This window comes from Lygodium microphyllum, chromosome 2, assembly GCF_053477565.2.
Source record: "Lygodium microphyllum isolate KBCC chromosome 2, Lygodium_microphyllum_v1.1.10, whole genome shotgun sequence".
Classification (NCBI taxonomy): domain Eukaryota; kingdom Viridiplantae; phylum Streptophyta; class Polypodiopsida; order Schizaeales; family Lygodiaceae; genus Lygodium; species Lygodium microphyllum.
Window position 1 is genome coordinate 139,235,850 of NC_141136.1, and position 144,179 is coordinate 139,380,028.

The 144,179-nt window shown below is 40.9% G+C and overlaps 2 protein-coding genes across 2 annotated transcripts; one reads left to right on the forward strand and one right to left on the reverse strand.

Moving 5' to 3' along the window:
* The first annotated feature begins 14,988 nt into the window (after window positions 1-14,988).
* Window positions 14,989-74,891, forward strand: LOC148040391 (RING/U-box superfamily protein). Its single transcript, XM_087699114.1, has 8 exons — window positions 14,989-15,112; window positions 15,320-15,561; window positions 37,149-37,437; window positions 37,738-37,775; window positions 37,866-37,907; window positions 38,023-38,147; window positions 74,370-74,478; window positions 74,554-74,891. Exons 2-8 carry the CDS (start codon window positions 15,373-15,375, stop codon window positions 74,587-74,589), a joined length of 828 nt encoding a protein of 275 aa, XP_087555240.1. The 5' UTR covers window positions 14,989-15,112; window positions 15,320-15,372; the 3' UTR covers window positions 74,590-74,891.
* A 51,125-nt stretch (window positions 74,892-126,016) lies between these two features.
* Window positions 126,017-132,514, reverse strand: LOC148040392 (cytochrome b5-like). The gene is made up of 3 exons (XM_087699126.1): window positions 132,308-132,514; window positions 126,562-126,628; window positions 126,017-126,489 (listed from the first exon to the last, which is right to left on the reverse strand). Exons 1-3 carry the CDS (start codon window positions 132,383-132,385, stop codon window positions 126,236-126,238), a joined length of 399 nt encoding a protein of 132 aa, XP_087555252.1. The 5' UTR covers window positions 132,386-132,514; the 3' UTR covers window positions 126,017-126,235.
* Between the last annotated feature and the right edge of the window lie 11,665 nt (window positions 132,515-144,179).

A 144,179-nucleotide genomic window follows, 5' to 3' on the forward strand; every position in this document is an offset into this window, starting at 1 on the left:
AAGAAAAAGACTGATGTAAAGGCCACTCTTAAGACTAAGGATGCGACAATGCTCATGACTGGCAAGAAGGTCACAGATGCAGAGGCAGAAACTACCACTCCAAAGACGACAGAGATAGGAAGTGCCAAGGTAGGGGAGTATCCTCGTCCTAGATGCCAACTCAAAGCAATAGCCAAAGTAAAATAATGGGTAAAGGAAGCACAGGAGCACCTCAAGGACACTGAGCCTATCTTGGAGGATGAGATCGAGGATCTCTCTAGTGTGAGCATACCAGTTTCACCTGCACAACCAAGGTCGATGAGAGATGCACCCATGCCACAGGCGGTGCCCCCTAGGCCAAGTTTAGATGCCACATGCCAATTGATTAATCAAGACCAGTGGCCAAGGAGCACAAACTTAGGAGAGAGGCAAACAACTAGCAATCTCCTCGCGACCTTAGTGACCACCCCAGTGACCCTGAGTTTAGGAGACCTGCTCAGACAGCACCCCACACTAGGGCAAGAGTTGAAACAGTGCATGGAAGAACGGATCATGATGCAATCAGACAAACACCCAGCTTGAGGCTGCACTCCAAGCCAAAGTCATTACACATCAATGGCTTTTGGGAAGGTATTGAGATGTACACAATCTTGCTATCCTAGCCCAAGGAGACATAACACAAAAGGGAATCGTAGATACCAAGGTGGGAGTGAGTGTGTTGAGCCATATTGTGCTCCATGCTTGGGGAAATGTGCTTGTCGAAATCGCTAGGTTCAATGTCACTCTAGCTAATGGAATAAAAGTAAGGCCATTTGGAGTCTTAAAGAATTGGCTAGCAAAGATCGCGGGTGTCCAGTTCTCAGTTTCATTGTCATGAAGGGAGTGGACTACGACATTCTACTAGAACAATCCTGGATGAGGAGCACTCGAGTCATTAAAGACTAGGGCAACGATCTAATCTTCCTAGGGAACCAAACGGAAGTGGTAAAGGTCAAGATGGACACTTGAAAGATGACCCCTGTCGACTTGGATGCCATCACTACCATGCTCAAGGGTGATCCACAAATAAGAAAGTCTCATAAAGCTTTAACCAAATACATCCCTTGTCCTGAGGTTGAGCGAGATTGGATGCACGTCCTAGTGAGACCATCGATCTCCTATTCTCAGACGAGGAGGAGATGTACAAACAGGCTCCAAAAACTATGAGCATGTCAAAGAGGGAGCCCACAATGTGACTTTGTATGATGGCCAGGAGCTCAAGTAGCCAACCTAGACCTATCTCTTCCAATGTTCCTAGCAATAGGCTAAAACTGCACAAGATCCTTGAGTATCTGACACACAAATTAACTAGCAATCCCACTGCTAATCTCAAGCCCCTTAGAGACCTCCTAGACGATCCTAAGTGGAAATGGACTAAGGTGCATGACTTGAACTTAATGTACAATTAGGCCTTAGTCACCAACAAAGGATAGGCTAGAGACGAGAGTCTAGGGGATGATGAGCAGATAGGAGGAGCCAATTCTGATGATGAGTACGAGGACTGCCACTCCAGTAGTGGGGAAATCGAGGGAAGAAGTAGACACTGTAGAATACCACACTGAAGGAAGGGTGATAGAACAGCCCAAAGCAAACTCCAAGCCCCAAAAAGGGAGTACTTACAGGATTGAGAGAGGAGTCATGCAGATGTAATGTGATCGCTTCTGGCTGGAGCATGTGGAAGCAATAGATTACGAACAAGCAGGGATAGCTAAAACACCAGCAACACCCTTGCTTATAACAAATGCACCCACAGAGATCCAACTACTAGGGGAAACTCCTTCCTTTAGCGAGGATTGTGAGTTTAATTCTGAATCGGAGGTCAGTACGGAGAGCGACCTAGAGATACCCCAACCTCCTAGGACCAAACACACCGAGGGGGACTTGCCAGTCTACCTAGGGCGCAGGCGATTGAAGGAAAAAATGAGAGAACAGACGAAGAAGATGGAGGCAGAGCAACAGAAGAAACCACAAGACCTACGGAGATGCTTTATGAAGTTTAAGAAAGATGATAGAGTAGTGGTGCTGTTGGGAGCAAAAAGACAAGGACCTACAAGTGAGCCAATCGAGGGACCTGCCAAGGTCATGGAATTCAACTTGGCAGGGGAAGGCGAGAAGCCTCAACCTGTGTTTATAGCTAAATGAGGAGGAAGAGGCCAGTCTCATTGCACTCTTGCAAGAGTACGTGGATGTGTTCGCCTAGTCCTTAGATGAGCTCAAAGGCGTGGATCCTAGAGTGGTGAGGCATAACATACCAATGGCCCCTGATGTAGTGCCTGTAAAACAACGACCGTACCCTATGAATCCAAAACACACCCAAGCCGTGAGGGAGGAAATTGATAAGCTAATGAGGGCCAAATTCATCTACAAAATAGAGCATATGGGCTGGGTATCTCCAATTGTGATAGTCATGAAGAAGAATGGGAAGATTCGAGTGTGCGTAAACTATAAGAAGGTTAATGTTGCAACAAAAAGGGATAATTTTCCATTACCATACATAGAGCACATGCTCGAAAGGGTAGCAGGCAAAGAGGCCTACAGCTTTTTGGACGGCTTCTCAGGATACAACTAGTTGCAAGTGCATCCCAACAATAGGCACAAGATTGCATTTGCTACTGAGTGGGGTGTTTTCGCTTACATTGTAATGCCCTTTGGGTTGATAAATGCACCTACAACCTTTCAACGACTAATGTGCACCATCTTCAAAGATATGCTTAGACAAGAGCTAGAGGTATTTGTAGATGACTTCTGCGTGCCTCTAGTGGGGTAGAACACTTGGAGAAGTTGCAAGAAATCTTTGAGCGATGCAAGCTTTACGACTTGTCATTAAACCCTTTGAAATGCCAATTCTGGATCAAGCATGGATGCATCCTAGGGCACGTGGTGTCCAAGAATAGCATAGCCACTTCAAAGGTCAGGGTCATTGTTGACTTGTCGCCACCAAAGAACTATAAGGGAGTTCAGTGTTTCTTGGGTCACACCGGATACTATCGGTGCTTTGTGTTGAACTATGCAATGATTGCAAGACCATTGTATAAGCTATTGATTGTGTTCGAGTGGTTTGATGAGTGCCAACAAGCATATGAAGAGTTGAAGAATGTTCTTGCAACTGCACCAATGTTACGAGCCCCAAATTGGAACATCACCCTTCACGTGCATATAGATGCATCTAAATGTGTTGTTGGAGTTGTCTTGTGCCAGCCTAGGGAGAATAATTTGGATTATCCCCTTTGATTTTTGCCAGCAGAGACAACTCATTGACACGAAGATGAACTACTCCACCACAAAAAGGGAAGGGCTGGCCATGTTGTTCGCTGTGAAGAAGTTTTGACACTACCTCCTGGCCACACCTTTCACCTTCTTCATAGACCATCAAGAATTGATCTATCTCATAAATAAGCCATGCGCTATTGGATGCATTGCTAGATGGTTGCTTCTTCTTCTAGAATTTGATTTCTTTGTGGTGATACACAAGGGCAAGCAACACTACATGGTTGATCACATGTCCCGAATACCTACAGGAGAAGTTGATGTAGCAAGGCATAGCTCACGATTTGCCAGATGCTCACCTTTTCAGCTTGTCTAGCGATAAAGATTTGTTCAAAGCCAATCTAATGCCGTACTGGGCGGATGATGTAGTCCAAGTGCTAGAGCATGGTCTGACCAATAGACCTGTTGAGAAGGCCAGGCTTAGATGACTTATTTTGAGAATCCAACCTTACCAATTGATGGCCGGTCAACTCTAGGGGCAAGATGGGTTGCCACAAGGATGTGTGTGCGAGCACAAAATGCACGACATCTTGAGAGAAGCGCATGGGGGGATTGTTAGAGGGCACTTCAACGACAGCCGGCAAGGTGCTGCAATCTCAGTTGTGGTGGCCCACCCTATTCTATGATGCTGCTCAGTTCATGAATCATTGTGATGAGTGCCAAAAGACTAAAGTTTCTACCTAAAAGGATAAGATGGAGTTGACCCCTATCATTGCATGGCAACCCTTTGAGAAATGGGGAGTCGACTTCGTTAGACCCATGAGTCCCGCAGCACAATACTCACAAGCTAGATACATCATTGTAGCAATTGATTATCTTACGAAATGAGCCAAGGCATGAGCTACCAGGAAGAACGATGCTAGGACCATAGCGAAGTTCTTGTGGGAGCAAGTTATCTCACAATTTGGTTGCCCTATTGAGCTAGTAAGCGATAAGGCACGCACTTCATCAACGAGGTGATTGCCCATCTGCTCTCAACCTTCTTAGTCATCCACAGGAAATCCTCACCCTACAACCCTCAAGCTAATGGCCAAGCAGAATCCATGAACAAGATCTTAGTCAACGTCCTTACGAATGTAGTTCTACCTTGAGTTATGGCAGCATTATGGGCTTATCAGATGGCCTATAAAAAGGCTATGGGACAAACGCCCTTTAGGATGACCTACAGGACTGAGGCAATTTTGCCATTAAAATTCTTTGTCCCTAGCCTGAGGATAGCAATGCATGAGAGATGGGAGAGGAAGGAAGCTTAGACCAACCACCTCGTGGAATTGGAACAGCTCGCTGAGATGACTCGGCTCCTCGCCACCCATGCCCTAATTTGTGAGAAAGCATGACAGAAGATGTGGTTCGATAAGCAAGTCAAACAGTGCAACTTTGAGCAAGAAGACCATGTTTTGCTCTACTCGATAAAGGGCCACAAGCAAAAATGAAATTTCAAGGGTTGGGACCTTTCCGAGTGCGCACCATTAGTAGGACAGGCAACGTAGAACTTGAAACCCTCGAAGGTGAGGGCATAGGCTTCTTTAATGGCAATCGCATAAAGAAGTACTACCCTCCCACACACCCATTGCATGAGCCCCCTATGTTGGAAGCCCTTGTCAATGTCCGCGTAGCCACCATCACCGAACTATGAAAATGAAGAGGTAGTAGCACCAGCATACCTATCCATCATGGCCACTGCTCGACGCATGCACGCTTTTGATGTCTTGATTGACGAGGGAGCTGACTGCAATAATGTCTTGACTCACATTCATTGGACCCTCATTGGTCAGCCACAATTACAACCCACCAACACTAAACTTAGCCCATTCGAGGGCAAGTCATATGCACTTCTAGGGAAGTGCACGATCACAATCTCTATTAAGTTTGAGAGCCTATCAGTCATCTTCTATGTATTGCTAAATACAAAGGATGCAGGTCAAGAATCGTTATTAGGACGTACTTTTAAGAAGAAAGCACAGTGCAACACAGATTATGATCTACAGCATATTCACCTTGCCATTGACAACGTTTGAATCATGATAGCTTTCAGCAAGGGGAGCGAGGCTCCACCCAAGCCTGCCATGCCACTGATAGAGCTACTTAGGACCAAGCCTAGGGAGGGGGGTTGTGAGTCATCACAACCCACCTTGACTACAAAACCAATGCCAACTAAGGCCATCCCCAAAGCCGTTAGGCCCAAACTTAAATGGGTGTCAAAGAACCAAAAACGACCTCCTTGTAGACAGCAAACACAAACCCGCAAGGTTAACAACTGTCATTCAAAACCTAAGTGACCGATCTGACACTATAGACATAGGTGCATAATCAAGCCGCAATGGATCCCCAAGGATACTATAAAGGCAACACCTCGATATGGGTGCCCAGGACGAAATATCCTAGAAGCATAGTCCAACCACAACCATCACTTGCCACCCCATCTCCAAGAAGCCACACTCTTGCTACGGCACTGAACACCCGAATAACCCGAGCGGCCAAGAATACAGAACCTGCGACGGTTGCGGTCAAAAAAGCCCAACCAATCTATCGACCCAAGTAGTCAGATGATACCCCTGAATCATCTAAGTCCAGAGAACTCAACACCCCAGTGGCTTCACAAGAAGAGAGCAACCCATCATCTGTGCCACTAGAGCCACCCTCAGTGCCCCAAAACAACATTGGACACACAGATCAGACTACGGAGCTACCCTTAAGAACACTATTGTCAAGTCTACTGCCCCTTAAACCATTAGTGTCTAGCTCAATTCCACCCCAACCACCAGCATGCCTTAGGCCTTCCTACAAGTGATGTTCATTTATATCGATCGCAAAGGACCTTGCTGAGAATACGGGAGATGACTTGGTGACTTGCATCAAGCTCTTGGATAACACCTTTACCACATTCCCTAGGAGCTACGAAAGACTTGACCTCGGCTTGCTTGATGAACCCCTTGCCACCCCACTAAGGCTCGTTCCTTATCCTACACTTGGGAAGAATATGAGTTTATGACCGTAACATCCCCCAAAGTCTCAAAGGAGTTAATCGATAACAGTGAAATCTCAAAAGAGCATGCGTTCATCAAATGACTAATAACATCATGCCACAAGCCCCAAAGACCTGTGTCAACTGTCGAGCTCAGGAAACTCACTCGCCTTGCTGACTCTAACTCCTTGTTCCTACAAAAATGGTGTAACCTACATCTCCAATGGGAGAAATGAGGTTGCCAAATAATGACTAATTCTGAGCAGTGGCGTGCCATCAAAACAACCAAGTATGACCCGACTTGCGTAGCACCAATCTCTTTCAAGGTCTTGGCCATCACTCGAAACAAACACCTAGAGAACCAGGTCTTGGTCCATCCTTACATTGATCACATCCTTACGGAAAAGGAGCTACATGCGGCTAGCCGCATCAACTCGGGTAATTTTCTAACCAATGTCCTAACTTACATTACTCAAGTCTGCATTAGTCCTTGTAATCTCGATCGTCATGCCCACTTGAAATACAACCTTGATTTCTACAATTGGCTTATGCCAAAGTAGATAGCACCATACTGTGCTCAAATGTCTAATCCTAGGAAGGATTCTTCTCATTCCCAAGGGGGGAGGGGTAAGGTGAAGTAAGGTGAAATCAAGGAAAAGTGTCATAAAATCCTAGAAATGAATAGAATTGGTCGAAGGAAAATCCTATTTTTATGCTTAAAGCATGTTCTTCTTTCCATAAAAGCATGATCAATTCCTGTTTATCTTCTAGCAAGAAAATGTCTTAAGAATACTAATGGTGAACCATGATATATGACAGGAACCCAAAATGGCAGGGCAAGATAAAGGTAGCAAGCTTCCGTTCACAAAGGAAGAGCAAGCTAAGTATGGCTTAACAGAAGAAATGAGGGGTTACAGCCAATTCACATTCATGCACACCATAAACCTAGAAGACGCCATCATGGAAGAGCTGCCCATAAAACAACTTGTGGACCAGTGCAAGCTACAAAAGTATGTAGAGAAGGTCAGGCAGGCGGTCAACTACGAAAAGTGCACAAATTTTTTGAGGAGTTTCAATGCCAAAAGGAACGCCAAAAGGAACTGTGGCATGGTGACAATCAGGAAAGGGGAAAATTTCCACCAAGTGGAGGTGGAATTGAACCCTATGATGGTGGAAAAGGCCCTAGGCTTAACTAGCAGAATCGAGCAACGCCCAAAGAGGGACGTGTCTAGCATGCTAGGGATGAAGAAGGCTACCGTACGCACAGTGGATGGGATAAGCTTAGCGGATATCCCAAATCTTAAGATCAAGTTGCAAGCAAAGATGGCCCATGCTCTCTTTTCCAATCGAAGGTACAATGCCCTTATGAATAGAATCGGGGTGTCGTTATTGGAGAGCATCGTAGCAAGATCCCCAAATGAAATAGATTGGAACGCCTTCATCCGAAAAACTATTGAAAGCTTAGTGAAAGCTTTGACCATCGGTATAGTAGTGGCAAGAGGGGAATCCCCGGCCTCCACAGCAAGATCAGCTTGAAAGAAGTTCTCCTCTGAGGCATCCACCATCAGGTTCGGTGGAATCCTAACAACCATAATCCAAGAGGCCTTGAAGGACACAGTGGAAGGTGGAGAGGGAGTAGCAGAAACCCCTGATTGATTGCCTCACCACGAACAAGTGCAGTTAAGTGAAAGGACTATAAGTGATACGAAAGAGCAGGAGACGCAGTCCCGATTAAGGAGAGCCGAAGGTGCAGAAGAAGGGAACCCCATCAAAGCTACAGAAAGAGATGAAAGAAACAATGATAAAGGAAGGAATGGGCCGAGTTGAGGAAAGCCCAAAAAGAGTCCAAGATGTCTAAAGATGAGAGAAAGAGAAAAGCAGAACAAGAGGTAGAAGAGCTAAGGAGAAAGGAAGATTAAGACATGGCGAAGGCCATGCACAGGTTTATAGAGGAGACCCACGGCCCTAGAGAAATGGCCACCTTGAGCCCACAACACGAAGGCGAACCAAGCGGCAGCGCTAAAGTAGCCCCAGTTGTTGCAGGGAAGGGAAAATCCCCGTTGCATCCCCTCCCTTTGACTCTCACACCTTAGACCACCACCATCACCTCCACCACATAGGAGCCAATATCTGCCATGGACACCACTCAGGTCATGTCCATGATGCAGTTCCTGGTCACAAAAGTACAAGAGATGGCACCAGGGGGGCAAGAGCCAAAAGATTGCCTATGGTGGATGCCAAGTCGTGGCAATACCCAAAGCAACAAAGATTGGAAGCATCCACCACCAGAGCACCGCCAATGATGCCCCCAATTGCGAACTATGGCACCTATGTGGTTGAACTCCTAGTCCAGCTAGAGAAGGCTAAGGAAGAGAAGAAGGCCATGGCTGTAGAACTAGAGGCCAAAAGAGAAGTTATCACGGTCGTACAGCTAGAGATGACGGGCAAGCCACTGAGCATAAGAAATAAATTCGAAACCTGAAAGAGCAACTCAGTGCCAAAGGAAATGAGGCACAAGAGAATGAAGATTGCCTAAGACAAATACTAGAGGATGAAGCCGAAGACTTAGTGGCAGAGCAACGGGACCACAAGTTGCTCATCCAACAATATGCTAAGCTCCAACAAGGAATGGCATGGGTGGAAGCTATGCATACAGAACTATGAGAGAGCCTGTAAGAAGGAGACCAGGCATCAGGAGAACAACACCAAGAATAGGAGGATGCCCTGGTATTCCAACTGTGGTTGGCAATGGAAGAGCAAGGAAGGCTGGAGAGAGAAATAGAAGCCATTTCGCAAGAAAAGGAAGAGGCCATAGACAAAGCCACAAGAAGCCTGCAAGACGACCTGGCGGCATGAGGTGGAGGTACTAATGGCCATGGCCATGACCGAAAGAAAGCTGCACCCGACGGAGCTAGAAAGCTGGGTACAAACTACTGAAGATCTATCAAAAAGGATCGCGGAAGCCTACCAACAATGCTTTGTGGTTGAGTAAGGTAGGAGGATAACAAAAGAGTAGCTGAACCGTCGGGATAAGGAGAAGACCCAAATGATGGAAGTGTGGAATGAGCAGCAACAGGTAGTAATGATGTTGTCTCAAGAGATGGAGAGGGATAATGAAAATTTGGAAGAGCACAACAGTGGGAGAGGTGCAACTTTGAAAGAGTGCAAGGATTGATAGAGCGCCTGGCAATATCAGAGTGTGAGAGGGTGCTTACAGAATCCAGAGCTGAGGCCGCTGAAGCATGCTCCAACAAGTAGAGGCAAGCCTTTTTTAACATTGTGCTTCATGTCACACAAGTTGAAGGCAAGGATTTGGTGGAGAGAATGAAAGGGAAGTTGCAATTAACAACAAAAGCTTTAAGGTATGGCTTGCAAGAGCGCACACTCCCAACCAGCACGGGCATAACCAAGGAGTAGCAACGTAGCTACTTGCGATAAGTCGGACTCTCCATCGATGAGCTCAGGGAACTTGGATTTAAGGAACAAGAGCAGCCCCATCCACCCCCAATCCAACTCACTATGAAATAAGATATTAAGGAAGGGCCGAACTTCAAGCAAGCATTTGAAGAAGTACCACAAATCAAAGAGCCCAGTCCGCCCTTACTTGATCTACCCCTAGAAGAGCCAGAGGGTGCCCAGGTTCCCAAGAATGTTATTGCTACAAGAAGAAGAAGACAGGAACTTGTAGAGCAAGCCCAACTAAGGGCGCAAGCACGACCACACCAGCGACGAGCCCATGCCACTACACAAGGATCACCATCCCGTCAACTGGCCATAGGAGCTGACTATCTGGCAATAGTAGGAGCTCCGATCCTAACCCTTCGAGTTCTCCTTCCTCTACCCATGAGACTTGGACCGAGTCTTACCCCTGGAGGTAGTGGAAAGGATCATTTGTTTGGACAGTACTCTAGCGAACCGATGGGTTGAGGAGCGGAGCATTATAATCACACAATGGAGGCGGAACCCCATGGACTATTGGAGCAAGACGAGGTCTATCAGGTTCCCAAAACCGTCCAAGGCTACGAGGCGCATCCAAAGTGGCAGAGGAGGATTTGGGACACCAATTTTGATGCATGGATGGCCTTTTACGGCACGCTACAGGAAGCCCACCTTCCTCCACTCTTTTTTGACATTAACCTAGGAATAGATAGCTGCACTATGGCTAGGCTCATGATAAGGGCAACCCTGCTTCCCTCGTTTTGTATGAGGATCCTTGAAGACATGAATGATAGCCACTTTACAAGGTGCAATCATCCTTTCTTGCCAACCATGCCTCTCAATGAGAAGGCTAACATCAAGGAATACCGACAGAGCTACACCTTTGTGACTAAATCCCTAGGACCACCTCGCAATTCATCTGAGGAAGATATTAGGGTAGAGCATGAGAGCACCCCTTGCATCCAAATGCTGGCTATAATCATCGTCATACAAAAAAAAGGGTGGCAACACTAAACCCCCCAAGGAAGCACCTTGCACTCCACAATCACTGCACCTAAGGTTTCCATACCTAGCCTCGTCCCCCACGACACATGCTTAGGGCACAGCAAGGGCAGGACACACCTAGAGAGGTAACACTCACCTATGGTTAGACCTGTCACCCTAAGCTACACATCACACCTTCGTTATGCACCAACTGGGTCCTCAAGTGTGGGACACCACTGAGGGCTTGCCCAAGGTAGACCCATCTCTCAGTTCCACAAGCATCAACACCATGCACTCCACGGTTAGGCAGAGACACCCCAGCTAGTACACCTTCTTTTCTTTTCAGGTACAAATAAAGGCCCTAACCACCAACTCTAGCCATGTAGGCGAAACACATCAGGGGCTCACTGAGGCAGCTCCAATAAAAAAGTGAATGCAGAAGCTCATGTGGAACAACGCAAGAAGAAGGCAACCATGGAAGGCCAGGCGACGGATCCATCTAACACCATATTCAATTTCAAAGATGGATCCGCCCATCCGCCTCTCTCCACGCCGGGATTCGTCCAACTATTTCTTCAATTTTAAAGGCATAAATCCCTCCAATACACCTTCCACCAAGGCTCATATAAGGGCCTTACAGTTCCATAAATGACCTCACCAGGTCCCTAAATCCCTCCAACACCACTAGGGATCATATCTAACGCAAGGGCCTTCCAGTTCCATGAATCTCTCAAGTACACCCCCCACCATGACTTGTATACAAACTCAAAAGGCTACCTAGCTACCCGAGCAACCCTGTCCGACTCATCACCTAACAAGTGCCATGGGACTACCACTCAACTAAGAGGGGGGTAATGTTAACCCTCAGATGAACAGGGTGGAAAATGCAGAAAACCTAAAGTAGAAGACAACAAAATCGGGAAACATAAGGAGTGTGAAAAAGTCTTAAATCAAGGAGAGGCGCACAAGAAAAAGCACATGTCAATACTTTCGTAAAAGAGGACAGGGCGCACCATGATTTATTTTAAGAGCACTGGGCTCTGACCCATGTAAATTGTAAAGGTAGATGGGCAGTAGGAAGGAAGCTAGGAAGATAGGAGAACAATTGAAAAAAGGGCCTAGGCTATGGCCGGCCATGTAAAAAGGGAACGACCACCCAATGGAAAGAGGGTTTTGTATATAAAGTTCAAAAAGTGAATGAGAGCTCATTCTTTGGTGTGTGGCAAGGTGGACTTCTCTTCTTCTCTTCTTCTCTTCTCTTCTCTTGCTTGCTTGTGAGTGTTTGAGGGAGGGAGTGAGAGTGAGGAAGGGAGTGAGTGTGTGAGGGTGAGGGATCTTGGAGGTGAAGCCCTCCTCCATCTCCTCTCTTCTTCTTCTCTTTTCTTCTCTCTTCTCGCGCGTGGCTATGGAGGATGGAGCTAGGAGGTGGAGGTTTGAGGATGTTTGAGCTTGCATCAAGAATCGTGGAGCTATCGGAGTGCTTGAGAGAGGAAGAGACTCGATCGAGCATCAAGGTAAGCTCACTACACTCATAGAGAGGGATAGCACGTCGGTTATGTGAGAGGTAGCCATTAGTGCTCACTTGAAACGCTTGAACAATAAGCGGTCCATGGGTCTTGGTGGTTGAGCTTGCACTTGCTTCTACAATTGACAACACCAAATTCAACATAGAGTTGTGAATATTTCTACCATATATGTAGCCATATTACAATGTTTCGGGAAGGAAAAACCTAATCCTTCATGCTAATGCATATATAGAAGACATTTAACATCATCAATGGTTTCCACTGACCTAGTTTCAGACCTAGTTTCATCCTATTGACTTACTTGGGGAGTAGCTTAATCTTTCATTCATTGGCAAATGTTGGAGTTTGTCCCTCCTTCATACATCCATAGAGGAACGCCTATCTTTCCCATGTACATTCCCTACCATGTCAAATACCTCCATTGGAATAGCATCTAGCTTGAGGGACTACCTCACTTCATCTTCTTATCAACAAACTCCATCTCCTCTATTGAGAAAGGCTTTGTTATTAGAAGTAGGCATTTCCTTCTATGACCACTACACTAATTGATGTAAGAAAATCATAGAGTTTGTGGCCATATGCTTGATCCACCAATGGGGGAGCGCCTATAATGAAAGGCATATGCCTAATAAAGACCTTAGCAATTGATATATTATTTGAGTTGTTGATGTAAATCATCATCCTCTACGGTAGAAATACATTTCTTCCTATTCTTAGCTTGAAGGGGCTTAGAAAGGAAGGCATTAGGGTATCACTATCCACAATCTCTCTCCTTTCTCTAACTCAAATCTCAAAGGCTCAACCTTGCTCTATTATTCTACCACAATGAAAGCTTTGATTTGCTATATGAATCAAAGAAGAATGTGATCATTAGGATAAATATCAACAACATGCAATAAGTTTCTTTTACACCTAATAGTTGAATCCATGGCCTTCATTTGACATACAACTTTAGCTTAGCCATGCTTTTTGGTGGTCACAATAACAACATTAATGCTTTTTTTTAATTTTGAGCTTGCTTCCATTCTTGTACTATGCCTATCACCCTCTCAGTTGACCCAATGTGTGGGCTTTAGCCTCATGTTAGTGTAGTCTCCAAATCAAGCCTCGACCTTGATTGAAATCTTGCCCTCCTCCTTATTGATCTCCTCCTTCCGTAACCTTGAAGAATTGTCTAATGCTACACTTGTATTGGATTGATTGGTCATCTGGATGCTTTGTTATATGGCGAGTTTCCTTATATAGAAAATAGCACCTTATTGTTTGTAGTGTTGCATGCTTTCTCATAACTTTTCTTCTAGTTATGTGTCATTCAATGCAAAGGTACATATCCACTCTTTGTTAAATTTTAAATGTTTCCGTGTACCTCCGCCTCTCAAATGACTCCTATCAAAGGCCCTCCTTAGCTTGAGGTGGATTGAGAAGATGTGATATGTTGTTCATATCTTTTGATCAAATTACCTCATTTTGAGGTAGCCCAAGCCTTAGTGATGTCATGGAAATTGTTGGTGATTGATTCCAAATGTGTGGTATCAAATAGTAGAAGTAATGACGCCTCCTTAAGCAAAAGCCCATGGTTCAATTCCCACGTGCATGATCCTCCAACTGCTCCATGGATAGGGATTCCAAGTTGGCTCATGAGTTGCATGTTCATGGTCTGAAGTGCAGAAGGACCTTTAGGATCTGGCTAATAACTATTGGCATACTATTAAATGGATAGAGGCTCAGTATAACTTCTTTGGGAAGGGAAAAGGATTGGCGGTAAGAGTTAGTAATGAGCTTTAGAAGAAATGACTAGCCATTCTAAATTACCATCCTCCTATTATTCCCAAGAGCACTTGGTTAAAGTGGAAGAAGGAATTTCCTTTAGCTAAGGTGACAACTTGGAAGAGGAGACTTAAAAGGATTTGGAAGTCTATGCCTTCATCTAGACTTAATGTTTTCAAACAGAGAGTTGCAATTGAGAAGTTGTCCCTACATCCCTCATTAGCAAATAAGATATCCATAACCCCTCTTTGTCCCTTTTGTAAGAGGGCTGAAGAAACGAAAAAGCACTTGTTTTGGGATTGCTTGTACATTTTGTGATCAGGGCACATTAGATGATGCTAGCCAAAGGTTCATAAGTCTCACTAGTGCCATCACCGACAAGTATGTAGCATGGGTTAGAAGAAATGATGTAGTTTTTGGAAGGGAAGTTGGTCTCCTAGCTAACGACTATGTAGATGTCCTAAAAGCTATCGAGTTGAAGCATTGGATGTACAAGCAGTTTGCTAAAAAGCTAAGGTCTATGGCTTAAGGGAAGTTGGGAAAACCCCTATTGAATGCATTGGGGTCTCTTAGTTGACGACTGTATAGATGTCCTAAAACTGTCGAGTCAAAGCATTGGATGTACAAGTAGTTTGCCATAGGCTACGGTCTATGGGTTAAGGCAATGTTGCATCCTTTGATGTTGTAATGCCTTTACCATATTTTGTTTTTGAGTAATATAAATCTACCACATTACAAAAGAGTTTTGAACCTTGTTAATGAAAAGTAGGAGTTTGTTTGCAATTAAGTCAGATACTTTTAGTGAACAATGCTGCCAGAATGCATTAAAGGACGGAGTATTCAAGGAAAGGGGTGACTAGAGAGGGCCCAAATGCATGATCCAACCCTTAGTCATGCGGAATAATGAGGACTAGGGGCTGTATGTCTATAAAACCTTGGGGATAATGAAAAAACAGGTCCTAGATGTTGACGGGCTGGTAAATTGGTAAGAAACGAATCACTCCTTTGAAATTGCAAGTGTCCGTTTGCCCCTTTGACGCTGGTTCGATCAAAAAAGAAAAGAATAGAGATATAAACAGGGTAATAATAAGACAACCCTTCTTCAATCTTGCCCCTTCCCTGCCCATCTCTCTCACTCTCACTTGAGGTAATGTATCTCTCTCCCCGTCTTTCTCTCTCTGTGCCTGTGTATGTGCCTCTTTCTCCACGCCTTTGTCTGTGTCTCTGCATCTCACTCTCTTTGTACCATGTATATTTTGCTCCTCTCAATCCTGCAATCCACATTCTGTCTTTGGTCACCCCTCGGTCGCTTCTTAGTTTCTTTTTTGGGGTACCTCTTTCGGTGCGTGTGCAGTCGTAAAGCTCGTGGCTTGCGACTCGGGGCGCATCAAATTCCTGTCTCCGGCCATGGACAAGGCGGTGGAGAACTCATCGGATCGAGCTGAAGAGAGGGTGCGGGAGGAAGAAGAGGAGGAGGAGGAGCACGAGGCTGCAGGCGCAGTCTCCGAGGAAGAGAATGCTTCTTCGCGGCAGCCCTTTACTAGCAGGAGCCAGGTGGATGCCGACCTTGCTCTGGCTCGTGCGCTCCAACAGCAGGTGCACCCTCAACACAGCCTTTTTGCCTTATTTTAGTTTATTGTGTATAAAGTTGTATGGAGGGTGTGCATTCTGAAGCTTCTGCATGCCTTGAGTTTAAAACGGCTACTGCCATTAATGGATGAACAGCCAGGGACCATGTGACAAACAGGCCATAAACGTACAGTTTTGCAGTACACTAGAGTTGTGTTCTGTCACGACCAGAACTGGGGTGTGGTCAGTGTCAAGTGATGCCTTTCAATTTGTCACGAGTTTCCACCATTTATCACGATTGGAATAAGTGGGGACCCTTGAAGCAGTTTGCGTCTTCCATGTGGCGAGGGGAGGAAGGCGGGGAGAGCAGCTTAGTTTGATATTTGGCAGCAATCTTCCCCCCTTGTTATGCTGAGCCCTTGCACTAATCAATCTTAGCTTAATGGTTGATGTCATATCCAAGCAATGTGCCACTTGCATCAGTTCTTTTTGCTCCTCACTTTACTCTAGCAGTGGACTTTATGGCAATGTTATGCCCTTATCAACCGCAAGAGCTTTTTGGACATCTTGTCCATGTTGCTCTAGGATCGACGAAACAATCAAGATGTCATTGCTCACCTTCCTAATTCGCTAATGGTTGGAAGCTTGCTACACTAAAGGTTGGCTACTTGCAATTGGACAGCAGACTAGAGACTATGAGAGTTGGGTAATTAACACGTTGTTGCACAAAGGTGTCACGGACACACTGTTGCATCAAGGCTGATGAAATAGTCAAGATGTCATTGCTCACCTTCTTAATTGCTGATGGTTGCAAGCTTGCTACACTAAAAGTGAACCTTTTGCAACTTGACAGACTAGAGAGTATGAAATTTGGGTGATCAATACATTGACGTACTAAGGTGTCAAAAGGACAATTGGCTAGACACTGGATTGTTTGAGCCTTTTGTTGGTAGAGGAATCCTTTTTAAGTGGCTATGTGGGACTGTGGAATATATGACATTTTTTGTTAGTTGAATAGTGTTGTCTTGGAATTTCCTTAGGTTTTGTGGATTTAGCCAATAGTTGGGCTGTTATTTGCATTGACATGAAGTGCTTGCCATCGTGGAAAGATCCACCTTTAGAGTAGATATGGTTTGGTGAATATAGGTTATTGGTCTTTTTAAAAGTCTTATATGTGCCATAAGGGAGAAGATAATGGCGCATGATAGATAGGTTAGATAGAGGTGCTGCAACGTCTTTGTTAAGCTATGAAAAAATTAGGCCAAAAAAAGGAAAACAAAGTTAAATTGTTCTTTTGGAGTTTGGTTGGACAAATGCCCACCCCAATTGTATAGAAGGGATCAAGGAGGGATTGCTGCATTTCATCCCCTACCAGCCCAATCATTGTGTGTCATCACCACATCATGAGTATCATCACCTTGTTGCCATGACCAGCTCCATGCGAGTCCCATCAGTCCCATGAGTGCGACATTGCCTTGGCAAACTACCTTGTTGCATCATGAGCTTTGTGACACAAAGACTACTATGCATCGTGATGAAGCCATCTCTAAGAACATAGTGCTCATGGTGCTAACCATCAATTGGTTGATCAACAATCCTTGCCAAGTCCTCATCTTGGGCATGCCTTGTCTTCTCATGTGCTTCTAGAAAACTAAGCGTGGAAGCAACATAAGGTTTGGCAATGTGTTTGTGCCACAAAATCAACATCTAGCAAGTAATGCTAGGTGAAATGCAATAGCAGTTGAACCTCTCTTGGAGAAGGTGGAGAAAACAATCACCCAATGGGAAGATATTTGCATTTGAAATCTACATTGTTGATTATTAATGATCCCTACAAATGGTCCAATTGTTAGAAAAGTGTGGAGCAATGGAAGCAAAGAGACACTACTAATAGAAAATTGCAACGAACATAAATGATGACATGCATGTACCAAAATGAGTATCCAGGCTCATTTGGATGACAATCTCATCTACGAAAGTATTGAAGGAATGTGTTGGCCTTCGAATATGGTGGTGAGAGTCTTGAAGCAAGGCTTGAATGCTACTTATGTTTCATTATCATGCATTTTTGAAACTTCTCTTTAAGAGAGACATTTTGAAATTTCTATTGGATAGTTCGAACCTACGACAAGTAGTTAGCTTTTATGAAAGCTATGAAAAATTTGCTAAACATATGTTTAGCAAACTCTAACATAGATTTAATGAACTCTTCAAAAACGAATGCTTTGAGACTACAAATGGCATAACTGTGATGGAAGATCACTACTTGTTGCAGGCCGGACCTATCCAATAAATATTTAAGCTCAAGAATAGTACAATGGCACGAGTTGAGTGTGCAAGTAGCAAAGTGCATATAAATTCCCTCTTTCCACTAGGAAGCGAGTGTGTTGTAGGATTGAGTATCTAATGCTTGTAAAATTGTGGAGCAAAAGCTTATAAATTCACCAAAGTAATACATCGTAAATGACAAGTTGGCCACAACAAAAAGGTGCATTATACACAATTTGCCAACCAAAATGGCATTGTCTTAGAAATGAGATGCACATTGGCGATGGGTCTTGGTGTCTAGGATAAACATTCTAGTACCTAGGATATGTACTCTGCTAACACCCTCTCTTAGCTCATGGATGATTATTATAATAAAATATCCAATGGTAATAGAATCATTCTAGACATACAACGATTACAATTATTTGTCTTGGGACAACTAAAAGCAGGGAATGGGGACGGGGATGGGGGGTGGGACAACATGCATAAATAGCATTTTAAAATGTATACATGTGATGTGGTGGATGGATGTGTGGGTGAATGTATACTATTATAATAAAATATCCAATCGTAATAGAATCATTCTAGACATACAACGATTACATTTATTTGTCTTGGGACAACTAAAAGCAGGGAATGGGGACGGGGATGGGGGGTGGGACAACATGCATAAATAGCATTTTAAAATGTATACATGTGATGTGGTGGATGGATGTGTGGGTCAATGTATACTATCAAAGAACATATGCATGTGCATGCATACATACATGTATTTTCCATTGTAGAAAAACGACGTGTAATTTTGACTGATTTTATAGTACTTCATACAAGAGTATGTTGATTTTGTATTTGTATGTGTTAGAAGTGGAGCAGCAATGGAAGTGTAAGCATATGTTGTAATAAACTGCTGATACACAAGACAAAAGAGAAAGGGAAAGAAAGAACACTGAAGAACACAATATAGATGAGAACTCAGATGTATGCTTGGGAAATGAAATCCATATATCTAACACGAGATAGTCGCATACAACAACGAGTCACTAGCTATGTGGGCACCGGCACCGGCACTGGCTCCTCTCCCCCCAATAGAAGATCCACAAGTGATGATGAGTGACCGACTGACTGAGGAGGAAGAGCTTGAATAAATAGGACAAAAATATGTCCTCAAAACGATCAGGTCGGCCAACATTTAATGCCCAATATGACCATAAAATGACACAAATAAAAATGCGTAAATATCCTAAATAATGTGCCTAGCCTTTGCTTGCACAAACTCACACATAAGCTGACATATGTGCTAACACCCTCTCTCAGATCAGGGGTGATTTGATACAATACAATGGTACAATGAGAATAAATCATAAACTATACAGCATAGAACCAGCAAGTAGAACCATGGATACCCAAGCAGTGGGTGATCAAGCCACCACCAAGGTGCCTCAGAGAGAACTTGAGGTCGATGTCGATCATACTGGCTCTTGAAAATAGAGAAGATCATAGCATATCTGTGTGTTTGTCCCAATGTCTCTTAGTAGCATACATGACCACCCTGCCAAAAATGCCTTCGGAACATACGTGACCATGGATTCCCTGCCTTTGGCAAGACCGCCAAAGTGTCCTCTTGTGTGAGCTCAAGACTAGGAACCAAACCCTCTCTCTGTTAGTAAAATAGCCCATCATGAACCTTTATGTCAATCCTAGCTGAACCTGCAAGACTTTAATCAATGCATCGGGGAAGTCCCTCTTTGGAGCGTGTGCATTTGTATAGATGTACAGATGAGGTGCAGTTGTCGCATCTCACGACCCTCTCCCTCTCTGGTATTGGAGAGTCGTGAGGGATGGTTGGCATCACCACCACTAGAAAGTAGCTGAGGAAGGGGCCATCAAGCCCTTCTTGCGATCCATATAAGTTTATCCTTTTGTTGGAACTAGAGGGAGGGCACAAAAGAGAGTGATGGAGGTCGAGCAGGAGTGAACCAGTGAATGTGACGGCTTGAGAGAGTTTGAGATGATAAGAGTGTACCAACAATGTGTTGGTATACAAAGAATAAAATGTATTTATACTTAGGGCACGCAAAGGGTGCGTTCACATGTACAATGTGCGTGCACTATATACACGGAGGTTATCGGGCCTTTATATCCCAATAACCTCCCACTTAAAGGTTCGATATGAACCTCTAGCTAACCAACTCCCACTAGGCGAATGCAATGCTCGTGTTGAGCTCTGCTTAGACTTTTAGTGAGAACATTTGCAGGGTTGTCTTGTGTTTTAATCTTGGTCAATGTGATTTGACCATCTTCCAGAATCTGTTTGATGAAGTGATATCACACATCTATATGCTTTGTGCGCGAATGATACATGGCATTCTTAGCTAGATACACAGCACTTTGGCTATCACATCCCAAAACTGCAGTACCCATAGACATGCCGAGATCATCTGCAAGTCGCTCAACCATATAGCTTCCTTAGAAGCTTTAGTAGCTGATATGTATTCGGCTTCAGTGGTATTTAGTGCAACAATATTTTGCAACTTGGAACACCAAGAAACAACCCCACTAGCAACTGTAAAGACACACCCGCTGGTGGACCTACGAGTGTCCAAGTCACTTGCCATGTTGTGAGAGTGCGCAACGGAAGAAGAAACACAAACACAAAGGGAGAGAGAGAGAAAGCAGAAAATGAAGGAAGAAAATCTGCACTGACTGTAATGAATGTTGAATACAAAACTGTGGACTGATCAGTCCTTGCACACAGCCCGAAGCGTCAGTGAGGGCACCAGATCAAGTTGATGATGACGGCAGCACCAAAGACGGAGGAAGATGACGGAGTTGGAGTGTGCACCTGCCAAAGGAGGAGGGAAGATGATAATACAACTGACTGCATAGTGGGAAATGGCTATAAATAACCAAAAAAACCAAAAACTGGCCGACGTGAAATTTGAGGCCATAAATATGTCTGACCAGCATTTAATGCTGGTAAAAATGCCAGGAATTCTCAGAAAAATCCCAGAAAGGGTGGACAATGTCTGGCAGGTGAGGCAGGCTGAAGAATGCAAAAACTGCCTTGGAAAATGCACATAAAATCCTGATTGGAGGAGAAAATGCAGTGAAATGCAATAAACTGAGTGCTCTAAAACGAGCTACCTCCTTCGTCAAAACAAGTGATAGACAAGTCAGAGCTCCTAAAGTCCTTGTCTGACTCAGATTGAGGCTCACAGGCAGGAGATGACAAGACATGACAAACATGACTGCTAACAGTTTGCATCACAATAACCTTGCAAACTAAGTGCATCCTGCCCATAGCAAATGCTTTTTCTTTGTGTACCCTTAAGGTATCAAAGAATACACTTGATAGCCTCCCAATGTGCTTTGCCAGGATTTGACATAAACCTGCTAACAACTCCCACTGCATGAGCAATGTTTGGACGAGTAGTAACCATAGCATACATAAGAGAGCCACAAACTGATGCATAAGGAACTCCCTTCATAGCATTTGCTTCCACGTTATCTTTTGGGCTGTTGGCTTTGCTAAGCTTGAGATAAGGAGGTAAGGGTACCCCAAAAGGCTTAGCTTCAGCCATGTCAAATCTGTCGAGTACCTTTCCAATGTACTTTTCTTGAGATAAAAACAGCAATTTCTGCATTCTATCTCTACAAATCCTCATGCCCAAAATATGCTGTGCATTCCCCAAATCTTTCATGGGGAAAGCTGATTTCAGCTGATTTTTGAGAGCATCCAAGCTAGTCTTTCTTTTCCCAGCTAGTAACATATCATCCACATACAAAACAAGTATTATGGGGCTACCATCTGTATCCTTTTTCATGTACAAGCAATGATCTGCATGGCTGCGTGTAAACTCATGAGATAGCATAAAAGTATCAAACTTTTTGTATCACTGCCGTGGTGCTTGCTTCAGCCCATACAAGCTGCGTTTTAGCTTACACACCATCTGTTCTTTTCCAGGAACTACAAAGCCCTCGGGCTGTTTCATGTAGATTTCCTCATCAATGTCACCATGCAAGAAAGCTGGTTTTACATCCATTTGATACAGCTCTAAATCCACAACAACAATAAGAGCAAAAAGCACACGTAAAGTGGTAATCTTCACAACAGGTGAGAAGACCTCTTGGAAGTCAATCCCTTCCTTTTGCATAACCTTTGGCAACTAGCCTTGTCTTGTACTCGGGTTTCCTATCAACTGTCTTGACTTTGTACACCCATTTGTTTGGAAGTGACTTTCTTCCCTTTGGTAATGACACAAGATCCCAAGTATCATTTGCATATAGAGATTTAATCTCTTCCTGCATAGCTAGCTCCCACTTACTGCTGAACTCACATGACTTGGCCTCTTTGTATGTAAGAGGCTCACCCTCATTTGTAAGCATCACATAATGCAAGGAGGGGTCAAACCTATGTGGTTGCCTTCTTACGCGTGTAGACATGCGTACCCAATGATCAACATTGTCAGGAATTGGGTCTACATCAGGAGGTATATTATTTTCAGCATTCATTTGCTGCTGTAAACCATTTTCAGCATGCTGTTCTTGCTGTACAGCACCTTTAATTTCATTTATAGCCCTTGCATTTTCATAATTAGCAAGCCTATCTTGCTGTCCATGACCTCCTTGTGCTTCTATTTGCTGTCCATCATCATCTGGCTCAAAAGTTACCGGCTGATCATCAGTTTCAGCCTGTGGTACAGCACCTTGAGGCTCATTTTCTAAAGTAATGGGTGGCTGCAAACTCTGAAATTTTACATTTTTTAGATCTTCATTAGAGGCTAGAGTGCCTTTCAGCAATTTTGCCTTATTAAACACAACATTACGGCTGCGAATAATTTTCTTGGACTGAGGTAACCACACTGTGTAGCCAAATTCACCCCTATCACCATAGCCCATGAAGATGCCTTTGGTAGATTTCGGGTCAAGTTTATTCCTCAGTTCATTCCTAACATGCACAAAGGGATCACAGCTAAAAATGCGTAAATGGTCATATGAGGCTGATTTGCCAGATCAAACCTCCTCAGGGATGCCATTATTTAAGGACCTGTTTGGAGAGCGGTTGCAAATGTGAACCGCGGTTTTGAGTGCCTCTCCCCAAAATGCACGAGGAAGATTAGCAGTGGACAGCATGTACCGCACTCTTTCACATAAAGTCCTGTTATATCTTTCAGCCATCCCATTTGAGTAAGGGGTCGTAAGCTCCCTCTTAATACCATGCAAGTCACAAAAGGACTTGAATTCAGTCAATGTGAACTCACCCCTATTATCAGTTCGCAAGCATTTCAACTTTCTACCTGTGTGAGTGGTCACAAATGCATGAAAAGTTTTAAAAACAGCAAACACATTACTTTTCTTTTTCAGCAAGTACACCCAAATCTTCTTGGAACAGTCATCAATAAAGGAGACAAAATATGCAGCACCACCCAATGATTTCACGGGCATACTACATACATTAGAATGCACTAAGTCTAAGACATTGGACTTACGAGAGACACCAGAGGCAAAAGAAATTTTTATTTGCTTTCCAAATTGACACTCATTACAAAAATCAAGTTTAGAGCCTTTTCCATCAACCCTCTTCAGAGAGGTAAGGACAGCAAAATACTTGCTGTTTTTCCTCAACCAGAAATAAATCTCTGCTGTTTGTACATTAACCAGTCACTGCACGGGCAAAAGATGCAGAAATTTACCAAATTCTGCGCAAATCCCCAAAATTTTAAGTCCAAAATTGCATGAATGTCAGTTAATCTGACCCAGCTGAGTAAAGCTTTGCCAATGTCAGGAAATTTTACCCAAAAAGGCAAAATTTCGACAAAATTTGCAAAATCCCCAATTTAATTGAGGTCACCGCTCGCGATGTCTGCAATTTCTGACTCAAAAGTCACTGACAAGCATGAATGATACCAGATCTAGGAAAAGCCCCAAATTCTGTGGCTCGATTTGCTCAGATTTTGAAACTGTGTCTCTGGTGTGTGAACACATGCCAAGGCAAGTAGTAATGAGGGGATTAGAGAAAAAATTGACCCCCGTTGCGTCACGTCGCCCGCCTGTCTAGGTCTCTCACATGTCCAGTCGCGAACCGTCACGCGAGGTTGCTTGCACGTCGCCCCGTTCCCAGTCGTCACCTGCACGTCTTCACCGCGTGCAATAGCAAGCGCCTGATCCACGCCCACCGGATCTCGTTGACACACAACGGCCTCCATGATGGTCGTGGTGTGCGCCTACAGACCACGTCGCTAGTCGCCTGGTCCCTCGTTGACCTGCCGCTAGTTGCTAGATTGTCTTGGTCACCATCTGCCTGCTAACGTCTGGCTGGAAAAGCGTTGGGAAGCGAGCACGGAACCGTCAGCTCTGATAACAGTTGTTGGAATTGGAGGGGGGGCACAACAGAGAGTGATGGAGGTCGAGCAGGAGTGAACTAGTGAGTGTGATGACTTGAGAGAGTTTGAGATGATAAGAGTGTACCAACAATGTGTTTGTACACAAAGAATAAAATGTATTTATACTTAGGGCACGTAAAGGGTGCGTTCACATGTACAATGTGCGTGTACTATATACACGGAGGTTACCGGGCCTTTATATCCCAACACCTTTCTGCGCTTGGGACTTCTCCTTGGCCAAAGGATTGGGGTTTGAGTTAGAGGTAGATGATGACTCGTCGTTGAAGTCCACATTCTGCTTCGGCTTCTCCTCCTTCTTCCTAGAAGTTGCTAACTCTTTGCAGTCCTTCCGTAAATGACCTTTCTTCCCACATTGGTAACACTGGGTCCTGGGTCTTTGACTTCTTCTTCTTTGAACATCTCTCTGAAGCTGCAAGAGCCTCACTAGAACTTGATGAAAGCCTCCCTTGTAACCACAATGATGCCTCATGCTCAAGCAGCATGGATGTCATATGTGTAAAATTGGTAGGAGTCGATGATGTTTGCACCCTCAAAGCATTCACCACTCCATTGAACACCGGAGGAAGTTTGGAGAGTATGAGTCCAATAAGATGAGCCTTTGGAAGGGTAGATTGCATTTGCTGAAGTCGGTCCTGGATCTGGGTCACACGAAGTAGAAAAGACTGGATAGTATCTTTGGCTTGAATGAAATTTGCTAGAGCTGTCCATAAAGAGTAACCGCCCTCATGGTGGAAGGTGCTGCGTACAGCAGCTGCAACTTCGTCCATACTTCAGAAGATGTCCTGCAAGAGGTAACCGTCAGTAGGACTTCTTTGGAAATGCACCAAAGCAAGGCCGAGTAAGCACGAGCATTGTCCGAATTCCATGTAAGCACGGCTTCCTCATGGTTGTTTGCATCAAAATCAGTTGACGTCATAAAAAATGCAGTACGAATTGTTGATGTTAGCAAAAATGTAGGTAAAACAAGTTGCCTGGTTGGAGCAGCAATTGCCTGACCAGCAATGGTCAAAACAGTCCTGAATTCAACAAATGAAATACAGCAAGAGCATAGAACTTGAAATGTGATACCATGTCAGAAGTGGAGCAGCAATGGAAGTGTTAACGTATGCTGTAATAAATTGCTGAAACACAAGAGAAAAAGAGAAAGGGAAAGAAAGAACATTGAAGAACACAATATAGATGAGAACTCAGATGTATGCTTGGGAAATGGAATCCATATATACAATACGAGACAGTCGCATACAACAGTGAGTCACTGTTTGCATGGGTACCGGCATTGGCTCCTCTCCCCAACAGAAGATCCACAAGTGATAATGAGTGATTGATTGACTGAGGAGGAAGAGCCTGAATAAATAGGACAAAAATATGTCCTTGAAATGATCAGGTCAGCCAGCATTTAATGCTGGTTGGCCAGCAATAAATGCCCAATATGACCATAAAATGACACAAATAAAAATGCTTAAATATCCTAAAGAATGTGCCTAGCCTGTGCATGCACAAACTCTGACATATCTGCTAACAGTATGTGTTATAAAAGGGGAAGTCCTTGGAAGAAGTTGAAAAAATCACCCACGAAAAAAACCCACAAAAAAACCAGTGTCCCCTCTCCCAAAAAAAGAGAGAGAAGATCCCTTAACAGAGGATATGACAAGGGGATGGGTAGGGGACCGTTGGGACAGGGGGGGCGGCTATTGGGGACGGGATAGGGGATGTCCCTCGTCCCATTTCGGCACATCCATTCATTTTTGTGTTTTGGGGGCTTGAGATGGTCGTTTCCTGTTGCTATGATTGCTTAGCTCTATCTACTCTTTGATGAAATGATAGTGCACGCCAACATGCTTCTTCTTTGGAATAATTGGGGTTACTAGCTAATGTAATGGTACTTTGGTTATTACGGAAGGGAAGAATGGATACTTAGGGAGAAAATGTGACCACCATGGGAATTCCAGGTGTTAGGATCTCGTACCCATCTAGAGGCAATATACCCTTGCAAGATCAACCCTTTTATTATAGTATAAGCCATATAAAAAATTGTAGTTAACATATCTCAACACATGCAAACAAGCAATCCAATGAGACATTTTAGGTGCATTGACTAAGCAGTGAAATTGAGAATGCCACGTTTAACCTAGTGTACATCAACCAAAGAAGCTTCCCTACCATAGATCGATAGGTATGCACATCGAAAGGTTGACCAAGAGGATTCTTAGATAACAATAAGATCAAAAGGTGTGGCCATAGGCTATGTTTGAGTGGTGTAATACTGATCCACTAACTGAAGTGTATACTTTTGTTGAGATACAAAGATCTTATCCCCATGTCTAACTATTGCCATGCCCAAGGAATAGGACAACTGACTGAGGTTAGAGGCTGAGGAGGCTGAAGATCTATGTTGAAATCCATGGTTGGTTGGTCGATACCCAACCCCAATTAAATATTCAAAAAACCCGAAACACACAAAAAGGCGATATGCTCTATTTTATAAAAGAATTTTGCTTGTTTTTTATCGTTCATGGAGTTTGAACTGATTTTTGGGTGTACCAACAATGTGTTGGTACACAAAGAATAAAATGTATTTATACTTAGGGCCCGGAAGGGTGCATTCACATGTACAACATAACAATACACGTGTAAAATACACGGAGGTGAATAAAGGACCTTTACATCCCAACACTTGAAGTCTTTCTCAACAAAAATTCTCACCTTTATCGGTTTAGAACTTGATTCAGTATCCAAATATACTTCTTGAATGTCATCTTTAAGCACTCTTGCTAACTTGCTCATAGTGTGTTCATATTTCAAAGATGATGTGGAAGCAAATGCTATGAAGGGAGTTCCTTATGCATTAGCTTGTGGCTCTTTTATGTATGCTATGATTGCTACTCGTCCAGACATTGTTCATGCAGTTGGAGTTGTTAGCAGGTTTATGTCAAATCCTAGCAAAACACATTGGGAGGCTGTCAAGTGTATTCTTCGATACCTCAAGGGTACACAAAGAAAGTATATTTGCTATGAGTAGGGTGCATTTAGTTTGCAGGGTTATTGTGATGCAGACATAGCAAGTGATTTGGACACTTGTAGGTCCACCAGCGGGTATATCTTTACAGTTGCTAGTGGGGTTGTTTCTTGGTGTTCCAGGTTGCAAAATATCGTCACATTGAGTACCACTGGAGCCAAAGGGTTCAAGAACAGTCCAACTTCTCTTACTCTATACATATGAGGGGAGGACTTATTGGTCTCATCCTTTATATAGCTGATATGCTGCTCACCATACCTAAAGAGGATAAAATTGTAGATTTTAAGGCTGAATTGAAGAATACAATTGCTATGTCAGATATGGGCCCTTTACATTACTATTTGAGGAGAAAAAGGCATAGATTTTGAGGAGGTTTTTAATCCTACATCCTGCATGAGTACCATTAGATGTGTTATTGCAATGATTACCCATCATGGATGGAAAGTGCATTAGTTGAATATCAAGGCAACATTTCTTAATGGTGACATACATGAGGGTGTTTAGGTATCACAATCTCCAGGTTTTGTGGCTAAAGATAAAGCACACTTGGTTTGCAAGTTAAACAAGACTTTGTGTGGCTTGAAATGGCTAGATGTGAATGCAGCAATGAAACCGTATACGTATACTGAAATAGATTGTTGAACATAGGAGAGAGAAAAGAACATTACAAAACAAGAGAACTCAGAAGAAGACTCGAGAAATGGAATCCATATATTGAGACATGAGACATTATAGAACCAACGTGAGTCACTGGCTGTGAAGGTACTGGCACTAGCTCCTCTCTCCACTAAGTCTCTTGGAAGTGATGATAGATGAACTAGTGTTGAGGAGGCATGCCAACTAATATAGATAGAAAAAAGTGTCATGAAAATGATAGGCCAGCAAGCATTAAAATGTTGGCCGATTGGCTATACTAAATGCCAATACACATCAAATCATGCAAAATAAAATGCCTAAATAATTTAGGAAATAAATTGGTATCCTAGCTCGTTGAATCACATGTATAGACTTAACCATGAATTGACATATTTGCTAGCACCCTCTCTCACATCATGGGTGATCTGATATAATATACATAATGATAAGGTTCCATCATAGTACATACAACAAGGACCACTAGAGTAGAACCATGGATATCCAAGGAGTGGGTGCGCAAGCCACCACGAAAGGTGTCTCGGAGAGAATCTGATGTCCATTCGATTGTAGCAGCTTCTGAAAATAGAGAAGAATCAAAGTAGTTCTCAATGTTTGTCAATAATGTCTCACAGTAGCATACAAGACCATCTTGTCAGAAATGCCTTTGAACATATGTGACTGTGGATTCCTCGCCTTTGGCCATAGATTGCCAAAGTGTCTCCTTATGTAACCTTAGACTAGGAGCCAATCCCAGTGTTTGTCAAATAACTAGCTCATCATGAACGCGGATGTTAATCCTAGCTCTAGAGTTTGAATATACAAGGCTTCCATCGATGTGTTAGGAATATTCCTCTTTGGAACCTGCTCCCCTGTATACCGATATAGATGATGTTCTCCTACCCCATCTCACCGTCCTCTTGTGAAGAAGAGTATGGAGACACTGCTAGGGTTTGCACTGAGGAAACACAGTGTACGACCACGACAAAGGCACAATGAGACAAACACAGACATAGAAAGCAAAACTCAAACCCTAAATGCAAAACTCAAAACTCAAACACAAATAGAAGAAGGGATAGAAAGAACACAACTTTGAAGTGAATGAATGCTGTAAATGAATGTAAGAGTATGCAGTGTGTCCAAGGGAAGAGCAATGTGTCGGAGAGTGATGTCCATTGGAGACGGATCCCAAGTGTCGTGACCACCAGTCGGATTGACAGAGTGAGAGAAACACCAAATGCTAATCACCAGAGTGCGAGGAGATTGAGGCAATTGCAGAGGATGATGCTTGATGATATGGACGAAGCAGCAAAACATAGTAGTAGAATACTACAGTAAAACACGGTAGTAAAATGCAGCAGTAGAGGAGCAAGCGAGGTGATGGCAGCGGTCGTGAAGGTTGGACTGCCACGTGGTTGGAGACTGATGGTTGAGATTTGCACACAAGGGTGAGAAATGTGTACGGAAGAGATGGGACTAAATGGGGGTAGCGTGTCTATTTATAGATGAGAATGGACCCTCCCAAATTAGGGTTTCACTGAACTCAAGGCAGAAGTCACTGCCATAATAGCATCAAGAGAGATGCTGTACCATCCCCCTCGGGAGGGGAAGCCTCCATGCTAGTAGAAGAGCAGAACTCGTAGGAAGATGAAACCATAAAGGGAACGATGCGTATCCCATGTCTCTAGCCCAGGTAGGACTAGACAATTTTTGTATGTTAGTTCTACGCTGAAAACAAAGTCTGCAAAAGAGAGTAAGATCTACAATCACGGAGTTCAGTAGTGAGATGCTCTAAAAAGAAAAACAAAATTGAAATGAAAAATGAACTAAATGAATAAGTGCAATAATGCAAATGTGTATGTGTGTGTAAATGCAGCGGAAGACTTGAAAATGAAAGGCTAAATGTGTGGCCACCATTGCATATAGCGAGGTGGGAAAGATGGTCTAGAAGGTGCAATGGAGTTCCTGGAAAGGGATGCGTAAAGTGCAATAGAATTGGTGCTAGCAGACCAATCAGTCAATCTCTCAGGAGTAGAGTAAGATGGCCGTTGAGGCTGTCCGTGTGCCACATGTCCAACAGCCGAGGGGGCGGAAGGAGTAGATGGGACAATAGTGGGAGGCGTAGCCCCACTAGACTGTGTAGTTCTAGTAGTCTGCTATGGTTTCCACGAGGAGGACCTTGGGCCTTGGTACGATACTTCTCGTCCACATGGCTTGACCTCTAGCAGTGAGTGTAAAATCTATTTTCCTTAGGAATTCACTACCAAAGGGGCCGAGGTTCTTTGATTCGGCTGGAGGAAGTGGTGTCACCCTTGTTTTGGCTTCCCTTTGCATCTTGCGAGTTCTTGCTAGTGTTGGTTTTTCCTCTTGAAGAAGAGTCAATCAACCGTCACCCCTCTGAATAGATATAAGTGGAGGATTTCTTGTGGACTTGATTCATGCAGTCTTGTGTAACGTAAGAACTGACACTCAAACTCGTAGAAGGCTGGCAATCTAGGCAGTGAGATAATGTGTTGGATAAAATGGAAGTATTTGTTAGGCAACTTGTTCAAGAACGTGACCTAATCGTCATTCGACTTCGGAGAGTTAGTAGTTGCAAAGTTGGCCTATAACACCGATATTTGGCCAACTTGACTTTTAGATCATCCCCTTCTTAATGTAAAACTCTTGAAGCTCAAAGTCGATGTTTATATGTTGAGTACGATCTCTGGCCGCATAGCGGTCAATGAGATGACTCCAACGTTCCGATGCAAGAGGGAAGTGCTGTAATTGAGAGTGAAACTCAGGAAGCAAACCTTGCATTAGCTTGACATTGGCTGTGGCATTGCGAGCCCTCGATAGAGGGATGTAATCGGGGTGGGCTAGGTGAGGGTCAGGCATAGGCTCAAGACCAATAATAAGATCCCAAAGACCCTGAGACTCAAGCACTTGCTGCATATAGTTTGACAAGTAGTGAAATTCGACCCGTTGAAACGAGTCTTATCCGTAAAGGCATTCTTGGCCGAGGCAACAGGAGTGGTAGTGCTCGGATAAGGTGGATAGGGTGGGTATTGTGGTGGAAAGGAGTACACTTGGGAATGGGTCCCATAGTGCCTACCAGGCATTCGAGAAGTGTGCATGGGGGATCCAAATGTTTGCACGGGATGACTAGGCATGGGCATTGTCGCCGCATGAGGATCCCATGGTGGAGGGATAGGGACATGTGGAGAAGAGGATGAATATTCTTGCATAGGAGCGATTCATGGAAAGTGTGACAATGCATCATAAGTGGAGGAAGTAAATCCTTCCATCTGAGAGGTCACGGGGTGTGTGTAGCTTGGGTAGTGAGGGGGATGCCCATCACAACCATCCCAGTAGGAAAAGATGTGCCTACATGAGGAAAGGTAGAGGGAATTGTATTAGAGGGTGGCATTCGTTGTAGTGAAGTCCCATAGTGCGGAATGGCTTGGGGGAAAGGGTAGGTGACAGTGTTAAGAGCCCAATGCCCCCTAACGAGGCACTGTGATGTGAATATGGAATAGACAATGAGAATATGCTAGGAGCGGAGACAGAAGGTCCAACTCCCAGTGTGGTAGAGGTAGATGTGGAATGTAAGCCGAGATTTTGAAATGAGTATGATATGGCTTTAAGAGAAGAGGGTGGGAGGGGAGGGAGAGAAGAAGAGTAATTGAGTTGCTCAAATGAAAGGGAAGATGTAGGTATACTTGATGATGCAATGCAGACCCAATTGGTCCCAAAATTGGCGCCCCTTTCGGTATTTCTTTAGGTTTATTGAAGAAAAAGTTGATTTACAGAATGGGATTCTCCCGATCCCCTTCACAATCCAAACTCCCCTTGCTGTCCATTTAGCTGAAATTCACGTTCAGCCTTGAAAAATCCAAGTCTTGGAGCTTTCAATTTTTGACACGCTTCTCGAGGCTGCTGCTGTGAAATGACTAGGAGATGAGGGAGAAAGCTGTAGAGAGAGAAAATTCAGACTTTCTTTGTGAAGAACTAAAGAAAATTTGTCATTTATTGCTGCTGCTCTCTCTCAACAGCTTGTAGATGCAAAGAATTGAAGAAAATCAGTCATTTATTGCTACGGCCTTGTCTCAACAGATTGTAGAGGCTGTCACTTGCTGTTGATTGGTCTTCTCCTGCCCCTGGTTGCCTCAGAAGGTCCTCCAATGGCTGCAAATCAAACAGTAGCATCTCCTCTCTCTCTCTTGCAGGTTGAATACACTAAAAATGCCTCTCTTCGGCCTCTAAAGACGTTTTTCAGTCTTACATGAGCATTTTTGATAAGTGGCAGCCTTTTCAAATGGTTTTTTCAGCATTATCCATAATTTAATATTAATTTTCAGTCTTTAAATACTAAAAATTAATCTAATAATTATTTCGGTGCCCTAAAAATAATTTGACTGGCCAATAATTAAATTGGCTAGGCAACTTTCATTCGCGAGTGTCTCTGTGTCATCTTTGACCATCAGATTGGCGTTAGGTACCATTAAACGCCACTTCTCTAGTGTCACCAACCGACACTTATGGCCAAATGATTGACCTAGGGCAACAATTGACACCAGATATCACCAAGAACGTATGCAACATAACTTATAGCAACATTTACCTTTGACATTCCGTGATTTCCTCGGGTTCGGGGCTCGTAAATTTACTCTAACCCCAATTATAGCTCACATGTGCAACGTTTACTTAACCACGTGATTAAAGATTAATGCACATGTTAAGCGAGGTTTCAAAAATACATGTCCTCATGACAGTTTCATTGAACTCTCTCAAACCACTCCCTGTTTTAGGGTTTTCATTAAATTAAGCTTGTTTTGGGGCTGTTTAAGTAGCTAATCAACATGGAATGCATTTCTTAGCTCAACACCTCTCACACTCCCTCTCTGTCGTGGCGGATGACCACATCACTTGTTCTAGAAAGTGGAAGAAAAAGGGGCTGCGAAGCCCTCCCTCGCTCGGAAGATAAGATCCTGTTCACCCCTTTGCCTCTTCTTGGGTTGGAGAATCTGATTGAAGTCTAAGGAAGAGGATGACTCAACAAAAGAGTCCGGATCTTGCTTCTTCTTCTCCTTCTTGTTCCTTGAAGCTGCTAACTCCTTAATCCTTCCACAAGTATCCCTTCTTAACATAGTGATAACACTAGGCTTAGATTTCTTCTTCATGTTACCCCTCTTCGAAGCTGCAAGAGCCTCATGAGAACTTGTATAATGGGATGGAAGCGTGCCTTGTAGACGCAAAGGTGGCTCATGCTCAATCAGCATAGAGGACATATAGGTAAAGCTCACATGTGTCAAGGATGTTTGCGCCCTCAAAGCATTGGCCACTCCATCGAACTCTGGGGAGAGCTTGTAGACTAACATCCCCACAAGATGTACCTCTAGAAGAGCTGACTGCATGTGTCGAAGCTGGTCTTGTATGTGTGCAACATGGAGCAAAAATGATTGAATAGTTTCCTTAGGCTCGAACTTCATTTACTGAAGTTGTCCATAAAGTGTCACTATACGCATGGTGGAAGGTGCCTCGTACAACATTTGAAGCTTCGACCATTGTATTGGAGATGTCCTGGAGGAGGTAATCGTTGGTAGAACTTCTTTAGAAATACATTGAAGAAGACACACGCATCATTCGTATCCCATGTAAGCACAACTTCCTCATGATTAGCCTCATCAAAATCTTTGGGAATCGGAAAAGGACATTGAGGATGTGGAATAGCTCCACAAGCAATATACCATAACTACTTGTGCACGAACCAAGCTTTCGTAACAACACTCCAAGTTAGATAGTTAGGCCACACATCAAAGATTGCATAAAATGAGTGTTCACATGCAATGTAAACCAAAATCTGATCAAAAGAGGTGGAGTGCTGCAAGAAATGAAAAATACAGCCAAAAATGCCAGAAACACAATCTAAATTAAGCAATAAGTGCTGCAAATTGACAAAAACAAGGGCCAATGCTGATGCAAGTTCGAAATGCAGATTTCTGTTCAGAAAATGCATGCTGCTGTAGACCATAGATAGGCTGAAATCAATTAGTAGCAGGTCGCCTAATTAGAAGAGGTAAGAAAGACCTGTAATCAGTAGAAAAACATCAATAGGAACATAGATCTTGCAATCCGATACCATGTGAGAAGTGGATGCAGCAATGGAAGCGTATTTGTATGCTGAAATAGACTGCTGGACACAAGACAAAGAAAAGAAGGAACATTGCAAAAGAAGAGAACTCAGAAGAAGACTCGGCAAATGGAATACATATACCAAGACCTGAGATAGTACAGAACCAATGTGAATCATTGGTTGTGAAGGCATTGGCACCAGATGTGAGAAGTGGATGCAGCAATGGAAGCGTATTTGTATGCTGAAATAGATTGTTGGACACAAGACAAAGAAAAGAAGGAACATTGCAAAAGAAGAGAACTCAGAAGAAGACTCGGCAAATGGAATACATATACCAAGACTTGAGACAGTACAGAACCAATGTGAATCATTGGTTGTGAAGGCATTGGCACCAGCTCCTCTCTCCACCAAGTCTCTTGGAAGTGATGATAGATGAATGATTGTGGAGGAGGAGGCAGATTGACTAATATAGACCAAAAAAGGTGTCATAAAAATGGCAGGTCGGCAAGCATTAAATGCTCGCCGATTGGCTGCTGCAATAAATGCCAATACACATCAAATCAAACAAAAGAAAATGCCTAAACTGGTGCCCTAGCCCACTGAATCACATGCATAGACTTAACCATGAATTGACATATCTGCTAATAGAAACAAACTCCTCGTTCATGGTATTCAAAGATAGATGCTTATTTGAACACTAAACGATTCAAGAACAGTCTAACTGCTCCCACTCTATACATATGAAGGGGGGTACTTATTGGTCATCATTCTGTATATAGATAATATGTTGCTCCCTAGACCTAAAGAGGATCAAATTGCAGATTATAAGGCTGAATTGAAGATATGTGTGCTATGTCAGATATGGGCCTCTTACATTACTATTTGGGGATTCAATTGACCCAAATTCAGCAAGGTATCATCATGTCACAGTCATTGTATGTTGAAAAGCTTCTATACAGGTTTAACATGTAGGATTGTAAACCTATGAGTACCCCTATGGAGCTAGGGCTGAAGCTTGCTATGTATGATGATAGTGAGATGACAAATGTTGCAATTTGTAGCAAGGCTGTTGGATGCCTTATCTATCTTTGCAACACACGCCTTGACATACAATTTTAGTATCTTAGGTAAGCAGGTTTATGCACTGACCACACTTAGTTCATTGGCAAGCTATTAAGCGGATCTTCCATTACTCACAAGGTACTTAGACACATACCTCTGTATTTGCTAGTGGGAGACGTGCCACTAGAGGCTTATAATGATTTGGATTGGGTTGGAGACTAAGATACTTGGTAGTCTATGAGTGGATATTGTTTCTTTTTGGGCCATTTATGCATTTTAGGGCTTAGTAAGGAACATAGTGGCTACCTTGTCTTGTGAGGCTAAGTATAGAGCAGCCTTCACATCAACAATTGAATGTGTATGGTTGCGCAGATTACTAGGTGATCTACAGGTGTTATTAGAGGGTCCTTCAGTGATTCTCTCGGACAGTTAGATTGCTATTGTAGTAGCAAGAAATCTTGAGTTTCATGCTTGCTTGAAACACATTGAGAACCGAGATTCACTACCGCTATAGTCTATGTCAGAGAGAGATCTTATGTAGGAGAGATCAGCTTGATGTATGTTCCCACAAAGGAAAATGTTGTAGACATTTTCATTGAGGCTTTACCACATGAGAAGTTTGAGGCTTTCCAGATGTCCTTGAACTTATTACCCTTTGGTGATTGATGATCCTTGTACTTCATCACATTGGCATTGTAGGGGGGTGTTAGAATTTGCCAATTTTGGGCAATGCCCAATGTAACTTGTGTGGTGTGGACACTTATTAAAGTGTCAAAGTGTGGTGTGTCTAGGACTTTAAATGTGGTGACACTAGGCTCTAGAGTTTAATTAATCCAACTCTTGTTAGGGTGCGGGACCTTGGTTAGGTCAACCTCTTACCTTAGCTATACTTTCCACTTCCATTTTGTCGTCCAATCTTGAGCTAATACACTCTCTTGAGCTCACATTGTCTACTGTCAGATTCTCTCGTTTCTTTCTCCTCCATAGTCAGTTGAATCTTCACTAAGGGCATTGGTTTCTGAATGCCATGGTCTAGATGCAGAGGTAAGCAAACATGTTTGGTACTCAGGCTTGACACCAAATGTGACATAATGAGCAAAAGTTCAATTTGACGTTAATGTGGGACCACTTTAGTGAAGTGTTCGGGTTGATAACTTTGTGAATGACATCTCTAGAAAAGTTTGAGTTTGTAGATAAAATCTGGTGGTCCAACCTACCTGGATAAGTTTTGTAACTAGTAAATGCAAGTAGTCTCCCAACTATTTTTACCTTAGTTTCGCAAATGCAAGTGGTTTCCCAGTTGCTTTTACCTCAGTTTGATCAGAAGGCCTTGAGTCATTTTTAGTAAGTCAATTTTGCTAACAACTAATGCCTTTTGCGTAAGCAACACATTTTGATTTCTCATCCTGTCCTCACTTCTCTCAATTGTGATTTGTCACACGTGCACTTCAATTTTGGATGCACATGGACAGCTTTCTGGACAGGGTAAAGTTTAAAGGTGGCCTTTATGGCTGCAAGAATTTGTACTTATGACTGGTATATGTGGTCACTCTTGACAAATTGATGTATGTTGGGAATCAACATTCAGATGCTGGGGTCTTGCTTTGTGTGTTTGTGAATGTGACCCATGTTCACCGGTAAATATGACATATCACCCAGCATACTTGTGTGCTTGTCTGTTACGAGGGATGTTATCAGGATAATTTAGGCAGGCATTTAAACATTCCTACCTGTATCATCTTTTTCCCATTTTTTCATTTTTCGATTTGGCATGGCCTCTCTTGTATGCTATGTAAAATTGCATGAGAAGGCTTGTTATTGTTAATACAGGTGTCATTATGCTCGGATATTTGTTTACATGCTTGGTGTCAGACATCTGATTTCAAGTGCATTAGTATGCCCTTTTAATATTTAAGATAACACAGATTCATTCTCTAAGATTCTTGTCATTTTTGCACACATGAAAGTTTGTATAAAGCTTCACACAAGTCTTTGTTACTCTCTCTTGTAACCGCTAGGAAATAAGCATTTTGAATGCATCATATTTTCCTACCTCTTGTGCACAAAAGTGCTGCTGAGGCAGTCTAAATATAGCAGCTTCCTTCTAATCCAGGAAAGGGCATACATGCTTCTCCATATGAGCAATGAAGGGAGTGAATATGACACTTCTGGCAGTGGGAGCTGTGACTATGAGTATGTTAATGATGTGGAGGATGAAGATGATTTGCATGAGCTGCCTTCAGAACAACCACCACTTGAGCTGGGAATCTCTTTAAGCAGTCAAGAAGAGGAGATTGATGGATCGACCTTTGAGAATGATGAGGCTTTTGCCAGGGCATTACAGGAGGCTGAGCACCGAGAGGCAACTGCTCACATAATGGCCCTCGCTGGTTTTCGTGAATGTAAGTACAGCTGCTCTCAGGCTGATAAGGGAATCAAGATCTGTGCGTGGGCTCCATGCATTTGCTTATTTCACTTATGTGACATTGAACTTCAGCATTGCTTTGATGTGATGTATAAAGCTGCTTTCTGCCCTTCAAAATAACAGATGTCCTGGCTGCTCTTAAGTTTTCGGCAAGTATTTGTGTTTTTTAATACCCAAGCTCAATGAGGCAAGAATAGAATGTTGGCCTAATTTTGTATGTACATGCTGTGGATTCTATCTCTACTAACCCCAGTTATCTTGTGTTTGGGTTAAGCAGTTGGCCCAGATGATGAAGAGGAGAGTAATGATTCACAGGTTCTAAAAAATTGAATGTTACTTGACTGGTCTAACTAAAAAATTAACGAATTATTTCATCTCTTTTTACACTTCCTTTGTATTATACAGGATGCTTGGCAAGATGTAGACCCAGACAACATGTCATATGAGGTGATGTACTAACAGATTAGGACATATGGAGTCATTGGCAGTGTCTTCTAATGCTTAAAAGTTCTAATGTCAAACTATTTCCAACTGGTAGGCTTATGGGTGAACTTGTTTTCAGGAGCTTGTTGCACTGGGAGAAGCAGTTGGAACTCATAGCAGGGGGCTGACAGCAGATGTTATTGCTGGGCTACCTTACTCAAAGTATGTACAGAAGGATGGAGCAAGTCCTAGCACAAGTGACCCGTAAGTTTTATTGACTCTTCATTCTTTACAAGGCCACGAAAGCATGTGTTTGGCTATAAAACCGTGAAAATCAGGTTATTTTGTTTGCAAAGACCTTGAAATCTCTGATAGATCACCAATGAAAGCCGTTTGCAGGGCTGTACATATTTAGAAATTAGCACACTCTATTTGCAGTATTGTAAGGTGTGGCTATTTCTGGACAGGCTCAGAATTGAATTTAATCTGTTTTGAAATTACTCTATAAAATGTTGTCTCTGAGTGTGTGCGCATGTGCATGCGCCACCTTTGGAGAAACCCATGATATATTTACACATGAAGGGATCCATAAGTTTCACATACCAACAATGACTACACGATTTTTGACAAAATGCTGGGGGAAGTGGAGTCAGAAGAGACAAAGTTGACCAGACTACCAGATCAGAGATGTCTTGTCCCTTTCTTCTAGGGAATGTGCCAGTGCATCATTCTTGGAGCTTGGAAACCCGAACAGACTATTTGAAACAACAGGGGGAGCCTAGAGCAGTAAGGGAGACTTGATGGGTGCACCAGAAAAGGATCAATACCAGGATATGCTCAAGGCAGTGGTAAATAACACATGAAAGCAACGGTACAGCTTAAAGAGCTTCAAGTATACAACAGCAGCTCCGAGCTTAGGTGGATGTGAGTGAATTTCTTGCAAGACACCTCTTCACTGCTTACTTGGGCACTTACATGGGCACAATAACGAACACCAGGATCTGCACAACCCTAGAGGAAGAGTGAGCATAGCCCCTAAAGTGTACAAGATCTGAGTGTGCAAGGGGGATATACATCTGCAGCCAGATGAGTGATGCAATCTTGAGATAGGATGAGGATGAAGCACAGTAATTGGAAAGTTGGGGGGTTATTCTTGAAAGCTCAAACTCTTATCGAACACTAGCAAGTGCAACATAGAGGAAGAATGAGAATAACCCCAAAAATGTATTCACTGCAAGTGAAGTGTAAGTTAGCAGCCTGATAAGAGATGGAAGGCTGAGATGGGTGAGGATGAGTACAATAGTGGGAAAGGTGTTGGGGGGTTATTCTTGAAAGCTCAAGCTCTTATCGAACACTAGCAAGTGCAACATAGAGGAAGAATGAGAATAACCCCAAAAATGTACTCAATGCAAGTGAAGTGTAAGTTAGCAGCCTGATAAGAGATGGAAGGCTGAGATGGGTGAGGATGAGTACAATAGTGGGAAAGGTGTGGTTAGGTTACAACCTATAGAGGAAGAGGTCTCATCTTAAATAGCGATGGATGCCAATTTTGGGGTTGGTGTCTAACTGCTTGACACCAATGGGCAATGTGGGTGGTGTGGTTAGTTTTCAAGCTACGGATGAGGAGGTCTTATCTTAAATAGCAAATACCAATTGCATGTGCCATCCTTGTACAAGTTGGATTCTTGTGGTGCCATCTAATTCCGCTTCTGCCCCTAACTCCTAAAAGTAGTGCTCATCTTGTTCTACTTTAGATAGACACCTTTATCTTGGGCAATGCCTTGGGTAGATATTGCAAAAGCTTTTGACAAATGAGGTGGGGATTTCTCATGACAAGATGTTGATACATGCCTCTTGGTAGGGATGTAAGTTCTATTCAAAGAAGAAAATCCCCTAATTCAGTTTGGTTATCACACTTGAACTTTTGGGCAAGAGTCGGTTGACCACGTCTAACAGATGGGTCAACTTGTTTGACTCGTCCAGTCCTGTTGGGACTTGTTTGACTTGTTACCCGCCCGATTGCACCCTGGCCTTGTATACCAATGGATTTTCCTTCCTTTTTTGCGCTTTCTTTTCTTCCTTTTCTTTCTTTTCCTTTTTCTTTCTCTCTTCTCTATTCTTTTCTTTCTCTTACACAAAGACTCAAGAGAAAAGTTTAAAGTTTAAACTAACAAGTTTAAAAACTCTCCTCCTTCCCTCTTCCTCTGTCATCCATCTCTCTCTCTACATACACACAATGGCACAATGCAACCATCCTTCCCCATGGGCTATCGTTCAAATTTCAAATTTCAAAATTTCAAAACTTTTTATGTCTCTTTCTCTCTCCCCCTCTTTCCCCCCAACCCTAAACCCTAAAGCACTCTCCTTTCTATAAAAATGTTCCCCCCTCCTCCATCTCATTCATCCTTTCTAAGTTCTCTACCCCTCCTACTCCTTTCAAGCTTTCCATTCCTCCTATTCTCTCAAGCTCTGTCCTTCCTTAACTTCTCAACCCTTTCAACTTCCTCCTTCATCAAGCTCTTGCCAAGCTCTCTACTCCTTCATCCTCTCTACCCTTTTCACTCACTTTTTCAATCATCTCATCCTTCACCTGCGACCCTCTCTCCATGCATCATCAATGGCACCCCCTCTTCACAAGGTCTTTCACTTACATTGTGCCTATTTTGAGCGAGTGGACAAGAAATCCAATACTCGTGAGTGGCAATGCAAGTATTGTCCAAAGCTCCAAATCTCATCCATTACTCGCCTTTCTTAACTTCTCAACCCTTTCAACTTTCTTCTCCGTTAAGCTCTAGCCTCTCTCTATTCCCTCAAGCTCTCTACTCCTTCATCCTCTCTACCCTTTCGACTTCTTTTTTCAATCATCTCATCCTCCACTTGTGACCCTCTCTCCATACATCATCAATACATTGTGTCTATTTTGAGCGAGTTGAGGAGAAATCCAATACTTGTAAGTGGCAATGCAAGTATTGCCCAAAGCTCCAAATCTCATCCGTTACTTGCCTTTTCATCCACCTTTGCAAATTAGGAGGGGAAGCCACATCATGTCCTAGTATTTCTGATGATGTCTATGAAGATTGCCCACTAGAAATACTTGCCATTGAAGTGGTGCAAAGGCCTTTCAAGGGCAAGTGAGGAGGTGGTCTCTCTCGATCATGAGGTTTCAGATGTGAAAGAAGGTCCCTCTCCAATGGTCTTCATTTTCTCCATTGGAGGGGCTTCTTCTATACTGTCTAGAAAAAGCGATTTGAGTGGTGTACCTATGCCCAAGAGACAAGTCACTCTTGTCCAAGCAATGGGGCAAGTTTTTGGTTCTCTCTTCCTTCTCAAGGAGAGACAAAGGCAAGTGGAAATAGAGATTTCACGTACCATAATTGAGTGGAAGCTCTCTTTTCATATTGTCTAAGTGGATCAATGGAAGCGGATGGTGAAAGCCATTGTCGCCCTTAGTTTATGTGAGGGATGGTATGATGTCACATACAATGACATGCATACCAAGAAACTTGATGAGGAGAGAGTGAGGATTGATAAGTCCCTTGAGCCCGTGTGTGTTGGTTGGACGAAGTAGAGATCCTCTGTCCTATCCGATGGATTGAGTGACCACAAAAAAGAGGGATTATCAACATTCTCATCTCTTGCCCACTTGGCACGTACTTCCTACGAGCGGTGGATGCGGGCATAAGGGGAAGGAGAACCATGGGCTCCTTCATGTTTTGGCATAAACGGCAAGCTGTCTTTGAGGTAATGCTTCTAAATTCATTATTTTGCAATCTCTCTTTTCTTTTAACCTCCCAAATTTATTCTAACTTCATCGCGTGTAATCTTGTAGGTTGTGTATTCAGCTTCTGTAGTACTTAGTGCCACAATTTTCTGCAATCTTGAACACCAAGAGATAGCTCCACTAGCCAAAGTAAAAACGTACCCACTGGTAGATCTCCTAGTGTCAAGATCTCCTGCCATGACCGAATCACAAAATCCCTGCAACTCTAGTGTAGCCTTTCCATAACATATACACTTTTCTTGTGTACCTTTTAAGTATCTGAAGATACATTTCACTGCTTCCCAATGTGGCTTGCCAGGGTTAGACATGAATCTACTAACAACTCCCACTACATGAGCAATATCAGGGCGAGTTGTAACCATGGCATACATCAAAGATCCACAAGCTGATGCATAAGGTATGCCCTTCATAGCACTAGCAGTTGCATCATCCTTAGGGCAATCAGCTTTGCTAAGCTTTGTATATGGCGGTAAAGACACACCAAGAGGCCTAGCATTAGCCATATTAAACCTGTTTACTTTGCTGATGTACTTGTCCTGTGAGACAAACAACAAACGCTGCCCTCTCTCTCTTTTAATGTGCATGCCCAAAATGTGTTCAGCTGCCCTCAAATCTCTCATGGAGAAGGTTGAACTCAGCTGCCTTTTAAGAGCATTCAAAGTATACTCTTATGCTGTCCTGCAATCAGCATGTCATCCACATATAAAACCAGCACAATAAGGTTTCCATCATCAGCCTTTTTAGTGTATAAGGAGTGATTTGCATAATTGCCCTCTGTCTCTTTTAATGCGCATGCCCAAAATGTGTTCAGCTGCCCCCAAATCTTTCATGGAGAAGGCTGAACTCAGTTGCCTAGCATTCAAAGTACTCTTATGTTGTCCTGCAATGAGCATGCCATCCACATATAAAACCAGCACAATAATGTTTCCATCATTAGCCTTTTTAGTGTATAAGCAATGATTTGCATGATTGCATTTAAATCCATGGCTGAGCATAAAGGTATCAAAATTTTTGTACCATTGTCTAGGGGCTTGTTTCAGCCCATATAAACGGCGTTTCAGCTTACAAACCAAATGCTCTTTTCCTGGAATAGCAAATCCTTCTAGCTGCTTCATGTACAAATCTTCATCCAAGCCACCATGAAGAAAAGTAGTCTTCACATCCATCTGATCCAACTCTAAATCCAAGGATGCAGTGAGAGCAAACAAAACACGGAGTGCAGTCATCTTCACCATTGGTGAAAAGACCTCCTAGAAGTCTATGCCTTCCTTTTGTGTGTAGCCCTTAGCAACCAGCCGTGCCTTGTACTTGGGCAAAGATACAAGCTTCCATGTGTTATTTGCATATAGAGACTTCATCTCTTCCTGCATTGCAAGCTTCCACTTTCTCTTGTTTTCACATGACTGTGCCTCTTTAAATGTCTGAGGCTCATCCTCATCAGTCAACAAAATGCAATCCAAAGATGGCTGAAACCTCTGTGATCGCCTTTGACATGTGTAGACCTTCTTACCCAATGATCTATATTATCAAGCAGTGGGCCTACATCCTGAGGAATGTGTACACCATCACCAGGTGACTGATTTTCAGCATTTTCTTGTTGCTGTAATCTGTTTTCAGCATGTTCTTCTTGCTGTCCTATTTTATCCTGTGCATCTATTTGCTGTCCATGATCTTCTGGCTGCAGCACAATAGGTTGCTGCTCATTTTCAACATCAAAAGGGATAGAACTTTCAGTAGTTTGCTGCTCATTTTCAACATCAAGAGAGACAGAACTTTCACCTAATGGCTGCTGAATGGTTGGTTGTTCATGCTGAAATTTGACCTTCTTTTTGTCAAGATCACTATGTGTAGTATTTTTTAGCAACTTTGCCTCATTAAATACTACGTCTCGGCTCTGTACTATCTCCCTGCCCTGAGAAAGCCAAACTATGTAACCCCTCTCTCCCTCATCTCCATATCCTATGAAGATGCCCTTGATGGATTTCATATCTAGTTTGGTCTTCTGTTCTATAGATACATGCACAAAGGCATCACAACCAAAGACATGCAAATGGTTATATGAAGCAAGTTTGCCAGACTAAACCTCTTTAGGAATGCCATTTTCTAATGCACTATTGTGAGAGCGATTGCAAACATGAACTATAGTTTTAAGAGCCTCTCCCCAAAACTACTGTGGGAGATTAGCTGTGGATAGCATGCATGTGACTCACAAAGTGTGCGATTAAATCTTTCAGCCATATCATTTGATGCAGGATTATAAGAGGCTGTCAACTCCCTCTTAATGCCATGCATCTCACAAAACTTGTTAAATTCATTTGAGACATACTCACCCCTATTATCTATTGTTATAGCTTTCAACTTAAGCCCTTTCTGTGTGGTAATAAAAGCATGAAACTTTTTAAAAGTATCCAACACTTCCTTTTTGCTCTTAAGTACATATACCCATGACTTTCTGTTGAAATCATCAATGAAAGTAACAAAGTAGGGTGCACCCCCATACGAATTAACATGCATAGTGTACACATTAGAGTGTACTAAGTCAAGAGCATTAGACTTATTAACGACACCAGAGTAATAGGGAGACTTCACATGTTTTCCATATAAGCAATCATGACAAAATTCGAGACTAGAGCCTTTTACATCAAATCTTCCTAAAGAGGAGAGAACATGAAGGCCTTTTTGGCTTATATGACCAAGTCTTTTGTACCAAAGCTCCATTTGTGAATGGACTTCAGCCATAACTAAGAACTTGCCAGGTAATGCGTTACAATGCAAGTAATATAAAGTTCCCCTTTTGCTGCCATTAACAATCAGCATAGAGCCCTCATGGACCTTTCAAGTTCCACTACCAAAGGTAGTAAAATACCTCTTAGCATCAAGTTGCCCAACTGATAGTAGACTTTTCTTTATGCCAATTACAAATCTGACTTCTTGCAAAATCAGCTCTTGGCCATTTTCAAGGGCCAAATGAATGGTGCCAACACCCTCTATCTCACATGCATAGTTATTACCCAAGTAAACCTTGCCTAGGCAACTTGCAGTGTATTCGGAAAATGACTCCAAAGAGGGAGTAACATGAAAAGAGACACCACTGTCCACTATCCATGATTGTGATAGCCCATCATGAGCTGAAAGTAAGGCATCAATTAACTCGTTTTTGGTGATGTGCATATCACCTGCTGTTGCAATGATATCTGCATCATTACATGAGGCTACAACAAGTATCTCTTTAGTGTCAGGAAGCTCTTCAATGACCACACTAGATGCAATATTTGCCTTTGCAGCTTCTTTTGAGGAAGAGCTGTCATCATCTTCCTTATCGAGTGTATTTAGAAAATGACTCCAAAGAGGGAGTAACATGAAAAGAGACACCACTGTCCACTATCCATGATTGTGACATCCCATCATGAGCTGAAAGTCAGGCATCAATTAACTCCTTTTTGGTAATGTGTATATCACCTGCCGTTGCAATAATATCTGGATCATTACATGAGGCTACAACAAGTATCTCTTCAGTGCCACGAAGCTCTTCAATGACCACACTAGATGCAAAATTTGCCTTTGCAACTTCTTTTGAGGAAGAGTTGTCATCATCTTTCTTATCATCCTTCTTTTTCTTACCCTGCTGTTTCTTCCTTTCTGCCCTTTCTTGAAGTATGTGCAATCGGGCTTTTTATGCCCTTTATGCCCACATTGATAGCATGTGACATCCTCTTGTTTACCCTTGCTTTTGCTTTTGCTTTTGCCTTTATTGGCTGCATTACCCCTCTTTTCAAACCTGTCTCTTACATGGTAAGCTGAGCCACTGCTTTTACTACTAGAATTTCTTTTGATTTCTTCATTAAGGATTGAACCTCTAATACCATCAAAAGTCAAAGCGAGGTTGTTGCTAAGTGATGCAATGAAGGATTCCAGGTGTTACGCAAAGTCATCAATAAGAAAATAGCTTTCAATTTATCATCGAAAGCCAACAAACGAGAGTCATGCAAGTGACTCAAAACCCCTGTGAAAATACTCAAATGCTCAGATGCTGGCTTAGACTCATCCAACTCCATGTTCACAAGTCTACGCATAAGATGCAGTTGATTCACAGGAGTTGTATTTTCATACGTGTCCTTAAGCTTTTTTCATATAGCATAATCTGTATCAAGACGCTTGATGTTTGTAAGTACATCATCAAACACTGCCATCTTAATGTATGCAATGGCTTTCTTGTTAAGTCTAGCCCAATCCACATCTATCATAGCTGCAGGTTTAGTCTCCAAGAGAGCATCTTCAGAGTCCTTGAGAAACAAAATGCCTTGCATCCTATCCTTCCACAAGTCAAAGCCAGTGCCGTCAAACCTCTTGATTTCAAAGAGGGATTTAGTGTCACTGTTGCTAGAAGCATTTGCAGCCATTTTTCAGCAATACACCATAAATTCAATGCTGCAATTTATGACATAAAAAATGAGCTGAATATTCAGCTGATTTCAGCCCAGATTTTCAGCAAATAATAGCAAGATTAAGTCCAAGTACATGTACAACAGTAGAATGAATGACTTTCAGCAGTATGATTGCAATTTCAGCATACATTAAAATGCATACATCAGTGCTAGGTAACTCCCACTTCAGCAATATCACCAAAAATACATTTGCAACAATCCCAGATTTGAAAATGATCACTAAGACTGCTGCAACATGAATAATCAGCAATACATCAACTCAATGGGAGCTGTCCAACATGTATACTGCATATATAAGTACTCGTATCAACTTCAGATACACAAAACACCAAGAAATCTTTTCAATTTCTCCAAAATCGCACAAGCGAGAGATAAAAATGCTCAAATCACTTTGCTTATGGCAACAAGATTGCTTCAGTAATATTCCCAAAGTGCATTTCACGCATTAACTTTGCCAAAATCCATAAATTTTGGCAAAAGCCCTAAAATTTCATTGACCAATCTGCCCCGATTGCATTTTCCCAAGAGCATAAAACGGCCAAATTTAGTAAAATTTCACAAAATTTTGGAAAAGCCCCAAAATTTTCGAGTCCAAGTGTGCACGAAGGTCAGCCAATTTGACTCAGCTGAACAAAATTTCACCAATACAGCAAAAGTCCCAAATTTTGTGGGTCCAATGTTGAGAATTTTTACTCAAATGATCAAACTTTCACTAAATTTGGAGAAATCCCCAATTTAAACATGCACAATGTCTACAATTTTTGACGCAGATGCCTTAATTATGCATGAACAACACTAAATCTGAAAAGCCCCAGTTTTTTGGGCATAAATCTGCACAAATCTGAGCACAATGCTTGCATGCGCGAACCCCTTGTCAAGACAAGAGAAAATTCAAAGGAGATTTCGAAGAAAAAGTTTTTTGATTTAAGGAAAAATGGAGTGACGAGGGTCCGTTGACTCGTCAGGCGAGTCGCGTGACTGACGGCCTGCTGGCGTCTGTCCCGTGCGTGCCTTGTCTCACGCCTGTCCGTTGGTTCTTGTTGCCCTTGCACGGGCCTGGTTACACATTGCGCCTGTTGCCCACTGCCCGTTGCGCTTGCTCTCTGCTAGTCATTGCGCCTACTGCACACCCGCTGCTGCTTTTTGGACTGTCACGAGCGTCTACTGCTCGTGCTTGCTCAGCTGCTTGCTACTCATCTCCTGTCGCCCACTAGATTTGCTGTTGGTAATCAGTTAGTGACAACTTCTGCCTGGGCTTGCTCGCTGAACTTTAGCCCTGTCACATCAGTCGGTTGTACCTTGGTCTCGAGAAGCGTGTAGAACCATTGCTGTGATACTAGTTTAAAGGGGAGAGTGTACGCAATGGAGTGCGAGATCGAGGCACGAGCTGCAAAGCTGAGAGTTAGAGAGAGTAAACGCGAAGATAGGTGTACCGGATCGTGATGGTACACAAAGAATAAAAGAATGTGTTAACACCCATATGAGTATATATACGGAGATGAAGGGACTTTATACCTATTAGTCGGCTGTACCTTGGTCTCGAGAAGCGTGCAGAACCATTACTGTGATACTAGTTTAAAGGGAAGAGTGTGCGCAATGGAGTGCGAGATCGAGGCGCGAGCTGCAAAGCTAAGAGTTAGAGAGAGTAAACGCGAAGATAGGTGTACCGGATCGTGATGGTACACAAAGAATAAAAGAATATGTTAACACCCGTATGAGTATATATACGGAGATGAAGGGACTTTATACCCAACACAAAAAACCCTCTCTCTTCATGAATACTAATGTCCTTGCTGACCATGATGCCTTGCTTTCAAAGGCGTTGGCAAAAGGGTATCATGGTGTCTTTCTCCAAGAGCTAATCAATTGTAGTGATTAAAGGGGCACCGCTTTCGCATCTAGCATTTGTTGGAAGAGGGAATTGTGGTGAAGCCCTTTTTTTGATGGGAGTCATTTGGCTACCAATTACCCCACCTCCAAAGAGTAGCCTTCTCATTTTTGCACAAGTTTAAAAATCTCTCTTCTTTTATCATTTGATTCTAGTTACAACTTGCAAGTTTGAAGTTTAAACTTATTTTCTCTTCACATTGTTTAGGATTGTTCGTTGGGTGGATATGAGAGAAATTGGTGTGCGTATTTCATTGTGCACACCAAGATTCATAATAGGCTTAGCACACATCGATTGGAGTGACTAATTTGTTTGCGCTTCAATTTATGCATGTTATGCAGTATGCATGAGATATCTATGACAAGACATGTATCATATACTCATTTTTAAAACTTTTTAGTTCATAACTTTATTCATAAATTATGAATTACATTTTGGGATGTTATATTTGTTTAATCTAAGTTTTTCATCCTTTAAATGTATAGGTGAATGTTGATGTGATCAAGCTCTCCGCTAGCACACTTAAAAGTGTAACTCGTTAGAGGGACTTGGAGGAGGAGCAAATATTTAGGGAGCTTTATTTAGGGCTTGAGGAGATAGATCAGCAGGTATCTCGCACTTGTACATGCTGAGCCCGTAATATTGTACATCCTTGCATTGCTAGTGGTGGAGTGTTGACTTTGGCATCCACATCGGCTACCCATGATGCTCGTGGGGCCCTTAGATGTTACATGAGGTGTGGGAGTTGCTCGGGAAGCACTTCTAGTTTGGCCCATGAGGATATAACTATCACTACCCCTCATATAGAGCTTAGAGAGCTCGAGTATGATGAGGAGGGCAATGCCATTAGTGAGGGTGATTTCGTTGAGGAGGGTGATGGCTACTTAAGCGGCGATGAGGATGTTTCTATCTCTGATGCCGAGAGTGATATGAGCACTTAAAGCCTAGGGATTTGTCATTTGATCATTTATCTTGAGGCTTTTATCTCAATCCATTTTTATATATCTTTTTGTATGAGATTGAATATCTCGCTTATAATAAAGTTGTTGGTTTTATTATTCATGAATCATGAGTCATGACTTATACTATACTCTTGGGTCTTGACTCTTGAGTCTTGTTTCAACTCTGTTTTGCACTTACTTTTAACTTGAATCTCTAAGTTTATGTTTTAAGTCCAAACATTAAGTATAGACTTAAAATTATATGTATTTTTTAAAAATTGAATGTAACATCAGACGTAGGTTGAAGATTTATTAGTTTGATTAGTACCGTACTAGTATTGAACTATACTAGTTGGATGCCATCGGATGTGACAACCTTGGGTTGCTGCTGTAAGACTTGGTATCTTTAATTTACTAGCACTCACAAGAGTCTAGACAAAAACCCAATTCTTATTAAGCTGAAGTGTTAGCTGTCTCTAGATCGTTACATTAGCAACTATAAATTTTAAAAACTAAAGAAAATAGAAAGGTTAGATCTAAAGATGGTGAGACAAAAGATTCAAGGCTTTATCTTGTTCTATATTTTGGACAATACTTTCGTATATCGAGACATTACATGCTCGTTTGGTCTAGGATGGAGGAGAAAATTGAGCAACAAATTCAATTTTTTGAATTTGAGGACTTCATGCCTTGGCAAGATGGGGGCTTCACCAATCATTATGATTTTTTGCAACATTTTGTAAATGTGATATATCATACGATGATAGAATATGAAACTAGCCTTCCTTCTCTGAAAGCATGCTAAATTACTTGATACACACTAATTACAGCAAGCAATAAACTCACTATTTATCAAGCATGGGTTTTGGGAAGATTATCTTAGATTGATATGATGGCGAGTGTGCATGAGGATTGAGACAAAATGCTGGGCTGGGATATGCACATTGAGAGAGGGAGTGAGTGCAGAGTAGAGAGTGAGAGCACGACACAATGTGTGGGTACAATAACGAAGTGTATCACTTTAGGTTTTTGATAATATATATAAGGTACATGTCTAAGGGTGTATGCACACTTGAACACTATAAAAGGTGCGGTGAGTCTTTATTCCCAACAACCTTCACCTAAAGGCAACATGCTTGAAGGTAGAGGAAAGAATCAGCTAAGTCTATGTATGTATAAAGTTGACATACATATATACTATCCAACCCCCATCATCTGGCGGCAATGAGCAAACCGCTTTGCTCGAAGACCCTTCGTGAGAAGATTTGCAAGGTTATCATCTGTATGTACCTTGATAAGCTCAATGCTCTTGTTGTCAAATACATCTCTAATAAAATGATACTTAACCTACTTGTATGTGCTTTGTCTTTGCATGAAAGAGATGCTTCCGTGCTAGCATGATAGCACTCTGACTATCATAGTGCAGGATAGGAACCTTTGAAATGCCAAGCTCTCTCACCAGGCGTGAAAGCCATAAAGCCTCCTTGCATGCCTTAGTGGCAACCATCTACTCTGCCTATGTAGTAGACAATACAACACACTTTTGCAATCTAGATATCCAAGAGATTGCTTCCCTTGTGAACCTTGGGCACACCAATTCAAGGGAGTTGATGGTATCCTGGCCATGGAACCTTAAAACCAGCCTTCATCCTCGGATAGGGTGGTAAATGACCTGATTTAGCACTAATTACAGTAAGCATAAAATTCACATAAACTGAAAACACACACTTTAGCTCTTTAATCTTGGATATTGGACATCTCGTTGGCCCCAAAATTGGTGCCCCTTCCGGTATTTCTTTTTCTTATAGTGCAAATGGAAACAATACAACTAAGATTCTTTGATCTCCTCTGCTAATCCAAGTGCCTCTTGCTATCAAAATTGACCAGCAAGCTTTCCATTCAATTTGCCCCTTGTTTTTCTTGGGGATCGGTCTTCACCATGCTTCTTGAAAGAGAAATTCAGCCCCAAATCTGACATTGACTGACTGGCCTATAAAATCTTGCTAAAATTCCTCAATTTCAACAATTGGAATTCAAGTTCTAGGCCCTTATTCTAAGCACGCATCCCGAGGTGGCTATCAAACCCTAATTTTTGCTTTAAATTAGGGTTTACAACAAAGATTTTCCAATATCTTTCTTTGATAATTCAAATGGTTGGATGTTGGTACGATAACTTGAGAGATGATTGGGGGATGAGAGAGAATGTTGTTGAGAGAGAAATTTTAGAGTTTCATGACCAGAAATTTTGAAAAACTGCTGTTGCCCTACTCAAACAACCATGGAAGCTATCACCTATAGCTTAGGACTACCAAAAATATTAGCGGAGTTCATGAGGATCAAGACATGCGATGCCTTGGTTCTCATAATAAGAGAGAGCAAGTGCAGAGTAGAGAGTGAGAGAGAGAGCACAAGACTTGATGTAGATACAATCTTCAAGTACCACTTTAGGTTTTTTGATTTTATATATATATATATATATATATATATATAGATAGTACATGTGTAAGAGTGCGTGCAAACCCGAACATCGTAAAAGGCACGGGGACTCTTTATTTCCAACAACCTCCCAATGTGCATAAAGGTAGAGGAAAGAATTAACTAAGTCTATGTATATACAAAGCTGAAATACACATATACTATCCAACCCCCATCATTTGGCGGTAATGAGCAAACCGCTCTGTTGGAAGATCCTTCATGAGAAGATCTACAGGGTTATCATATGTATGTATCTTGACAGGCTCAATACTCTTGTTGTCAAGTATATCCTTGATAAAATGATACTTCACATGTATGTGCTTTGTCTTTGGATAAAAGAGAGGATTTCGTGCTAGTATGATAGTACTCTGACTACCACATTGGAGGATAGAAACCTCTGTAATGCCAAGCTCTCTCACCAGACGTGAAAGCCATAAAGCCTCATTGTATGCCTTAGTAGCTGCCTTTGTTGTAGACAATGCAACACACTTCTGCAGCCTGGATATCCAAGAGATTGCTCTCCTTGTGAATGTAAACACATATCCCGAACTAGACTTCTTGTAGTTAGGATGACCAGCATAGTCTGCATCCGTGAAGCCAACAACATATGACTTATGCTTCCCAAAGCAGATACACAAGTCCTTTGTGCCCTTAAGGTATCTCATGATACCCTTCACTTCTTCCCAATGCTTTTTGCCACGATATGCCATGTAACTGCTAACCACTCCTACTGCAAATGCTATGTTAGGACATGTAGCAACCATAACATACATCAAGATACCAACATTGTGAAGCATAGGACTGTCATTTGCACAAGCTTCACATATGGAGGCAACAGCACACCAATGGCTTTTCCCCTCTCCATATTCAAATGTTGCAAAACCTTAGTAACATACTCTTGTTGTGACAGATAGAGAAGACCTTGTGATCTATCCTTGAGTATACTCATGCCAAGAATATGATTGGTCTCACCAAGATCCTTCATATCAAGGAGTCCAACGCATGAATATCCTTGCTTGCAATCAGCATGTAATCCACATAAAAAACCAAGAGAATAAGGCTGCCATCTGCTAGCTTCTTGGTGTATAAGTAGTGATTAACTTGAGATTTGTGGAATCCGTGAGATTGCATAAATGTATCCAATTTATGATACCATTCTTGTGCTACTTGTTTTAGCCCATACAAACTCTTGTTGAGTTTAATACCATGTGTTCTTTCCCCTTTGCAACAAAACCCTCAGGTTGTTGTATATAGATCTCCTAATACAGATCACCATGTAAGAAGGTTGTTTTTACATCCATATGTATGAGTTCCATATCTTCAAATGCAACCAAGTCAAAAATAGTTCGAAAGTAGTCATTTGACTATAGGAGAATTTTTTAAATCAAAATCAATTCCATGTTCTTGTTTGTATCCTTTAGCAACTGGTCGTGCTTTGTACCTTGGCAAAGAACGAGAAGTGACTTCCATTTTGTAAACCCATTTGTATGGTAGCAAGTTTTGCCCTTTAGGCAAATGCACCAAATCTCAATTGCCATTTTTCATGGGAGATTCCATCTTTGACAACATAGCCTTATGCCATTTCTTACTGTCTTGTCTGTCCATTGCGCCCTTGAAGCATGACAACTCACCACAATCTGTCAACATGTCATAATCTGCCACATAATTGACACTAGGAACAAACCTATTTGGTGGTCTTTGCATTTTGTCGACCTATAGACCTAATGATTAAAATTTGTTGCCAGTTCTGGTTGTTCCAAAGGCATCTATTCTTACTGAAATTGTGGTACATCATGGTCAATATCTTGCTGATCATCTTCAGCATCATTCCTTGCATTTTCAGTGCCATTTACAGCAGGTATTTGTTGCTATCTAGCGGGCCTTCTTTGTTGTCCTATTGGTATATGTTCTCGAAACACAATCCTTTTGACTTTCTCAGTTTTTTTAGGTTGTTTGTGCATGCAATCTTCCCGGAAAAGATAACATCATTGCTATGTACAATTTTCCTTTTTTTGACATCACGTAACCTATACCCCATTTCACCCTCATCACCATATTCTAGGAAAATACATTTGCAGGAGTTTGGCTCAAGGTTGCTACGTTTTTCCTTGCGAATGTGCACAAATGTCTTGCAACCAAACACTCTCAAGTGAGCATACGAAGGTGGCTTGCCCGACCATGTTTCTTAAGGGACCGATCCCAGCCACCCCCCCCCCCCCCCCCCCCCCGCGACCCAAAATCCATGAGGTAAAGCAACATGTGTTAGCATTGTACGGATCCTATCTTAAATGGTCTAGTTTATATGCTCTGCAACACCATTTTGGAATGGATTGTGAGGGGCGGTGAGCTCCCTTTTACTCTCTTTGCTATCACAAAAGTTCGAAAAGGCTTTGGACACATATTTTCCACCATTGTCAGAGCAATTTTTTAAATTTATCCATTTACGACGGATTGGATAAACCCATACTTTGCGTGTGGCTTCGTTAACAAAAGTAATGAAATACATCTTTCCCTCTAGAGATAACCTTGGCATTTGACATACATCTGAATGTACCAACTCTAAGAGTGAGGACTTTAGATAACCTTGGCATTTGACATACATCTGAATGTACCAACTCTAAGAGTGAGGACTTTAGAGAAATAGATTTTTTTACGTGACATTTGAGTATGCTTACCATAAATACAATGATCACATTGTTCAAAATCAACATACCTCAAATATAGCAAATAACCCAAACGAGAAAGCACTTTAATTCTAGTTTGACTCATGTATCCCAACCGGCTATGCCACAAAGAAACACTTGGCTGCTTGGTTATAGTGACTACATGGTCACGCATGCTAGATACATTCAAAGGATACAAAGTATCACTTTTAGAGCCCTTGGCAACAATGGGAAAGCTCGTATAAATTTTCCATTTGCTATCCCCAAAAAGTGGTATGATAGCCTTTGTCATCTAGTTGCCTTGTGTTTATCAAGCTCATCTTGAGTTGAGATATATGCCTCACATTATGCAAAACAAACACGGAACCATGCTGAAATTCCAATTTCATACTGCGAAGACCTGCAATTTTACATGCATAGTTATCCCCCAAGTGGACAATACCACGTGCACCACCATTGTAATGAGAAAAAGACTCATGATGTGGTGTGACATGAAAAGATGCTCCTGAATTAAGTATCCAAGTGTGCATGTCATCCTTAGAATCTCCAATCAATGCATGTGGACTCAAAGAAGAACCAAGGAGTACATCACCATCGCTGTCATTCTCATGAGAGACTACATGTACCTCTATCTTCACATTACTTTTCTTTGCAGATTGGTTGCCCTTTTTCTCAGCCTTGTTGTCTTCAGTGTGTTTGCTTTTGCCTTTCTTTTTCTTTAATTTAAAATAGTCCCGTTTGTAGTGCCCTTTCTTGCCACATTGACGACACTCCACATTTTGCCACCAGACGTGATGCGTGCTCTATTTTCAAAACTGCTTTTTTGCTGAAATCTGCCCCTGTTTGAATAAAAGGTCACCATGCGTTTTATTGTGTTAAGGTGTGAATGCACCCTTACACTTTGTACTTTATATATATTCAAAACCTAAAATGTAGTACACTAGTCATTGTACCGAATACCCATTGTGTCGTGCTCACTCACTCTCTCTCTTTTTTTTTTCGTAAAGACTTTGTCTCTCTCTCTCTCTCACTCTACTACTCTCAACTCTCTGCATGTGCATTCTCAGCTCAGCTCGCACACAGACTCATCTACAACAAACTGGAATCAGAGCTTATAGGTTGTGCATGCTTCTCGAAGGCAGTGACGGGCGTCAGGCCGCATGATAGGCGAGTAGGAGGTGTAGGCCAGCAGGAGCTTGAGGTGTCGCAGGTGATAAGGAGTTGTAGGGTCGTAGGTCATGCGACAGTCGACAGGGAAGTCAAGCAGTTGACATGCAGCCAGGCAGACGGGAGAGCAACAGTCGACATGCAATAGGGGGTTGAGGAGCTCACAAAACTGGCGGCGGACAGGACAATGACTAGGACTAGTCAAGAATCTGGTACGCGCCTAACAGTCCACGCGGTGCCAAGCGACGACAGGCAGAAGTCATCCACATGAGGCTACGTGATGACAGGCAAAGGTCATCATATTTTTTTGTCTCAGAAATATCCTTTTTTCTTTTCTCCTTCATCAGGCGTTCACACGCAAAGGCACAAGAAAAAGTGGACAATTTGACTCAGAAATTGCGAAATCAGTGCGCTATTGCCTTTGAAGTTTTGGGGTTTTTTCACATTTCGGTGAAATTTCTTCAATTTCAGTGAAATTTGTGCACACCGGACCAAGAAATTTGGGACTTTTGCAGAATTTCATCAATTTGTGCAAGGATTGCTTGGTATATGCACTTCGGGCTTTCATCAAATTTGAATAGATTACCCTCTAAAAATTTGGAGCTTTTGACCCGAATTGTCAAATTTGTGCGCGGGAATGCTTTTGGAGCAGAAATTGCAGTAAATTTTGGGGATTTCACATGTAATTGGTGGCTTGGTCTCTAATTGTGTCAGAAATTGCTTGAGGAGTGCAGCAAATGACATTTTATAATTCAGAAAATTCATTTGCAGATCTGAAAATTTCTGTAATCTTGGGATTTTCATTGCTGGTTGGTACTCTTGTGCATTGTGGTCACTTATGCCATATTTGGGCTTGCCTTTGGAGACTGGTTAGTCAATTTGGGGCTGCAAATTATGGCTGGAAACAGTGACAGCAGTAATCTTTTCCACATTAAGAAGCTGGAGGGTGCCCATAATTTTGCAATTTGGCAGAAACAATGCTATAATGTCTTGGTGTAAAGCCCATCAAAACAAAGGGAATCAAACCAACAAACATGGAACAAGACGAGTGGGATGACTTGGACGAACTTGCTTGCTCTACCATTGAGTTCTCAGTGTCAGACAACTTGCTCTTCAACATTGAGAAGTTGAATTCAGCATATGCAATGTGGCAAATGCTTGAAGAATTGTATGCTCAGAAAAGTGCAGCCAACAAGGTTTATTGGTTGAAAAAATTGATGGACTTTCGCATGAAAGAAGGTACAACCATGCCTATACATTTGAATGAGTTTAACTCAATTTTCAGTCAGCTGATTGCTTTGGATTTTTATATCGATGAAGAGTTTAAAGCTACCTTCTTGCTATGCACCCTACCTGAAAGTTGGGATATTTTCAAGACAGCTTTGAGTAATTTGAATGCTCAGCTGTTATACTTTGATGTGGAGAGTTCTTTGTTGATGGAGGAACTCAATATGCAAAAATGACTTAGCAAACAAATCTTCAAATGCATTACATACTAGAGGCAGATTTCAGCATAAGAGTAGTTCTGAAAATAGAGCATGTAACAAATCTCGTGGAAAGAATGTGGAGTGCCATCATTGTGGCAAAAAGGAGCACTACAAAAGGGATTGCTTTCAACTAAAGAAAGAGAAGGGCAGAAACAAAAACAATGAAGCCAACAAGGCTGAAAACAAGGACAACCACCCTGCCAAAAAGAGCAATGTAAAAATAGAAGAGGTTAATGTAGTCACTCATGATAATGACAATGATGGTGATGTACTTCTAGCTTCTTCTTTGGATGCACATGCATTGATTGCAGATTCTGAAGATGGCATTCACACTTGGATACTTGGTTTAGGTGGGTCCTTTCATATCACACCACATCATGAGTGGTTCTTTGACTACAATGGTATTGTACGTGGTGTTGTACACTTGGGGGATAACTATGCATGTAAAGTTGCAGGTATTGACAGTGTGAAACTGGAATTTCAGCATGGCTTCATTTTTGTTTTGCATAATGTGAGACATGTACCTCAACTCAAGAAGAGCTTGATTAGCACAGGGCAACTAGATGATGAAGGCTATCACACCATCTTTGGGGATAGTAAATGGAAAATATGTAAGCGCTCCGGCATTGTTGCCAAGGGGTCCAAAAGTGATACTCTCTATCCTTTGCATGCATATACTCATAGACAGATCAAAGGGTCTTTTTTATCTGTCACAACAGGAGTATATTATCAAAGTTTTACAACGCTTCAATATGGAGTGGGGAAAATCTATCATTGTACCATTGCCTCCATATGTGAAACTTAGTGCAGAAGACAACCCTACATCAAATGATGGTAAGACTGAAATGGCCAAGATACCTTATGTTTTAGGTGTTGGTAGCTTAATGTATGCTTTGGTTGTTACATGTCTTGGCATTGCATTTGCGGTGGGAGTAGTTAGCATATACATGGTATATCCTAGGAAAAAGCATTGGGAAGTAGTGAAGGGTATCATGAGATACCTTAAGGACACAAAGGATTTGTGTATTTTCTTTGGTAAGTAGAAGTCATCTGTTATTGGTTTCATGGATGCAAACTAGGCTGGCCATCTTGACTGTAGGACGTCTACTTTAGGATATGTGTTTATGTTCATAGGAGGAGCAATCTCTTGGATATCTAGGCTGCAAAAGTGTGTTGCACTGTCTACTACAGAGGCAGAATATGTGGCTGCCACAGAGGCATGCAAAGAGGCTTTATGGCTTTCACGTCTAGTGAGAGAGCGTGGGATTACAAACGCTCCTATCCTCCACTGTGACAGTCTGAGTGCTATTATGCTAGCACGGAATCCTGTCTTTCGTGCAAAGCCAAAGCACATACAAGTGAAGTATGACTTCATCGGGGATGTACTTGAGAGCAAAGGCATTGAGCTTGTCAAGGTTCATACAGATGATAATCCTGCTGTCCTTCTCATGAAAGGTCTACCAGTTGAGCGGTTTGCTCATTGCCGCCAGATGATGGGGGTTGATGTACTTATTGCCTATTGATATCGCATCACTGATGTACTGCACTTTGTAATTTTCTCTTCAAGTAATGAAAACCGATGTTTGTTGGATTCGCGTGCAATGTAGTTTGTGATACGTGTCATTTACTGTTGTTTTTTACTTGAATGTTACGTTTATTTGTCGAATTTATACGTAACACGATTCATACCCTAAATTTAATACACAGTGCTTTATCGAATTCGTGCGCAACATGTATTTGTTCGAACGCATGTAACGATAACTCAACGACGTAAATAAAGTATATGTGTCTTTTAGCTTTGTACATACATAGACTTAGCTGATTCTTTCCTCTACCTTTAGGCACATTGCCTTTAGGTGGGAGGTTGTTGGGAATAAAGGGTCACTATGCCTTCTATTGTGTTCGGGTGTGAACAAACCCTTACACTTTGTACTTTATATATATTCAAAACCTAAAATGTGGTGCACTAGTCATTGTACCAAATACCCATTGTGTCGTGCTCACTCACTCACTCTCTCTCTCTCTTTCCCTCTACTGCTCTCAACTCTTTGCATTTGCACTCTTAACTCCACTCGCACACAGACTCATCTACAACGGCCCCTAGTATGCAATGCATTAGAAGACTCGTTTGCTGAATTATTTTGGCTGTTGAGCTTTTCCATCAGCAAAGAACTCTCCACATCAAAATATAACAACTAACTGTTTAAGTTACTCAAAGTTGTCCTGAAAGTATCCCAACTTTTAGGCAAAGTGCATAGTAAGAAAGTAGCCTTAAACTCATCATCGATGTGGAAATCCAAAGCAATCAGCTGACTGAAAATTGAGTTGAACTCGTTCAAATGTACAGACATGGCTGTACCTACCTTCCTTCATACAAAAGTCCATCAACCTTTTCAACCAATAAACCTTGTTGGTAGCACTTTTTTGAGCATACAACTCTTCAACTCTTTGCCACATTGCATATGCTGAATTCAGCTTCTCAATGTTAAACAGCAAGTTGTCTGACCCTGAGAGCTCTATGGTAGAGCGTGCAAGGCTATCCAAATCATCCCACTCTTCTTGTCCCATACCTGCTGGTCTTATCTCCTTCACTTTGATGGGCTTCGTGTGTTTCTTTTGCACCAAAACATTGTAGCACTGTTTTTGCCATATTGCAAAATTGTGTACGCCGTCAAGCTTCTTGATGTGCAAAAGATTGCTGGTGTCACTGTTTCCAGCCACGATTTGCAAATTGATTTCCAGAACCAAAGAATGTCTATTATTGAACTCCACAATGAATTACAGCTAGATTTATAGACCAATGCACCAACTGCATGTGAAATCCCCCAATACTGCTGCAATTTCTGCTCCAAATGCATTCTCGGGCAAAAAAATTTGACGATTGCTGTCAAAAGCTCCAAATTTCAAAGGCAAATCCGCGCAAATTGCATCAATACATGTACCCAAGTTGATATACCAGACAATTCTTGCACAATTTGGTGCAATTCTGCAAAAGCCATCATTTTCTCGGTTCTGGTATGCACAAATTTCAGTGAAATTGAAAAAAATTCACTAAAATGTGAAAAGCCCCAAAGTACTTGATTGAAGGTCAAAAGCTTTGCTCTAGTGTTGGAATTGTATTTAGCTGAGCAATACACCAAGAATGTCTTCAAATAGTGAGATGGGATTAAGTAGGGATAATTTCTCTTGATCTGAAAATTCAAAAAGTGTTGGGGAAAATGCAAAGCTTGATCTTGGACAAGGTGCGCAACATGGACAACGAGCTGATAATGATGGCTTATACCAAAATGTGGGTCCTTCTAGCCCTTTAGAAGTTGATGATTAGCAAGAGGAAGAGGAATTTGATGACCAGTTTAAAGAGCTTTTGAAGAAAGCAGTTGAAATGTTTATGCAATTGGCAAATGATCCTTAATTTATGTACTTTTTGAACCCTTAAAGGAGGGTAGTAAAGGCAAGAGGAGGAAATCGTCTTCAAGAGGTTCGGGACAGCAAGATGCACCGAAGGAAAAGCCAATACGGTAGCATGATGTTCCAAACGTGGGCAATGAGCATAAGCAAATGATTGTAGTGGGGCAATTGATGCATAGAATAGGCTAACTTGGAAGTGCGAACCCAATGCTTTTTGGACAGCAGGGCATGCATGCAATGATGGGGCAGCTATAATACTTTGGTGGTGGCACTAGTTTCCATGCTATGGTGGGTGAAGAACCGCATATGGGGATATATGATACAACTCCTTATCATATGCAGTAAACAATGCGTGGTGTGCAAGGCCCAATGTATTCGGTTATGACTGATAATATGCATAGCTCGATGTATAGTAATGTTGGCATGATGTTGGGGCACAAAGTAGCAAGTTTTGCAATGCATTTATATAGCCCATTGCGTTTGGAACTCATGGTATTAATGATAGTCATGCAAATGCTTCGTATAGTGTTGGTCATGAGAAAAACTGCAGCTAGTAATGCATACAATGTATGGGAAAATGTTGTTAGAGTTCATAGCCTGTTTTTTAGGCAGCAGCACAGCTGGTCCAGCAGTCGGACCAGCTGCACAGTCAGACTGTGCAGTCGGACTGCCACGTGGCAGTCCGACTGCCTGCAGCCATTTTTATCAGGCTGCGCCCCATTTTTGAGCCCCGTTCTAGGTGATTTTTCGCCTATTTATTGCTAACGTTTTCAGCAGTCTGGCCATTCTTCTCTGTTGCAGATTACAGACCGGTGCCGTGCAGATTTCTGTCTCTGTTCACAGATTTCAGACAGCAGACAGTGCAGACTGCAGCAGACTTCGAGGTGGACAGCAGGTCGCATCGTCGAGGTGGAGACACGCAGTCCAGCGCACTGCGCCCGTGTATATCTTTGTATTCAGCATTCTTTATACAGCAGATCTTCATTGTACACTGTCTCTTTCTCTCCCTTTTCTCTCTGCGTTCTCTCTCTCTTAGTCCTACGCTTCCGCACCGCTGCACTCTGACATGGTATCAGAGCAGTGTTTGAGGGCTGACTGAGCGCAGAATCAACCTGAAGTGGAGTTTCCATCGCGACACAAATTTGTGTTTTTTGCGTTTAAGGGCAGATAGGAGGGCTGCGCCTTGAAACAAGCCTGAAACGAGTGTGGGCGCACAGGAAAGGAGTACAGGTGGTGGATTTGCTGCTGTTTACTGCCGTTTTACGCGGAGAAAGTTTGAGTTTTCAACCTAAAAGTGCAGGTTTAGCTTTTTCATCGCCTCCGGCGGGTAAAGAAGCTTCGGGACGCGGAAGAGCCTTAGCAGGCTGAGTTTACCCACTCAGAGGGGGCTGCTTTTGCGTTTGAGAAGTCATTGCAGGTGAAGATGTCTACAGAGATGGACTTGGAGTTCCAGGCGATTATGGACCGGAAGGTGCCTGTTCTACCGGCTCTTCCTATAGATCAGAAGCTCGACGGCGACAACTACCGCATTTGGCGCGTTATGATGTTGGCCATTCTGGAGTCCTATGATTTGGCGGAGTTGGTACAGGAAGATATTGACCGGCCTTCGGTAAGAGATGAGTCCAAACTCTCTTCCGATGCTCGTGCGGAGTTGGCCAGGGCCCAGTCTCATTGGGACAAACTGAATGCGAGGATTCGATCCTTTCTCTTTCTATCATGCACTACAGCCGTGATCATTCACATCGAGCACTTGACGGTGGCTCGTGAGATATGGCTGGAGCTTGATCAAATGTACAATTGGATGACCCTGATGAAGAGGGTTTCTTTGGAGGTACAGATGCGGACCTTGTCCGTCAATAAGTCTTCTTCGCTAAGGGAACACATTAACAAGCTAAGGCAGCTACAGATGCAGGTTCAGAATGCGGGGAAGCCAATTTCCTCCGAAGACATGGCGATTACACTCTTGTCCCAGTTGCCGCCACGATTCGGTACTTTTTACTCTGCCCTTATTGCTTCAGGGCGAGAGTCTACTCTTCGGTGGGAAGAGTTGGTTTCTATGGTCCTGGACCAAGAGGAACAGTTAAAGGGACAGAATGCTTCCAAGACGGAGGCGTTGAGAGGTCAAGCCTCTCAGAAGAAGGGGAAGGACCAAAAGAAGAAGAAGGGGGATAACAAGTCCAAGAAGGACAAGGACAAAGACTCCACATGCCATATTTGTGGAAAGATTGGCCATTGGAAGAAGGATTGCCCTGACAAAGACTCGAAGGACACCAAGAAGAAGGAAACCAAGGATTCTGGAGTGGTGGCTGCACCCTCATCAGCTGCATTTCTACATTTAGTTGTCATTGAGGACGCTTCACCGAATGCTTCTGATGCTGCGATGGCGGCTCCCCAATCTCGAGAGTGGATTATTGATAGTGGTGCCTCACGGCACATGACTCCTTCATCAGATGGTGTTGCCCTGCTGCGACCTTCGCGTGGGCAGGTTCTCATTGGAGACAGCTCTTCAGTTTCTATTGCAGGTCGGGGTAAGATGCAGCTTATTCCGGATGGACGAGGTGGCACCCATACCTCAGAGGTTTTGCATGTACCAGGATTGGGGTTCCTTTCAGTTCATAAGATTTGCTCCCTTGGTCTTTTAGTGGAATTTGACAGTTCTACTGTGCGAGTCCTTGATCGTGAATCGAGGAAGGTTCTATCATCTGGATATGAGGAGAACGGCATTTACAAACTGAAGTCTTCCATTGCCCTCTCTTCTCTTCTTCTTACCTCACAGTCACAGTCTGAGTTATGGCATGCTCGGTTTGGTCACCTGAACTATGACTATCTTCGGAAGGCGTCACGTGGACAGCTTGTTCGAGGGTTGCCGGATATAGTGGTGAGCCAGCAGCCATGTGTCTCCTGCATACGGGGGAAGCAGCATCGGGATGCTATTCCCCACACAGCTTCGCGGCGGTCTACTTCACCGATGGAGCTAGTATCTACGGATCTATGTGGCCCTATGAGGAATGAGTCCCTGCGTGGGAGCTCGTACTTCATGCTGATCGTGGATGACTACAGCAGGATGACATGGAGTATTTTTTGGCACTAAAGTCAGAAGCTTTCTCGCACTTCAAGGATTGGCTTCTCTTTGAGGAGAACCGATCAGGCCGGAAGTTGAAGACCTTGCGATCCGACAAGGGAGGTGAATTTGTGTCTAATGAATTTGCTCGGTTTTGTGCAGATAGAGGAATTCACCAGGAGTTTGCCAATACCAATACTCCTCAAGAAAATGGTATTCTAGAACGGAAGAACCGCAGTGTGATCGAGATGGCGCGCACCATGATGGAGCACCGACAGACCCCTCAGGTTCTGTGGGCCGAGGCTGTGGCTACTGCAGTCCACATCCTTAATCGATCCCCTACTTCGGCCGTGGAAGGGATGACTCCATTTGAGGCTTATTTTGGGACGAAACCAGATGTTTCTTACTTTCAGGTCTTTGGGTGTGATGCCTATGTTCACATTCCCAAGGCTCACCGTGACAAATTTGAAGCAGCTTCCCGAAAACAGGTATTTGTTGGCTACAGCTCCCAGTTCCAAGGCTACCGACTGTATGATCCCGTCAAGCGGGATGTATATACTAGCCGTGATGTGCGGTTTGTGGAGGTTCCGGCTTCTTCAACGGGTGAGGAGCATCCCGTTCTTGGAGATCCAGGGGAGAGTTTGGCTCCTTCTACAGTTCCACTGGAGCCTGTGCCGTTTGATTATGATTCTCTTTCTGACACAGAGTCTACTGTTCCACCGGATCCTTCTGAGGAGTTACCACCGGTGGACATTCCAGAGTCTTCTACTGATGGAGAACGACGAGGGGAGGTTCGGCCTCCTCCTCGCTGGGCCCGTGACACACTCCGTGATTCAGGGATCGAGGGGGTTCCTGAGGAGTGGGGACCGCAGGATGGTCCGCGGCGGTCACGGAGGCACCAGGCGCATTTTTCGGAGCTTGTTTGCTCCAATTATTGTTTGATGTCCCGAGTTATGCAAGATCGAGAGCCCACCTCCGTGAAGGAGGCTTTACAGTCCGCCCCATGGAAGAAAGCTATGGAAGCTGAGTTGGAGGCTATTGAGAGGAATGGCACTTGGTCACTTTTGCCACTCCCCCCGAAGAAGAAGGTGATTGGAGTCAAGTGGGTCTTCAAGACCAAATATCTCAGTGATGGTACTTTGGATAAGCACAAGGCTCGCCTTGTTGCTAAGGGTTTTGCCCAGCGCCCAGGGATTGACTGTCATGACACCTTTGCCCCTACAGCTCGTATGACAACCATTAGAGCTGTTCTTGCTTTGGCTGGCCATAGGAGATGGCCTGTTTATCAGCTGGATGTGAAGTCGGCCTTCCTGAATGGTGATTTGAAGGAGGAGATCTACGTTGAGCAGCCTCCTGGCTTTGGTTCTTCGGATGGGAAAGTCTACAGGTTGAAGAAGGCCCTGTATGGTCTCAAGCAGGCCCCGCGAGCTTGGAACGAGAAGATTGATTCGTTCCTCCAGACTCAGTTGGGATATCGGCGGTCCAAGGCCGATCTGCAGCTGTATGTTCACACTTCCGGGGAAGGTTGTGTGCTGTTTGTATTATATGTTGATGATTTGATTGTCACAGGTGATGATGCACAGCAGGTCCAGGAGACAAAGTCAGCTTTACATCGGACGTTCGAGATGACGGATTTGGGGCTACTCCATTTCTTTTTAGGACATGAGATTTATCAGTCTCAGAGGGGGATTTTTCTCTCCCAACAGAGATATGTACAGGAGCTCTTGGTGTCTTTTGAGATGAAAGATTGTCGGGCCCTCTCTACTCCTATGGATCCGAACTGGAAGGCCACTTCCCACTCAGCTTCTCCTTTGGCGGATGCTTCTCGCTATCGACAGTTGATAGGGTCCTTGATTTGGCTTCTCAACACGAGGGTTGATCTATGTTTTGCTGTTGGGCTCTTGGCAGGGTTCATGAGTGAACCTAAGACGGTGCATTGGCAGGCTGCTCAGAGGATACTTCGGTATTTGAGGGGGACGTCTGATTTGGGGATTCATTACCCCGCAGGGACAGATGGGTCAAATCTTGTACTTGCAGGTTGGAGCGACTCGGATTGGGCCGGTGACGTGGACCACAGGCGGTCTACAACAGGTTACTGCTTTACTTTGGGTGGCGGTGTTATTTCATGGAGTAGCAAGAAGCAGCCCACGGTAGCCCTTTCGTCTACTGAGGCGGAGTATCGGGCCGCATCTTCCACCACATGCGAGGTAGTGTGGCTTCGGAGATTGTTGGAGGAGCTTGGGTGCCCCCAGACTCGTCCTACATTGCTGCGATGTGACAATGAGAGTTGCATTGCCTTGGCAAGGAACCCTGTTTTTCATGCCCGGACGAAGCACATTGAGATTCAGTACCACTTCATCCGAGAAAAGCTTCTGGATGAGACCATCACTGTGGAGTATTGCAAGACGGAGGATAATCTTGCGGATTTGTTTACGAAGGCGCTTCCTCAGGCTCTACTTCGGCAACATTCCAGATCCCTCAGGCTTCTGCCCTGTCCAGGCTCTGAGAGGGGGTGTTAGAGTTCATAGCCTGTTTTTTAGGCAGCAGCACAGCTGGTCCAGCAGTCGGACCAGCTGCACAGTCGGACTGTGCAGTCGGACTGCCACGTGGCAGTCCGACTGCCTGCAGCCATTTTTATCAGGCTGCGCCTCATTTTTGAGCCCCGTTCTAGGTGATTTTTCGCCTATTTATTGCTGAGGTTTTCAGCAGTCTGGCCATTCTTCTCTGTCGCAGATTACAGACCGGTGCCGTGCAGATTTCTGTCTCTGTTCACAGATTTCAGACAGCAGACAGTGCAGACTGCAGCAGACTTCGAGGTGGACAGCAGGTCGCATCGTCGAGGTGGAGACACGCAGTCCAGCGCACTGCGCCCGTGTATATCTTTGTATTCAGCATTCTTTATACAGCAGATCTTCATTGTACACTGTCTCTTTCTCTCCCTTTTCTCTCTGCGTTCTCTCTCTCTCAGTCCTACGCTTCCGCACCGCTGCACTCTGACAAATGTATCTTGGTATAGTTGGTAGCATGCAAATTTCCATGCACAGTCACATTACAATAGTCCAAAGTATGCAAACAAGAATGTTTCCTTATGCATCTAGTGTTTCTAGCATGTGAGGTATGCATGGGGGATTGGTCAATTGGATGCAATGTTGCGTATTAGTTAAGTTGAATTGCAAGAATGTGAAAGTATAAAGCCTCGCAATGCTTAAAGGGAAGAAAGGCCTACAATGTAGTGGAGGTTTCAAGGCAAGTAAAGCTAGAGGTAATATTTCTATATATGCTTCTTGGTGAAGCTTCAGCATTGTTTTGCCAATAGATGTAAAGTGGATGGAAGAGGATGACTTAGCAGACCATCCTCAATTGTTGCAACTTTACCGAGATGCCTTTCGATTAGAGCCGACTTTGGTTTGGTTTGGGCTCAATCAAGTTTAGTAGAGCAAGGGTTCGGAGCATTGCTTGATGCTCAAGGGGGAGGTAGCATTTCCACTCCTCTAGTTGTGGACAGCTCTCGTATGTAGTGAATCTCGAATGTATTCAGCATGCATCCAAGGTACTGTATTGACAGTATGTTTGTTTCCATGGGGTCACTATTCAGTGTACTAGTCACTGTGAGATGTATGTAGATAAGTGTACTAGGCACTGAAACTATACTTTTGCATCAGTTTATGATCAATTTGGCATGAGTTTTGCCTCAGTTTTGTATTAGTTACTGATCAATTTTTGCAATTAGTCTGTGATCAGTTTTCAAATCAGCAAATTATAAGTTTATGATCAGTTTCCAGTGGTTTACAGCTGGTTCCATGGACAACAACATGTTAGTAAATGTCATTGATATTGTCAACCATGGTTTATTCTAAGAATATGCTTTACTATGGTTGTGAAGTCAGAGCAGTTGAGAAACATGAGTTATGATGCATCCAATGGGTTTCTAGCAATAGTTCTGGACAGTTTTCAGATTTATATCATGTTTATGCTAGCTAGAAATTTTCAACAAGGTTTCGGGCATGTGGCATGGTTAGACAACAATGGCCAATGTTGTGACTGTGATGCCTTATGGAAATTCCAATGCAGTATATTTTTCCTTTGGCATAATGTAGTGCAATTGAGCACGATTGTAGGGATTTCAAGAGGGAGGTCTATCACAGACTGTTTAGTAGTTGTTTCACTTTGTCGCTCATTTTGTGATAGATGTTTTGCAAGTTGCATCTATTGGTGTAGGACTTGAGGCTAATTGTGTTTTGCTAGTGTCAGCCTTTCATAGGAGATAGGCAACTTGTTTTTGTGCTTGCTTCTATATGCTGCATTTTTAATGGTCAAGCTACACATCTTGCATTTTCGCAATTCAGCTTTGCTCGTTTTTGGATGACGTGTGTTGTTTCAGTTGCTGCTGCCGTTCTCTTTTATCACTTATTTATTGTGTTCTTTAATGCCCAGTGATAGCTTTGATTAAATTCATGTTTAAGAGAGTTTGTACCTGTGAATTGTCATGTTTTGTATAGTACACTCTATTCACTATTGATTCCATTTCTATGTGATTCATTGAACTGTGTTTTTGAATGGCTGCACCTTTTGATTGTTCAGAATGGTTTACCACGAGTATTTGAGTTATTTCTAACTCTCTGTTCTTCGTGATCATCTTGCATATCGTTGAATTTCTTGGAAGATGACTTGTCCATCTAAGTAGCTTGAGATTTCTTAAATGTGACCTAATCTTGATCTTTTCAGCCTTTCTTTTTGAGCATGGAGGATGCTTGGTCTTTGGTTCACAATTGTAGGTTCTCCATCTTTTGCTTCAACCATGTTTTCAGCTTTGTGGATTTGCTTTGCATTTTTGGTGTTCTTAGAATCTTCTTTGGAGGAAGATGGTTTCATGCATATTGTATCGAGTTCTCTTGTTGGCCACTCATCGGTGGCCCCTTCTCTATACTATGTAGATGTGATGGTGTCATGTTTCTTCTATGGTCATCATGCTGATTGATTGGCAATGTTTCTTCTAAGGGTCATCATGTTGTTTGGTGGCATAATGAGTTTCGAGTTTTGTTCGGTTGACAGATGAGCTATATTTACTCTGGACTCCTTGGATTGATTAAGATGGTGGCTCCTTGTTAAAGAGAGAAGTCGACTTCTTCTATGGCATGGCTAGGTTGGATTAGTGCTTGGCAGGTTTACCTATGCAAGTTTTGGCACTCTCGGATATCCTCTACTATGACACGTTCTCCTTTGGTGCATGCCTTTGCGTGAATTGGGGATGTTCTTGTCCTTAAGTAGTGGAGTGATGTTTCTCATGTATCTGGAAGCCCAGAGAGGGATGATAGTGAGAAGGCAGAGGTAGGGCATGTTGATGCCTGCTATACATTTTGTATGATATGGACTATCAAGGAGGCTTTCTACATGCAAGGATATAGTTTGGTAGTTCAAATGTCAAAGTCGGTTTGACTTTTAGGTTCAAGATGAGAGATTTGGAGAGTGTATGGTCTATCAGGGAGGCTTTCTACATGCAAGGATATAGTTTGGCAGTTCAAATGTCAAAGTCGGTTTGACTTTTAGGTTCAAGATGTGAGATTTGGAGAGTGTATGGTTTTTGCTTCTAGTGTTTCTTCTAGATTGTGTGCTTTTTGTGAAAGATAAGAGAGATTCAATCATTTTTATCTTTTAGGATTAGGTTTTGAGTATGATCAACATTGACTTGGTGCTTCTTTTTTAGATGTGTTTGGATTGGGACTTTTGACCCATAGTCGGAATCTTTGAGTACTTCGGTTGGTGTATTCTAGTACTTTGAGCGCCTTTTTCGAGCATTACTTGTCATTGTTGTATGTATTATGGTGATATAGTTTTTTAGAAGAGCATTGATGTGACCTCTCTCAAGTGCAAAAGCAAGAAGGCAAGAACAAGAAGTTGCATACACATGAATAGCCTTTTCCATTGTCTTTCATCCTTTTTATACAAAAACTTAGGACTAGGGTTTCCCTATCCCCCTTGGGCATCCAATCCCTCTTTTAGGCATTGTGATCGGTCATTTCTCTTATATGCAACTTAGGCTAGTTAATTACAAAGTATGACTTGCATTAGAGGGAGCTTGGCTGGGGGTGGGCGCGACAAAATAATGACAAGCTACACAAAACGAAGGTTAACAATGGTAGAAATGTAGGAGAGACGTGTGTAAGTAGGGAAGGAAAAAGGGGATCGCCAAAAACATAGCTTGTCACGTCTTGGAATGGGGGGACAACCACCACATTATGACTAGGAAAGTTATGGGGGTAGCATTCTTGCTTCTCTAGGTCGTGTCTCGCTTGTTACTTGTGATTATGGCAATCAAAGAGCATGAAGATTTGTGGCAATTTGTAACATGTTACAGAATGGGAACTTTATGGGGACAACATTCTTGCTTTTGTAGGTTGTGTCTCACTCGTTACTTGTGACTATGACAATAGGAGGGTGAGGTTTTATGGATGAGGGGAGGAGAGGAAATGCTTGTTGGGTAAACTATGAACAAGAGAGGAAAAGAAACCATGAGGATGAGGATGGAGTCTTGATAACCATGAACAAAAGTGGGAAGGCTATATATAGTCAAAGGGATCCCAAAGTCTCCTAATTGTCCAACTTGTTTCAAAATACTTTAAGCCACCTAAAACTTATTAATAGCGTAAAGGGCAAAGAAAGTTGACTGCTGTGGTAGGGTGCCACATGATTGTTCCAAAAAATGAGGATCTTAAAGTAATGACATGTTGGATGCTAGGAGATATGTAGCTGATCATGATGAAGCCAGATGCCCTATGGGTTCTTCCTGCTATACATCTTGCGTACGAACATTGCCACTTTCTCTGAGCCACATGTCTCAGGCGAACACTATTGAGCACGGACCAAAAAGATTGACGGACATGATGGATGCCAGAGATCTTGACGTACTTGTTTGGCTCATATGGAGGCTCTCAACCAAGAGATGGACACGAAGAGACATGGAATGACATGACTTCTAACACCCCCCTTAGGTTCATGGTATGGTTGTAAGGCCAAAGGTACAAAAAATATGGAATATTGGGGGAGAGGAAGTTGTAGAAGAGAGAACTTGAATGGCGTAAACAACTTCCATTCTAATCATTTGCAATGTATTTAAACATAGTAGAGGAACCAATGGAAGATAGATAGATGTCAATGTCATGGGTTGAAGAAATTTTTTTGCCAAGGAATATGACCTTGTTGAAACTTGACAAAATGGGTTGCTTGAAAGTGCCCATGGAAACAGAGAGGCCTTTTAAGAGTCACACATTAGATGGTTTCCAATCAGGAATGGATAAGTTGAATCAATCACCCAACACCCAACCAAATGATGATAGTGAGAAGCTATTGAAAGTAGGAAACAATCTTGTAATGAAGTAGTAAGGAATGGTGGACGGGAGAAGAGTTAAAAGAGAAAAACGCCTAGTAATAGTTGAAAGCCTTGAAGAAGCACCTCAATATTTTTTGGATTCTCCCTTTAAAATGCTAGTTGCGTCAATGATTGTCGGTATTTGGAATTTGCCTCTAAAAGGGCAAAGGGCATGAGAAATCATCAAAGGGGATGGGGGATGGGATGGAACACGTGGAACTTGGACGAAATGGGTGGATCTTGGTGTAGGGACATAAACCAAGTCAATCTCCCTTTTATGGAGCTTCTCTCCGACATATTGATAATGCACCTCAATGTGCATAGTGTGAGCAAGTTGCAACAGGTTTCTTACAGTTGGTATGGCACTCTAATTGTTAATATAGATAGGAGTGAGTGGTTGTTGTCCAGGTGTCCCAGATTCCAATGTAGTTGTAAATGCTCTCACAGTTGGTATGGCACTCTAATTGTTAGTATAGATAGGAGTGGGTGGCTGTTGTCTAGGTGTCCCACATTCCAATGTAGTTGTAAATGCTCTTGTGTTTAGTCTCTTAGCTAAATGTGGCCACTATAGAGTGCTTCTTACTCAACCAAGATATGCATGGATCACCAAGCATGAAACAATTACCACTAGTGGACAGACGGGTGTCAAATCAGCCAAACAAACATTGTTTGTTAATGCATGGAAGCAAAGAGAATTTCCTCAAGGGTAGGAGAGGCCCAATGACCGAGTGGCCTTTGAGATATCAAAAGATATGTTTAATTGCTTGCCAATGCTTATTGCTAAGGTTGTGCATGAAGTGTGCCAATTGAGACACCAAGCTGAATATCTATATCTAGCTGTGTACTGCACAAGTACAGAAGACAGCCAATAGCTTGTGCATGAAGCATACCAACTAAGAAACCACAAACTGAGCATTTGGCTGTACTTAGACTGTCTCAAAACAATGTCCTCCTCAACTGCAATGAATTGAATGTCATGATAGTAGTGCAAATGACCTAGATGTATAACATCAAATGAATGCTGTAATTCATCCTTCAAGGCTACAATATGCTCTCACGCCGCCCAATCAATAGCATATCGTCCACATAAAGAATGAGAATCAATAGATTATCTCCATTCCTGCTAACATATAGTGTGCTCTCAATGTTAGAGTTATTGAAACCAAGAGCATTCAAATGAGCATGTTCTTCCGGTATCATGCCTTATGTGCATGTTTCAAACTATACAAGGCCTTACGTAACTGGCACACCTTATCTTTTGACCCTATCTAAAAAAAGATAGTAGGTTTAGTGACATAAACCTCATGTAGATCGCCAGTTGGAAAGACTATCTTTACATCCAATTAAATGCTTTACACCAACCGAATGCACATGCCAATCAATGTGAGTAGCCAATGCAATGACATTGCGAATGGTCATCATAGGTGAGGTGGGGGCAAATGTCTCATCATGGTCAATCCCATCCCATAGGTGCTTGTTTCAAACCATACAAGGCCTTGTGCAACAAACACACTGACCTTTTCAAAGTGAGCAGCCAATGCAATGACATTGTGAATGGTCCGAATGTCTCATCATAGTCGATCCCATGCTGCTGGGCATATCCTTTGGCAACAAGCCTACCTTGTGACATTTAATGCTACCATCAGACTTGCGTTGAAACCAGCCTTCCTTCTTGGAATAGGTGGTGATAACCTGATTTAAGAGTTAATTACAGCAATAAATAAATGCACATAAAATGAAATACACACTTTACCATAACATTCTTGGACAGTAGACACCTTGTTAGCCCCAAAATCGGTGCCCCTTGCGGTATTTCTTTAGCTCTCATTCAATTGGAAGGAGTACAACTTGAGATTCTTCAATCTCCTCCTGCTAACCAATTGCTCTTGCTGTCATAAATGTCCAACAAGCCTTTTGGGTCATTTGCCTACCATTGATTCACCCAAGACTTCTTCTTCAATTTGACCCTTGGCTGGCCAAATGCTGCCCCAAATCAATTTGGGATGGGTTGGCTCCTGAAATCCCTTGATAATCTTCAATTATCAGCTGCTGATTTCAGTCCCTTGAGCCTTCAATCTCTAGTATGGATCCCAAGGTGGTTGCTAAACCCTAATTTCTGCTGTAAATTAGGGTTTACTGCAGAAATTACAGATCAACCCACCAAAAATGGCTGAAATCTCCTCCAAATGGCTGAGAATTGCTGAGAATGGCTGAGCATAGGCTGAAGGAGATGAGAGAATGCTGTAGAGAGAGAAAATTCTGAGATTTGTCGCGAAGAACTGATCAAAATCAGCTGCTGCCCTGCTGTACCAGCCCCAAACGGATGCACCAACAACAATAGGAGCATCAGAGACTGTGATCTTCAGGAGAAAGTGCATTAGCAGCAATTGCCAGCTTCCCAAGGTCAAGAATATGCAATCTCCATCACCAAAATGGTCTCCAATGGCTGGGAGATGGCCCCAAAAGCTGGCAGCAACAGTCCAACACCTCTTCCCAATAGCTCCAAAATGAAAAAACAAGATTTCCCTCTCCCTTCAGCCCTATTTAACTTTTTCCCCACTTGCATGGGAAAGTTTTGCCAAGTGGTAGCTTTCTTAATCCGTTTTCAACAATTTCCAGCCATTTAATTAATTTTCAGAATTAATTAATTCTGAAAATTAATTCAGCCCTTAATCCATGCCCAGAAAATTGACCTTGCCCATCCAAAAATTAATTGGCTAGGCCATTTGCAACCCAAAGTGGTCCCATGCATTAATTGACCCTTGGACAAGCATTAATCCATTAATTAATGCCTAGTCCCTAGTGTCACCTCTGACACTTAATGGCCAATTAATGGTCCTAGGAGCAAACTGACACCAAAATTCACCTAGAATCTAACAAGTGTAACTTGTTACAACTTTTGCCTTTGACACCCATCTTTTTCACAGGGTCCTTCGGTCTTCAACTGTGAGAAAGTAGCTTGCACCTCACATGTGCAATACATGTGCATCTTTTAATTGCACATTTGATTAATCTTTAATCAAATGTCAATTAAACATAAGCAAAGCATCAAATTTTCACGTCCTTGTGATAGTTTGATCTTCTAAACCCGCTTCACATATACTAGGGTTTGCACTAGGAAAACACAAAATGCATGAACATGACAAACACAATAAGACAGGCAAAAACACAAAATAAAGAACAAGATAATTGTGAAGACAATGAATGTATGTCTGACATCTGTACAGAATGCTCAAAAGGCAGAGTTGCCCAACATACGATGAATCTCATGGGGGCAGGCTGAAGGAGACATTGGAGTGTAATGTCCACCGGAGACAGATCCCAGGTTCTGTAACCACCAGTTGGATTTGAGTAGGAGTGGGCAGGAATGAAAACTGCAGCATGTAGGAGTGACTTTGAGTTGGAGCAGAAGGAAACCTCCCAAGAGCTGACACTTAGTTCAGTCTTGAGCTTTTTCTACCTAGTACATTTTTTTGTGTACCAGACATACTCTCGAAGAACTTATGTTTATTTTCTTTCGTCTGTTCAACATAAACTCTCTAGATGCATATATATGTACCATAGTGGACAATAGGGTCTTATGTGTATCAGATACTGTGTAATGACTTGCTGTTAAACATCTTATGTTTATGATCTTTTGTCTGTTGAAAGGAACTGTCTACGTACAGACTTCATAGACAATGCTTCAAATGATATTTTTAAAAACTTACCTCAGCTGTTACAAATAGATGGTTTGCCTGTGTTTGCATGTGTGTGATTTGCAGCTGTTACAATTAGATGGTTTGCCTATCTGTGTGTTTGCAGGTGTGTGATTTGCCGGCTGGAGTATGAAGATGGGGATTCCTTGTCAACGTTACCATGCAAACACCACTACCATGCAGATTGTATCAAAAACTGGCTTCAAATCAATAAGGTTTAGGCTTATATGTTCAAGATTTGGTAATCATGATTTTTTGGAGCAACTTTTTGATGTGTGTTTTGTTTGCAGGTTTGTCCTTTATGTAGTGCTGAAGTCACATCATGAGATGGCTTGAATGATCTCAGAAGTTGGTGTTTGATTTGGAAAGCAAAGTCAGGCAGCTTTCAAAGGGTAGCTAGCTGGATGTTTGAGAGGCCCAGTGAGTACTAGATTGCTAATCTTATTACGTATTTATTATCAGGTGTCCTACTACCAGCTTCCTGGTACTGGTCCAAGTTTCAGTGCTTGACAAATCCAATCTTTTTGAAACTGTAAATAAATGCTGTGTTGGCCAAGCATTCACTCATATGAATGCAGTGAGCCATTAAAAATGTACATTGTGTTCTTATCAAAATTTTTTGCATGGACGATGTTGTCAAACTGATTTGAATTGTGCTTGAGTTTACTGAGTGGGGTTAGTATTGTCTAGGGCAGGCATTTAGGGTGTTAAGTGGTCCTTGATTTGGGCGCTAAAACGGTGACCAGTAGCATCTAGGGCGTTTCTCGGTCCTTAATTTGTGCCTTAAAATGTGATAACTCTGATGTTTAATAGGTTGTTTGTCCTCACCTTAGCCTTCAGCTTTACTCGCGTTCCAATGCCCTCTCTATCCTGTGTGGATTCTTATGCAAATAGGACAGCTTAACCATCCTTGCTGTGTACCTAAGGGTTGTAATTACTTTGCAGCATTGAAAAAAAAAGTTTTGCTATTTCTAGTTAGTTTCTCGAAATTTTCTAATATGACTTGCATGTTCCTTGTGTAGATCAAATGCAAAATGTGTGAACACATGCAGAACACTATCATTTGATTTTGATGCATTGGCCCCCGTCTTTGATAGTTCAGTTTGTTCCTTCCAAAATACTAGGGCATGTTTTGTATTGTATTCACCCATGTATCATATTGGATCCATCCAGGGGTATGGTTGTTGTTTCCACAGTAGTACACGTCAGAAACACGCATGTTGTATATTATTCAGAAGCAATCCTGAAGAGAGTTGTTCATAAGCAATCCTTGGCCTTATTCATCAGCTTTTTCATCTTGTATATATATATAGGCCATGCCCCACATACAGTTCTCTTTGTGAGCACCTTGTTTCGCATCCATGTGTAAGATTAATTTGTACTCATTGCCTACATACTTTTCGTTTATTTGACATTTATTCACTCTTTGAACCAGTTAAAAACCCAATGAAATGTCAACTTGGTATGCAGTATGCACTAATGTGTGTTTTGCTTATGCAATGTGAACTTGGTAAGAAAGGGCTGAAGAGGTATGTGTGTGCGTGTGTTCATCATTGTTCCTTACAATTATGTTCTATGCTCTTGAAAGCTTGATGTGGATTGCTTAATTATTTTTGCAGTGTTTGCATATAATGAGGTTCAATATTCCAAACACAAGATCATCATCCTAAAGTGCAATCAATGATGAGCTTAGATTAAAAAGCAATAAGCAAGCAAAATGATTTTGGGAGTGGCCTAGGATTCCTAAGTTATATTTCTTCAGGCAAATGGGAGGCTTAGTTGGGTGAGATTTGATATTGTTCAATAAATAAAGAAGATAAAAGAAGTTGAGAATAAGAAAGGGGATAGGTGGGTTTTGTTTTTACCTTGACTATGTCGTGTTGGAGGATTGTGGGAGAGGTCTTTTTTTGTTGTTGCACAAATTATGTTAGATTTGTATGAATCTCGAAATGTTTGTTATTTCTTGTTTGGCTTGCCTTATCATGATAATGACACTTTTTGTATCATGAATCTTGGTTTTTGGTTTTTAGAAGATGAATGTTGTTGGCCTAAATTATAGGATTGCCCCGTGCATGCTTAGGTCATCACTAAGAATCTTGCCATGTCTTGCCCTCCTCATGATGATGAGGATAGTAATAATAAGGAAATCTTAATTTGTTTTGTGTATTTCTTCTATCTTTAGTTTTTAGAAGATGAAATCAATGCTGTGAGCACAAATAATAAGAGAAGAGCTCTTTTGAGTGTTTCTAGCATAAAGTGGGCACTTGCATGCATACTTTATAGGCTTACATATACTCATTATGGTGATCATAATGAGTATATGCAATGGGTTCCATGTTCAGAACTCACACACACTCTCTCTCTCATGATAATCTGCATAGTTCACTCTTCATAGTTTGCACAATCCACTGTAGCTAGACACCTTGTCATCCATTCTAGCTTCGTGTGTTTTGTGCATTTCCTTAGTTCTCTCTCCTTTTCTCTCCCTTTTTTTTTCAACCTTGCCCTATGATGCAAGGAACATTGAAGGTGATGGTTAGACTTGAGCTATTGTCCTAACAACATGGCATACCCAAAGACCTCATCAATCTTAGTATCACCACCCTAATTGAATCAAGAGCAAAGTCCATGGGAGCATTGCTTGTGTTAATTTGTAACTTGAAAGTAGAGAATGTGGTTTTGAAAGACTCGCTAAAGTGCTTATATGTTTGGTAGAGTTTGAGGGAAAACTAATGATAGAGGTCACTAAAGTTAATAAGAAAATTAAATATGAATCAAGGAAATAATAACCAAGGTGAAAAAGGTATAGAAGAAAATTGAAACCATGAAGGAGGTCAATAAGATAGATACTATCTTTTTAGTAGCTAATGAAGTTGCATCACAAAAGAAGGTTGCATTCCATTTAGGTCTCCTTGGTGGATGGCATGAATAAATACAAGAGAGTCGAGATAAGGAAGATTACCAAAAAAAATTTAGAGACATAGGCTCTAAGCTAAGGCCAATTTTAGAAGAAAAAGAATTCAAATGGATGATACTATGGGAAATTATCAAGGAAAGAGTCAATCAACTTTGGAGTTTGAAAGCATGAAAAATAAACTTGAAGCATTGAAGTAATCAAAATGTGTCAAGGGAACTAAGGCATGGATCACATGTGAACTTACATGAGCATAGTTGAGTGGAACTACCAAAGTGAAGCTAGGTAGGAAGGACAAATGGGTAGTTTATTGAGGTAGCCAAAAGCATAGTTGAGTGGAACTACCAAAGTGAAGCTAGGTAGGAAGGACAAATGGGTAGTTTATTGAGGTAGCCAAAACATCGTAAAGGAGTTCAAAAATCTAGTGTTTTAGGAATTTATATAGATGTAGTATGTCAATCTTAAGATGCAAAATTGATTTTGTCGAGAGCGTATGGAGGTGAGGTTTTCAATCTTTTTTATTTATCCCACGATGCATCATATTAGATTTCTATGTATAATTGGTGATTAAATAAATAGACACAAAACATATATATATTACTTAAAGGGCAAGCAAGGGATGCTTACAAGATAGTGAAATTGCCTTTAATACTTTTGACATAGTTGCTGACAAATCAATGAGGATATGGGTGATATGGACATCTTGCTCTTAAGGCTTTGGCCATGGAACTTCAAAGGAGGTTAATGATAAAACATCTTGTTTTCTCTTATGAATCATCTTACTTCAAGAAATGCATTTGACTTACTATTCTTGATGTCTAATAAAGTCAATTAGTTGTGGGATTCAATTTCCTTCACTTCATCTTTTCTCTCTAATATCATCTTCCTCTTTCACTTTCATGCCTTCCACCCACAATATTCACCAACAAGAAAGCTTTTCTAAAAGCTATCAATTTCCCCCCTCTTCATTTCCCCCCCTCTTCTTTGTCATCTTCTAATTCCATTTCTTGTTGACAATTGTGAAAGCACAAATATGTGTAGGGCAATGCTTTCTTTTGGTAGACCATTGCAATTACATTGTGTTTTTTAAACTCATTACTTTTCTTATCTCTTATGTTTTAAAAGAATTTCTAGTGTCAATCAATTCATTCAAGCCATGCACCTTATGTATGGTACATTACAATTAATTAACAAATTTAGATTGGCCTACAACTAGTTAGCACGCTAATTGATGGTAGATCAATTTATTTGTTGGAACATTCAAACTGGAACATTCAAACCCATTGATGTTATTTGTATACATATATAACTTGCAACACATCGTATAAGTTGTTTTGCACTTGATTATTGTACTCACCAATGCACAAAGTACTTACTATGAACTTTTTTCATATTTTGTTGTTTTGATTCAAAAAGAGTTTATGGCTTCTCAAAAGATTTCATTAAACATTAGGACTTGAATTATAAAGGTTATTGGTAAGATTCCTTATCTTTTATTTTTATGATGTCGTATATAAACAATATTCACTTTTTGCATCAAGAGAACTCATTGCATTAGCTCCTCCTAGGTGAATCTTTGTATTTAATTTGATACTTGAACACAATTTTTTCTAGCATCAATCAATCTATGCACTCAATGTCATCAACAAAGGCATTTCACTCCACACATGAATACTATACCTCTAGTGATATAGTGCATCTTAGTTGTTCAATGGTCAAACTCAAGGCAAAAGCCAACTAGCACAATGTAGATTATTTACTCCAAATGGTATACTTTGAGGGTGTAGTGTTAAGTTTTAAGGCCCTCAAGCACTCAATCAAGTGTGTAGGATTAGCCTTGTACTATATCCAGGCTCTCAAAGTGGGACAAGAGGAGGCTTTCATCTTGTAAATGACATGTACTTGTTTTTACCTTGAATTGGAGGTTTAAAAACAGTTTTTGCCTCATTAGTTTTTACCACAAGTTGTAAATGGAGAGAAACTTTGATACATTTCAATGTTCCCTATCATGCAAACGTAGCATGGAGTGGATGATAAAAACGAGGGAAATGAAATGGGCCTAAATTTGAACCTACAAGTTTGTTCCTTTTCTTGTAGTCAATCCAAATCCTTTCTAAGCTAGTGTTCCTTGACTTTATTCTACTCTAGTAAGAATGGGTTTCTTGGTGCTATGCTCACCATATCAAAGAGTGAGAACTCAAAACAATACTAGCAATAATAGTACATTATAATTTTCCAAAATATTGAGCATTTAGAACACATCAAAGAGTTTGTAGAGCTTTACCAAGTCATGATAGAATTAAACCAAAATGTTGAGGCACTCAATCTTGATGAAAGGGGCTTAGATAGATTACATATTCCTTCAAGCAGTTCAACACACACGTCAGCTCACCATCTCTTACCTAGTATCTCTCTATCTTAGCTCCCTCACACCTCCTCATTCTCATAATCTTCTTCCAAGAATAAAAGAAATTTCAAATAAAGCTCAAGAAGCATAATGGGATCTTACCTTGCCTCAATCCCTCTTTTAGTCTAGAGAAAGAAGAGATACATCCACTAGCTCAAATCAATGATGATAGCTCATAAATCTACTCTCAATCCAAAACGCTACACTCTTGTGAGAAATCTCACTCAAGGAGTGAGAGGAGAAGGCCTCACGCAGGCTCATGAGTACTCCCACGTAAAGAAGAAAACCCCACATTTAGTCAGGTTGTAACTATTGGGGGTAGCAAAGAGAGAAGAAGTAGAGACGAGCTCCATAAGTTGCCCAAACCAAAGCAGTAACACCTTATTGTGTGAGCTTGAACTTTGCATACAAATTTGGATAGTGCTTCCACATTTTTGTCTAGTAGCCTTTTGGCTATGGCTTTATCTATTATAGTTTCCATTGATCTTTGGAGTATGCCATCAGGATTTTACAACTTGCATAAAAGAGAGTTCAGCTCTTTGATTTTACTTTACATGTATTCCCACACATGTAGACTTATGACATATAGATTGTGTTCTCAAAACCATCTTAAAAAAAATTCAAGATTGTTCTCAACTCAAAATTATTTTCTCTCTAATTTCTACTTTTAGTTATTACATTCATCCTTCTTAGTTTTATCTATTTAAGTGATGCTCTTCACTTACCCTAAAGCTTCCTTCAGTGGCCATGTCATGGCATTATAGATAGTGACTCCACATAAAATGGTTGGGAGAGGTAGCTACTGATTTGAGTGTGTCCACCTAAAATGGGTCTTTAAGGTGCATAGTTTCTCTTGAACTAAGATGCTTATAGTATATAAATTATCTTTCTCTTCCCATGTCAGATGCTACTAGGAGGTAAGTATTACCATGATAGCATTAGCTAGACCTAGATAAATCATAGTGTGGAGTTTCACAAATGTGCTAAAGGTGAAGTCTCATAGTGGTTGTTCTCTCTGTTTGTTGTGCTAGTTCTTTTGCCATTTCACAAATTGAGTGGCAATGTTTGGGTGTTTTTAAATGGCTCAAAGAAAGCGGCTTGCATGCACTAATCTTGAGGAAGGCTTGTTGAAGTGAGGCCTTGGAGGCAAATTGGTTGAGGTCGATGGTACCATTTAGTTAAAGGATGTGAGGTCATGAGGGTTGGTAGCTAATGTTGGTTGTTCTTCTAGGGGTTCAAAGTTTAATATAATCAACTCCTAGGCGATAACCGTAAGGTGCACTGAGGGGAGTGTAGGTCGATAGACTAGGGTGGGTCTAGAGTTAGCATTTAACATAGCATGTGTGGATGTCTTGGGTGCGTCTTGGTTGATGGCTTTTGCAATTGTGACGGCCTAGTTCAATCGACCCTATGATTTCCTGTTAGGGAGAGAAGTTGCATGGGGCTGATGCTATTGTTTCTTGTCTCTAAAGGTTTGTGCTAGCCATTGTAGGATATGACCAAGACTCTTGGAAGTACGATGGAAAGGGCAATGTTCCTTGGGGAGTCTGAGGTATCTACAGCCCTGATAGTATCCTTGGGCATGTAAAAGAGCCTTTGTAACCCATTGAGGTGTGGTGTGTGGCCGACAAGGATGGCATCTACATGTTTGGATTTTATGTTGAGAGAAGGCCATTGTTTAGGTAGAGCTAGATCTTGTGAGAGATAAGCAAAACTTTGGTCTCCATTAGAGTTGAGATGTTGAGATGAGGGTGCTTAGAATCTAGTTATTTTGAGCATGTGTGCTGACCAATTTTGATATGAGGGCTGTTTCAATCGTGGGGGTGTTTGTGTGGAGGCTATGGGGTGAGCATTTCTTTTAGGAGAGGGTGTAAAGTCATTTCCCAAGGGCTAAAAGCTAATACAACTTGTGCATCTAGAAATCTCAAATGTATGCGCTTGTTAATATAGTTGACATGGCAATATGTGATGAATTTAAAGGAGTGTTCCAATAAGATGTCAGTTCTTACTTCTTTCATGCATCAGACAATAATGGTCTTCGTTTCATAATCAGATGTATTTTACACTTCCCCAATATTGAAATAATGAGTAATGTTGGCCTTTGTAGGATTGTAACTTGGCATTAGTGGGCTCCAATGTTGGTTGGCCTAATGCTTGCTAGTTATAGTATGGAAGGGTATTGTAATTAGCACCTTCATTAATGAGTGCATCGACTGTAAGCTCTTTGATGGGAGCAAATCTGATTCAGAGAAAAGTAGATGGAATGATGATACCATTATCGATTCCTAGGTTACTAATAGCGGTAGCTCGAACATTAAAGGTTTTAGGTGGAAAGTTAGTTGCAAGCTATTTGGTGAGTTGTGTATGTTGCTCCATTTGTTCATACCATGTTTGGTTGATCACCATGATGGCTCATATGGGAATGACGGTTCCTTTCATGGGCGGCTCATGTAAATAACGGCCAGAAGCGTCGTACCACTTAATACAATTGCTGCTGAAATGGCCAGCTAGGGTTTCTAACACCACATCACCAATTTTGGTGATGATGTGAATGTGGTGGGGGCTGATGCCTCAGAGTTTCAATATTTGCTTATGGACTTTGATGGAATATATCAGCATGAGATCACCTTTTTAGAAGGATTGATGCTTGATGTGCTTATCAAACCAATCCTTTTATCTAGCTTTTTTAGCCAAAAGTGCATGTGTTGCAAGAAGGCATATTTTCATGAAGCATTCAAGTTTAGTAAGTTATTCAACCCAAGCTTTAGTGCCTTCCCAATGTTCTTGAATTGCAATATGAAGAGTTGGGATAAGGAAATCAATGGGCATAACATTGCCAATCCCACTAATCAGTCTGAAGGGAGTTTCCCCCATGGATGTCTTGTATGTTGTGCGATAAGCCTATAGTGCTACCACGAGCTTATGATCCCAATCTGAACTTGAGACTGAGATTGCTTTGGTTACGATGATAATGAGAATTTTTTATGTCACCTCTACTTACCCGTTCGCTTGAGGGTAATAAGGGCTAAGCTTTGTATGTAGGATGATGAATGTGGATAGGAGATGTTCAATAACTTCATTCAAGAATTGGGTTCTTGGTCACTAAAGACCTCAATGGGGTGGTCAAAACATGAGATGACTTACTTCCGTAGGGACTATCTGTGGTTTTAGCATTGTTCTTTTGAGTGGCTCTAGCCTTTGCCCACTAAGTCATGTAGTCCGTGGCAACAATAATGTAGCATGCCTGAGAATGTTTATCAATAGGGCTGATTGGTTCCATGAAGTCTATTCCCCACTTCTTAAAGGGTTGGCAAGAGATGACATGTGAGAGTTCCATTTTTTCCTTCCTAATGGGAAGTTTGGTGCACTCATCATATTGTTTGACAAAGGAGGCCATGTCTTTGAAGGGATTTTTAGCATGTTGGCACTCATCGCAGCATTTGACAAAACATGCCATGTCTTTGAAGAGAGTTGGCTACCACAATTTTTTGGAGTGTATAACCTTCCTTACTATGGCATTTGTATCAAAATATCCTCTTACAATCCATTTGCATGCTTCTTGTAGGACACCCTCAATCTCATGCTCGCATACACATGCGAAGAAGAACATCCTGCCCTAGTTGATATAATTGATTGGCAATCATCCGATAGGGTTAGGTCTTGATTAGAAAATGGGTGGACCATGCTTTTTTAATAGATTCCCATTTTCTAGAATGTGGATGATGTCATCTGCTCATTGGGGTGTAAGGTCTACCTTAAATAATTGAGCCTCTTATTGAATGCAAAACAAATGTGTGTCGGGGAGATTGTCATCAACCCCAACTACTTCTTCTTTATTGGTGGCATGAGACATGTGGTCAGCAATAAAGTGTTTATTTTCCTTGTGAACAACCATACAAGAATTGAATTGGAGCAAAAGTAGAAGCCATCTAGCACTGCAAGCTATAGTACATGGCTTGTTGACCAAATAAAGAAGTAGAACATGAATGGGGTAGCTAAGAAGTAGTGCCAAAACTTCTTGAAAATGTAAATCATTTCTAATCCTTCCCATTTTTTCATGGAGTAATTCATTTCGGCATTGATGAGTTGTTTGCTACCAAAGCTCATTTTTTGGGAAGTCCATACTATGCTTGCCATGTTGGCACAACACAACTCTGATTGCTATTTTGGAAGCATTGATATGCATGTATAAGGTAATTGTCAAACTAGAGGCTCATAAAATCGATGGGATCATAAGAGCCTTGTTTAATGTTTCATACAGTGGATGCCTTTGTGATTTATGGGTGGGATGAGATCCATTATTACCTTGATCTTTGTTGTATTGGTTGCAATGCCATTCCTAGATACAACATCACCCAAAGTGAGTCTACGTTTAACCCAAAATTGGCACTTCAAAGGATTCAAAGATAGTTGATACTTCTGGCATCACTTGAAGACTAGTTGAAGTGTCAAGGTGTTCCTCCCAATTGGAATAAACAAAATGTCATCAACAAAGTCTTCAAGCTAGCATCTTAGCATGTCTTTAAAGATAGTACACATTAGTCTTTGGAAGTTGGCTAATGCATTAGTCAAACCAAAAGGCATGACAATGTAGGTGAACAAGGCCCCATTTGGTGGCAAATGCCATCTTAGCCTATCGTTTTGGTGTACTGGCACCTAGTTGTAGCTTGAAAATTTTCTTTTTCTACCACATATTCAATCATGCGATGTGTTAAGGCTTCTTATTTGGAGGGAGTGTTTAGTTTCTTGTACTTGATGCATACTCAGATCTTGCTATGTTTCTTGAGTACATGACGATGGGTGAGACCTCGTTTATATGCTCAATCTTGTAAATCAATCCTATTTTTTGCAATTTGTCAAGCTCTTCTTGCACATGGTGCATGTAGCAAGGATTCATTAGGTAGGGTCTTTTTTTAGTGGGTTTGGTGTTGGGTTTCAATAGAATGGTTTGTGTTAAGACTTGAGGTGGAATTCCCTTAAGGTCAAAGTAATTCCAAGTGAACATAACCGAGTACTCTTTGAGTAGACTGATTATTTGTTGCTCATCTTCTACACCGAGGTCCTTAGCTATGTATATTGGTTTAGGGGTTTCCCTTTGCTGGTTTAGCAAGGTTAACCTTTTTGACCTTTGTGGGATCCTCAATGTGTTCGCTAGTTTGTCCTTCCCTTTACACATGAAGTAGTACAATAACTTGAGCTCCCTTTTTGTATCACATAAATTGTTCCAAGAGATCATGTGGCTTATTTTGGCTCTTGGTTTTTGACTTATTCTCATATGTGATGTTTTTAAGGTGCTTGTGCTTGAGATGAATCACTAATTTTTTGTCCTACCTTGGAAGGATTGGATGGTGGCGGTGCTTCAAGGTCTAAATTGTCACTCTCACTTCTCTTCGAGTCTATAGAATTTGTTGGTGGGAAATCAAAGGATGGACAATTTTCTTTGTTAGCCAAGAGTATTCTAGAAGTGGGAACTAGTTAGATGGACTGGTATCCCATCTACTTATAGTCTAATACCTATAGGTATTTAACCATTCAAGTTTAAATTTTAGTCTAACTATGCATGCATCAATGAGCAGACTTTCTGAATGAGAGGGCTTAGGGTTAGCTGAGATCATCATTGAGCCATCAATGTCATAGTTGATTGAGTCAGTGTTCGAGTCGTCATCTTCTTCATTGTTTCTAGACTCATCACTTTCATCCTCAATGTAAACCCCTTGCTCTTGCATTATGTTTACAAAGAGAATATTGTGGTAATCAAATAGGACCTAATGAAGGTGCATCTATCGCCATGTGGATGGAAAGCTATGGAAATTTTGTGATATTGAGTCAAGCTTCACTATCATGAACAGAGGCACATCTTGCATTCTAATTGAGGGTTGATCATTTGTACCACAGTGTCTCTTGTTCATGACTAACTTAGATGTTCATGAGCTTCTCTATAATCAAGCCCTTTGGGGCATGGGATATAACTTATGAGAGGCAGTTGGATAGGAAGGCAACTAGCATCTCCTTGGAGCATGATAAAGATTGTATCTAAGTCAACTAGGGACATTTTCCATGTCTCCATCTCTATTCATACTATGCCCTTCTTATTCTCAAGGAAGACTAGACCATTACCTCAATCCTCAATGAGTCATGTGTTACGCATCTAGGATGTCCAAGCAACAAGTTTTAGTCAACCCTTTTCATAACAACAAAGTTAACTAAGAATTGTACTATGAAAAACTTGATTGACCAATCTTTTAGGACACATTGTCATTAGACTTTAAATCCATTGGCGACAATCAAATTGAAGGGTACATGCTCAGTTGGTGGGTTTCCCCATGCACGGAGCACATCTTGGTTAATGATGCTAACATTAGCTCTCATATCGATACTTCCTTGTATTTTAGAGTCTCAGAGGGCTTTCATTAGAAGAACGTTGTGTTGCTCTATCCCTTCCTAAAATGTATTGAGCCCCAAAGCTCCCAAGTTTGGTGGAATTGAGGGGCTGGTTTGTGGGTTTTGTGGTGATTGCACATGTTCAAGTCTATCCATCCACTGTGTGAATGCTTGCCATATGCAAGGATTGAGATGATGTTAGGTTCAATCTCTTGATATTGAAATTCAGAGTATCTTGCATCATACACTCCTATTCACATGAGTATTGGCCAAAATACAGTAGTTCAGTTAGTGCATTTTCCTAGGTCTCTAGGTGTGAAGTAGGGAAAGGTGCATGTGAAGCATTGGAGAGGTTGGGGAGATTGAGGATCTCCATGGATGCCTCGGCTACACTAGTAATTTCGCTTGCACTGCTTTGACCCATTCCTTAACCTTATCTATAGTGGTAAATTGTTGCTCTAAATTTGGATATTCATCTTCCTTTTTTTGTGGTGACTTTCTCAGTTTGTGGTCCCATTGTGGCACTTTTTGCACTAGAGACAAGAGTAGTGCCTTGGAGGGTAGTCATGCCTTCAATTTTTAGTTTCAGTTTAGCACACTTCCCTTTTTTTTAAAGGCATGTCAACCCATTTACCATGGTTGGTCCCTTAAGTGAAATTCCAGCTTTCTTACTCTGTGCTCTAGTGATAGCATTGATTGGGATATGGATAATATCCTCATCCTTGATCATTTCCAGTGCAAAAAGACTCAAAGGCACCAAAGAGATACTTCCCTTACTATTGCTAGCTATGTCTTGGGCAATCTTGGTACATATGAGTGATTGGAACTTTGGGCACTATTGATATGCATTGTTTTCCTAAGGTTATTGTTGTCATAGGGAGCAAAGCAAGGATGTATGTCTTGGTTGTCCACAATTCTATCAAGGGATTGTCTCTCTAGGCTGGATCATTCCCTCTTTTGCATCCTTGCATCATAATAGGCATAGGTTTATAATCCATCAGGATTAGGTGATCTTCTTCATTGTAGTAGACAAAGGGGTTAGTGTATTTCTCACCCTCTATTGGCTTGTCAACATAATGGATGGGTGTATTTCTTGGGCAATGAGTGATGATTGGGCATGGTGGTGTAGGAATTTTGGAGGGGTTGATTTTAGCTCATTGGGTCACTTGTCTTTGTTGCAGGGAGCTAGTAACATGATATTCCTCCAACATGAATGGAACCTAGTTTGGAAACACATTGAGGATACACATCATCGACTCCCTTTTTGTACAACTATTGTCTCGGAGAATTAAATCCATTGTTGTATTATGAATAGCCAAAGTTGGGTTTTGTGACCATGGGTTTGGGACCAAGGAGTCATTGTAGAGCTCTACAATAGGCTGCTTCATTCCCAAAGCATCCACAATTAGTACAAGTGTGTACTATTTGTGAGCAAAAGGGAGGTGGTCTCTACCACAACGGATGTGTTGTGTGTTTTGTCTATAAGGTTCGGATAGCTTCAGGGTCTCTACCAAAGAGCTCTTGATGTGTGTTGATGCTTCTTTATGTTAGCTACCATGCAGTCTTGTGTGTCTTTTACTGCTTGCATAGTTGCAAGTTGTTATCTTGTGTCATTGTTGATATTTAATAGCTAATTTAGGGTGCTAATGCTTTGGTCATGTAGCTCTATGATCTTACGTTCCATGGCCTCTAGGGTCATATTAGAAACATCATAGTGAGCAACATGTTGAAAAGTAACAATTGTGGCCTGAAAGTCATTTGAGGATCTCCTAGAATCTTTGACTATTTTCATTGTGTTGATGGTAGTTTCTCTTGCCTCCAGGTGGACTAATTGGATAACTTGATTCATAAATTCATAGATATGGGTGTTTTCAATGTCTATAGATATGTTATGACTGCAGTTTCTACTTGATGTGGGAGTTGTGAAGGTGCATATGTGCCTATGTCACAAACTAAAGTCTCAAGGGTTCATGTCAATCTAGTTCATTATTTTTTGTCCTTGGGTTTCTTAAGTCTCCTTTTTCTTGTCCTTATCTTTCTATTTTTACTCTTGTTGGTTATTTAGCAAGCAATGTTTTCTTGATTTCAATTTAGCTTGTGCTTGTGTAATGCATGTAAAAACACCTTAATATGTAGCATCTTAACTACTTAAGCAAATAGTTTATTTTTGGTTCAAGTTGAGTGGTGGGTTCTTTTAGTTTCCTTGATTGTTTGTTGTGCCCTATTGAGTCTATTCTTTTTAGTTGGTTTTCTTCTCTCATTGTTATGTGTACCCCTCATGTTCTGTGTGTGTGTGTGTGTGTGTGTGTGTGTGTGTGTGTGTGTGTGTGTGTGTGTGTGTGTGTGTGTGTGTGTGTGTGTGTGTGTGTGTGTGTGTGTGTGTGTGTGTGTGTGTGTGTGTGTGTGTGTGTGTGTGTGTGTGTGTGTGTGTGTGTGTGTGTGTGTGTGTGTGTGTGTGTGTGTGTGTGTGTGTGTGTGTGTGTGTGTGTGTGTGTGTGTGTGTGTGTGTGTGTGTGTGTGTGTGTGTGTGTGTGTGTGTGTGTGTGTGTGTGTGTGTGTGTGTGTGTGTGTGTGTGTGTGTGTGTGTGTGTGTGTGTGCACGCGCACGTATGCACACACTAATGGTGGAATATAGTGATGATTGATTTGAGGTACACTAGTGCATGTGTGCACTAGGTTACATGTGAGGAAGGTGTACTAGCATACATGTGCCCTAGTGCATGTGCTAATGCACACTATTATATGCACTAGGGGAGGTTAGAGTGTTTAAGAGTGATGCTCAATATGCAAGCTATGCTAGGATGAGTAGATGGGGGTGCTGCAGAGTGAGGCATGCTAATGTATGGAAGTACTGTGTGTGCACTAGTGCATGTGTCTCGACTATAGTGTACTTTGGTCTAGCTTATGTAGATGTAAGGTATGCTCATGTGAGTGGTTGTAGTGCACCAAGATGTTGTGCAAAAAGCATTTTGTTTTAATTGTTTTTTATTGTCATGGAAATGATGAGGTGTATGAGAGGAGAAAAATATTAGAATGAACAAGGTTTTTTATTATCTTTTTCCCCTAGTTCACACATGTCCCAAGAATGTTACATTATGTCCCCCTTAGAGAAATTGAGATGTCCACATCTCGAGAAAAACAAGGGTTATTCTTTGCATCAGGTATTCTCTTCAATCCAAATGGCATCTTCCTTTGGATAGTATTTCCATTGGACAAGGTATTCCCTAAGAGTTATACTTTTAAGGATCATTTCTTTTATATCAAGTATATTTTCAGGTTGAAGTTGAAGGCCTCCTTGGCTTGACATTACAACCTTGTTGGTCATCAAGAACACTTTTAGGGTTGGATACATAGGCTCTTAATAAGTTAACATATAATACATTATGGATTTTCAAGTATTTGAAAAGTTGCAACTTGTATCCACTAGTCCCTAGACACTTGAGGAACTTGTAAGGCCGACAATATCTTGGGTTTAGTTTCTTGAATTCAATGGCAGTGAGCTCTTCTTTGGGTGGACATGGAGAAATACGATGTCTCCTTCTTTAAAGATTTGCTCTTCTTTGGGTGTACACTAGTCCTTATCTACTTGAATGTCCTATCTTTTTGCTTTAGCATGCTTATCCATTTCTTCTAACATGCTCTTGGAGGCTTCCACCCTTAGAGTGGGGTCAAAGAAGTTCAAGAAGGTGAGATCATCTTGATGCTTTGGTGACAAGAGGCATTTTAGGAGAATTCTACTAAGGGTAGATACTGCATCTATTTCTTTGGTTCTCTGCAGAAATATTCTCTTAGTATGTCTTCGATTGCTTCATTGACCTACTTTAACCAGCCATCTATTTAGGGGTGGTAAGCTATACTGAAGCCCAGTTGTGTCCCAACGGCATCAAATAATCAAGAAGTAACTTTTGATATTTTGGGTGCTTTGTTGCTTCTTCCTTTGCATTTGGATGATAGGATTGCTTGGCATTGACAATATAGTAGAGCTAGTGACTTTCACTTACCCATTTGCATGAGTACATAGCCTAGAGCAAGAGAACTAGCATCCGTTTACGACCTCAAATTCTTGGTTCAATTTGAGAACCTTTAGAATGGGAGCTATCGCCAAACTCTACTTGAGTTTCTCAAAATTTGATTACTCAATTAGGGTCCACACAATGTAAGTTTGTTTCTTGAGCAAGTCAGTGAGGGATGCAGCTATCAAGACATAATCCTTGATGAAAACTTGATAGCATCCAATCAAACCTAGAAAGATTTACCATACCTTGCATTGAAGGCAAACTTTGGGTATCTTCTTCTTTGATCTTGATTTGGTAGTAGCCTAACTTTAGATCAATTTTAGAGAAGATCTTTGCCCCTTGAAGCCTATCAAAAAGCTCATCAATGCTAGGGATTGCATATTTATTTTTCACTATCACTTGATTTGGCCTTTCAATAATCGATGCAAAGACAAAGAGTTGTGTCTTTGGAATAAGAGAGGGGCTCCCCCCCATAGAATATTACTTGGCCGAATTTGTCACACTAATCCAATACTTGCTTGAGTTGTTCCTTCAACCTCCTGTGCTCCTTCACTTTGGGGCCATCATGAGCATGTGAGCTCTTCTAATGCATCCTTTGTCTTGCTCCTTCCTTGGGTTTTTGTTGGTCTTCTAAGGCTTGTACATCCTTGAAATCGGGGCTTGGCAAGGCAAAAAGGACAAGTAAGGGGAAGGATATAGAGTGTTGGCCAAGTACAATAATATATTGGCTTAAGAGGGAAGGGTAAAAGTCCTTAGAAAGATCCAATAAAGTGGTAGGGGAGGAAGCAATAAGTACTTTCTAGATAATGGAATGAAAAAAAGTTTACCTTGATTGAGGATGTAGGGTAAAAATGAAAGGGAATGTAGCAAGGTGGAATTTCATGGTGATTTCAATTTGGAGCTAAGGGAAGCAGATAATGAATTTAAGAATGGAGGGGTTGTAAAGATAAGTGAGAAGGGAAGGAGATTGGTGAGAGAAATGGGGATGAGCAAAGAAATAAGAGATGAAGCCTCTTGACCTTGCGAACAATGACAGGCATCCTCCTTTGAATCATTTTGTTTGCCTCATCTCTCTCTCTCTCTCTCTCTCTCTCTCTCTCTCTCTCTCTCTCTCTCTCTCTCTCTCTCTCTCTCTCTCTCTCTCTCTCTCTCTCTCTCTCTCTCTCTCTCTCTCTCTCTCTCTCTCTCTCTCTCTCTCTCTCTCTCTCTCTCTCTCTCTCTCTCTCTCTCAATTGATAGGGTGTTCATTTTGCAGATGGTGATTGACCTTAGTGCTATCTCCTAAGGCATACTATATAGCCTTTTAAAGGTTTAATTTTGGCTTTCTTCTCTCTCGCTTTTGCTTGATTCCTGTCATTGTTTCAATAATTGCTAATGCAACGATAGTTCATTAGCACATTGTATGGTGGCATGGGGGTGGAAAAGAACATGAGGATCATGATGGCTTATCACCAATTTGATCCTCCTTCCCACCAGTGTTCTCTTCCTCATTCCTATCATGGTAATGATGATGGTTCTCAAGTTCAAACAAAGCAATGAAGATGATTACTCCTGGTTCGACATTTGATGACCAGAAGAAGAATGATTTACTTCAATCATTTTTGCTTAGCATTGCAAATAACAAGGTGGATGAGAGGAAAACTTTTTAAAGAAAGAAAATATGTAAAGTCTTAACCTTAGTCATTATCTTTTTCCCATTGGCCCTAGTTCACATAGGGACGAGGAATATTAAACACAAAAGAGCCTTAGGCACCTAGCTTGGTGAAGTATGCTACTTTTTACAATTCCTTTCATGTCTCTTGGGTTACAACTATGTTTTGGTTGGTCCCACAATATACTTAGTTTGTTCTTGGGTCTCCACTAGAGGTGAGCTTGTTTGTTGGACTATGGTATAGAGTTCTTGTTGCTAATTTTCTCTTGAGCCTCCACCAGTAGTTGCTACAACAAAGTTTCTTCCTCCTTGCCAGGTACAGATGGTGGGGTAGGCATGGGGGGTTGGGTTCATTCCATAGCCAACTCTCTCATACCAAGACAGCAATTACCTTGTCTCTCGGAAGTGCCAAGTGAATATGCTTCTCAACATTGTGGACACTGCACTATGCTTGGTATTTCAAGGGATAGAGTAGCAAAATATCCTACCTTACATCTTCTTTGTTTGAAAGGATATGGAAGATGACGGGGATGCTTTTTGTTTCAATCATAAATGTGAGTTTGCACTTACTTAAGAAGGAGTAGGGTTTGCCACTGTATGGGTGAAGCTTTGTATGAGTTGATGTGAATGGTGGCTGGCCTAATTAGGCCCAAAGTGGATACGTTAAGGTATTGAAGTCTAAGCCTTTCTCTATGAGAGCTTTACCTTTAAATTTGTGGTAGCAACTAGCCTAACTCAAAGGTAGGTAGGAGGGATGATTACATCCTCATTCATATCGAGATTGCTATAGGCCACTACCTTAATGTTGAATTTCAATGGTTCGAATGAAGGTGGATGACTTTAGTGTAATGGTCCTATTATTATGTTGAGATTAGCTAGAGTCCTTGTTGATGCTAAGGGCTACTCGTGTTTATGTGACTTCCATTGAACTATCTAATTCCAAGGTCTCTAGTTCCACGTTTCTGGTTTGGTTGATCATACAAACTCAGTAGAGGTTGAAGCCCCTAAACTTCATCTTTTTTTTTTGTTGCCCTTAAGTGAGTATAAGGGGACTAATGTCCCTCGCATCATACATTCTTTTTTGCACATGCTTGTTAGACTAGACCTTTCAATGGGCCTTCTTAACAACCAATGCATGGGTGGCCAAAAGTCTAGTTTACATGTGAGACACTCCAACTTGATGAGGCACTTGGTCCAAGCTTTGTTTCCCTCCCATTGCTCATGTATTACTATGTTTTGTGTTTAATGATTAGCTTGGGGAATCTATTTTGTAACACGGTCTAGAAACTAACAACATAGTGCTCAATATCTTTCTTACCTTGCTTTTGATGCTAAAAACTATTTAAGGGGCGACCCACTCTAATGGCTTGGTTGATGACATTGTTGAGAATGGTATGTCATACATCTATCATGGCTAATGCAGTACATAGATATTTGATAAGACCTTTAATAAAAAAGGAGTTCATGACTTTTTGTATTAGTTTCCTAGCTTGGGGAACATGTTGTAGCATGGTTTGGAAACTAACAACATGCTTCTCAATATCTTTCTTACCTTGCTGCTAAGTGGAATGGCTCTCCAAATTTTGAAAAGCACACTTTTGCTTTGCAAAATCTATGAAGAAGTGCCTACTTGAAATTGGGCATTAAGCTAGCCATGTGGCTACTTTTGCACCAACTGTAGATTCAAAGGCATGTGTCATTGACAAGTCCTATGTAATTTAAAGTATAGATTTTTCAAACTATTGGACATGTGAATCTAGATCCTCTTTCTTGCTTCTAGTAAATTTGGGTTTTTTAGACATATTGCTACCATGACTACATGTATCGAACCTAAAGTAAAAGGTTGGTGGGGGCCAAGACCAAGGCTTGTTGCTCAAAGAACAAGAGGACAAGACATGGACCATAACTTAGGCCCTATGTAGTGTGAGGGCTCTTCTACTTTTGGTTTTGACAAACCTAAAAGGAGAGGTTTGGTAGTTCGCAACAAGGTGGTGATTGCAAAAGGAGTCAAACACCATGAGTCCAAGTAGACATAAACTTCTTTTGGAGAAGATTTATGCAACATGATCTCTAAGTGTAATCAATAAGTCCACATTGAGCTCTCAACTAGGCAACATTCAAGAGGACTCCAAAGCACTAGTATGAAAGAGCTAAATCACATTCAAGACAACATAACAAAAACCACCCTTTCTTGAAATAATGGTATAAACTAAGATGGAAATAGGAAAAATAGGATGTTGTATTATGAGTAATTCACAAAAATATAGAGCTAAAAAAACAATGGTGTATGGCCTAATCTATGTTGCACAACCATTATGAAGCTAATGGTCCAAATGTAAACTATTGGATAAAATCCTAACGAATGAGGAGCTACACATAGTAAAATGTTTATGGAACTTTAATACATATTGAACTACATTCAATGGTACGTTCATACTATGAAGTAGAACCGACTAATATTGTAAGTAAGAAAATATTACTAACCCCCAATTGAATGTGGATGAGTAAAGCTACTCGGACTAAGAAAACTTACCACATATATAAATTGTGAGTTACACCATTTGAGAGAACCAAAGTGTTGTTAAATCCCTTGGGTGGTAATAGAAGAGGATCTAGAAGTTGAATTTTCCCACCATTGGACATTACAGTGAAGACAGCCATTGTATCTTTTATCACTAGTGACATCCCAGTGATGTAGAGGATAGGACATAGGACTTCTTTCAAATCCTCAATTCCCTTTTGAGTAAATGAGAGAGAGAAAGAGAGAGCTTTATGAGGAAAAAATATTTTCTTTTTCCACATTTTGTCTACACAACATCAACCCACCTCCCCTAGTGTTATAGAATAACCAAAAGGGAGAAAAACACCAGTATTAGGAGGAGTATCAAAAAAGGTATTCATGATATTGGCTTCAATTATTTGAGATATGGACTACCCTTAGAAAGGATACACACTCTCATCCACTTCCATGTATCTTCATTGATGAATTCTACTTCTTGTAACATTTTCTAACCATACAATTTGAGCAAGAAGACATCAACAGCCATCAACTAGATCCAACCTTGCAAATCTTCAAGCAAAGAGGTGAGCGAGAACAACAAGCACATGTGGTTCCCTAACTCTTTTATCAACTGTTTTGAAAGAGTACATCTTACTACTTCAACAAAGTACCTTGGCAATGTACCTCACACAACACTTCCCTTCTTCAAGGAGAGTCACTCAATGCTTCTTCAACAAGCTCAATTTTTTCATCGCCACTACTTAAGCATTGAACAAATGTTTCCTCCTCAACACTAAACATCATCATTCTTTCCAAACATATTAATTAGTGCCATCAACTTAGGATTGCATTGGAAATCTCATTGTTAACTTGGTTCCCATTTTCTTGTACACATTTATGTGCTTATACGTATCTTTATGAGCCAAGTATATAATCTCTAGTAGCACTTGCACCTCATTCTCCATGTAAACAAGGATAATGAGTGATATAATGTTGTCCTATATTAATTCAAAAGGAAAGTGATACAAAAAAAAGAGATGGGGTGAAAAAGCAAAAAATAAATATGCATATCTATTCATTGCATCACACTTAGTGGTCCTCAAGTTAGTGATGCTTGGTGGCCTCAATTGGCTAGTTCCATCCCTAATCATCCTAGCCCCTTCCTTAACCCCACATATACTCAAGGTACATAAATGATAGAATATACCTAGCAAGCTTAGGCTTTAGATCTAGCTCTTTGAGTCACTTTTCACTTTTCTCACCCTATAATTGTATTCATCTCCCTTACTACCCCATTGCATGCTTTAGTGCCAATTAAACAAACTTGAAAATATCAAGATGGAAAAATGCTATAGAAAAGAAGAAATGCCATTACCCCAACTACCATCTCAATTGGTGGTTAGAAACACAACAATATAGCCAAGGAAGTACCCTTCTAACAATGATAACACATCATTGGAAGCAAACTAAAGAATCAATCTTCTATTTATGTATTACCATATATAATCATGTGCTTTGGCATAGTAATAGCTTTGCAACTATACATGAATTGGGCCCTCAATTGTGGGGCATACCTAGGGGTGACCCCTATCTAGCATTAAATGTATCTCCCAATGCAACAATATATATCGTGTCCATAAGAAGACTAGCACTCTTCCTTAAGAAGAGCTTGCATATGAGTATTTGACTCGTAGGTATTAAGGTTCATGAAGGGCTCTAACTCCACATCTCTACCCTCATCTACAAGTTCTTTAGTCTTAATCACTTGCTAAGAAGTTCAAGTCAATATCGTCAAGAAAGAAAAGACCAAGTCAATTGTACCACTTTCAACAATAGCAATGTCATCTTCAAAAACAAACTTGTCGCATGCACATGTTGCCCTGTCATTAGCTACTCTTCCTAAGTCCTTGTCCAACATGTGCTTTTATTGAATAACCATCCAACCAATATGCAAGGCAGGTCACAATACAATGTCTTAATACCCTTAACATGAATAGAGCCACATTTACATCAAGAAAAATCATTGTCTCTCTATCCAAACATATTACAAAAGTCCCAACATTCCTTATCTATAGGACACACTACTTCATGCTACTTTGACATCAAACACCATGGGAATAGTAGTCATCATGTAGTAGGAAGGTAATGTTACTAGTTTTATAGCACTTGGTAAGATGGATAGATATGTATATAGATCATCATATGAATGAAGAGGTGATGTCACAAGTTCAAATGATGAAGTAGAAATCTATATATGATATCACAAGTGCATCAACTATTTATTATGTATCCTCCTTTAAGTTTCATCAATCAAGAAACTAATCATTTAAAAAATTTTAGCATTGGGTTCACTTTCATGCAAGTTACATGATGAGCTAGAATAACTAGAAGGTAAAGTGGATGATCCAAAAGGCTAAATGGAAGTGTGGAAGCCCAAAAGGGAAGTCATTTGTACATTATGTGAACATGAATAGAGAGCTCATTTTTATGTATACTAACAAGTGGACTATATTCTATATCTTCTTCTCCTTTTGAGAGAGGGAAAGTAAGTGAGAAGGGGAGCTTCTCTCCTCATCTCTACTTTCCTTCTTCTCTCTTCTTACATGTGGAAGTTGGAACTTGAAGCGTTAGAGCAGCTAATGCTTCAAACAAGAGATCATTTGATGCCATGTTACAATCAAGAAACACTAAATCACTCATCCCACATTGTGAACTACAATGGAGAGACAAAGACATTTATAATCATCTAGCTTTCTCCCTTGAGGTTGGTCATGTAAAGTTTCTTGCTTGGGGAAAAGAAGAGCTTAGCTTGCTTACTTGGCAAACAAAATATATGAGGAAAATCCTAATAAGTGTGAGGTACATCATAGACCTAAAATGGGCCGAACAATGACTCTCTCACACTTTGATCTCTATCGGCTTCACACAACCAGTGAGCCCATGGCCCTGTGCCCATGAGTGATTAGCAACCTCAAGATACACACATTAAAACATTGCATTTGCACTATCCAACTAGCTACACTTCCCGACTCCAAGCAATGAGATACCCAGCATAAATGGGGTAGAACACATTGTCGCACAAACATAAGGCTCATTCTCCTCAACTAAATAATGCCCCCTTTCCTATTAAGCTCCACATGGACACTTGAAGGAATTCTACAACAAAGTTGACAATAATCTCCCACATTAATATCTCATCTAGCCACTCTATCACTTTGTAGCCTTCGCCCCACCAAAATGTTCTTGCCTTGGTGATAATGCTACTCCATATATGGATGCTCTAGATATGGAATTAAATATCCCATTCTAAAATATCGGCATCCCTTGCAAGTTTAAGCTATAACATTGGGCAACTGCAGCAAGGAAACAATATGTTCATTGGTCCCCTAAACATTGTAGGGATTCTTAAAGTTTACTTTATTTTTGAACTCCATCCCCCCCCTCCCTACAAGTCAACTAGAAGGCTTATAGAGCCACTCTTATCGATATGAAATATCTTGTAGGGCCCATCACACTTGGGCTCTAATTTACTAGAGAACAATTCACACCGTATATCACAGTATGGAACTAATGATCCCTTTAAAGGTGTGCCTCTTAATGCATAGATTGTGTAGTGCTTTCATTCAATTCTTTCCCACTTTTTGATGTAAGAGTGATTGAAGCTGAATCTCATCAAGGTGTGCTAAAGACAACAGACATTCTTTCCCATATACTAATTTGAATTGGGTGTGGAATGTTACTCTTTTGAAAGTCATGTTATATGCCCAAACGGCCATATATAACTTCTAATCTCAATCATGTTTACCCTCAAATGCAATCTTATATAGAATCCCCACTAACTACTTATGGATACTCTCAACTTACCCATTTTCTTAAGGACTGCAAGGTGTAGCTTTATTGTGTTTAATTTTTAAAGCCTTTGTCAAGGCCTCAATGATTTTATTTGGAAAATATGTAACTCGATCAAAAACTAAGTATTTTGATGGACCATATCAACATACAATATGCTCCAAGATATATAACATATTGTTTCTCTCTCATGATTCTTTTAATACCCCATTTCTCAAAGGGTAAAAGAACTAGGATGGGATTCAATGGTCACTTATGATTTTACCTTACATCATGTCATTGACATATATCACAATGCTTTACATACTCAAAAGCACCTTGAAAAAGCATGGGCCACCAATGCCCATCATGCAAGGCATTCTCAGTGTAGTAAGTCGTCCAACAACATAACCCCCACATGTTGAATCATGATATTCCTCCAACATGAATGTAACCTAGTTTGGAACTACACATTGAGGATACACATCATCGACTCCCTTTCTATGAAAAGCTTCTATGATAAGGTAAAATGGAGTGCTTATTGTTTAATCTTATGCTTGTCTAACTTAGATAGATTCTTCACTAGGTTTCTTCTTGTAGTAGTGTAATAGACGTACACCATGATGATATTGATGTTGAATCAAACTTGTATAATTGTTCACAGTCACTAACGTCAATGCATTCCTCTTTAGGCTCCCCAAATTCAACAAGATTCAAGCCTTGGAACTTTGTCAGCTTGCTCTATGGATCTCATAATCAAACTCTTAAAGAGAAATTAGCCATTTGGTTAAGTGGTCAAAAGGTTGAAGCTTGTTAAGCAATAAATGCAACCCCTTAGCCTTAGTGAAGAATACCACCTTTCATAAAGGATGTAATACATGGACTTCTTAGCACCAAAGACCATAGCCAAACACACATTTTCCAAATAACTATATCACCGCCTCAAAAGTACCTAGCTTTCAATTCACAAAAGTAATTGGATGGTATAAGTTGTGCCTCCCAAATTTGAGATAAGCAATAACTTATACTATATATCATCACTACTATGAAAATGTAAAAGACTTCGTCCATTGAGGTGCCTTGAGAAGAACTAGTGTTTTAGATTATTCTAGCTTTACATCATCTTCAAAGGCCACCTTACATTGCTCATTCCATTCAAATGTATGGTTGTAAGACAAAAGATTTGTCAAGCAATGAATGTGCAGCCAATGTATCGATGAACCTACAATAATAACCAACTAAAGAAATAAAACTATGAAGCTCTCTAGGGTTGGTGGGTGGGATCATTATTATAATTATAGCTACCTTTTGAGGATTAGTAGAAGTACTAGCCATACTCATAACATGGCCCATAAGTAAACCTATGGTACTCCAAATACACATTTTTAAGGATTTAAAGCAATATAGTATTCATGAAAACACTCAAAAAACTTTCATTACACTATGAGCCATCACCTACAAATTGTGGCAACTCCAAGGTTGTCTATGAAGACCTTGAGCTCTCTGGGTGAAATGTCATTGAATCTTCTATTTGTAGTGCTTTTCCAAGTTCCCGAAGCATAAACCAAAGGCCATGAAATGGTATGCAAACATACCAAAGATAGTGATGAACATCATCATAAGTTTATCCTCTTCTATTATAGCCATTTGGTTATACCTCACAAAACAATCTAAGAAGGATCCCCCACTTCAGATTTGTCCAAAATTTATTATTAATGTGATTTGGCTGTTTTTCTTCTTTTTGATTTGATTATCATTCTTCTTTTTTATTACCATTGGTAAACATCACTCTAAATGCTTAATCGAAAAGACCACCTATGCCTAGCTGCCTACATTTACTTGTGTATATACCCACACACCTATACATTATTAGTGGAAGGCACCCATCAAACTGTCACTTTATTCTTTATTCTATTAGTGACAAATAGAATAAGGGAAGGTAGGTCACACATTGTGATGGTTGGAGTTCCCATACACCAATCACTCTCTTCTTGCTTGAACCTCCATAGCTTTTGCTCTCTTCTTCCTTCTACTTGTACTTTCACCTTTTGCTCACCTTTCAACTAGTATTAGAGTGAGAATTCAAGGAGATTGATCAATCTTTTATTTTAGCTTGTGAAGAAGCTTCAGCTCAAGGTTTAATGGTAGCCATTACCTCTCCTTCCCAAGGTAACTACTAATGCTCAACTCGTTCCATACTTATCAAGGCTTGTTCCAAGGATCACCCGGGCTTAATTGAGCCTTTCTTGAGGCTCTATAATGACCAATAGTAGTAGCAAAAGCATTAGCAAATGATAATGTGATTTACATATGCTTTCAACCTCCTATATATCTGATATGCAAGTTGCTCTCTCTCTCTCTCTCTCTCTCTCTCTCTCTCTCTCTCTCTCTCTCTCTCTCTCTCTCTCTCTCTCTCTCTCTCTCTGGTGCGCAGATCGGTCGCAGATAGCTCACGTGGTGAATCCCGGAAGGTCCCCAAGAACAAAGTACTCTACTTTTTAGCACAAAAACCCATGTAAAAGCAAGCACGACATGAAGCAAGAGACTAATTGGGTTCAATCTCCCCCATGCCTTGTGTGAGCGCTTCACAAAGCATGTATTTAATGTATATTTCCAATCTTCATGCTCAAAAATAGCCGAATTACAAAAATATGACAAGCTTTTAGCTTTTGAGTTTGCTTTCTACCAAAAATAAGAAAATAAAGCTAATGGACGGTGCCCATAGAGTCTGGCACGCCCAATCTCAATGTCCAAATAGAAATAACATATCCAGGCGCATAAGCGCATACAAAATAATAATAAATAATCAATGTCTCTATAGACATAACAAAATATAGGCGTGGCACCTATCAAAATATAATCCAAAGGTCGAAAACCCGCTAGACTCCAATGCTTTCCTCCGCCACTACTGCTATCTCTACACATCAACTGAAGCATTCACAATCGTTAGTAAAATAACACAATTAAACCGACAAAAGTGAATACCTAGCAGTCTTCAGCTACATAAATAAATCAACTGGTTAGAAATAAATCCTAACCTTAATTTATTACGAGTGCGCACTCTAAACTCATAAACGTTTATTAATTTAATATGCATTTTGCGGAATCACCCGCTATGGAATCACCCACGTACACACTAAATTAATGAAACGCCCGAAAAGGATAGGCGTCCCCATCAACTTCTCGCACAAAGAATCCTCTTTGCGTATGAGCCCCGGTCATCTAAGTTTACGGAATCCACCGTAAAACCTCACGGAATCCACCGTGGAATATGCCTCCTGGCATCATACCCCCGGGGTGGGATAGCAATTGACCTCAATTGCTATTAGCTCAATGTGGAGCTAACAGAGTGGGGAAAGCATTTAAGTCTCTAGCGTGCATCCATTGTGCTTCCTCTACAGGATGGTTCTTAAATTTTACTAGATATCTAGAATACCTTCGGCCAGTTCTAGTGGTCATGTAGTCAGTGTATATAATGGCTTCTGGTTCAAGTATTTCAGTCTCTTCTTCTAGTAAAGGTGGGTTTTCATAGACAGGGTGGATAGGTAATTGTCCTCTAAATGGTCTCAATAAACTAATATGAAATGTATTATGAATTTTCCAATGGGATGGCAGTTCTAACTTGAATGCATTGTCATTAATCGTATGAATGATTCTAAATGGTCCGTAGAATCTAGGAGCTAATTTGACAACTGGATGTCTATCTACACTTTGCAGTCTACGCTTTTCTATTCTAAGCCAAACATAATCATCAACTTTGAAATTCATGGCTTGTCTTTTCTTGTTGGCTTGTTTGGTATATGATTGTTGGGCTTTAGCAATCATATCCTTGACCTCATCAAAAATAGTGTTATGCATAACAGCAATATCATCGGCACTTTGTATTCTATTAGACAAAGAGGCAACAGGTGTAGATAATCTATATCCATAAATAACTTCAAAAGGTGCTTTCTTTGTAGATGTGTGCGGTGTATTGTTATATGCAAACTGTAATAAATGTAAATGAGTATCCCATGTCTGAGGTTTAGAGATAGTGTATGCACGTAAAAGATCTAGAATGGTGCTATTTGTGGCTTCTGTTTGTCCATTTGTTTCTGGATGAAATGCAGATGAGAAATCAATTTTTGTGCCTAGATTTGCAAACAGTGTAATCCAAAAATTATTACAAAATCTAGAATCTCTATCTGAAATAATCACTTTCGGCAATCCATGGTTAGTAAAAACAGTTTTCAAAAATAACTGTGCTGCTTGTGATGCTGTTAAAGTTTTCTTACATGCAATGAAATATGCTTGCTTACTAAATCTATCTACAATTGTCCAAATCATGTCATGGTTAGAATTAGTATTTGGTAAGCCAGTAATGAAATCCATAGATATATGTTTCCAAGGTTTAGATGGAATAGATAAAGGCATTAATAATCTATACTGTTTACCATGATGTCTCTTTATTCTTTGACAAATCAGACATTCAGAAACAAAATTAGATACATCTGTATCCATATGCGGCCAATAAAAATCTTCAGTTAACATGCGTAATGTAGAAATGATACCTCTATGACCTTGATATGGGGGACAATGAATTTCATTCAAAACAAAAGATCGGAATGGAATAGTAACACACAGTCTCTTTTCAAAGAACATGAATCCATCATTATATGACAATGAATGAACATGAATGAAATTATTTTGAACTAATTTTTGCCAATCAGAATGAAAAGTAATATCCTGGTGATATGTGTCTTTCATAGAAATTAAAGAATCAAAAGATATGATGGAAATGTTATGAATTGCAGGTCTTCTACTTAATGCATCAGCAACTACATTTTCTTTTCCAGGTTGGTATTGAATGATAGGATGGAAACTTTGAATGAATGAAGCCCATTTGATATGATGGTCAGAAATTTGGGGTTGGCTAAGTAGATGTCTAATGCTTTGCTGGTCGGTCTTTATCATGAATTCTGAACCCATTAAATAATGCTTCCATTGTTTTAATGCTTGTACAACTGCTAAGAGTTCCTTGTCATAAGTGGAATATTTGAGCTCAGAGGGTTTCAGCTTAGAACTAGAATATGCTATTGGATGGTTGTCTTGCATTAATACGGCTCCTATTCCTGATCCGCTAGCATCAGTCACAACTAAAAAGAATGGTCTGTTAAAGTCAGGCAATTGTAGAACAGGGGCATTGGTTAATGCATGTTTGAGTAAATCAAAGGATTTCTGCTGATTTTCAGTCCATTGATAAACAATGCCTTTCTTAAGAAGTTTGGTCAGTGGTAAAGCAAGTAATGAGAAATTACGTACAAACTTCCTATAGAAACTAGCAAGACCAAGGAATGAGCGTAATTCACGTACATTTTTAGGAATAGGCCAATGCAATATTGCATCAATTTTCTTAGGATCAACTTTTATTCCTCCTTTTGATACAATATGACCTAGATATTCTATTTCTGTCTTAAAGAATTCACTCTTGTCAGGATTTGCAAACAATTGATTTTCTTTCAGTAATTGAAAAACTAATGATAAATGCTCATAATGCTCTTTTTCACTTTGACTGAACACTAAAATATCATCAAAGAAAACAATCACACAATATTGATATTTTAGAAAAATACGGTTCATCATTCTACTGAAAGTAGCAGGTGCATTAGTTAATCCGAATGGCATAACTAAAAATTCGTAATGGCAAAACTGTGTCCTGAATGCAGTCTTAAATATGTCGGATCTATCAAACCTCACCTGATGATATCCAGACTTAAGGTCAATTTTACTAAATATAGAAGATCCTTGCAGTTTGTCCATAAGGTCATCAACTCTAGGTATAGGATACCTATTCTTTACAGTGATCTTGTTTAATGCTCGGTAGTCAATACACATCCGATAAGTATTATTCTTTTTCTTGACTAAGAGCACAGGTGCACCGAATGGAGAACTGCTAGGTCGAATTAAACCTCTATTTAGTAATTCTTCTACTTGACTCTGGATTTCTTTTTGCTCTATTTGATTGTGCCTATATGGAGCTTTGCAAGGTGGTTGTGTGCCAGGTATTAAGTCAATCTTATGGTCTTCTGGACGTGATGGAGGTAAACCTGGTGGTAGGTCTTCTGCAAAACAGTCTTTAAAATATGCAAGAAATTCCTTATGCTGAGGGTGCATATGAGTTTCTTTTGCGTGCAATTCATTCACCCAAATGAGATATGATTTAGTGTTCTTGCGTAGTGCACGTTTTGCTTGAGTATGCGAAAGCAGTGGAAAAATATGAGATGCATGCATACCAAATAATGTAATAGATTTTCCCTGAAAATTTATATTCATTGTGTGTGTGGAATAATCTATATTGGGATTATGTTGGTGTCTCCATGGCATTCCTAGAATAATGTCGCTAGACTGTAATGGGACAACTAAGAAATTTCTTCTTTCAATATATGGACCAATTTGAATTTCTAAATCTTGAACTTCTTGTGTGCCATTGTACCTAGTACCTAAAAATGCAGCTTTTATGCGATAGTACGTAGATACTGTATGCAATTTCAATTCCTTTACCAATTTTGCTGAAATAAAGTCATGCGTACTACCGTCATCATGCAATATAGTTCTTTCTTTTCCATGCACCATACATTTCATAGTCAACAATGAATGTAAAGTAGGCATACCTGGTAAAGTGTCGGAAGTAGTAGTAGGATCATCTTCTTCTTCAGTGAAATCCGGCATATCCTCATGCTCGTCTTCGTCCATAGCTCCAAGGTAGTTGATATGTGCTGATGGCTTCTTTGAATGACAATTTGCTGCGAGATGTCCTGGCTGGTGACACTTGTAGCATACTATGGGCTTGGCTTTGGTCACATTATTTACAATGGCTGGGAATCTGGGTATATTTGGATTTGCTTGTTGAATAGGCTTAGGATTTGGATTGACAGGGGATGGTAATGCAGGTGGTTTAGGCCAATTCTTGCGGAAAGATGGTGATGAAAAACGACCTGGATTAAACCTTCTGAAATTGGAATTGAATTGTTTAGATCCATAATTACCGTTTGCTTGGAATGGCTGTGGTCGTCGATCTCTTCCACGTAACTTATCTTCAGTGTCGTGAGCTAAGGAGATGGCGTCTTCAAGGGTAGCAGGCTTGAACATATTCACCTCAGCGTAGTAATGTCCAAGAAGTCCAGACATATACTTCCGCTTATGGGTCGTCTCTGGTACGTCTTCAAGCATGCGTAGCTGTAGGAGTGTATTCCAAAAATGCTCTGTATACTGTGGAATAGGCTCACGATCGCGTTGTTGAAGTAAATCCCATTGCTTGATAGCCTTCTCATGAAATTGCGGTGGAAGGAAATTTTGCATGAACTTCTTCTTGAAATCTTCCCATGTAGCAGGACATTCTATGCTCTTGCGGACTACAGTCCACCAAAGTGATGCTCTGTCTATCAGATGATTAGTAACACACTTGATTTTATCTTTCTCGGGATAAGTTTCCTCATGGAAATAGTCATCAAACTGGCTAATGAATGATAAAACAATCTTTCCTTCTCTTATGCCATTGAAAGTGCGAAACTTGAAACTTCGTTTACTTATCTTGGATTCCTTGCGAATGGTTTGTGCTTCAAGAGTGGCGTCGATGGTACGGCGAATCAAATCTTCAGCTTGAGGTTCTTCTTTATCAGTGGACGCTCCTTGTAGCTTTGTCAATTGCGCTTGCAAGGCTTGCCTAGCTCTTCGCTCTTCTTCCAATTGCAGCATGATAAGATCCAGCTTTTGTTCCATGGTAGGCTCGGGTAGGTCGTCTTCAGCCATAGGATCATCCATATGTGGGGTAGTCATCCTGTAAAACTCAACAAACCTTTCTCACTCAAAATCAGTTAGCGGGATGAGCGTAGCTCAAATTTGGGGTTACAAGGCTATGTATTTTTGGGTATTTTCTTCTTCAATTTTCAGAAATTCTGCAATATTTATGTCTCCGTTTGCTGAAAGTACTTCAACAAACTTGTAGATAGGTAGAACAGCTTGCTGCGAACAACTTTCCAGTTCAGAGTTTTTGCATACGAACAAGTCTTCTATGAGTTTTAAGCACTAGTCAGTTCTGATTTAGTCTGACTTGCAGAGTTGCAGACTTAACAGACTTGCAGAGTTGTTGACTTGCTGGACTTAGGCCGACTTGCAGAACTTGCAGTACTTGATTCCAAGTGACTTACTGAACTTGACTTCTGGAGTGCGAAACCCGGAGTATATCGACTTCTCTGCCCTGTGTTACTTGCAAAGTATTCTGTGACTTAAGCTTAATAAGCTTAATAGCTTAAGCTTAGTGGGAAGAAAGAGGCGACTGAAAACGGCGTGTTTCGTGGAGGACAAGAGGAGGTGTTTGATGACGTCGCGGATTTTTCGGACGTCCTCAGATACCTCGTTGACAAATTTCGTGGGTCTTCTCCAATTTCTTAAGCCTTTACACTTCAATACTAAGCTTTTTGAAGCAAAAGATATGGCTTCTTACTGTTTTATCCACGATTTGTTCATGGAGATGAAGAAGTGGTCCTCCGCCTGCTGAGATCGGTCCTTCGCGATCTGACAGTGGAAACAGGGGTTCTTGATCGCAAGAAGTCTGCCTGTATCGACGGTTCGCGACGAGATTGACTGTAGAGGCCGTTTGTTCCTGGAGCTCCGCCTTCGCCCAAGATTGGTAGCGATTGGAAGCCCTTGATCTCTGCTCCGCTCTGATACCACTGGTGCGCAGATCGGTCGCAGATAGCTCACGTGGTGAATCCCGGAAGGTCCCCAAGAACAAAGTACTCTACTTTTTAGCACAAAAACCCATGTAAAAGCAAGCACGACATGAAGCAAGAGACTAATTGGGTTCAATCTCCCCCATGCCTTGTGTGAGCGCTTCACAAAGCATGTATTTAATGTATATTTCCAATCTTCATGCTCAAAAATAGCCCAATTACAAAAATATGACAAGCTTTTAGCTTTTGAGTTTGCTTTCTACCAAAAATAAGAAAATAAAGCTAATGGACGGTGCCCATAGAGTCTGGCACGCCCAATCTCAATGTCCAAATAGAAATAACATATCCAGGCGCATAAGCGCATACAAAATAATAATAAATAATCAATGTCTCTATAGGCATAACAAAATATAGGCGTGGCGCCTATCAAAATATAATCCAAAGGTCGAAAACCCGCTAGACTCCAATGCTTTCCTCCGCCACTACTGCTATCTCTACACATCAACTGAAGCATTCACAATCGTTAGTAAAATAACACAATTAAACCGACAAAAGTGAATACCTAGCAGTCTTCAGCTACATAAATAAATCAACTGGTTAGAAATAAATCCTAACCTTAATTTATTACGAGTGCGCACTCTAAACTCATAAACGTTTATTAATTTAATATGCATTTTGCGGAATCACCCGCTATGGAATCACCCACATACACACTAAATTAATGAAACGCCCGAAAAGGACAGGCGTCCCCATCAACTTCTCGCACAAAGAATCCTCTTTGCGTATGAGCCCCGGTCATCTAAGTTTACGGAATCCACCGTAAAACCTCACGGAATCCACCGTGGAATATGCCTCCTGGCATCACTCTCTCTCTCTCTCTCTCTCTCTCTCTCTCTCTCTCTCTCTCTCTCTCTCTCTCTCTCTCTCTCTCTCTCTCTCTCTCTCTCTCTCTCTCTCTCTCTCTCTCTCTCTCTCTCTCTCTCTCTCTCTCTCTTGATTCCTACTTTACTTCTTAGACACTAGGTCTTGGTATCATTGGCTTCCATTTGGTTGGCATTTGGAGTGTTCTAATCTCAATTATTAGTTGTAAAATACAGCATACCTATTGCTACAAGTTTGAGATAGTGCTTTCTCAATTATCAGAGCTCACTATTACCTCTATTGATGCCCGTATGCTCATGTATTGGTGCTGGACCATTTGTGAATATATTAAGATGCTTTAGGGGACACATTTGAGCTCCCATTAGCTCTATTTTGATAGGTTTTTCATTGCTATAATAGTGTGTATAATTAGCTTTTTCATTTTTTGAGAAGGTTATGCCTATTGTGTCTACATGGTATCTTGGGTATGCTACATGTCTTACAATGATGCCTAGTATTGATGTATGCACCCAAATATGCTTTTGATATGCTTTGGCACTTGCATTTGAGATGCATTTGATGTAATTGAGCTTTGGATAGTTGCTTCAATGATTACTCACTTACAAGTTAAAGGCTTATTGAATGTATTGCTCCCAAATGTATCTTTGATGTGCTTGGGCTTCCCAAATGATTTGATGTTTATGCATTGAGTTTTCTTTGCTCACTTATCCATATGGATTCACTTCCAATGGGAGACACTTGTATTTACTTTGTAGAGTTTTGTTCTTTGAGATAGTGGGACTCTCTTGATTTATGTATGTGCTTTCATGTATCCTACTTGATGGAGTCGCTTCCACTTGTGGGCTGATTTGATTCTATCTACTTTTGAGACTAGCACTTACCTCTATCACAGTAGTTTGTCAATGATGTAATATGCATATTGGTTATGTATTGAGCATCACTACTCTTTTCTTAGTTCATTGTGAATTTGACAGATCGTTGTAATTGCTCTTAAGGTCCTTTACATATATGATGTATATGCTTATGGGATGTATTGTTTATTAACACTTTGATTTCGTGATAGTCTTTGGTACCATTGGTTTGTGCATATTCACTACTAGTTGTATTCTTTCTATCACAGTTGCTATTTGGATATCCCTCGCAATGGGAGGTTGCTATCTTGTCTATTCTCCCACAATTGGATTGACATACACTACTGAATTTATTATAATAGTGTTGTAACTACAATTTTGAGCATTCTTTTGAAGAGTAGATAGTTTGCTTTGGTATTCTATTGATTGTAGCTTATTGATAGTTATATCCGCTTTTATTCTCATGCTTTTGCCCTCCCTTTTGGATCGGTTTTGGGGTTTTCTAGTGTAATTATATTAGCTCATACTCTCGTCATGTGTAGTCATTATGGTAAGCACTTCTCATGCATGAGTCGATAGTGCTATTTTCAACATTGAAAAGCTTGATGGAAATAACTTCCAATATTGAAAGATGCAAATATGGTAGGTCTTGGTGTAGAAGAAGTAGGTTAGGCCATTGAAGACAAAGGACATAAAGCCAGAAGGTTGGGATAGATATGTTTGGGATGAGCTTGATGTATTATGCAAGTCCACTATCAAACTATCTTTATCTAAGCAGGTGTACTTCAATGTTATCTCTACTTTAAAGGGAAGCGCATATGATTTATGGAAGAAGATCCTTGATCTAACGACACACAAAGTCTAGGATCTCAATTGTATTGGTTGAAGAAGCTTGTGGACCTTTGCATGAAGTAGGTCATCCCTATATCTACTCACTTGAATGAGTTCTACTCTATTTTCAGCCAGCTTGTTTCTCAAGACATCAAGTTTGAGGATACATAAAGTCTTCGTTTCTACCTATCACATTGCGTAAGTCATGAGATACTTTTTGTACTGCTATGAATGTTAATCACTTGGAGAATGGTTTTAAATGTAGTGATGTAGAGAGTGCTCTACTGATAGAATAATTAAATAGAAAGAGTATTGATGTAGCCCATACTTTTTATGAATTGATTGCTAGAGGTAGAAATTATGCAAATGGTAATAATAACCATGGTAAATACTCACAGCCCAACACGGGCAATGCTCAATCTCATAGTCAATCTTATAGTAAGTTATGTGATCATAAATCCTCTTTAGCATGTCATTATTGTGGGCAGCAGGGTCACATTAGGCCGCAATCCAATAAAGTGTGTAATGGTAGGTGCAATGAGAAAGGAAAGGGGAAAGTACAGGAAAGTGCAAAGTCCACTAACATTGTATCTAAGTCCAATGTGAAGATAGAGGAGATAAATGCATTGGAGTATTATTCTAATGATTACATTCTTGCAACTTCATCTCTTGATTCTAGTTAGCTTACCGATGCACCATATGCTTACTATCAATGTCAACTTCTTGATTTGGGGGCTTCCTTCCATGTTACCCCACATCACCATTGCTTTCATATAGTAACCATACTGTTACGGGCTCTATTAGATTGGGGGATGACACTGCATTGGTTATCATTAGCATAGGTGATGTTAGGTTGTATTTTGGTGTTGGTGCTCCATTTGTGCTTCATGATGTATGTCATGTCTCAGCTTTAACAAAAAGCCTTATTTATGCTAGATAGTTGGATGATGACAGGTACCATGTATCCTTTGGTGATTCTTCATGGAAGATCACATGTGGTAGTCTTGTTTTTACTAGGGATGCAATGGTTGGCATCCTCTAGCCTTTGCTTGTTTTAGGCTTGTTGACCATGTATTGGTTGTGGCCAATCTTTCACATGTATCTTTATGGCATTGTCACCTTGGGCAGATATATTTGAAAGGAATGAAAGTATTGACCCATTTGCAATATCTCCTACCCTGGATACTCTTATTTTGATTCATGTGATCATTGTCTTTATAACAAGCAGACTTGTAATTTGCATAAGAATTCTAGTTCTACGCATTTGGGTTAGCCTTTGGCACTTGTGCATTCAGATGTTTATAGCCCCATGCCCTATCAATCCTTGGGTAGTGCAAAATATTTTGTTATGTTTATAGATGATTTTTTGCATAAGATTTGGGCCTATCCCATTAAGAAAAAATTGGATGTTTGCCTATGTTTCAGCACTTTCTTACGATAGTTGAGAACCAGTCTGGGTATAGATTGAAATGCCTATGGTTTGACAATTGGGGATAAATATGTATCTAAGGATTTTGAGCAACTATGTGATGAGAGGGGTATTAAGCATCAATTGACCGCCCATACACTCTACCCCAGAAGGGTATTGTAGCTTGCATGAGCATGACCATTCAAGATTGAGTCTATAATATGCTTAGTCAATTAGGCTTACCATAGCACTTTTGAATTAAGACAATTGCAACTATTGTGCATCTCATTAATAGATCCCCATGCACTGCTCTTAGTGATAGAGTTGTAGAGGAGGTATGGTCTGAGAAACCTCCCATGTATACATACTTGCAAGTCTTTGGATGTGAGGCTTTCTGCCATATTCCCAAAGACAAGCATAACGAGTCAGATCCGAAGTCTGTCAAATGCATCTTTTTTGGATATGGAGATACATGTGAGATTGGCTATTATCTTTGGGATTTGCATGTTGCTTGAAAGGTTATCTGCAAAGCCATGATGCTATCTTTCATGAGGATAAGATGCATATGAGACTAGAACATGTGATTGAGGTACGCAATGTGATCTTTCAAGAGGAGTATCCTATCACAATATAGCGAACACAATTGAGACAGCCTACTATAGTTGTTGATGATGTAGTGGCCAAGGATCTACCTTTGTGAAGAATCATGATGTTGGGCAGAGAGAACATGAAACCAATTTTAAGACACTCTACTACAGCTTCACATCTTTTTTATTGCTATGAGCCCTTTATGGATTATGTCATGGTGATAGACTCTACTAAGCCACTTACCTATGATGAGACTATGTGCAGAGGTGATTCTTATTCTTGGGAGAGGGTTATGCAGTCTTAGTGTGATTTGCTATAGAAGAACCATACATGGGATCTAGTTTTCTTTCCCGATGGTTGGAAAGCATGCATTGCCATACAAGTGGGTGTACAAGTTGAAGAGTATCCCTAGTCATCCTAAGCTAGCATATAAGGCCAGATTGGTTGCTAAAGGCTTTAATCAAGAAAAGGGAGTTGATTTTGATGGGATATTCTCTCTTGTGGTCAAGCTTCCCTACACTTAGACTTGGCCTCGATTGCTTAGTTGGATTTGGATCTTTATCAAATGGATGTTAAGACAGTTTTTCTACATGGGGACTTGCATGAGGGCATTTATATGTAATAGCCTAAGGGCTTTGTAGAAAGAGGCAGGAAACACCTAGTGGGGTGAGTCATCACTACCAAAATGGGGATTAGATTAAGAATGCTAGATGTTCTACTAAAGTGGGGTTGATCCGCTACTAAGTTGCAGACTCAATGAGGCAATACAATCAAATTTTGGTGAAAGTAAAAGGCTATTACTCTTCTGACTACTAGGACTTCATTTTAGATTAGGGGTAGTTAGACCCCTAACTTTAAATAGATTGGACTAGTCTTTTCTATAATTTTGGAACAACTCCAAATGCTTTCTTAACACTAGTCTTGTAATTCACCACAAAAGTGGCTAAAAGCCACTTTAACGGCTCATGTCTTATTTTACTATATTTGAAATAACACATGCATATGATATCAAAATTGGATGGGACTTTTTCAACATTTTAAGATAATAGAGTAAAAGATTTGAAAAAAGTTTCAAGTGGAAATTGATTTTCTATAAAAAATGGATTCTCAAAAGTGGATAAAAATTGGTTAAAACAACACTTAGCAATGATATTTAGAGCTCTTAAATAGTTGATAGTTATTATCTAGTTCCAAATCTCTTAATGGAAATAAATGCTTTACATATCAAAGTATTTTTCATGAAAGTTTTAGCTTGATAAAAGATTTTCTAGGATGGTTTTGATTAGAAAGACTAAAAGTTTTTCATTTTATGCAAACATGGTATTAAAGATGAATATAAAAATATGCATTTTCTAGCTTGCTTTGACCCTTTCTTTCTTTCTTTTCAAATATTATCTTAGGTTGGTCACATTTCCCTAAAACCATTTCTTCTTAATCTTTCTCATTGATGAGAAAATGGAATTTTTTGTAGAGGGTTCAAATTGCCACAAAAGTGGCTTTTTTGCTACAAGACTAGTGTTAATCTTTCTTGCCTCTCTTCTTGTTTGGATACAAGATCTCGCCTCCATGCTCTCTTTCTTAGCTTAATAGCTCCCTTTTGACTTTAGCATGAAGAGGCATACATATATAACCTGAGCTTTAGGCCACTAACGGGGATCCTGATAGAGTCTCAGCAATGCACCACCTATTAGGACCTAAAACGAGCCAAACAATGGCTCTCTCACATTCTGAGAGTTATTGTTGTCACACGATCAACCCCCACAACCCTATGGCAATGGCTAACTAGAAACCTCAAGATACGCACACTAAAACATTGTGTTTGTACTATCTAAGTAATTGTCCTTCTCAGCTCTAGGCAAGGAGATAACCAACATAAGCGGTGCAAAATAACCTCGTCACACATGCACAAAAGACTCCTCCTTGGTTGATTACCATGGCCTCCTGTCACAAGCATTCTATGTGGTTGGGGATTAGATTTAAACATTGTGATTGTACTATCCAACTAACTACCCTTCTTGATTCCAAGGAGATACCCAACATAAGTGGTGCAAAACGCCTTGTCACACACATAGATTGCTCATCCTTGGTTGTTTGCCATGACCTGTTATCATGGGATTTCTATGTGGTTAGGGATTATATTCCTACCACCCTCATCTCACATGTAACATGACACAAGATCTTCTCTCTTGCCCACCAAGCCCTCCTAGGTACACATACTAATATATAACTTGGATAATCTTACACAATCTATTTGTTGAAAATGAGGTGCCATGAAGCAAAGTGTGCAACCATTATGATTAATGCAAAGGGTGAATGAAAGTGCACAATCAAGCTTTCTTAATCAATCAATTGTGAATATGTACAGTAGTTCTCTTTACTTTCAATGTATGCATCCAATCGCAATGCGGCATTGATTTTACGCTAAATCAATGGTAATGAAACTTTCCTTCGCATGCTCCCATGGTCACATATAAAACACATACATCATTTAAGCATGCCCAAAGAAGAGAAAATGAAAGATTTTATTCACTCTTAATGGTTCATTGAACACGCATATACTCATACATAGCAAGTGGCACCAAAACCAATTACATACTACCAAACCTATGTTTTTTGCACTTCGTCTAAGATAATATGATGGTTTTTTCATGTGTTGAGCTTTTTTTTTAATTTTTAACAACCTCAAAGTGATTCCTAATCTTTCACTAATTACTTTTATTTGTTTATATTTTTATGTTTAATAATTTTTATTAATAAATAGCAATGTTTTGAACATAACCTGATGTAATCATGAAAACATAGGAAAACAGTGAATTTCATTTCATGGGAACACTTATAGTACCATTTTTCAAACTATGTCAAAATCGAGACTACTTATGCATAAATCTCGAAATTTTTGTGATACATGGATATAGAACATGCCTCTCAAACACTAGTGATGCAATTGATGCACTCTTTAGAGACTCCATTATGCTCTAGCAATTAATTTCCATAGCTTTCATCAACCTCATTTGCTTTTCCCACTTCTAGTTATGCACTCCTCTCACTCGAATGAACATGAATCATGCACAAGGAGGGAGGAGAGAAAAGTATTGTTGAGGAGAGAGAAAGACTAGAATTTTAGAATTTGAAATTCTCCATTATATGCAACAAGAACGGCATCAATGTGTTTCTCATTATCAATAGGCCTACTTTCTACAATTTGTTTAACAAAATGCTCGTGATTGAAGATGAGAGAATCATCCCAAGATCATCTACAAAGCATGAGAAATTGGGATCTCCTATAGCCCACTTTTTTAGCCAAGATGCCTCTTCAACTCTCATTATTGCATCATTTCATTTCATATATTAAATAGCATTTGAATTTCTCTCTCATTTGGGATGCCCACCCCACTTTCCCCACTACAAAGGTTACTTTGGATACCCAACACACACAAAAATGGAGCTTTTCATGGCTTTCAGCATCCCTTGAATCTCTTGGCTATTAGTAACTTTGGACGGTGCTATGTATCACCTTTCACTTTTGAATGTTCTCTAAAAATGCACCTTTTACGCCTTTGAAGACATGTAGTCTCTATGAACCTTCCTTGTATTTTGGACCCTACACATGTTGCAAATCTTCAAAAAAGTCTTCAAATCACCGTAAATATACCCATACAATACTCCCAAAAATCCATTCTCAAGGTAGGAGACTGACAATGTGGTTCAAATCACCGTAAATATACCCATACAATGCTCCCAAAAATCCATTCTCAAGGTTGGAGACTGACAATGTGGAAATTTTGGAGGGATAAGAACTTCACCCATGTGCCATTCTAGTTGAGTCATAGTTTTTCCTCAACAACAAAATTATCTAAGGATGCAAGATCCAGAGATGAAATGTAAGAGCTTACTATATATGAAAACTAAAGACAAATTATAAGGAAGAGGATACAAGCTTATATAGGTAGATGGCAACACATTTGGACATAGCATCTTCAAGACTATGCACATTGTTGCTTTAGTGGTGCTCTTAACTGCTTGCCATTCTTGATGGCCTTAAAGGAGGTGCCTCATAGGTTTAGGCCATCAAGCCCAGCATCAAACTTGTAGGAGGGTTGAGAGATGCATCTTGATTGCTTGGTGCTTGAAATTAGTAGTGTTTGGCCTCTATAGTTAACCACTAATTGGGATTGTATGTAATGGTAGCTAGCTTTGGTAGCCATTGTCTTTCCTTATATTACTATTTCTTCTTGCCTTCAACCCTTCATGTTGTAGTTGGTTGTGCAACCTCCACCTTGGAATTTTTAGTTTAGTTTTAAGGAGGGCGGAGGCACCTTTGATCTTAAGCTCCTCAAAATTTGTTATTGGGGCTTGCTACAATGAGTTTCTTTGATCCTGACTTGGGACGCCATACGGTGTAGTTCCCATCCTAGTAGGCTTGCACATGTAGAAGACTCTTGGCTGCCCATCTTGGTGTTGGGCTTTACCTCTTATAGCATCTCTTCCAACTAAGTTGTTGCATTTGAGATTATCTATTGACTCTCTATTCCTATGTGTAAGTGCTTAGTGGTTGCACGGGTTCTGTCACTCCTCGCTTCTTTTGTTTTTATATTTAATTTGTCCATTGAAGTGGCTCGGTTTGCTCGCTTGGAGGTCTTCTGTATGGATTTTCTACCAACTTTATTTGAAGTGTGGTGGGCTCAAGAGAGGTTGGTAGAGAAAGAGAGGGTGTGTATGTTTATAACATCACAAGATCGTACATTTGTTACTAATAAGACACTATAAAGACCACACATTGGTTAATAACAAGGCAATGCAAAGAATAAAGAAGAGCAATGAACATAAATGCAAAGCAATTGAGCAATGAGATGAAGATCACATGAGTTACACCAAAGCAAGCCACCAAGGACACACAACAATCTGGAGCCAAGGGCAATGAACATAAATGCAAAGCAATTGAATAATGATGAAGATCACACTAGACTTACACCAAAGCAAGCCACCAAGGACAACAAGTTGGAGCCAAGAGCAAGGCACGAGCTAAAGCAAGTGAATAATGAGCATAGCACACAATATGTGGGGTGCCAAATAGGGTTTCCCTTATAGGCTACAAGTTGGGCAAGACTTGAGAGAGTCACATGGATGAGAGTTGACTCACTATGAGCATGTCATGAAAGGAATCATAGGAGCACTTTATAGAATGGCACAAGTATTTCTATTATCCCCTCTTAATATTCAATTTGTAAAAAGTTAACAAAGTTATGGAACCATGGATGCCCCTATCATGGGCATAAACATGATGTGCCATGGATATAGCACACAAAAGTCTCCTTAGGTATGAAGCATAGGATGAAGAAACAACTCCCCAAAAGTGGTAGCTCACCAATGTTTGAGACAAAGGGTTTCTCGAAGCTCCAAGAAGAATGTCCACTAGTTTGCAATCATATGTGGCATGCGAAGAAGGTAGACAATGTCGAAGAAGCATAACCAAGTTCAAAGCCACTAAAGATAGCAAGGACTAGACTCACAAATCACCTCCAAGCACCTCTATTGGATTCTTGCAACAAGGAAGTGAGACCAAAATTATACCAAAGAGGTCCCAATCACGAAGCACTCTCCTCAAGGTGAATGTCAAATATTTCTAGGGAGGGCAATGGTTGCCCTCTCTTAAGCACCGATTCCCATTGTCCCCCCTTTGACCATGTGGACTAGGAAGTTGTTGCCATGGACTATGAGAAGTCCACATTGGTGAAAGGAAAACCAAGGGTTCCCACTCTCTAATGAGAAGCCCACTCTAAAGGCATGCCCAAGATGGATCCAAGTGAATCCTCATAATAAAAACGCACCTCCAAATCTCTTTACTGGCATAACGTGCAATTGGTGCTAATCACTTCCACTATCTCTCCACAATGCACAACGAGCACCTTATAAAAGAGAGACTCAAAGTTGTGTAGCTAAAGCCTCAAGTATAGCATGGACAACAAATCATAGTGGCACCACTAATGACGACCCCACAATGCCATGAGACTAGGGCCAGCATGCCTGAGTCAGCCTAGTGCTCCCATACACCAGAGGGAATGGATCCCACAAGCCAGTTTAATACTATTCTTGCAAGTGAAGGTGTTGTGCACCAAAATCTAGTAGTATAGGTGGAAAGGGTTCTTTGAAGTCATGTCTGATAGGAAAGAAGCAGCTCAAAAAGTCCCACATCCGGGGATGTACTTCTAGAGCCTACTCTATATCATGCCATGGCAACTTGTGGAGATTGAAAAGGATTGCATCAAGAAGAATGTCCCCTTTGGATGGAGATACTAAAACTTCCATCTTGCCTAGTTCCATATGTTGTTTAAAGCACATGTATAAACTCGTATGGAGCAAGTTCACAAGAGTATGATATAATTGTGGAGTATGGGGACATTACTTTAGGGAATGCCCTGATGATGTAGTGGTAGATAGTAACCCCTCAAAGCCATTTAAAAGAAAATCCTCTTGGGTGAAAATCATCAAGGGCAAGAGGTAATCGAGGGACCAAACTATTGTTGTAGTCTTTGATAAGGATGAGATAGGAGGGCTGGCTAGCTAATCCAAAACCAAAGAAAGGGAAAGTTGCAACTCCCAAGCAACAAATGTCCATTCCAAAAAGCACGTGTGGTAGACCACCACAAGCCAATAATGAAATAAGGCTGCAACTCCAAAGGGTGGTAAGGGCAAACTAATTGCTTTCATGTGTCTCAATAGAATTCATCTATACCAACTAGACCAAGAGTCCCCTAGAATGGATGCTAAAATGCACATGATATCTAGTTATGATGGGGCAAAATATTACAAGGTAAAGAACCATGGATGTTTCTCTATCCAAATCAATATAGAAGGTTGGTCAAAAATGATGATATTATTTGACACTCTTGGTTTAATAATTATGGTACTCTAGAATATGGGGATAAGAGATGTGAGAGATTGGATAACACTAAAAATCAGAGAAATAATGGTTCAGAAATAAATTAAGCTTGGTGCATTTAATGTTGGGGGGCTCATGGTGAGGTTAAGAGGAGCCTCTTTCAAAAGTGGATCTTCTTTTTGGATGTGGTTCTCATCCAAGAGCACAAACTTCACCATAGGAGTAATTTAGTTTTCTCTTACACCATAGGCATAATTTAGTTTTCTCTTACAGAGATTAACCCACATTGTGGGTGGAGTAAGGGGTTCAAGCCTAGTTGCATTACATTATTAGGAGTTTCCAAAATCCCAAACTAAATTTAACTCTCAGGATGGTAGACCTTTAATGGTCCCCATCGAGCAAGATGGCAACTCTTTGGGTATTATTAATGCATAACTTGCTTGCTCTCCATAACTTGAGTTCTAAGGAAGGCTTGTTGGGAGGAGATTTTAGTATTATGCTTCCTCAATGGCATCCCAGCTGCAAGGTGAGAAATTTGCATCATGGGAATGGGGATCTTTGCAATTGGTCCTACCAGATGTATCAAGGACTACTTACATCTAGATGAAGCATGTCTTACCTATGATTTTACTCACTCATCTAGGGTATTGGGCTAGGCTCAGTTGATGGTGCTGCACAAGAGATGGTGCTAGGTTCCCTCTTGTGGTCTCACCACGAGAAGCGACTTTGATTGTCTTCTTGCATATCATGCTCTCCTGTTATCTCTGAGCTCCTTTAAGCTGCTCATGGTTGAAGGGCAACATAAGCTGTTGGTGGCAACCAATGCTAGATATCGCAAGCAAATATAGGGTTGAGGGTGCAGAGGATATATCCAACTCCAGCATAGTTCAGCAATGCATTAAGCTGCAAGGCGTCTAGATTTGAGAAAAAGGAGGAAAATGTTTGAAATGGGCTAATGGGATCTTCAACCAGCTAGCTGGGAAAGCCAATGGCAAACGGCTTGATGTCGAGGATGTTGCGACTACTGCAGCGCGCGCATCTGCCTTAATCAGAGAAATGGAGAAACTCGACATGTTTGTTGCCTTGCGTTTGTTACCATCTTATCGTTCTCGAAACACATCATCATGAAGGGATAACTAATCAGAAGGAGGAGGTCACGAAAGCCTGCAAAGATTATTTCAGTGCTCGGTATGAGCAAGATGGTAATTATTATCAAGAAGCACTAGCACTCCGGTTAGTCAAGTAGTGTGCCAACGGAGAACAATGATCTATTCGTTTGGAAGTTCTTTGAGGAGAGCTATCTAGAGCACTCAAGAGTTTGGGCTCCAAGAAGTTAGTTGATTATGATGGTTTGGACCATAGAAATGATATGGCACTTTTGGGAAGACCTCAAAGATCACATCCTTGTTCTGGTCAATGAATACTAGGCCTCCACAGCGAAGTTTCTTGAGTCTGGGCAAGGAGTATGATTAATTTACTCCTAAAGTAAAGCTAGTGCACTAAATTGGGCCACTAGAGACCCATTTCCAATGGGTAGATTATGCAAATTATTCACGAATGTTGATCCTAAGCTCTAGGAGCCATGCTATCATCGATGCTATAAAAATACATAAACAAACATCAATGTGGCTTTAGGAAAGGAAGATCACTCTTGGACAATGTTTTAATTGTCATGGCGGCTTTAAAATCAACTAGCATATTTGGGGGAAATTAGTCTTCCTACAACTAGATGTTGAAAGTGCATTTGATAAGGTGAATGTGGCCTATCTAGAACATGCAATGCTTTGAATGGGGTTTGATAGAGCTGAATTGATAACCTTCCCTTTTTGTTAGGGAGAAACTCGCATGCTTTCAAATATTGAGAGGGATAAGGCAAGGATGCCCTTTGAGCTCCTCATTGTTTACCATGGCTACTCATCCTTTATTTTATCTAATTCACAAGTTGAATACAAATGGGCTTTGGAAGCAATCAAATATAGGAGGAAGCACTTAGTAGAGCAAGGTTTTGTCAATGATATATTAATGATACTCAAAGCTACCTAGGACAATTTAAAAAGAGCAAAGCTTGAAGGGCATGAGAAGGTAATTGATTTCAAGATTAACTATGAGAGAGTTGTGCTACTCAAAGTGTATGAGAAGTAATTAGTTTCAAGATTAACTATGAGAGAGTAATGCTTGAAGGGCACAAGAAGGTAGTAAGTTTCAAGATTAACTATGACAAATCCTCTCTTGTCAATGTTTTTGAAGAACACCTTCTTGATCTTTGATGGAAGGGAATAACATAGAGGGGTCATAGTTTCAAGTACCCAGGATTACTAATGGGAATTGGGTTTAATTTATTTGCAAAGGTGAAATGAGTCTTACAAAGGGTCTGGAAGAAAATTAATTGATGGAGTTTTACTACTTGGTTGTTGCATGTCAAGCTCGAGTTTGAAGGTTTTTGTTTTTTCTACTTTAAGGTTTTACTTACCACTAAAATGATGGAATGTGGGTCTATAGATAACTTGGGATTCTTTATGGAAACAAGGAAAGGCTAGATATCTAGCTTCTAATCCATTGGAGTGTGTAAGGAAGCAAATGCATCAACGGCCAAGTGTTTTAGAAGGTGCTAGGTGCAAGATGTCCCATGGGCACTAATGATAATAGCTATGGTTTGCTTAGATTAAAGAATAGGAAGTCTCGTAATGTGTGGTGTTTAGACAACTTAGGTGTTAAGTTACACGTCATGAAAATCTTAAAGGACAAGGACTCAATGCAAGCCTAATGGGTTCTTGGGAGAGGATTTTGGGCAATTCAATCTAGGAGTACATCCCCAAAAGTATTGAGGAAAATGAGGATATATTTTGGTCTTGAGCCTTTAGGCCACCTCTTGCTATGGTGTTGGGATGAATATGGAGGCTTTTATTTAAGCAAAGTGCATGCAAGGTTTTTCATTGGATTGCGTCAAATGGACATGCTCTCTTTTTTGAGGAATGAAGAGCTAAATTGTAGCTCTAAGGTATGAAAGTTAGTGTGGGATTTGGTTGTAAATGATGCCAATAGATTCATAGGCCTTGATCATTAGCAGTTTAGGATCAAACTATACCTATGGGTAAGTAGGTTGTTGAAGGTCTCAACATCAAAATAATTAGGGTTTAAGCAAATTGATGCCAAAGATGGATAGGGTTCGCAAAGTTTCAAGTAGTCGGGATTTCACTGGACCCATTGATGGGGACCCTCAAGAATATTTGGATCTTAAGGCTACCACTCAAGGACATGATTTTTGCTTTGGAGGGTCATACTAGGGGCATTCATGTCTGCTAAACTTTGGAAGAGGAGAAACTTATATGATGGAAAATGTTGTTATGGTAGAGAGGAATCCCTAAGACATCCTTTTTGGGATGGCTAGACTATTTCCAATGCATGATAGGAGATTTTACCTCACCTGGGATTTCAAAGGTAAAACTAAAGAAGCATAGATTTTTGCATTTTTGGCATGCATGGCTAGGTCGATAAGTTACATGTGGTTGGATCAATAAGTTATACGAGCTTGGCCTTCATTCTCTTTGGATTCTAGTCCTCTAGACCACTAGACTAAGAGGGTGTTTGAAGGTAGTGGTATGGAAGTCAATTGGGAAATGGTGGCATATAAAACTAGATGGTATTGAAGTATAGCCCATATTTGGTAAGTTGGAAAATAGGGACCTATCCAAAATAGTGAAATCTATTGGCTAACTTTATTCCTTGATTTCGTAATAGTACTTAACATCTATTTGCATCTAATATTACTAGAAGCATTAACAAGTTTTTTTTTAAAAAAACTTGGCAACCTCCATAGCTAATGCATAATAAAGCACATAAATGCATGAAGCAATGATGATGCAAAACATGATATCTCTTCACTTCAATCCTATGAGATCAAGAATCAACATCTTGATGCTCTTATACCATGTTGGAAGTGTGGTGGGCTCAAGAGAAGTTGGGAGAGAAAGAGAAAGTGCATGTTTGCAACATCACATCTTCATGCGCAAATAAGAGTGATGAATTATAATGGAAAGAGACCCAATAATGATAAGATCACACAAGAGTTATGCCAAAGTGAGCCACAAAAAACACTCGCAACAAGTTGGACACGAGCAAAGTACCAATCAAAGCAAGTCAATGATTGTCGCAATAATGTGTGGGTTGCCAAATAGGGTTGCTTTTATGTAGGCTACAAGTGGGACAAGACTTGAGAATCACATGGACAAGAGTTTAGAGGACTCACTATGAGCGCTTCGCGATAGGAGCCTAGTAGTACTTCTAGTGTAGCGCATATATTTCTAACAATTCCCCACCTCTCCTTTCTAACTAAAGCACCAAGATTAGGGTGCAATTGTGCTTTCTTGTAATTTTGCTCATTTTTGTGGTTGATGTGACTTCTATAGTAAAAGGCAAGCACAATTGTACGTCATGTAGGTTCAAGCATACATTGTCCCTAGTATCCACATTGCAACTTCTTTGGAACTTGAATTGTCTAACAAGTAGCAGTTCCTTCTTAACATCCTCATGGGCTAGGCAAAACATGAAAAAAGATAGGTATGATTTCTATTTCTGTAGGTATTATAATTTATTTATTTTTTATAGTGAACAAGCTTGTCCCCCATATGTGTCAATTTTGGTAGTGGTGGCCACTAATTTTAATTCCTAGGTTCTAGTCCAAGCATCATAGGTTGTCCCTTGGTTAATGAGCATGTCCAAGGTGAACTCTTTGTTATGACGCAAATGTAAGCATGTAATATTGTAGCCCAATCTTTTAGATCAAGTTTGATTAGTTGTACCACTCTTATGTTAAGCTCTTATCCTTTTGTGTCCTGGAAGCTTGTGTTGAGGGTCTACTTGGTTAAAGTGTCTAATTCCTTTCCCTTTTGAAAATTTGAACTCAATATTCCTTGATTTGCATGAGAAACATAATCAAAAAAGCCATGGACCTTGAAACTTCATCGTTTGTTTATGCCCCTTGACTAAGTATAGAAATAGATCACCTTCACTGAAGTTTTGTTTTTTAGCATGGTTCTCATACCAAGCCTTTTGTTATGCATTATCTACTAACAATCCTACAAGCATGACAGAGTCATGCCCATAGGTCATTGCCATGAGCTTGTCCCAAATGCTTCTTGAAGTAGAGGATGTCTTTAACACATTGTGGGGTCATGCACATAGGTTATTCTAAACAATGTGTTGCTTATGCCACAAGCTTGTTGTCCCAAATGCTTCTTGAAGTAGCGGCTGCCTTTATTAACACATTAAGGATAACAAGAAATGTAGACAATACACTCAAGAAGTACTTCCCTTAGTCGCTCCCTAATTCAATGGGGCTTCAAGAAGAAGTTGTCATTTTTGTGCTATAGTCTTTCCATATGGCCCTAGCCTATCTACTTCACTAGGTAGCCGCTTGCTACAATGATGTACCTCACTTGCAAAGACTCGATTGTTGAGGTTATTGGTCCTACAAAGTCCATACCCAACTTCTTAGAAGGTTGATGTACAATGGTTAGCGTTAGTTCCATCTTGTCATTCTCGTGCCTTTGTGTAATGGCACTTTTCAATAATGCTTGATACATCTTGTTCCATCTTTGGACGAGATTAGCCACTGTGTGTCCATAAAACTCTTCAAACAATAGCATTAAGGTAGGTATCGTCTATTCCACCATGGGTCCTAAGAAATCCTCTATTTTGTGCTCATAAATGCATCTCCTCAATAAGTTGTATTGCCCTAATCCATAGAGGTATCCCACAATAATATGATAAATGCATATTTTGATGTCTTTCCAATATGGCCTTCTCAATGGGCTACTCTAAGAAGTTCCTCTCTAGCACCTGCATATTTCATTTTCCGAATAAGGTGTGATGTCCACTTCGAATAATTGGGCTCCTTGCTCATTTCTATTCAAACGTGCATTGGGGGTTTGTCATCCACCTCTAATGTAGCTTCTCTACTTGCTATACAATAAATGTGGTTAGTCATGTGCTACTTTCCTTTCCTCACGAGTATGATGAAACCAAATTCAAGTAACAAAAGTTACCAAGTGTAGCTTAGAAATAATGGCAAAACTTCTTTGTGGCACACACCATCCCTAGGCCTTGTTGCTCTATAGTCAAATAATGCACTTTCATGTCAATAAGCTATTGACTAGCAAAGTTAGGTTATGAGGAAATCAATATTATGTCTAACAAACTAGCACAACATTGTTCATACTGCTACCTTGATGCATCAATGTCCACGTGGAATGCGATTGCCATTTGCGTTTTGTAAGACTATTGCAATGATTAGAATCTTTTTTAGTGTATTGTAGGCATAGTGGCATTCCTTTGTCCATACAAACTTTACAAGCAACTGGTACAAGTGTAGTAAAAGTCCATGCATGTGGAAATCCCCCCTTCGATTGTAAAGGTTGTCTTACGGTAATCTAGGTCAACTTGAACTTGGATGTAGCTCAAGCGTGTCCTGACATTTGTAAGCATCCTTACACACAAATGGGAAGATTGTTTCCATTGTATGTTTTGGACAAGTAAATTGCATATTTCTCCCAATTTCCCTTATCTGAACCACCACCATCTGGTAAGTCATTTCTCCTTTGCTCTTTTCTTTCCCTTTTCTGAACCACCACCATCTGGTAAGTCATTTCTCCTTTGCTTTTTTCTTTCACTCCAGATGAAATTGAACATTGCAGTTGTGCAGTTTAAGCAAGAAACCATTTAGCCTTTCGACAAACATGCTATTGTCATTTATTTTCACCAAACTGACTTCCACTACAGCATAAAATCGAGCCTAACTGATCCAGCTGACTACCATCATACTCAATACCAGGTGCCTAGGCATTATACCTAGTTTCTGCTTCTCACACCACAACAGACCTGCTTGGACATTACCTCTGCTGCTTGCAATAATCAATACTCTGCTAAGTCACCCAAAAGATGTGTATGATACAAGTGTGCATTATGCACAGAATCCTTCACTCAAGCAAGCTTTTTTCATTACGCAAGGTATATCCTAACCTGGGTCCTAAACCCCCTGCATGACTCCCAGCTGATGGGCAAGGGTGTGATACATGGTGAGCCCCACCTGCTTTACATATTATCAGCCACCTGAGGCACCAACCTCCCACCGTACTCCCACTTCATTCTTTTTCTTTGTCCCATTTTCTCTCACAACACCATGACAGATGGACAGTGTGCCCAATGGTAGATCACAACAGAGTTCCAGTGGAATCTCCCACAATACTCCCACTTTACTTATTTTTCTTTTTCCCCATTTATTTAGCAATGGTTGGATCAAAATCTATACACACCATTCCCTTGATCCTTGAGTAATGCTCACTTCACCACAACAAATAGACTGTGCCTAATGTTAGATCACAGCAGAGATTGAAGGGGATCAATGGCATTTGTGAGGATCAGATACTCCCACTTCTTTTTCTTTTTCCGCTTTTCTATAGCAATGGCTCCAGCACCACCTTCCTTTTCTTTTTCCCCTTTTCTTTAGCAATGGCTCCATCACCACCTGTGCACAACAATCCCTTGATCCTCAAGTAAGAAGCCCACTTCACCATGACACATAAGACTCTGCCTAATGCGCTAGATCGTGGCAGAGATCAAGATTATGAATGGCAATTGTGAGAATAATATAGCTTTCTTTGTGACTTTAATTCATTCTCATAATACAGCTGCATCCATCCACTAACTATGAATACGTGAGACTATGTAACATAAGCAAATTGTTTGCAATAGCATACCAGAGAAGAGTAGGATTCATTCATCTAAGAAGTAAATTCGAGAAAAGGCAAATCCAACACCTAATGCTACATAAAACCAAAAGAAATGATGATATAGAAGTGCAGACATCCACTTTAGTTCATCCATGAATTTGACAACAGGCAATAGTCAGATTCTGCAACAGTATATCCAATTGCTCAAATAAATTCGACAAATTGCTTGAAAAGCAGGCCTTAATACAGGTAAACCTGATACTCTGGACGAGGACTTACATTAGAGAGAATTTCTTTGTCCCAAGTGTGTTTCAGCTGAAGCTGAAAAAAATGCTGCCTGCTGAAAAGCTACTGCAATTTGAGCGGGTTAAAATATTCATAATGCCCTATGGATTATTCATGTAGAGGACTTCGTATAAAAGCGCACTGCAACAGCCAGACCTAGAATTGCAAAAGGGACTACAAACTGAAGAATCTTAATCAAGAACTCAGTGCTTTTATCCGGGTTGTAGGCAGGCTGCTTGGGAGGGGTGTAAGTTGGGTTCTCAGGGATGGAAGAAGCGTCTATATCCCCCACATAGTAGTCCTTCAACATGTCCCTAGCAGTTTTGCTGTGCCCAACATCCTCAAAATCATCTGTAGCATCCTTACCTACAAACATCAACCCTATGAGCACCTTAATATCATATGTCTGAATATCAACAAATGCCAACTAAATCATACCTGTTGCGGACAAAAGCACATCATCACCTCCTGGATGTTCTTCTAAGAATCTTGTGACATCATAAACCTGAAAATTGGAAGGATTAAGAATTAATAGATGCAAAACATGTTAGAAGTAGTGCAGCAATGGAAGTGTAAACATAAGCTGTAATAAACTGCTGAAACACAAGACAAAAGAGAAAGGGAAAGAAAGAACACAATACAGATGTATGCTTGGGAAATCGAATCCATATACCAAGACATGAGACAGTACAAAAGCAATGTGAGTCACCGGCTGTAGAGGCACTGGCACATGCCCCCTCTCTTCAAGAACTGTCAAGTGATGAATGAATGTGGAGGAGGGAGCCTGAGAATATATAGGCCAAATAAATGCCACAAATATGATTGGTCTACTGGCCGACTGGCTGCAAATAATGCCAAAACACAATAGATGCTGACAAATAAAATGCCTAAAATATCTATGTGCCCAACCTGCTGTACCATATGTACAAACTCAACCATGAACTGACTAATCTGCTAACACCCTCTCTCAAATCATTGGTCATCTGATACAATACAATATACAATGATAATGCCACATCATAGTACATACAACCATGTCCATCATAGTAGACCCATGGATACCCAAGTAGTGGATGCGCAAGCCACCACCTAGGTGCCTCGGAGAGAACCTAATGTAGATGTCAATCGTACCAGCTCCTGAAAATAAAGAAGATCATAGCAGCTCTCAATGTTTGTCAACAATGCCTCTAATGTAGCATACGTGACCATCCTATCACCAATGCCGCGGCGCATAAATGACCATGAATTCCCCTTCTTTGGCCAGACTGCCAAAGTGTCCCCTCACATGAGCTCCAAACGAAAGCCACGCACTCTCGGTTAAGTAACCAGCCCATCATGAATCTAGACGTCAATCCCAACTCCAAGATTTGTACCTGCCAGACCTCAATCGATGCGTCAAGGATGTTCCTCTCTGGATCTTGTACATCTATATAGAAATATAGAGGAGGCACGACTGCCCCATCACACCACCCTCTTACACTCCCTCTCTAGCACTAGAGAGTCGTGAGGGATGACCTCATCACTACCACTAGAAAGCAACTAAGGAAGGGGCCACCAAGCCCTTCCCACGATCTGAAGAAGAGGATCCCTTCCGCACCTTGGACTTCGCCTTGGCCAGAGAAGCAAAATCAAAACCTGAGGCAGATGATGACTCGTCAGAGGAGTCCGCATCCCGCTTCGTCTTCTGCTCCTTTTTCTTCCTAGAAGCCGCTAACTCTTTGCAGTCCTTCCTTAAATGACCCTTCTTGCCATAGTGGTAACACTACGCCTTCGACTTCTTTGCCTTCAAACCCCTCTCTATGACTGCAAAAGCCTCGTGGGAATCTCCATGTAGTGTATCATCACTGGATGTGCATGGAGAAGCCATCTATAGAGGATTTAGAAAAGAAATAGAGAAAAGAAGGTATTTGGAGAGGAAACACAACCAAAACACAAGCACATACTACAAGAAGCAAGAGTTCACATATAGTATAACCCAAAATCTGACCAAAAGAGGACAAAAGCTGCTGCAAAAAGTCAAAAACGGCCAAAAACGGCTTGATATTGCAGGCGCCCAGCCAGGAGGAGATGCTGAGGCACCAAAACGCAGGCTGAAACAGATGCACAGGCTGTACGGATGCTACCATAAGCAAAAAAAAAACGCAAGCAAAACAAGTCGCCTAGTTAGAGCAGCAGTTGCCTAATCAGCAAGGGTGAAAACTATCCTGAAATCAGCAAGAAAACACAGTAGGAACACAAATCCTAAGCTCTGATACCATGTCAAAAGTGGTGCAGCAATGGAAGCATAAACCTAAGCTGTAATAAACTGTTGAAACACAAGACAAAGGAGAAAGGGAAAGAAAAAACACAATACAGATGAGTACTCAGATGTATGCTCGGGAAATCGAATCCATATACCAAGACATGAGACAGTACAGAAGTAATGTGAGTCACCGGCTGTAGAGGCACTGGCACATGCTCTCTCTCTCCAAAAACTGTCAGGTGATGAATGAATGTGGAGGAGGGAGCCTGAGAATATATAGGCCAAATAAATGCCACAAATATGACTGGTCGGCCAGCATTAAATGCTGGCAAATAATATGCCTAAAATATCTCTGTGCCCAATATAGAACTAGTACATGCAGAACTTCCGATAATTTTAGAAGGTACAGAAATAACACAAGTCCAGTGCAAACAGTATACCCAATGCTACACTCCGGCCTAAATAATGGAAGGGATCTATTCTGTTGGACACCCAGCCAGAGATTTTAAGTCCAAAATTCCAAATTAAAAATGGGGACTGAGTAATCAGAAACTGGTGACATTATAAATGTGGAAGTTGGAAGGATTAAGAATTAACATATGCAGAACTCACATAATTTGAGTTCATCTGCTATAATTAATGCATGCAGAACATTCAGAGGAAATGGTACAGCCAATGCTTCATTCTTCTTATTGTGGCAACATAAACAATAAAATATTTCTGAGATGGCCCAAATAATGAAAGGGGTGGCACAGATGTTAGACCAGCAAAATATTTTGAAGTCCAAAATTCCAAGTCAAATATGGGGACTAAATAAAAACATCCAACAGAATGCATGAACATTCAACCTGGCAAGAGAACCTGTGCGTAGCCCCCAAAAATAAATATTAGTTAAGAAAACCTCTGCTAGTTGAGGGGCAATTCAAACTTGTTTCACAAACAGGTTGCAAAGAAGATGTGTGATTATCAAATTCCTCAGCAAGTCACATAACACAACATAAAATCTGCTAGCATCAGTCCCATTATCACCAAACTCCAACAAAAGAAGGCACCAAGCACTTTGACCTTCAACTTATTTGGCATAAGTAGCATAATACAATTTTCTATCTACTGGTATGTCCAATTATCACCAACCTCCAACAAAGTAAAGGCACCAAACTATTTTGAGCCTTGACCTTTAAATTCATTGGCATTAACAAACACCAAATGCACATCACACCCCATTTGGTGCAATTTAACACCAGTGTTGAGTCAGATTTCAGTCAATGGCAAATACAATATCACTGCAATTTCCGTCAATTTTGAATCAATTATCCATTGAAATACTAGGTTTCAGTAAAAACCTCCAAGTAGAGTGATTGCTAAATTGCCCATCAAAGGAACCTTATGGTTCATTGTAATATCAGAACATAATAAGAGGCTCATACATGCAGCTTTATACATTGTTGCAGGAACAGGATGTACATTGATAGGCATGCACCTTCACCCTTGCACTATCTTCCCTCTTACTTTGCACAAGACAACAGGGGTCTGTCTTCTCAGCATAACAATATACAGCTAATAATTATCAGTAAGAAGTACATAGAAGCTAATCTTGTATGTCCTAATTCCCCTCTTATGTTGCACAAAGTCTCAAGGATTACAAATACAGTTAGGGTTGCTACAGTTTTGCCCGTCTGGTCTGATGCAGATCTTAACACATCATTTAAACCATGTGTTTTGGCTTTCTTTCATAGTCAAACATTCATATTCATTCAGCTTCCACACATGATATTGATATCAGCTTCTACACATGATATTGACATTGAATACAGTTCAGGTTGCTCAGCAACTTAGCCTAAGCAACCATAGATAATCAGTTAGCATGAAGAAAACCTAATCTAGCACAGTCGGGACAAACTTGAGTTATATCAATGTCTCAAGAACAGAAAAAGAAGAAAAATGATTAAGCACTCACTCACAAACCATTCAAATAAATGCAATTTTCCTTTCTGTCCACACTAGAATATTCTCAGTTTGATCTGGATCATCAAAACCCCTTCCATGAATGTGCAATTTAAGCTTTTTTTTCTAATAAGCCTTGCCTAGTCAAAATGCAGCAGTCTGACTGCATATCAGCTATCTTGACAACCGCAGCCAACTATTGCATATAGATGGAACTCACAACACCTGTAGACAAACATGCAGTTGTCAAATAACTCTTTGGCAGATCGCCTCTGTCTGAGGTCAGCTTGAAATGATAAACTCAATATAACTGGAATGCCAGAGCAGCACATGAGTTTATTGTGGGGCCCAAAGGGCTAATTTTGCTCTTAAGGTCTCTCAAATAGGGGACTTGACCCAGCTTTTGCCTTGTACTTTGGACTCTAAGATTCCCACACTTTGTTCAAAGAACTTGTTTAATCTGCTGACAATTTGGAAAATGAACAAAAAACTATTCCACCTATAGGTATTTCTGGACCTGCGCTGACTGCATGAGTGGATCCTAAGCAGCTAAACAAAAAAAGGACATTTCAACCACAAATACAATTTGGAATGTTCAACTAGTAAAAAGTGCATATTCCAAGACAGTTGAGCTTTCACACTCGACATTATAAAGGTTTGTGACCCTTTTGGTAGTTCGTCTCACCTGAAACTGTGCAAGATTACTATATTCCCTTGAAAACCAACTTTGAAAACTCACGTTTCTTACACTAGTCAGCCCACTCAGCTGCAGGGGCAGCAGTAGCTAGACTAAAGAATCTTTGCAATAAACTAGGAGCAATGCACCGACCTAGGAGTAATATCCATTGTATACCCACACATGCTTGCAAGAGACAGGAAATTTATGAACTGGCCTACTGATTAACTTTCATTGTTGCTTTGCCCCAAAAAGAGCCTATGAAAAGATGCCTTCAAACCAAAAGCAAAAAAACATATTGTTAAGACTGAAAAACAGGCCCGCATTTCAAAATGGGAAATCCTTGTGGAGCCTACTAGCATGCATATGAAGCTGCTAAATCTGTTTTTTCACAATTGAAGGACCCAAAGTGGGATCAACATGAAGATCGCTATGATCTTAATATTGGAGAAACCAGAACGTCAATGCTTGATACTAATGTATTGATCTTGTCTGCCTCGAACAGGTGGAAAACATTAAAGAACGAAGGGACAACTCGAAACATCTTTGAGCAAGGATCCCTTCAAACAAATGATAGTTACTAGAATGATTTCCAAGTTCAAATAGCCTGTCCTCTGATGTACAGAAATTTAAATAACAATGACATTTGGCAGATAGTTTTAACACTTGACCACTCTAGTAGACTGTACTAGAGTTCAAAACCAGGGTGTCTAGGGCATCTGCACATGTGAACAGTATTGCATCTTCACACGTGAGATAAATCTAGGTCTCAGATGCACCCTAGAAGGATCAAGAGCTTGAGACATCGACAAATTGGAACTCTTCAAGCTATAATCTCACAGAGCAAGCTAGTCTTGACCTGCATGCCGTTATCCAAGGCCATCAAACCTTCACAACCCTTATTCAACAATCATCTAAACCTTCTTGTTTCTCATTTCACGATCCTCCTGCATATACATTGGGCTAAATTCTTAACACGCAGGTGCACACACACAGAGGACTAAATCCATAGCATATATATGATGTAACCGCATCGGACTAAATCCATTAACATATAAGTGATGCAGCCACTCTCTGCTCCAGCCACGGTGTTGAACCCATGTACTTCCATGATCGACTCAGAGTATAATAATCAAGAAGATTCTATTTTGCAAAATTGAAACAAATACATTGGCAAATTCCATGGTACTATGCGTGTATCCAACAATCAACTCTTCTTTTTTTTTTTGGGTTTTAAAGCCAGGCTGAGGCCCCTTCGTGCTCGTGGCAGATCTATTATGTTTGGTTCGAAACTATGGTGAATTGAAGAGGAAGTAGCGTACCTTGCCTCCGATGAGAAGCCAGCAATCTTGAGGCGAGCTATGCTCGGAGACCTGAGCGAGAGTGAAGACCTTGGACATGGCGGAGGCGTTTGGGGGGGCGTTGGGGATACCGGGCGGCAGCAGGTGGGGGGATGCACAGCCAAACCCTAGGCAGAAGCAGTCTCAAATGTAAATAGACACGCGCACACACACAGAGGGGGGGGGGGGGGGGGGGGGGGGAGGGAGGGAGGGGCAGGGGCGGGGGCGGGGGCGGGAGCGGACGGGTTGGGAAGGAAGGAAGGGAGGGAGGGAGGGAGGGAAGTTGCCGAGTCTGTGTTTGTGTTGGTGATAGAAAAACCCACCGTGCCTGCCGTATCTTACCCCCCCACCCTCTCTCTCTCTCTCTTACTCTCTCTCTCCCTCTCTCTCCCTCCCTCTCTCTTTCTCTCTCTGTCGGTCAGTCTCTGCTGTTCACGCGAGCTTCCTCATTCATAGCCAGGCCCATCCACGTGCATCGTGTATTCATAAACCCATGCGTTTGTTGTCATTCTGAATCCGGTAGTACTACTAATATGTCCTATTCTGTATAGCTACCCTTTCATGGGGTTGCGTAACATCATGCAGCGAAGTTTCAACATTTGTTGGCAGGGTAAGGGGACCGATAGTACGGCACTTTACTTGGCACACCCTTAGTGTCTATAACTTGTTAATGCAATCTTCAAATTGAAGCTATGTTGAGCTGATTGCTAAAGCCAATTCTCGATCTGCAACAACTAGGATCAGTATTTGAAGTCAATTGATCCTTTATCATCGTGAATAGAAGGCGCTAAATGCATTCATGTATCAAAAAAAGGCCCGCAAAAGTGATGCATTCGAGTATGGAGAGGAAAGAACATGCATGTGCCGGAAAGATTGTGTGATTTGAACCACCATGGACCAACTATTGGGTTAAAGGCCAATTGCCAACAACCAAACAAGCACCCCTTGGATAAATACATAAACTGAAGATAACAAGGGTGCACTATTGCATGCAAGAGCATCACCTTTTTTTTGCACATAAGAGAGAGACACACAGAGAGAGAGAGAGAGAGAGAGAACACCCTTATTCTTTAATTTTCTAAAATAAACTCTTCTTTCTTCAAAAGTAAGATACGTTTAAAGGCTAAGTGGACCACTTAATTGAAGTTAACTGTGGGTATTTATTTTGGGACATGCACCACCTTGTCACCATACCATTTTATAAGCATATGCCTTAAAGGGTAATGCTAACAAATAATAAAGATACCATTCTTTATACCCACTAAACTCTCTCTCTCTCTCTCTCTCTCTCTCTCTCTCTCTCTCTCTCTCTCTCTCTCTCTCTCTCTCTCTCTCTCTCTCTCTCTCTCTCTCTCTCTCTCTCTCTCTCATGTGTGTGTGTGTGTGTGTGTGTGTGAGCTTCCTCATTCATAGCCAAGCCCATCAACATGCATCATGTATTCATAAACTCATGCATTTGTTGTCATTTTGAATTAAAATTCCTCCATTTTGTATAAATACCCTTCCATGGTTACATCACACCATGCAGTGAACTTTGACATTTTTAGTAGGGTAAGGGGACCAATAGTATGGTACTTAACTTGGCACCCCCTTGTCGTCTATAACTTGTTAATGCAATCATCAAATTGAAGTTATACTAAAGTGCTTGCTATTAATTTGTAACAACTAGGACCAAAATTTAAAGTCAATTGATTCTTTATCGTCATGAATAGAAGGTGCCAAATGGATTCACAATTGTAAGAAAGGTCCCGCAAAAGGGATGCATTAGAGCATAGAGAAAAAAGAACTTGCATGCACTAAAATGATTGCACGATTAGAACCCTCATGGATCAACTATTGGGTTAAAGGCCAATGGTCAATATTTGGGCAAGTACCCCTTGTAAGTACACAAAGTAAAGATAATAAGGGCATACTATTACATGTAAGAGTATTGCCCTATTTTTGAGAGAGAGAGAGAGAGAGAGAGAGAGAGAGAGTGTGTGTGTGTGTGTGTGTGTGTGTGTGTGTGTGTGAGTGAGTGAGAGAGCACCCTTTTTCCTTAATTCTCTAAAATAAACTCTTTTAAGGCTAAGTGGACCACTTAATTGAAGTTAACAATGGGTAATTTATTTGAAACGTGCACCACCTTGTCATCACACCATTGTATAAGTGTCTACCCTAAAGGGTAATGCTAACAAAGAATAAGGATACTATTTATTATACCCACTAAACCATCCCGTGTGTGTGTGCCCACCCTTTTGCACTCCAAATAGCTTTGACTTTGCATCCCACCATTGTTTACCTCTCAATTGGTATCAAGGCAGCATTTGTAGAAGCTTGTGCATGGAGCAAGGAGCACAATTAGTCAAGCTTGTCAAAAAGTGTCAAGGGTTTGAGCTTCTCTTGGGGTTCTCTTATAATGTTCATGATTGTTGCTTACATCTTGAAAGAGGTACTATTTTCATTACCAAGCTCTACATCTAAGTCAAATAGATGTTCCATCTTGAGTAGCCATTGAGACTCTATTCAAGGGCTTCCATAGCTCAAGCTAGTTATGTTTAGTCAACCAATGGCGAAAGAGGTCTTGATCTATGTATCTAATGTGTGCAAACACAAGGGTAGTTTGTTATTTTTTGAAAGGAGGGAGTCAACTTGTGGATAAGTAGGGGGACTTGCTTATGTTTGTTAATCTAGAAGAAGAAAGAGAGATAAAGTTGATGTTTTCGTGAGACCATGATGACTATGGAGTGTAGAGTGCATTGGACTACTCCATGACACTATTACTAATAAAAATGACCTACTTGGATGCATTTTGGCGGGTCATACTATCTACGCCATTTTTTCATGTTTTGGAAGCTACATGGTATTAGTTTTTATCAAATACAACATTCTTTATAACCTTTAGACCGAGGTCAAATAAGCTAGAATAATTTTCACACTATAGAGAGAAGATAAAGTTGTCTTGGATGTTGTTTTGCATGAGATAAATAATCAAAAAACTACATTAAAAGTTTGCAAAAAAATTGGCTTGTAGTTTGTTAGTTTTCATAGTCTTATAGTTGATAGTATCTTGGTTGCTTGTTGTTTGGCACACATTGTAATGACTATGAGTTCCTTGTTGACTTCAAAAAATACATTATTTAAAATTGAGAATTTGAATGGCACCAAGTTTTCTTACTGAAACAAGAAAATTTATAATGTATTGGCTTATAAGAAACAAGTAAAGCCAATCAAATGTATAGGCCTTGAGTGTTGAGCATGAGGGTATGGATATAGATGTACGAGAAGAAATAGATGAGTTGGCACATTCCACTACCATGTTGATACACTACAAGAAAATGAAACTATAGCAACTCTAATGAGCAACTTTTTTTATTGTAATGTTACTATAAGCGTTGCTATATAGAAACACTATACTATGAGGGAAAAAATGGCTAAAACTTTTGCCACAACTATTTTGAGAGAGAGAGAGAGAGAGAGAGAGAGAGAGAGAGAGAGAGAGAGAGAGAAGAAGAAGAGCTTGAAAAAGAGTGAATGAGTGAGAAAGAGAGAGGGAGAGCTTGAAGGAGGAGCTTGAAGAGAAGGCTAAGGAGAACACAAAGGAGAATAACAAAGAGAAGATTGCATAGGAGAGCTTCAAGGGAGGGGGCGTGCACTTTCAAGCCTCAAGATAAGCCCATACATACATGCATGCATGCATGCGCACACACGCGTGCACACGCACACACATAGACAGAGAAAAGGAGATGGAGAGGGAAAGAGAGGGAGCGAGGGAGATGGATAGAAGGAAAGAAAGAGAGAGAAAACTATAGAAATTTAGAGATTAGAGATTGGGAGAGGGAAAGAGAAAGAGAGGGAGAGGAAAATTTATGATATATATATATATATATATATAGCATCAGCAACTACATTTTCTTTTCCAGGTTGGTATTGAATGATAGGATGAAAACTTTGAATGAAGGAAGCCCATCTGATATGACGGTCAGAAATTTGGGGTTGGCTAAGTAGATGTCTAATGCTTTGTTGGTCGGTCTTTATCATGAATTCTGAACCCATTAAATAGTGCTTCCACTGTTTTAATGCTTGTACAACTGCTAATAGTTCTTTGTCATAAGTGGAATATTTGAGCTCAGAGGGTTTCAGCTTAGAACTAGAATATGCTATTGGATGATTGTCTAGCATTAGTACGGCTCCTATTCCTTATATATATATATACATATATACATATATATATACATATCTACATATATATATACATATATACATATATATATATGTATATATACATATATATATACATATATATATATGTATATATGTATATATATATGTATATATGTATATATATATGTAGAGAGAGAGAGAGAGAGAGAGAGGCAAGAAGAATCGAAAGAGAGCCCTAAGGAGATACTACACCAGTACCAAGAAAAGCAATGGGTGGATATTGCATTAGCTATTGATTTTAAGCTCTAAGAAGGCTCAATCAATAGGATAAGGAAGCCTTCCATAGTGCTTATTAACTTTAGGGGCAATTCGAGTAGTTGTCTTAAAAAGGATCCCAAGAATGCTTGACTAAGACAACTAGAGTGTGGTACTCGTCCTTCAGTCTAACATGAGCAAGCCTAGTTTACCTTATGTTACTCGTCTCCTAATAAATAGGCCAAGCTACCCTGCTACCCTCAAGAAGGCATAGTAGCAGCTACAATAAACATGAGCATGGAAGGTTTGACTTTTCCAAGTTTCCCAATATATAGACAATCAACCCCAATAATATTTTCCTATTTCAACCTCGTGATTAGTTTCCTCATTTAGTAGTTTTTTTAAAGAAAATCAACAACTATCCTAGCCCATTATTCATTAGCACATGCAATTATCAATGGTTATTCGTAAAACTTCTTTGATAGCCACCTACTATACGAAGATGAGTTGTCACATGTGGAGAAAAATTAGCAGCCGAGACCCATGGACAGCTTATTGTTTCAAGTGTTCCAAGCGGAGTACTAATGGCTACCTCTCACATAGCTGACGCGCTATCCATCTCTACAAGTGTAGTGAGCTTACCTCCATGCCCGATTGAGTTGCCTCCTCTCTCGAGCACTCTGGTAGCTCCACGATCCAAGTGCAAGCTTCAAGCAAGCTCCATCCTCAAGCTCCATTGCCGTGAGCAAGAGAAGAGGAGAGAAGAGAAGAGAAGAGAAGAAAAGAAGAGAGAAGAAGATAGAGAGCTTCTCCACCATGGTCCCTCACCCTTATATACTCATCTCCCTCTCTCAAGCACAAGCTCAAGCAAGCAAGAACAAGGAGAAGAAGAAGAAGAAGAAGAAAGCTACTTTTGGCCATACACAAGAATGAGCTTCTCATTCACTTTTCAACTTTATATACAAAACCTTAAATCCCTTTTGGGCGGTCATCCCCTTATCCCCTTTTTTACATGGCCGGCCATAGGCCATTTTTACCATTTTTTACATGGCCAGCCATAGGCCATTTTTACCATTATTCTCCTATCTTATTAGCTTCCTTCCTACCGCCCATCTACCTTTACAATTTGCATGGGTGAGAGCCCTGGCGCTCTTAAAATAAATCATGGTGCGCCTTGTGTTATTTTACAAAAGTATTGACTTGCGCTTTTTCTTCTGCGCCTCTCTCCTTGATTTAGGCCTTTTCTGCACTTCTTGTGTTTCCATATTTTTCTTGATGCACCTTCATCTTCTATTTAACTTTTGCCTTGGCCTTGTCTTCTGCTTTAGATTTTCCATATTTTCCACCTTGTTGTCTGAGGGTTAACATTACCCCCTCTTAGACGAGTGCCAGTCCCATGGCACTCGCTGTTGTAGGTAGCAGGCTTTGGCATGCATCGAAGGTGTGGTTGAAAGGGACTACTTGTTGAAATATCGAGCTCCACTCGTGATATGCCAGGGTGACCGTTGTGTATTTATGTCACCGACTTGTCAATTGCAGACGCGGTTGGTATACCGCCCATGAATAATAGCTACATGATAGCTATCCTTATCTACTCTAGTTCGTGGCTCAGTTAGTATGCCACCTTAGTTAGTTGAGTTCGGTTTGAGACCCATATATAGGGTTCTTCTATTTCTTTGTACTTGAGTTCTTTTGGCTTACACAACTAAGAAGAGAAAAACTGTTTTCAACCTCCACCTCTGTGTGTATTCCCCCATTGTGCAAGCAAGAAAGCTACAAGTGAGACTCCTTCCTTCTCTCCCACAATCTTGACATGGTATCAGAGCCTTGTTCGTGGTAAGGAGCTCAAGAAAGCAAGCCAAGCTCGCGGTGTTCTGGTAAGAGGAGCAGTGTTACTTTCATTTTCTATTTTGGGAGCAGATCTCTGCAGGTAGCACAACCGGAAAGTGCAGGAGTGCATTGTCTCAGGTTGAGACGCCCTTCACGGTGAAGCAAGAGGGTAGTATATGCTGCGGGCAAAGGGCTTTAGCCCTTGGCGACCTTGTTTTTTTTATTTGAGGCCATTTCGGGGCCTGTTTTGGAGGCGGAAGTTTTCTGCACGCACTCAGGAAAAGGCCCAGTTTTATGCTGTGCGACCACTGTTTTACAGGTCGGTGAAAAGTTACTGTAGAAATTGCATCGTATGCTTGTGCGCAAAGACATTGGGAGTTACAGAATCATCCCTGTTGCCTGTTGATGCAAAATCGTCACTAGGAAGTGACAGTGTGGTCAAATACCACTTTCGTCAGTTTTGCAGATTTGCCTTTGTGAGGCTAAAGCTGTGTTCTTTGCAGTGACAGAATTTTTTGCAGTGTTCTGTAATGGCGCCTGATTCTCTCTCACAGATTGTCACTGAAAAGCTTGACAATAACAACTTCCAAGAATAGAAGTTTAGAATGACGAATTTCATTATGGGAAAAGGATATTGGGAATTTGTTGCAGGAAATGAAGAAGAACCAGTTCTTCCTGATGTTCCCAATCAATAGCAAATGCAGGCATTTAAAGCATGGCATGAGAGAGCCAAGAAAGTTATGTATTGGCTGTCTATCAGCATTTCAGATTCTATGATTGTGCATATTCAGGATGCAAGTACGCCAAAGGAGGCATGGGATACTTTGTCAAAAATGTATAGCACAAATACGTAAGCCAGGAAAATGCAGCTCAAGCAAGAGCTGCATAATGTGCAAAGAGAAAATATGAGTATCAATGACTACCACATGAAGGTGAAGAAGATTGCAGATGCACTTGCTTCCATTGGGTCACCAGTGGAAGATGATGATTTAGTTTCCGTGACCTTGAATGGTCTAGGAAAGGATTATGCACAGTTTCAAACATCCATTTCAGTTCGTGAAAGATTTCCTGATTTTGAGGAGTTGATTGCTCTTATAATTTCTGAGGAGCAGAGAAATGGTGGTGCATCTTCTTCAGGAGGAACTTCAAAAAAAACTGTCTTCTACTCAAATGCTGGAAGAGGTAGAGACAGAGGTAGAGGAGGCCGATTTGGAGGCCGTGGTAGAAATCAGAATATGCAGCAAACTCAAGAAAACCAGTCCTACGGAGGAGGACGTGGTAACTCTAGAGGCAGGGGGAGCCAAAGAGGTCGTGGTGGATGGTAAAGAGGCCAAAATGCAAACAGCAATGTTGAATGCTACTACTGTGGTAAAATGGGTCATATAGCTAAAGACTGCTATAAAAAGCAGAATGACATCATGAATAGAAAACTGCAACAAGGAAATTATGCATCTTCTAGTAGACAGGGTGATGACAGAAATGAACATTTATTTATGGTGCAACACATGAATAATTCTGTGACAAGTGTAGAAGAAAGCACCGATGTGTGGTATGTTGACTCGAGTGCATCAAACCACATGACAGGTCATGCAGAATGGATGGAGGATGCAAGGAAAATGGAAAAACTAGGATTTGTGGAGACTGGTGATGATACTGCACATCCTATTGTGCAGATTGAAAAAATTCCTTTGTCTATGCAGGATGGAAAAAAGAAATACCTGTCCGATGTATTTCATGTCCCGAATATCACCAAGAATTTGGTTTCGGTTGGTCAAATGGTTGAGCAGGGCTTGCAGGTCAGATTTAACCCTCATGGATGCTTTGTTGAGGATATGAAAAATAAAGGTCGCTTGATAGCAAAAGGAAAGAAGAAGGGCAGAATGTTTACGTTGGATGCAGACATGTCTGAATTGAGTGCAGCAATGTTTGCACATGGGACCGGTGTAGTTGCAGATATTGATATCTGGCATAAACGCATTGGTCATGTTAATGTACAGCGACTTAAATCAATGCAGGCCCAAAATATTGTTGCAGGATTGCCAAAATTCAAGGTTGCAGAAATGCATAAGGTATGTGAAGCCTGTCAGTTTGGAAAACAGGCAAGGAAGCCATTTCCTAGACATGTTCAAGAGAGTGAGAAGCCATTGGAATTAATCCACTCTGATGTGTGGACTACTAAAGCTGCATCTCTTGGAGGCTATCATTATTTTGTCAGTTTTATTGATGACTATAGCAGAAAAGTTTGGGTGTATTTTATGAAAAAGAAAAGTGAAGTTTTTGGGCATTTCAAAACTCTTAAAGCTATGGCTGAAAAAGAAACAGGTTTGCAAATAAAATGCCTAAGATCAGATGGAGGGGGAGAGTACCTCTCAAATGAGTTTGCAAGATTCCTGCAGGAGCATGGCATAAAGCAGCAATATTCATGCAGTCATACCCCACAACAAAATGGAATTGCAGAAAGGAAAAACAGGCATATTGGAGAGGTATCTTGTGCCATGCTCAATGAAAAAGACCTGCCAGATTTTTATTGGGTTGAAGCAGTTGCTACAGCAGTCTATATAATGAACAGGACTCCCACTGCAGCAATACATGGGTTGACTCCAGAGGAGAGGTATACTGGTAGGAAACCAGATATTTCTCATTTGAAAATTTTTGGTTGCATTGCCTATGTACATGTGCCAGATGAGTTGAGATCCAAGTTGGATCCAAAAGCTAAGAAGTGCATCTTTATTGGTTACTCTCTGCAGCAAAAAGGGTATAGATGCTATAACCCTTCTACTCGTAAGTTTACAGTGAGCAGAGATGTTGTTTTTGATGAGATGAGTAGCTGGTATAAACCAGTAAATGTGATTGATGATGTAGATGCACAAAATGGTAATGCTGCACAGAATTCACAGCAGCAGTCACAAAATATTAGTGGACCTGGAGCGTCCTCTAACAGTGGTTCACATTCTTCGCCATGGACAGGCAGATTGAGATCAGGAGAATCTTCCCAAAAATAATGCAGATAGTGGTATGCAGGTATCACGAAAAGGAAAAGAGAAGGTTGATCAGCCCATGTTTGATGTGAATGTAGGTCACTCTTATGTGGATGGTGAATCCAGTGGCTCAGAACAGAGCATTGATGATAAGTTGGGTATTCCTTCTATTGTTACACCTGGAGTAAGGAAGACCAGGGATGTTTTGAGAGCACCTGGGAGTGAACCTACTTTGCGCAGGTCTATGAGAGCTAGGTATCCTGTGGATAGGCTGAAATATGATGGATTTACAGCCATTCACTATGCATATATGGTCAAAGTGATACATGAACCAGAACCCACTTCTTTTGAGCAAGCCATGGGAAAAGAAAAATGGGAGAAAGTCATGGATGAAGAAATGGATGCCTTGGAAGCAAGTGCTACATGGGAATTGGTACCTTTGCCTAAAGGTAAAAATGCAATTGGCTGTAAGTGGGTTTATAAGGTGAAGCACAATGCAGATGGTTCTGTGAACAAATACAAGGCAAGATTAGTAGTCAAGGGGTATGTACAAACATATGGCATTGACTATGAAGAAACATTCAGTCCGGTTGCAAGGATGGCAACCGTAAGAGTAGTCATTGCTATGGCTGCATCAAAGGGATGGTCTTTACATCAGATGGATGTAAAGAATGCCTTCTTGCATGGTGATTTGCAAGAAGAGGTCTATATGGAGCAGCCACCAGGTTATGTGCATGCTGTTCATCCTGAGTTTGTTTGCAGGTTAAAGAAAGCCTTGTATGGCTTGAAGCAAGCACCTAGAGCATGGTCTGACAAGATAGGACAGTATCTTGTCACTATTGGCTTTCAGATTTCCAAGGCAGATTTTTCACTTTATGTGAGAAAAACAGAGAAAGGTATTATGTTGCTTGTCATTTATGTTGATGATTTGATTATGACAGGTGACAGTGATGAAGATATCCTTCATGTGAAAATGCTATTGAAGCAGAAGTTTGAGATGAAGGATTTGGGAGAGCTGCGTTATTTCTTGGGCATTGAGGTGATTAGATCACCAAGTGGGATACAGCTCTTGCAAAGGCAGTATGGATTGGACATGCTGTCCAAATATGGGATGACAGGCTGTAAGCCTATTTCAGTTCCTTTGGAGCAGAATGTGAAGCTGAGTGCAGATGCAAGTGAGCTTCTAGAAGACCCTACTATGTACAGACGCATAGTAGGAAGTTTGATTTATATGACTATCACCAGGCCAGATTTGAGCTATGCTGTTGGATTGGTAAGTCAGTTTATGCAGGCTCCAAGGAAATCGCATTTGGATGCGGCTAGACGCATACTCAGGTATGTGAAGTCTACATTGCAGTATGGACTATTTTATGAGACTGGGGTTCAGATACAGTTGCATGGATACACTGATGTTGATTGGGCTGGTAGCATTTCTGATAGACGATCTACCAGTGGATATGTGTTCTCTTTTGGGAGTGCTGCAGTCACTTGGAGCAATAAGAAACAGCCTACAGTTGCCTTATCCAGCATAGAGGCTGAGTACAGGGGTGCAGCAATGGCTGCATGTGAGGTAGCTTGGTTGCATAAGCTACTTTATGATATGCATCAGCCTACAGATGGGCCAGTTGTCATTTATTGTGACAACATGAGTAGTATACACTTGGCAAATAACCCAGTCTATCATGCTAGAACAAAGCACATTGAGGTGCATTATCACTATGTGCGGGAGAGGGTTTTACTAGGTCTTATTGATCTAGTTTATGTCAGCACAGAGGATCAGGTAGCTGACATATTCACGAAGGCATTGGGCGCAGAGAAGCTGCGCAAGTTCAGAGACCTGCTTGGTGTGCAGGAATTGGGATTGAGCTCGAGGGGGAGTGTTGAGATATCGAGCTCCACTCGTGATACGCCAGGGTAACCGCTGTGTATTTATGTCACCGACTTGTCAGTTGCAGACGCGGTTGGTACACCGCCCATGAATAATAGCTACATGATAGCTATCCTTATCTACTCTAGTTCGTGGCTCAGTTAGTATGCCACCTTAGTTAGTTGAGTTCGGTTTGAGACCCATATATAGGGTTCTTCTATTTCTTTATACTTGAGTTCTTTTGGCTTACACAACTAAGAAGAGGAAAACTGTTTTCAGCCTCCACCTCTGTGTGTATTCCCCCATTGTGCAAGCAAGAAAGCTACAAGTGAGACTCCTTCCTTCTCTCCCACAATCTTGACACTACTAGGGCTGCAACTTTGGAGTTTTGGAGGTGGTGCAGATGAAGGTGGTTGGTGGCACTTTGTTGGCCTGGTTGGTTGGTGATAGGGTTGTTGAAGTTGGTGATAGGGCCAGTTTTTGTTGGGAGTTACACTCATGGATTGGCACAGGTGTTGATGTTATGGGGATGCTGGGGCGGGCGATGATTCTTTGGTGGGCTTGCAGAATAATAAAGGATAAGAATTTAGAGTTAAGTGTTGATGAAGAGCTGATGGTACTTCATTGGAGTTTGCAATACCTACAATTGAAAACCTTTATATGTGGTCTCTCCCTGAGGGTAGTGCTAGTTTTCTTATTGTGCACAAGGCGTAGCTTGATTAGTTTGGGAGACAGATCGAACTCTAAGCAAGCTGAGAGTATTGTCCTACACTTGAGGACC

Bases quoted from the DNA above. Each gene is read 5' to 3' on its own strand.
- LOC148040391 (XM_087699114.1), top strand. From the start codon at position 15,373: ATGGACAAGGCGGTGGAGAACTCATCGGATCGAGCTGAAGAGAGGGTG. The intron at 37,438-37,737 runs GTAAGTACAGCT...TGGGTTAAGCAG, and splicing joins CCTCGCTGGTTTTCGTGAAT to TTGGCCCAGATGATGAAGAG. The intron at 74,479-74,553 runs GTTTAGGCTTAT...TTTTGTTTGCAG, and splicing joins ACTGGCTTCAAATCAATAAG to GTTTGTCCTTTATGTAGTGC.
- LOC148040392 (XM_087699126.1), bottom strand. From the start codon at position 132,385: ATGTCCAAGGTCTTCACTCTCGCTCAGGTCTCCGAGCATAGCTCGCCT. The intron at 126,629-132,307 runs GTACGCTACTTC...TCCAATTTTCAG, and splicing joins GGCTTCTCATCGGAGGCAAG to GTTTATGATGTCACAAGATT. The intron at 126,490-126,561 runs GTATGATTTAGT...TGATGTTTGTAG, and splicing joins TGTGCTTTTGTCCGCAACAG to GTAAGGATGCTACAGATGAT.